We start from the raw sequence: 144,179 nt of genomic DNA on the forward strand, positions 1-144,179 counted from the left end.
AGTCGACTAAGAAGTCGGCCACCACGTGAGATTTGATGGCAGTGCGAGGCTCGTACCGAATATCATGGTTTGCCATGGCGATGGACCATTTGGCAATCCTGCCCGTGACGTCATGGTTGCCCATGATCTCTAAAAGTGGAGTAGTGCTCACCACTGTGATGGCCTGCTCTTGGAAGTATTGCTTCAACTTCTGTGCAGCAAGGTAAACACCATAACACATTTTTTGATAATGTGGATAGTTTTCCTTAGAGGCGGAGAAGACCTCGCTAAGGTAATAGACAGGGCGCTGCACTGGCACGACCTTGCCCTCCTCTTTATGCTGAACTACCAACACTACGCTAACCATGCGAGTGGTCACCGCAATGCATATGAGTATGGGTTCCCTTTCAGACGGCGCTGCCAAGATCGGCACGCTCGAGATTACCCGCTTGAGGTCGTGGAAGGCTTCGTCCGCCTGATCGTTCCACTCAAACTTCGTTGTCTTCTTCATGAGCTGGTAGAGTGGAAGGGCCTTCTCGCCAAGCCGGCTGGCGAACCGGCTAAGGGACGCCAAACAGCCGGCGAACTTCTGGACGTCGAGGATTCGAGCCGGCCGCACCATCCGCTCGATGGTGCCGATCTTCTCGGGGTTCGCCTCGATACCGTGGGCGGACACGAAGAACCCCAAGAGTTTGCCGCTTGGAACCCCGAAGACGCACTTCTCCGGGTTGAGCCGGATCCTGTACTCGCGCAGATTGGCGAACGTCTCCCACAAGTCGTCGAGGAGGCTGAAGTGCTACTTCGTCTTGACGACGATGTCATCCACATAGACGTGGATGTTTCTGCCAATCTGTGGCAGTAGGCACTGCTGCATGCAGCGTTGGAATGTCGCACCTGCGTTCTTCAGACCGAACGTCATGGTGGTGTAGCAGTAGGCCCCGAAGGGCGTGATGAAGGAGGTCTTCAGGCGATCAACTGATCCAGCTTGATTTGATGGTAGCCTGAATAAGCATCCAGAAACGACAGCAGTTCGCAGCCTGCAGTGGAGTCGATCACTTGATCTATCCTAGGCAACGCGAAAGGGTCTTTCGGACAGGCCTTATTCAGGCTAGTGTAGTCAATACACATTCGCCATGTGTTGTTCTTCTTCAGCACCAGGACTGGATTAGCCAGCCAGTCCGGGTGGAAAACCTCCATGATGAAGCCGGCTGCAATGAGCCGGGTGATTTCTTCTCCGATCGTGCACCGCTTCCCCTCAGCGAAGCGGCGCAAGGGTTGTTTCACCGGCTATGCATCCGGTCATACGTGAAGTTTGTGCTCGGCGTACTTCCTCGGAACACCCGGCATGTCCTTGGGGGACCATGCGAAGATGTCCCGATTCTCACAGAGGAAGTCGACGAGCTCGCCTTCCTATTTGGGGCTGATACCAGCCCCGATGGTGACGCACTGCTTTGGGTTGGCAGGGTCGAGTGGGACCTGCTTGGTCTCTTTAGCCGGCTTGAAAGAGCCCTCGCCGACTGATTGGGATGGAGGAGAAGGAATCGTCGGCTGGTCGGTAGCCTGGGCCATCAGCCGGTCAATCCGCACTTCTCCTCAGCGATCACCAAGGCGTCGGCGAGGCGACTGCTATCTTGGGCACACTCGAGCGACTTCTTGTAGTCGCCAACAACAGTGATGATGCCCTTGGGACCCGGCATCTTCTTCTTCAGATAGGCTTAATGCGGAATAGCCATAAACTTGGCCAGAGCCGGTCTTCCCAGCAGCGCGTGATACGGGCTACTGACATCCACTACCTCGAACCATATGGACTCTCAGTGGAAGTGGGCTTTGTCGCCGAAGAGGACGTCCAGCTGGATCTTGCCGATGGGCGAGCACGACTGTCCAGGCACGATGCCGTGGAAGACAGTACTGGTCGGTAGGACGTCCGTCTCCTTGAGTCCGAGCTTGAGGAGAGTGTCGAGGTAGAGGATGTTGATGCTGCTGCGTCGTCGACCAACACCCGGGAGAATCGGCAGGTGAGCCTCTTGGAGGCGAAGGTGGGGTCGAGGACGAGTGCGTATGATCCCGGGTTGGGCATCACCGCAGGATGGTCCACCCGGCTCCATGTGATTGGTTTGTCAGACCAATGCTTGTACTGGGGAACCGGGGGGACAGTGGTGTTTACCTCGCGCCGCCTCTCGCGCAGGCTATGCTTGTCGTCGCCTTCGGTGGTGAAGACGACGAATGCTCCGTCTTGATGAGGGTAGTCGTCTTGGTGATGGCCGTCATCGCGAGGTGGAGGCGGCGGAGCCGGAGCATGGTTGGGAGTCGGTGCACAAGGGGCCGCCTGCGCACCTGGAGGAGCCGGTAGGCCATCCCCTTGCGACAGCCGGCGCGCAAAGATGCACTGTCGAAGGTGTTGGAAATATGCCCTAGAGGCAATAATAAATTAGTTATTATTATATTTCTTAGTTCATGATAATCGTTTATTATCCATGCTATAATTGTATTGATTGGAAACACAATACTTGTGTGGATACATAGACAAAACACTCTCCCTAGTAAGCCTCTAGTTGACTAGCTCGTTGATCAAAGATGGTCAAGGTTTCCTGGCCATAGGCAAGTGTTGTCACTTGATAACGGGATCACATCATTAGGAGAATCATGTGATGGACTAGATCCAAACAAATAGACGTAGCATGTTGATCGTGTCATTTTGTTGCTACTGTTTTCTGCGTGTCAAGTATTTGTTCCTATGACCATGAGATCATATAACTCACGGACACCGGAGGAATGCTTTGTGTGTATCAAACGTCGCAACGTAACTGGGTGACTATAAAGATGCTCTACAGGTATCTCCGAAGGTGTTCGTTGAGTTAGTATAGATCGAGACTGGGATTTGTCACTCCATGTGACGGAGAGGTATCTCGGGGCCCACTCGGTAATACAACATCACACACAAGCCTTGCAAGCAATGTAACTTAATGTAAGTTGCGGGATCTTGTATTACGGAACGAGTAAAGAGACTTGCCGGTAAACGAGATTGAAATAGGTATGCGGATACTAACGATCGAATCTCGGGCAAGTAACATACCGAAGGACAAAGGGAATGACATACGGGATTATATGAATCCTTGGCACTGAGGTTCAAACGATAAGATCTTTGTAGAATATGTAGGATCCAATATGGGCATCTAGGTCCCGCTATTGGATATTGACCGAGGAGTCTCTCGGGTCATGTCTACATAGTTCTCGAACCCGCAGGGTCTGCACACTTAAGGTTCGGCGATGTTTTATGCATATTTGAGTTATATGGTTGGTTACCGAATGTTGTTCGGAGTCCCGGATGAGATCAGGACGTCACGAGGGTTTCCAGAATGGTCCGGAAACGAAGATTGATATATAGGATGACCTCATTTGGTTACCGGAAGGTTTTCGTGCATTACCGGAAAAGTTTCGGGCTCATCGGTAGTGTACCGGGAGTGCCGGGAGGGGTGCCGGGGACCATCGGGAGGGGTGTCACGCCCCAAGGGGTCTCATGGGCTATGGGAAGAGATAAACCAGCCCCTAGTGGGCTGGAATAAGTTCCCACTAAGGCCCATAAGGTTTGAGAAGGAAAAAACACAAGGTGGAAAGAGTTTCCAAGTGGGAAGGTGGAATCCTACTCCAAGTAGGATTGGAGTAGGACTCCTCCACCTCCAATTTCGGCCAAACCTTTAGGTTTTGAGGCTGCCTCCTCCCCTCCCTCCCACCTATATATACGGAGGTTTTAGGGCTGATTTGAGACGACTTTTCCACGGCAGCCCGACCACATACCTCCACGGTTTTTCCTCTAGATCGCGTTTCTGCAGAGCTCGGGCGGAGCCCTGCTGAGACAAGGTCATCACCAACCTCCGGAGCGCCGTCACGTTGCTGGTGAACTCTTCTACCTCTCCGTCTCTCTTGCTGGATCAAGAAGGCCGAGATCATCGTCGAGCTGTACGTGTGCTGAACGCGGAGGTGCCGTCCGTTCGGTACTAGATCGTGGGACTGATCGCGGGATTGTTCGCGGGGCGGATCGAGGGACGTGAGGACGTTCCACTACATCAACCGCGTTCACTAACGCTTCTGCTGTACGATCTACAAGGGTACGTAGATCACTCATCCCCTCTCGTAGATGGACATCACCATGATAGGTCTTCGTGCGCGTAGGAAATTTTTGTTTCCCATGCGACGTTCCCCCACAGTGGCATCATGAGCTAGGTTCATGCGTAGATGTCTTCTCGAGTAGAACATAAAAGTTTTTGTGGGCGGTGATGTGCGTTTTACTGCTCTCCTTAGTCTTTTCTTGATTCCGCGGTATTGTTGGATTGAAGCGGCTTGGACCTACATTACTCGTACGCTTACGAGAGACTGGTTTCATCGCTACGAGTAACCCCGTTGCTCAAAGATGACTGGCAAGTGTCAGTTTCTCCAACTTTAGTTGAATCGGATTTGACCGAGGAGGTCCTTGTATGAGGTCAAATAGCAACTCATATATCTCCGTTGTGGTGTTTGCGTAAGTAAGATGCGATCCTACTAGATACCCATGGTCACCACGTAAAACATGCAACAACAAAATTAGAGGACGTCTAACTTGTTTTTGCAGGGTATGCTTGTGATGTGATATGGCCAACGATGTGATGTGATATATTGGATGTATGAGATGATCATGTTGTAATAGATAATATCGACTTGCACGTCGATGGTACGGCAACCAGCAGGAGCCATAGGGTTGTCTTTATAACTAACGTTTGTGCTTGCAGATGCGTTTACTATTTTGCTAGGACGTAGCTTTAGTAGTAATAGCATGAGTAGCACGACAACCCCGATGGCGACACGATGATGGAGATCATGATGATGGAGATCATGGTGTGACGCCGGTGACAAGAAGATCGTGTTGGTGCTTTGGTGATGGAGATCAAGAAGCACGTGATGATGGCCATATCATGTCACTTATAAATTGCATGTGATGTTAATCCTTTTATGCACCTTATTTTGCTTAGAACGACGGTAGCATTATGAGGTGATCTCTCACTAAAATTTCAAGACGAAATTGTGTTCTCCCCGACTGTGCACCGTTGCTACAGTTCGTCGTTTCAAGACACCACGTGATGATCGGGTGTGATAGACTCAACGTTCACATACAACAGGTGCAAAACAGTTGCGCACGCGGAACACTCGGGTTAAGCTTGACGAGCCTAGCATGTGCAGACATGGCCTCGGAACACATGAGACCGAAAGGTCGAGCATGAATCGTATAGTTGATATGATTAGCATAGAGATGCTTACCACTGAAACTATTCTCGACTCACGTGATGATCGGACTTGAGATAGTGGATTTGGATCATGTACCACTCAAATGACTAGAGAGATGTACTTTTTGAGTGGGAGTTCTTAAGTAATATGATTAATTGAACTAATTTTCATGAACATAGTCTAATGGTCTTTGCGAAATACGATGTAGCTTGCGCTATAGCTCTACTATTTTATATGTTCCTAGAGAAAATTTAGTTGAAAGTTGATAGTAGCAAACTTTGCAGACTGAGTCTGTAAAACCGAGGATTGTCCTCGTTGCTGCACAGAAGGCTTATGTCCTTAATGCACCACTCGGTGTGCTGCACCTCGAGCGTCGTCTGTGGATGCTGTGAACATCCGACATACACGTTTTTGATGACTACACGATAGTTCAGTACAAAAATACTTAATGGCTTAGAAGCAAGGCGCCGAAAACGTTGTAAAACGTCACGGAACATAAGTGATGTTCTAAAGAGATGAAATTGTGATTTCATGCTTGTGCCCTTGTTAAGAGGTACGAAACCTCCGACAAGATTCTTTGTCCACAAAGCACAGGAGAAAAGGCTCAATCGTTGAGCATGTGCTCAGATTGTCTGAGTACGACAATCGCTTGAATCAAGTGGGAGTTAATCTTCCAGATGAGATAGTGATAGTTCTCCAAAGTCACTGCCACCAAGCTGTGAGAGCTTCGTGATGAAATATAACATATCAAGGATACATACAATGATCCTTGAGCGATTCGCGATGTTTGACACTGCGAAAGTAGAAATCAAGAAGGAACATCAATAGTTGATGGTTTGTAAAACCACTAAGTTTCAAGAAAGGCAAGGGCTAGAAGGGATACTTCGTGAAACGGCAAAACAGTTGCTGCACTAATGAAGAGACCCAAGATTAAACCCAAACCCGAGACTAAGTGCTTCTGTAATGAGGGGAACAATCACTGAGGCGGAGCAACTCAAGATACTTGGTAGATAAGAAGGCTGGCAAAAGTCGAAAGAAGTGTATTTGATATACATGATGTTGATGTGTACTTTACTAGTACTCCTAGTAGCACGAGGGTATTGGATACCGGTTCGGTTGCTAAGTGATTAGTGACGCGAAATGAAAGCTACGGCATAAACGGAGACTAGCTAAAGGCGAGGTGACGATACGTGTTGGAAGTGTTTCCAAGATTGATATGATCAAACGTCGCACGCTCCCTCTACCATCGGGATTGGTGTTAAACCTAAATAATTGTTATTTGGTGCTTGCGTTAAGCATGGACATGATTGGATCGTGTTTATTGCAATACGATTATTCATTTAAAGAGAATAATGGTTACTCTATTTTCTTGAATAATCACCTTCAATGGTTTATTGAATCTCGATCGTAGTGTTACACATGTTCATGATATTGGTGCCAAAAGATACGAGTTGATGATGATAGTACCACTTACTTGTGGCACTGCCGCTTGAGTCATGTTAGTATAAATTGCATGAAGAGGCTCCATGCTGATGGATCTTTGTACTCACCTGATTTCGAATCACTAGTGACATGCGAATCATACCACATGAGCAAGGCCTTGTTTTCATTGAGATGAAATAAGATAGTAACTTGTTGGAAGTGATACATTTTGATGTATGCAGTCCAATGGGTGCTGAGGCACGCAGTGGATATCATTATGTTCTTACTTCACTGACGATTTGAGTAGATACAGGAGTATTTACTTAATGGATCACAAGTCTAAAATGTTGAAAAGTTCAATTCCGTTTCAGAGTGAAGTTCGTCGTAACAAGAGGATAAACTGTCTACGATATGATCATGGAAATGAATATCTGAGTTACGAGTTTTGGTACACAATTAAGACAATGTGGAAATTGTTTCGCAGTTCATGCCACCTGGAACATCATAGTGTGATGATGTGTGTGAACGTCATAGCCACGCACTATTTGGTATGGTGCATACTATGATGTCTCTTATCGAATTACCATTATCGTTTATGGGTTATGCATTAGAGACAACCGCGCTCACTTTAAATAGGGCACCGCGTATTTCCGTTGAGATGACACAGTATAGACTGAGGTTTAGAGAAATCTAAACTGTCGTTTCTTGAAAGTTTGGGGTTTCGACACTTATGTGAAAAAGTTTCAGTCTGATAAGCTCGAACCCAAAGCGGATAAATGCATCTTCATAGGATATCCAAAACAGTTGGGTACATCTCCTATCTCAGATCCGAAAGCAAAGTGTTTGTTTCTAGAAACGGATCCTTTCTCGAGGAAAGGTTTCTCTCGAAAGAATTGAGTGGGAGGGTAGTAGAACTTGATGAGGTTATTGAACCATCACTTCAACCAGTGTGTAGCAGGGCGCAGGAAGTTGTTCATGTGGCGCCTACACCAATTGAAGTGGAAGCTGATGATGATGATCATTGAGCTTCGAATCAAGTTACTACAAACCTCGTAGGTCGACAAGGTCGCGTACTGCTGCAGAGTAGTACGGTAACCCTGTCTTGGAGGTCATGTTGTTGAGCAACAGTGAAACTACGAGTTATGGAGAAAGCGATGGTGGGCCCAGATTCCGACAAATGGCTGGAAGCCATGAAATCCGAGAGAGGATCCATGTGTGAAAACAAAGTGTAGACTTTGGTAGAACTACTTGATGGTCATAGGACTATTGAGTAAAAATGGATCTTTAAAAGAAGACAGACGATGATGGTGATAAGTCACTATTAAGAAAAGCTCGACTTGTCGCAAAGATGTTTTCGGTAAGATCAAACAGTTGACTATGATGAGACTTTCTCACTCGTAGCGATGCTAAAAGTCTGTTAGAATTATGTTAGTTGTTGATGCATTATTAATGAAATATTGCACGTAGGATGTCAAAACATTGTTTTCTCGACGGTTTCCTTGAGCAAACATTGTATGTGATACAACCAGAAGGTTTTGTCGATCCTAAAGATACTAGCAAGTATGCAAGCTCCAGTGATCCTTCAATGAACTGGTGCAAGCATCTCGGAGTTGGAATATACACTTTGATGAGATGATCAAAGATTTTGGGTTTGTACAAGGTTTATGAGAAACTTGTATTTCCAAAGAAGTGAGTGGGAGCACTATAGAATTTCTGATAGGTATATGTGGTTGACATATTGTGGATCAGAAGTAATGTAGAATTTCTGTAAAGCATACAAGGTTGTTTGAAAGAAGTTTTCAAAGGAGTACCTGGATTACGCTACTTGAGCGTTGAGCATCAAAGATCTATGGAGATAGATCGAAAGCGCTTAATAGAAGTTTCAACAAGATGCATGCCTTGACAAGTTTTTGAAAGAGTTCAAAATAGACCAGCAAAGAAGGAGTTCTTGGTTGCGTTGTGAGGTGTGAATTTGAGTAAGACTCAAAACCCGACCACGGCAGAATAAAGAGAATAGACGAAGGTCGTCTTCTATGCCTTAGCCGTAGAATCTAAAGTATGCCATGCTGTGTACCGCACCTGAAGTGTGCCTTGACTCAAAGTATGTTGAGAGGTACAGAGAGTGATCCATGATTGAATCACTAGCAGTGGTCGAAATTTATCCTTAGTAACTAATGGACTAAGGAATTTTTCTCGATTATGGAGGTGGTTAAAGAGTTTGTCGTAAAGGGTTACGTCAATGCAAGCTTTGACACTAATCCAGATAACTATGAGTAGTGAAACGGATTCGTATAGTAGAGTAGATATTTGGAGCATTTCCGAATAGCACGTAGTAGCAGCATCTATAAGATGACATAAAAACACACGAATCTGAAAGTTTCAGAACCGTTGACTAAAACCTCTCTCACGAGCAAGACGTGATCAGACCCCATAACTATATGGGTGTTGGATTCGTTGGAATCACATGGTGATGTGAACTAGATTATTGACTCTAGTGCAAGTGGGAGACTGTTGGAAATATGCCCTAGAGGCAATAATAAATTAGTTATTATTATATTTCTTAGTTCATGATAATCGTTTATTATCCATGCTATAATTGTATTGATTGGAAACACAATACTTGTGTGGATACATAGACAAAACACTCTCCCTAGTAAGCCTCTAGTTGACTAGCTCGTTGATCAAAGATGGTCAAGGTTTCCTGGCCATAGGCAAGTGTTGTCACTTGATAACGGGATCACATCATTAGGAGAATCATGTGATGGACTAGACCCAAACTAATAGACGTAGCATGTTGATCGTGTCATTTTGTTGCTACTGTTTTCTGCGTGTCAAGTATTTGTTCCTATGACCATGAGATCATATAACTCACGGACACCGGAGGAATGCTTTGTGTGTATCAAACGTCGCAACGTAACTGGGTGACTATAAAGATGCTCTACAGGTATCTCCGAAGGTGTTCGTTGAGTTAGTATAGATCGAGACTGGGATTTGTCACTCCATGTGACGGAGAGATATCTCGGGGCCCACTCGGTAATACAACATCACACACAAGCCTTGCAAGCAATGTAACTTAATGTAAGTTGCGGGATCTTGTATTACGGAACGAGTAAAGAGACTTGCCGGTAAACGAGATTGAAATAGGTATGCGGATACTAACGATCGAATCTCGGGCAAGTAACATACCGAAGGACAAAGGGAATGACATACGGGATTATATGAATCCTTGGCACTGAGGTTCAAACGATAAGATCTTTGTAGAATATGTAGGATCCAATATGGGCATCTAGGTCCCGCTATTGGATATTGACCGAGGAGTCTCTCGGGTCATGTCTACATAGTTCTCGAACCCGCAGGGTCTGCACACTTAAGGTTCGACGTTGTTTTATGCATATTTGAGTTATATGGTTGGTTACCGAATGTTGTTCGGAGTCCCGGATGAGATCACGGACGTCACGAGGGTTTCCGGAATGGTCCGGAAACGAAGATTGATATATAGGATGACCTCATTTGGTTACCGGAAGGTTTTCGTGCATTACCGGAAAAGTTTCGGGCTCATCGGTAGTGTACCGGGAGTGCCGGGAGGGGTGCCGGGGACCATCGGGAGGGGTGTCATGCCCCAAGGGGTCTCATGGGCTATGGGAAGAGATAAACCAGCCCCTAGTGGGCTGGAATAAGTTCCCACTAAGGCCCATAAGGTTTGAGAAGGAAAAAACACAAGGTGGAAAGAGTTTCCAAGTGGGAAGGTGGAATCCTACTCCAAGTAGGATTGGAGTAGGACTCCTCCACCTCCAATTTCGGCCAAACCTTTAGGTTTTGAGGCTGCCTCCTCCCCTCCCTCCCACCTATATATACGGAGGTTTTAGGGCTGATTTGAGACGACTTTTCCACGGCAGCCCGACCACATACCTCCACGGTTTTTCCTCTAGATCGCGTTTCTGCAGAGCTCGGGCGGAGCCCTGCTGAGACAAGGTCATCACCAACCTACGGAGCGCCGTCACGTTGCTGGTGAACTCTTCTACCTCTCCGTCTCTCTTGCTGGATCAAGAAGGCCGAGATCATCGTCGAGCTATACGTGTGCTGAACGCGGAGGTGCCGTCCGTTCGGTACTAGATCGTGGGACTGATCGCGGGATTGTTCGCGGGGCGGATCGAGGGACGTGAGGACGTTCCACTACATCAACCGCGTTCACTAACGCTTCTGCTGTACGATCTACAAGGGTACGTAGATCACTCATCCCCTCTCGTAGATGGACATCACCATGATAGGTCTTCGTGCGCGTAGGAAATTTTTGTTTCCCATGCGACGTTCCCCAACAGAAGGGTGTGGGAAGACGGCTGCGCCCCAGAATGTATCTTGAAGGGGGCGTCGAGCAGCTGCTTGAAGGACTGCTTGGGCAGCCAGTTGGTGTTGCTTCTGTTGGGACGCTTTCGTGGAGGGCCGGCTTGAGGAGCCGATGTTTCTCCCTCCATGCTGGCCACCAACTTGCTATTGGAGCGGGGATCCATCTGATCCACCTTGCGCTTGTAGTTGTTCTGGCCGCCTCGGTTGTCCCCATCCGGCTTGGGAGTAGCCAGCGTAGGCATAACCTTGTCCGAGGCGGTCACCTTGACGCGCATCGCTGAGTCGGCCGTCGCGTATTTGTCTGCCTTGGCCATGAGCACCGCTAGAGAGGTGGGCTCGGTGCACATGAGCTTGTGCTTGAGGAGGGTGCCATCCCGGCAACTGTCGATGAAGTACTGAATGGCTTGTACCTCATGCACCCCCTCGCAGGAATTATGGAGCTCAGTCCATCGGGTGAGGTAGTCGCGAAGGGGTTCGTCGGCCTTCTAGACGCACATGGCCAGCTCGCGGGGCCGGCCAGGGTGCTTGTAGGTGCGAGTGAAGTTGCGGACGAACACCTCCTCGAAGTCCACCCAGGAGTTGACACTGCCGGCCGGGAGGCTGTTAAGCCAAGTCCGAGCCGAGCTGGTCAACATGAGTGGTACGTAGCGGACTGCTACGCCTTTGTTGCCCCTGGCAATGCCGACGATCGTGGTGTAGTCAATCAGCCAGTCCTCTGGCTTGGCCGTGCCATTGTATTTTGGCGTGTCCCGAGGCAGGGTGAAACCTCGGGGGAACGGCTCCCCTCGGATCCGGGGGCCGAAGCAGGCCGGACCAACGGGGTCGTCTTCCTCTAGGAGGGCTGACTGGGCCAGGACGATGAGACGTCGGCGAGCGTCCCGATCATCCTAGGTGGCGTGAGCATCGGCCCTAGTGGCGAGAGGGGAGGCGCCTCGTGAACCGAAGACGTGAGTTCTTCGTGGGGGAAGAATCTCACACTCTGAATCGCCCTCGTCGCCTCTGCGACGCAAGCCCGAAGTGTGCTCGCTCTGGCATTGAGAGCACCGGTCTTGGCTTCCCTCGCCCCTCCGGCCGGAAGGGAGATGCGAGGAAGATCCTTCTGCATGATGATGACCGCTAGGGTTGCGGCGTCCCCCGGAGTTGGGTCCCGGGGACTCTGATTGAGCCTGACTCGGGTCAAGCCGAGCGTGTTGCTGGTTGGCGGTGTCAAGGAGGTCCTTGACCCGCTTCTCCTGGAAAGCGCGCTCCTCGCCTTCCAGGCTCGCCATCTCCTCCATGGCTGCCTGCGCCGCTTGCACGTTGGCCGCAGGAGTCTCGTAGGTGGGCAGATCGCCGCCTAGGACTTCGGCAATGAACCGGCCGCGGCTGCGGACCGATCCAAGCCGGCTAGGGGCCTCGGAAATCGGAGTAAGGCCGTACGTGGAGTTATACTCGCGCTGCGTAGCCTCCAACCGACGTTTCGCCGAAGCTACAACGATGCCCTCCTCCAGGATACGCTTGCGAGCCTCCTCCAGCGAGGCCCGAGCGTTAGCGGGGTTTGCGGAAGCGGTGATGGGTGCCTTTAGGCCGGCGATGGCGTCCCGAAGAGTATCGGCGGTGGCACCGGTGGGCTCGCCAGCGCCTGCTGAGGCCTTGTCGGGAGTTGTGCTGGCACCGGCGCCGATAACCATCACATCCACGGCGTTGGAGACGGCAACAACATGATATGGGGTGAAGAACCCCACCGACGGCGGTGGGCCGTCAAAGATGAGGACGTTGCTGGGATATATGTCGTGGACAGGCATCTTAGCGATAGAGAGCCTGCTGAAGCTGGCGCAGAGCGCCTCAACGTCGAAGTCCTCGCCGAAGTAGCGCGGACCGTCGTTGAGACGAAGGTCGCTGAAGAGAACGTTGAGGTTCTCCATAGCAGCGACGACGATGCTAGGGAGCACCTCGTCATCAGAATCTTCGTCCGAATCCGCATGGCGGACGGGGACGTCGATCATCATGGGTGTTGCCTCGTCGAAAGCGGGCTCCACGGGCATGCAAACTGATCCGAACGCGATGCATCCGGGGGTGTAGGTGCAGGGCCCCGCCCAGCGCGTAAAGCCAGCCGATGTCGCGACCGGCCCCACGGTGGGCGCCAAATGTCGGTGAATACTCACAACATATGCCATAGGTAGGCTAAAGTCGGTGAGAACCGAAGGGACAAAGGTGGACGCTGGGAACGACGTTGGTACACGCATGGGACGCACGATGTACCCAGGTTCACGACTCTCCGTAGAGATAACACCCCTAATCTTGTCGGAGTGTTTGATGTGTATGAATAGAGTACAATGTTGCTCTTGGAGCTGTGTTGGGAGGAGGAAGAGGGGAGCAGCCGGCTCGTCTCGGCCTCTCTCTCTGTGGTTGGTGAGCGTATAGTGTCGTGGGACTGTGAGATGATCGGACCCCCTGCATGGAGGGCGACCGGGGGGTTTTATAGACGAACCCGCCGGCCTACAATATGAATAAAGGGTACAAATGTGGGACCCGGCTGGCAGCCTCGCCGGCTGGCCAGGGGCCCACGAGAGTCTTGTCTTGTCACTCGAGGGGCCCGCCGGCTGCATGGTCTCGATTGGAAGTGGGACCCGCCGGCTGGCCAATGAAGCCCTCGCGTAAGGTTGACGCTGAGCATGCGTTGTACGTCAAGCGCACCCCGCGAGATTCGTCATGGGCAGGTAGTACGGCCGTCTCCACTGTTCCCCATGCCGAGTGCAGTAATGGAGTGGGAGTGTGACGGTCTGACACTATGCTAGGTGATGGATCAGAGCTCAGCCGCCGACGCTCGTACCTATCGGGCGCCCCGATCCAGTACATTTGCTGACGCATAGCTACCTTTAATCGTAAGGTCTTATCCTGACCTACGATCTGATGTGACTTGTGATCTTCGGCCGGCTAGCCTGCTTGGCTAGCCGGCTGGTGTGCGACCGCCTCATTCCTAGCCGGGCTGGCACGACGAGGCCGGCTCAGAAGAGGTAGCCGCTTCGACTCTAGCCGGCGGGGGTTGCCTGGCCGGCCAGAGGGATGGCCGCCTCGTCCTCTAGCCGGTAGGTGCTGCCTAGCCGGCCAGAAGACTTGGGCCTTGGGAATATGTATACATTCATGTCCTTTGGGCTGGAAATGAAGGAACAGGCTTGATGAGCCTACCCCGGGGTTATCCCCCCGACAAAGGCCTTGATAACCGCGCCTATTGTTCAACCACCTGATTGGAACTTGCCCTTTGAAATCATGTGCAATGCTAGTGATTATGCTATTGCTGCTGTTCTAGGACAAAGAGTTGACAAGAAGTTGAATGTCATTCACTACGCTAGTAAAACTCTAGACAGTGCCCAAAGAAACTATGCCACTACGGAGAAGGAGTTTTTAGCAGTTGTGTTTGAATGTGAAAAGTTCAGATCTTATATAGTTGACTCCAAAGTCACTATTCACTCTGATCATGCTGCTATTAAGTACCTTATGGAGAAGAAGAACGCTAGGCCTAGGCTAATCAGATGGGTTCTCCTGCTACAGGAATTTGATTTGCACGTTGTTGACCGAAAGGGTGCTGATAACCCTGTAGAAGATAACTTGTTTAGGCTAGAGAATGTCCTTGATGACCCACGACCTATTGATGACAGCTTTCTTGATGAGCAATTGAATGTCATCCGCACTTCACATAGTGCACCGTGGTATGCTGATTACGCAAACTATATCGTAGCCAAATACATACCACCCAGTTTCACCTACCAGCAAAAGAAGAAATTCTTCTTTGATTTGAGACACTACTTTTGGGATGACCCTCACCTTTATAAGGAAGGAGTAGATGGTGTTATTAGATGTTGTGTGCCTGAGCATGAACAGGGACAGATCCTGCAGAAGTGTCATTCCGAAGCCTACGGAGGACACCATGTTGGAGACAGAACTGCTCATAAGGTATTGCAATCAGGTTTCTATTGGCCCACTCTCTTCAAGGATGCCCGTAAATTTGTCTTGTCTTGTGACGAATGCCAAAGAATAGGGAATATCAGTAAGCGTCAGGAAATTCCTATGAACTATTCAGTTGTCATTGAACCATTTGATGTCTGGGGCTTTGATTATATGGGACCTTTCCCGAGTTCCAATGTGTATACTCACATATTAGTTGTTGTGGATTATGTTATTAAGTGGGTAGAAGCTATCCCCACTAGAAATGTTGATCACCACACCTCTATTAAGATGCTTAAAGAAGTCATTTTCCCATGATTTGGAGTCCCTAGATATGTGATGACTGATGGTGGTTCACACTTCATTCATGGTGTTTTCCGCAAGATGCTCGCTAAGTATGATGTCAACCATAGAGTTGCATCTCCTTATCATCCTCAGTCTAGTGGTCAAGTGGAGTTGAGTAATAGGGAGATCAAATTGATCTTACAAAAGACCGTCAATAGATCTCGAAAGAATTGGTCTAGCAAACTTGAGGATGCACTATGGGCTTATAGGACTGCTTACAAGAATCCCATGGGCATGTCACCGTATAAAATGGTTTACGGTAAAGCCTGTCATTTACCTCTTGAGCTGGAACACAAAGCTTATTGGGCAATCAAAGAGCTCAACTTCGATTTCAAACTTGCCAGTGAGAAGCGGTTGTTTGATATCAGCTCATTGGATGAATGGAGGGCCCATGCATATGAGAATGCCAAGTTGTTCAAGGAAAAGGTTAAGAGATGGCATGATAAAAGAATACAAAAACGAGAGTTCAATGTAGGTGATTATGTCCTGCTATACAATTCTCGTTTAAGATTCTTCGCAGGCAAGCTTCTCTCTAAATGGGAAGGTCCCTATGTTGTCGAGGAAGTGTATCGTTCCGGTGCCATCAAAATCCATAACACGGAAGGCAATTTTCCTAGAGTGGTAAATGGGCAAAGAATCAAGCATTACATCTCTGGTACTCCCATAAATGTTCAGACCAATATCATCAATATCATAACTCCACAGGAGTACATAAGGGATGTTTATCAACCTGTTTCAGACCCTGAAAACGAAGAGTATGTGTTTCGGTAAGTAATTGGACTCCGAAACTTTTCCAATAGGAAATTTTCTCCGTTTTGGAATTTATGGAAAATTAGAAAAATAAAAAGGAGTCCGGAGAGCGCACGAGGCGGCCACAAGCTTGGTTGTCGCGGCCTACCCCCCTAGCCGCGGCAACCGGGCTTGTGGGCACCTCGTGTGCCCCCTGGACTCCGTTTTCTTGCGGGGCACTCCTTCTGGTCCAGAAAAAATCATTATATATACGCCCGAGGGTTTTGATCTCCGTATCGCGCAGTTTTCCTGTGTTTTCGTTTCGAGCCTCTTGTCTTCCGCAGATTTAGAGCAAAGATGTCTTCTCAGGATTCAGAGGGGGAGAGCTATGTGGCTGATTACCTAGCTAACCCCAAGGTCTATGGGGACTTGGAACCATATGGTTGACCACTCACGAGGAAGAGGACTATGATCCCAAGGGGAAGGAACAAACAAGTTCCGATGAAGAGGAGGCTCCTCTACCTCAACCTGGATGCACTCATGTGGAGTTCAAGAAGTCAAGCCTCCCTGACCAAAGGAAGAAGCCTAAGACCTTGCTTATCCCTTCTCGTTTCTTGCAGGAGAGTAAGCAGGAACTTTGCCATAGAGTGTTGAAGCTTGAGGAGGAAAATGACGATCTGAGGGAGCAGAACTTTATGCTCAAGTGCAAATTAGACAAGCTCAAGACTGCTTCAACAACTCCACCACCATCACCACCAAAGGAAGGCAACTAAGCATTGGTATGGGCAACTCCCTTGGCTTTTGCAAAGCTTGGGGGAGTTTCCCTGGTATCATACCACCTTTATATCTTTTGCTTTTACCTTTGTTTTAGTTCTTTCCTTTTCAATTTTTATTTCTTTTCTTAGTGGAATAATTCTTTAGTGTTTTAGTTTGAGTCTTTTGCCTTGTGTCTCCCCCGATGTATTCGAGCTTGCGAGCTATATAATAAAGAGTATCTTAGTCAAGGGCTTTGCTTTGTGCCGTGATCAAAAGTATGAAAAGAACAATAGCATGAAAGATCATGAGATGATCTTATGGAAAGTGATAGCTTCGCATATAACAAGTATGATGATTGAAACTTGTTGAGAATAGACCAACATAGACCTCAGTCATTGTTGCAATTAACAATAAGTAATAAGGAAATAGAGGTTCACATATAAATATATAATCTTAGACACTTTCTACAATTGTGAGCACTCACCAAACTATTACATGCCTAGAAGTATATGTTGGACAAGGAAGACAACATAATGAATTGTGTTTGCTTGGTTCCAAACAATGTTATATGATTAGAGATCCCTTAGCATGTGACGATTGCTTCCACCTCATATTAGCCAAAACTCCCGCACCAAGTAGAGATACTACTTGTGCATCCATAAACCTTCAACCCAGTTTTGACATGAGTGTCCACCATACCTACCTATGGATTGAATAAGATCCCTCAAGTAAGTTGTTATCGGTGCAAGCAATAAAAATTTCTCTATAATATGTATGATCTATTAGTGTGTGGAAAATAAGCTTTGTACGAACCTGTGATGAGGAAGACATAAAAGCGACAGACTGCATAATAAAGTTCTTTATCACAGGAGGCGATATAAAGTGACGTTCCTCCGCACTAAGAGGACACGCATCCAAACCTCAAAAGCGCATGACAACCTCTGCTTCCCTCTGCGAAGGGCCTATCTTGTAACTTTACTTTTTGCCTTTGGATGAGTCATGGTGATCTTCACCAATTCCTTATTTAGCCTTTTTCTTGGTGAACGTCATATGCTTGGGATATCTATATTCATATATCAACTTGGAGCTGAGTACTTATGCTTTATTATTGCTGACTTTACCCTTGAGGTAAATGGTTGGGAGGCAAAATTATAAGCCCCTATCTTTCTCTGTGTCCAATTGAAAATTTAATATCATGAGTACCACGTGAGTTGTAACAATTGTGGAAAACAAAAGAGATGATTGAGTATGTGGATTTGCCTTACAAGCTCTTATTTGACTCTTTCTGATAATATGATAAATTGCAATTGCTTCAATGACTATGGATTGTTGTTGGCTACTTCTCGGTAAGGTTTTTGTTTCATACTTTGCTTTGTGAAGGAATTGCTACTTTCCCATAAGAATCTTTATGATCTATTGCTGTTCTATGTGTGATCTTGATGCCCTCATGTTCGTATTATGTTTTATCGACACCTTCATCCCTAAACATGTGGACATGTTTTGGGTCTTGGTTTTCGCTTGAGGACAAGCGAGGTCTAAGCTTGGGGGAGTTGATACGTCCATTTTGCATCATGCTTTCATGTTGATATTTATCGCTTTATGGACTGTTATTATACTTTGTGGAACCTTACTTATGCCTTTTCTCTCTTATTTTGCAAGGTTAATTTGAAGAGGGAGAATAGCGGCAGCTGGAATTCTGGACTGGAAAAGGAGCAAGTCTGAGTCCTCTATTCTGCGCAACTCCAAATGCCCTGAAAATCAACGTGGATTTTTTTGGGAATATATAAAAAATATTGCGCGAAAGAAGTGTCAGAGGGGAGCAGCCAAGGGCCCACAAGTCTGGTTGCCGCGGCCTACCCCCCTGGCCGCGGCAACAGGGCTTGTGGGCACCCTGGTGGCCCACTGGCCCCCTCTTTTGCTATATGAAGGGTTTCGTCCGAGAAAAAATCAGGGTGGAGCTTTTTCGTGGATTCGCCGCCGCCACGAGGCGGAACTTGAGCAAAACCAATCTAGAGCTCCGGCAGGACGATCCTGCCGGGGAAACTTCCCTCCCGGAGGGGGAAATCGTCGCCTTCGTAATCACCAACATTCCTCTCGTCGGAGGGGAGTCATCTCCATCAACATCTTCATCAGCACCATCTCTTCTCCGAACCCTAGTTCATCTCTTGTAACCAATCTCCGTCTCGCGACTCCGATTGGTACTTGTAAGGTTGCTAGTAGTGTTGATTACTCTTTGTAGTTGATGCTAGTTGGATTACTTGGTGGAAGAGTTTATGTTCAGATCCTTGATGCTACTCATTACACCTCTGATAATGATTATGATTATGCTTTGTGAGTAGTTACTTTTGTTACTGAGGACATGGGATAAGTCATGCTAATAATAGTCATGTGAATTTGGTATTCGTTCGGTATTTTGATATGATGTATGTTGTGTTTCCTCTAGTGGTGTTATGTGAACGTTGACTACATAACACTTCACCACATTTGGGCCTAGAGGAAGGCATTGGGGAGTAGTAAGTAGATGATGGGTTGCTAGAGTGACAGAATCTTAAACCCCAGTCTATGTGTTGCTTCGTAAGGGGCTGATTTGGATCCACTAGTTTAACGCTATGGTTAGACGTTGTCTTAATTCTTCTTTCGTAGTTGCGGATGCTTGCGAGAGGGGTTAATCATAAGTGGGATGCGTGTCCAAGTAAGGGCAGTACCCAAGCACCGGTCCACCCACATATCAAACTATCAAAGTAACGAAGGTGAATCATATGAACATGATGAAACTAGCATGACAGAAATTCCCGTGTGTCCTCGGGAGCGTTTTTCCTATTATAAGACTTTGCTCAGGCTTGTCCCTTGCTACAAAAGGGTTTGGGCCTCTTTGCTGAACCATTGCTACTACTTGTCACTTGTTACTGTTCGCTTGCTACGTTTCACCTTACGACACCATCACTTGTTACAGCTACTTTCAGTGCTTGCAGTTATTACCTTGCTAAAAACCGTTTATCAGAGCCTTCTTCTCCTCGTTGGGTTCGACACTCTTACTTATCGAAAGGACTACGATTGATACCCTATACTTGTGGGTCATCAATGTTACACATATTCATAGTATGAGTACCAAAAGATGTAAAGTTGACAATGATAGTCCCACATAGTTGTGGCACTGCCGCCTTGGTCATATAAGTGTCAAGCGCATGAAGAAACTCCATATAGATGGACTTTTGGGGTCTGTTGATTTTGAATCATTTGACACATGTGAACCATGCCTCATGGGAAAGATGACCAAGACTCCGTTCTCCGGAACAATGGAGCGAGCAACCAACTTATTGGAAATAACACATACCGATGTATGCGGTCCAATGAGCATTGAGGCTCGTGGTGGCTATCGTTATGTTCTCACCCTCACTGATGATTCAAGTAGATATGGGTAGGTTTACTTAATGAAGCACAAGTCTGAAACCTTTGAAAGGTTAAAGGAATTTCAGAGTGAGGTGGAGGATCAACATGACAAGAAAATAAAGTTTCTATGATCTGATCGTGGAGGAGAATATTTGAGTCACGAGTTTGGCACACACCTAAGGAAATGTGGAATTGTTTCACAACTCACGCCGCCTGGCACACCACAGCGTAACGGTGTGTCTGAACGTCGTAATCGCACTATATTGGATATGGTACGATCTATGATGTGATTTACTGATTTATCGGTATCATTTTGGGGATATGCATTGGAAACGGCTGCATTCACTTTAAATAGGGCACCGTCTAAATCCGTTGAGACGACAACGTATGAATTATGGCTTGGCAAGAAACCTAAGCTGTCGTTTCTGAAAGTTTGGGGCTGCGATGCTTATGTGAAGAAAATTCAACTAGAGAAGCTCAAACCCAAAGTGGAAAAATGTGTCTTCATAGGATGCCCTGAGGAAACTATTGGGTACACCTTCTATGTTAGATCCGAAGGCAAAATCTTTGTTGCCAAGAAAGGATCCTTTCTAGAAAAAGAGTTTATCTCAAAAGAAGTAAGTGGGAGGAAAGTAGAACTCGATGAGGTAATTGTACCTCCTCTCGAACCGGAGAGTAGCACTGCACAAGAAAATGTTTCTGAGGTGCCTGCATCAGCTAGAGAAGAAGTTAATGATGATGATCATGAAACTCCAGATCAAGTTGCTACTGGACCTCGAAGGTCCACAAGGACACATTCCACACCAGAGTGGCACAGCAACCCTGTCATGGAAATCATGTTGTTGGACAACAGTGAACCTTCAAACTATGAAGAAGCGATGGTGGGCCCGGATTCCAACAAATGGCTTGAGGCCATGAAATCCGAGATAGGATCCATGTACGAGAACAAACTATGGACTTTGGTGGACTTGCCCGATGATCGGCGATCCATAGAAAATAAATGGATCTTTAAGAAGAAGACTGACGTGGATGGTAATGTGACCATCTATAAGGCTCGACTTCTCGCTAAGGGTTATCGACAAGTTCAAGGGATTGACTACGATGAGACCTTCTCATCCGTAGCGATGCTGAAGTCAGTCTGAATCATGTTAGCAATTGCCGCATTTTATGATTATGAAATCTGGCAAATGGACATCAAAACGGCATTCCTGAACGGATTTTTAAGGAAAAAAATTATATGATACAGCCGGAAGGTTTTGTCGATCCTAGCAATGCTAACAAGGTATGCAAGCTCTAGCGCTCCATCTATGCGTTTTGCAAGCATTTTTGTCGATCCTAGCAATGCTGAAGTCTGTAGCATTTCTCATGTTATATGTGGATGACATATTGTTGATGGGAAATGATATAGATCTATTGGAAAGCATAAAGGCCTATTTGAATAAGAGTTTTAATGAAGGACCTTGGAGAAGCTGCTTACATATTAGGCATCAAGATCTATAGAGATAAATCGAGACGCCTCATAGGTCTTTCACAAAGCACATACCTTGACAAGATATTGAAGAAGTTCAATATGGATAAGGCCAAGAAAGGGTTTTGCCTGTATTACAAGGTGTCAGGTTGAGTACGACTCAACGCCCGACCATGGCAGAAGATAAAGAAAAGATGAGTACCGTCCCCTATGCTTCAGCCATAGGCTCTATTATGTATGCCATGTTGTGTACCAGAACTCATGTGAACCTTGCCATAAGTTTGGTAGGGAGGTACCAAAGTGATCCAGGAGTGGATCACTGGACAGCGGTCAAGAATATCCTAAAGTACCTCAAAAGGACTAAAGATATGTTTCTCGTTTATGGAGGTGATGAAGAACTCGTCGTAAAGGGTTACGTCGATGCTAGCTTCAACACAGATCTCGATGACTCTAAGTCACAAACCGGATATGTGTATATTTTGAATAATGGAGCAGTCAGCTGGTGCAGTTGCAAGCAAAGCGTCGTGGCGGCATCTACATGTGAAGATGAGTACATAGCTGATTCGGAAGCAGCGCGGGAAGGAGTCTGGATGAAGGAGTTCATCACCGACCTAAGAGTCATTCCCAGTGCGTCGGGCCCGATGACTCTGTTCTGTGACAACACTGGAGCTATTGCCATTGCAAAGTAGCCCAGGTTTCACAAGAAGACCAAACACATCAAGCATCGCTTCAATTTCATTTGTGGATACATCCACGATGGAGATATAGATATGTGTAAAGAACATACGGATCAGAATGTCGCAGATCCGTTGACTAAACCTCTTGCACGGGCAAAGAATGATCAGCACCGAAACTCTATGGGTGTTCGATTCATCACAATGTAACTAGATTATTGACTCTAGTTCAAGTGGGAGACTATTGGAAATATGCCCTAGAGGCAATAATAAAGTGGTTATTATTATATTTCCAGTTCATGATAATTGTCTATTATTCATGCTATAATTGTATTAACCGGAAACTGTAATACATGTGTGAATATATAAATCACAATGTGTCCCTAGTGAGCCTCTTGTTGGCTAGCTCGTTGATCAATAGATGATAATGGTTTCTTGATCATGGATATTGGATGTCATTGATAATGGGATCACATCATTGGGGAATGATGTGATGCACAAGACCCAATCCTAAGAATAGCACTAGATCGTATTGTTCGTCTGCTAAAGCTTTTCTAATGTCAAGTATCATTTCCTTAAACCATGAGATTGTGTAACTCCCGGATACTGTAGGAGTGCTTTGGGTGTATCAATCATCGCAACGTGACTGGGTGATTATAAAGGTGCACTATAGGTATCTCCGAAAGTGTCTGTTGGGTTGTACGAATCGAGACTGGGATTTGTCACTCCGTGTGACGGAGAGGTATCTTTGGGCCCACTCGGTAATCCATCATCATACTGAGCTCGATGTGACTAAGGAGTTAGCCACGGGATGATGTGTTATGGAATGAGTAAAGAGACTTACCGGTAACGAGATTGAACAAGGTATAGGGATACCGACGATCAAATCTCTGGCAAGTGTCATACCGGTAGACAAAGGGAATTGCATACGGGATTGATCGAGTCCCCGACATCGTTGTTCATCCGATGAGATCATCGTGGAACATGTGGGAACCAACATGGATATCCAGACCCCACTGTTGGTTATTGGCTGGAGAGGTGTCTTGGTCATGTCTGCATGGTTCCCGAACCCGTAGGTTCTACACACTTATGGTTCGATGACGCCAGGGTTATGTGGGAATAGTGTACGTGGTTACCGAAGGTTGTTCAGAGTCCCGGATGAGATCACAAACGTCATGAGGAGTTCCGGAATGGTCCATAGGTAAATATTCATATATAGGAAGTGAGTATTTGATCACCGGAAGTGTTTGGGGCGTCATCGGTAATGTACCGGGACCACCGAAAGGGTTCCGGGGGTCCACCGGGAAGGGCCACCAGCCCCAAACTGCTACATGGGCTAAACGTGGATGGGAACCAGCTCCTAGGTGGGCTGGTGCACCACCACTAAAGGCCCAAGGCGCAACAAGGGGTGGAAGGGGCAAACCCTAGGCGTGGAGGGGCTGCCTTGGGCCTCAAGGCTCACCCTAGGGCGCCTCCACCCTTGGCCGTCGCCCCTTGCCCAATCTAGAGCTGCCGCACCCCTTAGGATGGGAAACCGTAAGGGTGGCAACCCTCCTCCCTCTCCTCCTATATATAGTGGAGGGTTTGGGCATGTTTTGAGACACAATTGCCTCTCTCCACGACGCAACCCTACTCCTCGTACTCCTCGTCCTCCGCAGTGCTTGGCGAAGCCGTGTCGGAGTACCATGCAGCTCCACCGTCACCATGTCGTCGTGTTGCCGAAGGTCTCCCTCAACTTCTCCTCCCTCCTTGTTGGATCAAGGCATTGGAGACGTCACCGGGCTGCACGTGTGTTGAACGCGGAGGCACCCTTGTTCGGTGCATAGATCAAAATCCACCGCGATCTGAATCGCTGCGAGTACGACTCCATCAACCGTGTTCTAGCAACTGTTCTGCTTAGCGATATTCAAAGGTATGAAGATGCTCTATCCCTTTGCTCGTTGTTTGTTTCTCCATAGATAGATCCTTGTGTGACGTAGGAAAATTTTGAAACTAGTACGTTCCCCAAAAGAAATGTGGATCTGGATCTCATCTCTGTTTTCCCTCAAGAACTAGCAAGAATCATTGGAGGGACTGAGAGTTATCAAGCTCAAAGAAGGTCAACAATGGGGGGGATACGACCTCAATAGATAGAAAACCATTGGGGAAGAAGACCCCCTTTTATAGGCCTCCCCAAATCAAACTGTCATGTGCAAATATCGTGAACAAGCGGTACTACCGCTGGAGCGGCACTACCGCCCAACCTAAGCGGTACTTCCACTAAAAATGGGCAATGGCTCATTGGAATCCAGAGAGAAAAAACAAGCGGAAGTAGGGACGAAAGGGGAGGGCGACAGTACCGCTAGAGCGGTACTATCGCTCCCCCCAAGCGGTACTTCGGCTCAAAGCGAAAAAACGCACCGATGAAGCCAGAGAGAAATTATAGGCGGAAGAGAGGCCGGCACGGGAGGGCGGCAGTACCGCCAGAGCAGTACTACTGCTCAGCCCGAGCGGTACTTCTATTTGAGAGAGAAAACCTGCCCATAACTGCCATAACTTTCGCATACGAGCTCAAATTGAGCAAACTGAAGCTTGGTGGATAGCAAACTTAAGAACGTTCAGTTATGAAAATGCTAATGATATAGAGATGTGAAACCTCTATGAATGAAGAACCAATAAAAACTCTAGCATCGAAAACATCATAGAATATGCACATGAACTCCGTTTTCGATGAACTCAAGCTTGTCATAAAGATGACCATAAGCTCTAAAACTCACAAAGAGAAACACCAAACAAGACCAAAAAACATTATGCAAGGATGCAAATGTTTGGAACTCTCAACGAACAATACAATCAAGTTACTCACTTGAGAGCGCCCCTTGACAGTACGACAATTATCCTAAAATAGAAAAACCTATCAAGGGAAAACCTATACCATGCACATAGTCCACTTGAGCTAGATGATGATGATCTTGACTTGCTCAAGATGGACCACCTTTCTTGATTGTGTTGGCTTGATGAAGACTAGTTCATTGCTCCCCATACTCACTACGGGTGAGCCACTCTTCAGCACATATTCACAAGTCCATTTCCACCACAATGGAAGGCAAGCTTCAAGCATGATATCTTTGTGATGCTCCACTTGAACTTGCACACCGCAATCTTGATGACGATCACCATTTGATGTCATCCTTCATGGGATGAAAGAGATCTTCCTCTTGACGCAAGCCCATGGAAACACACCTAACCCCACATAGAACTCTCATTAAGAACATGGGTTAGTACACAAACGCATAATGCACAATGCTTACCATACCATGGGATCACTTGATCCCTCTCGGTACATCTTGTACACTTTGTATGTTGATCAACTTTATTTACTCTTTGTCTTAGTCTTGATCAACCTTGTGTCTTTATGACCTTCTTTGGATAATACCTTGAATACCACCTTGGTCATCATATAAACTCCTTGAAACCAACAAATGGACTTCAAGAAGTGCCTATGGACAAATCCTTCAAATATAACTTAAGACAACCATTAGTCCATAGGGATTGTCATCAATTACCAAAAAAACATATGGAGAAATATGCTCTAACATGTGAAACACAAATTAAACTTCACCTATGACCACCAAAACACTAACAATGTGTCAAACTTGCTAGCTTTGCTAGTTGTACAAGATATTAAAACGTAGTGTTACACGTAATATTAGTATTTTTGGAATAAATTATATCTGAAAATAGAAGTGTGAGTAAAATTTGTTTGAAGTGGTTTCTTATGCTAAAATCTGGCTCAGGTTCATATGTTCACCAAGTGTAACTCTCCAATAGATAAATATGTCTCAAGTAACATAGTCATGTGAAAGAGGCATATGAAATATCTCATGCTCATGCTAAATTGTGTGTGATGTATTGATGTTATATATGCAAGACATATGTAGTTCTATAGAATGATACCCTCCCAGCATTTATAGCTAATAGTTCCCTTCTCGATTGAGATATCCTTTGCACCATCCAAGTTTTAAGTACAACATATATAATTGCTTTAAGCAAGATGACATACTATTGTATTGCATGGTTTCATTAGAGGCCTCATACATACATTTATACTTGGTGGCAATAATACAATGCTAGCATTTTCCATTTACTATTATAGTATAGTTCACTTGTAAGATTAAACCCACTACTGATTACTCATCTAAACTGGCCAAGAGAAGATACATAATCGTAGAAACTTATGCATCTATGGATCAAACATAGGGCATCAACACAATCTTGACGCAAAGAAAAAATCATCACATGATCAATATTGTCACTAGGGTTTACAATAGGTTAACCACAATCATGTATGGCAGCTCATATGGCTACTGTATTGATGAACAAAAAGGAGAGATTACATCTTGGGTACTATCATGAACCCGTACTCTAGCGGATGGACTACTCACAATTCATGTTGGAGCATCAATGATCGGGGTTGATAAATACGACGATGAATTCTCCCTCCAATAGAGTACCATATTAGAGCTAAAAACAAAGATTGCCTCCAAACACGAACTGACAGGAGGAGAAAATGACCGATAAGTAGCCGAGTTTGAATCCAAGCTCGTTATGTTAAGAAGTCGAGCCGAGCTACTCATTATATTAACGAGCTCTAACGAGTCAAGCCGAACTGGCTCGACTCTACTTGAATTTCACCCCTAGGTTTGGTCAGCAAATTACAGTTACGTATCTATTGGATTGCACTATTTATGAGTAATCATACATGTCATCATTGCACATAGGCATTACACCTTTATGTCCATAGACCATTATCCAACTCCATATGGAGCTAATACTCCATTCCAAGACCATTATCCAGCATGCATCCTGAAGTATTAAGTAAAAAAACAAAGCATTCATTAAGTAGGATGCCATAATGTTGATACGGAATTCAAGGGGGTCATGCGACATGGTTGATGACTCTAACTTTTACGTATTTTTAGAGCTCATTTGTCGCATGTTCTCTTTATATACCAGCTTCCGTTGAACCAAATAGTTGTCCATTATGCATGTTTACTGGTATTTGCACTTATCATTATGAGCATTGTAAATTTAGTGTTTTATTACTTTTATTTATTTTCTTGTGGGTACAGGTGTTTTGGAGCAACCTAGGACCAAGAACGATGAAAGGACTAAGGATGGGATTGATAGAGAGGTGCTTAGGGGGCAGACTTAGCAATTTCAGAGGTCGGAAAAAGTATTTATTTTCTAAATTGATCCAAACTAAGATCCAAGACCAAGAATGGATCGGCGCCATTCATACAAATCCAACAACCCAAGAACATAAAATTCTGAGTTCGTAAGAAGATTTTCCCGTCGTTTTACCGGAGGAGGTCAGAACAAAAGACAGTGTTCCAAATGACCGCGAGCGATACTTTTGGCGGTTGTTTGACGTGTAAACAACTCTAAAAGTTGCCCTTATAGATGGTATTCTTCATCGATTTCTTCCCCGTTCGATCCCACAAGATCCTTGGCTCGTAAAGAAGAGATTGGGAGAGGATTTGGCTCATGGTGAGCCCTTGGATGACGCCCATCAAGAGAGGAGGCTAGGTAGGCTCTCTATACATGTCTCCCTCAACCCTAGCAGCCGCCATACATCATCATCCATCCTCATACACCAATAATACACACATTTCTATCTCCATTCATGCTTTGTCCACCACCACAGAAGAGGGACAAGATCAAGAGGAAGAAGAGGAGGCTCCACCACGTGAGCACCGATCTTTGGGATGGTGCCCTCTCCACCATGTCGGCGCCCTCATCACCACAATCTCCATCGCGTTGTCACCACCATCATCATAACCACCATGCCTCCCCCTTCACTGACTCTATGTCAGCTTGTAGCTTGACCCTCACCTCTATGTGTACCATTAACTTGTTTGAGTAGTTTACTAGTTCTTGAGGATATGGTTGAACCTCTTATGATAATTTTTGCGATCCAATATTACATGTTCATGATTCGAGATAGTAGCATTCACGAATGTTGAGGAGCGCTCACTCACATTTGTGTCTTGTGCCGTGAAGTATATTACTATCATTGTGAAGGGTTGGGGTGTCGTGGTAATTTAAGATGACAATAAAAGCCTTTGATACCTCTCCATCACAATTGATAGGGGAGATACGAAGAACCCTTAGAGAGATCGCTGATATGTCTCAAACGTATCTATAATGTTTGATTGATCCATGCTATTATATTATCATTCTAGGATACTTTTTAAGCATTTACTTGCTGTTCTATCTTATTTTTTAACACTAACGTATTAACCCAGTGTCAAGTGCCAGTTGTTGTTTTCTACATGTTTTTGGCTTTTCAGGAATACTGCACCAAAAGAAGTCCAAATACCCTGGAACTTTTGGTGATTTTTTCTGGACCAAATAAAGACATGGAAGCTTTGGAGGAAGACCGGAGGGCACACGGGGTGGCCCCAAGACAACAGGGCGCGCCCAGGGGGGTGGTCGCGCCCTCATGGCTTGGGGCCACCTCCCAGCTCTCGATCCCTTGTTCTCTATCCTATAAATTCATATATTCCAAAAAAACTAGAGATCATCCCAAAACACTTTTTCCACCACCGCAAGTCTCTATTCCATCGTGTGCCCATCTCGAGCCCTGTTACGATGTTGTGTTAGAGGAGGGATCGATCATGGAGGGCCTCTACATCAACCTTGCTGCTCCCATGTTGATGTGTGAGTAGTTCACCATAGACCTATGGGCCTGTAGTTAGTACCTATATGGTTGTCTCTCTATATATGTTCTTCGTTGCCATGATCACCGCAATTCTCGCGGTGATTTATTTATGTAATCACTCATCTGCGGCACGTTAGTTGGGATCCAATAAATTGTGGGTTTATGTTCAGATTATTCATGAATAATATTTGAGTCTTCTCTTAATTCTTATATACATGATTGTGATAGCTTTGTAATTCTCTTCGGTCTATTGATATGGTTTTGCCAACTAGATTGAGTTATCTTCACTCAGAGAGGTACATTGTAGTAGGCTCAATGTTGCGGTGCTCAATCCTAATGACAAAAAGGGGCATGAAACATATTGTATTACTTCCACTAAGGGTAAAACAATGGGGTTCATTCATACTTATTGGATTTACTCTGTCTACATCATGTCATTATCCTCCAAGCATTACTCTGTTATTACTTAATACTCTATATGCATGTTCGATAGCGGTCGATGGGTGGAGTAATAGTAGTAGATGCAGGCAGGAGCCAGTCTACTTGCTTACGGACGTGATGCCTATATGGGTGATCACCCATGAATAGATATTGCACAACTATGCACTTTTCTACCAATTTCCCAACATTAATTTGTTTACCCACCGTATGTTTTTTATGAGAGAGAAGCCTCTAGCAAAAACTGTGCCCCCCGGGACTATTCAACAAATATATTTACAAAAACTCCAAATACCTCACTTCCTTTTGTTATTTGTATTTAATTTTTATATTTAATATATTTAAATTATCTATCTATCACTACTTATCGCTTGCAATTAACAAGTTCAAGGGGTTTGACAACCCTCTTGCCCGTGTTGGGTGCAAGTGTTTGCTATTTTATATGTAGGAGGTGAAGAAAGGAAATTGTGTGGTTCTCCTATTGGTTCAATAACCTTGCTTCTCACCGAGGGAAGTACTTATCTCTACTGTGTTGCATCATCCCCTCCTCTTCGGGGGAAAATCCAACGCAGATCACAAGTATGAGAAAGGATTTCTGGCACTATTACCCGGGAGTATCACCAACTTCATATCAAGTAGCTACACACAAATTATCATTCACTCGTTCTACTCCCTACTTGCCTAGCAATGCTATCTCTATCTTTGTCAAACAAAAATAGAAAGTAAAATACACAGTTTAAGATAAATGGATCCAAATCCACTTGCTAATCTTTTCAAAAGACCCAATTACGTTGAACCAATTTCTATTGAGTTGAGTCCGCTAGTTTATCTTTATGAGGTTTTCCTTGAAAATCGTGAATCTAGAAATTGTAAGGAAGTGTTAAAAGAAATTTATAATGTGATTCATGATAGTTACTTGGATGAAAAGTATGATTGCAATGTTATTAGTATAACTCTGTGAATATCAATTGTGCTAATGATCATGATTTGTGTGATAATCATGATATTTCTTGTGATCTAGATAATTCTAACCTTCATGACAAATCTATTATTGATTATGATATTTGCAATACTACTAAAAGTGAGTTTGGAAGAGCGTCAACATTAGGTAATAATGATCCCACTATTTTGGAGAATGATCAATCCCACAAAATTATCGATAAATGTCGGTTTGGAGAGGTCATGACTTTAGTTGACGTTGATCCCACTACCTTGGAAGATTATAAGACTTCTATGCATATGGATCATAAAGAGAATGCTTTACGTGAAAGTTATATTGTTGAATTTGATTATGATCATGCATGTAATTATTATGAGAGAGAGGCAGATATGGTTATAGGAATTTGCATGTTACTCAATTACCTCTCTTTGTGTTGAAATTATTAATGCTTCACCCTTCCTATTTGCATATGTTAAATATTATTTGTCTTGATAATTTACTTACTAGAAAATGCCTATGCATAGGAAGTATGTCATACTTAGATGTGTTCTTCACATACTATATGATGCCCTCTTTGTGTTTCAATACTTGTCTTTTATGTGGGCATCATTATTATCCCACACCTGTCTTAATGGTTAGAAAGAAAGAGATTGTTGGGAGACAACCCAATACTTTATATTTTTGTGAGTTAACATGATTATTCCCATTGTAATGATGGAGTTTTTATGTTTTAATTAGTGTTTGTGCCACGTAAAACATTTGGATGATTTGGATGATAAGTAAAACTGATATGGCAAAAACCTAAACTTTTACGTCTAGTGTAGAATTTATTTGATTTTACTAGAACCTCGTTATGATCTGAAGTTTTTACAAAGTATTGGTATACAGATTCCTAACGGTTTACCTATTTTTTCAAAATTGTTGGAGTTACATAAGTATCGTGTTTTTGCTGATCACTATAGATTGTTCTGTTTTAAATAGATATTGTTTTTGCTTGCATAGTTTGCTTGCTTTGATGATGCTATGGATTATATCGGGGGGCATAAGTCATGGATAAGTTAGAATACAATACCTTATGCAATAATAAAATATGAATCAATTTATAACAGTACCTAAAGTTTATGGTTCTCATATCCTATTAACGGATCTCACTAGTTTTCTGTTGAGTTTTGTGTGATAAAGTTTTCAAGTATTGGGTCTTATCACGGTGGATGAAGGAATAAGGAGCAACAAATAGCCTAAGCTTGGGGATGCCTAAGGCACCCCAAGTCAAATTCTAGAAAGACTCAACGTCTAAGCTTGGGGATGTCCGAGAAGGCATCCCCTCTTTCGTCCCAATCCATGTATGTCACTTGGAGCTACATTTTTATTCATCACATAATATGAGTTTTGCTTCAAGCGTCTTGTGTTTTAGTTTGTTTTAATTTTAGTTTTACACAATCATGGCTTGCTGGACACACCTACTTGAGAGATACACATGTCCACCAGATTTGTTAGAATACTCTATGTGCTTCACTTATATGTTTTGAGCTAAGTAGTTGCTCTAGTTCTTCAATTATATCTTTTAGAGTATAGTGGCATATAGATTTTATAGAAATAATCGCACTCACATTGACCACTTAAATTTGTTTGAGAGTTCAATAAATAGTGATGGTAATTTGTATCGGTTATAAGACTAGTCCAAAAATAATAGGTATTCAAGGAGTGCATAATCAAAACCTTCATGTAGCACATAAAAGAGAAATTATGGGTTAATGATATTAATGTGATAATATGAAAGGGCATGAGGGCACAATTGTTATTTATTACAAATATCAATAGTTAAAGGGCGTTAATTTGTTTTTCATCTATATATTGGTTATGGTATGGTGATGATGTGTGAGCATTCTTATTCCTCGTTGAAATCCTAGTGTTGTTTAGGTCAGGGGCGCGCGATGGTTAACTCCTCCCAACCTCTTCCCTAGAGGCATGTGAGTAGTACTTTTCTTCGAGAGAGCTAATAAATCTTTGCTATAAGTATGTGAGTTCTTTATGACTAATGTGAATCCATGGATGTACGCACTCTCATCTCCACATATTTATTAGCCTCTCCCGTACCGTGCATTGGTCATTCTCACCTCGAGGATCGGTGCAAACTTCGCCGGTGCATCCAAGACTCCTTATATCTTCCTCAAAACAACCACCCTACCTACCTACCATGGCATTTCCATAGCCATTCTGAGATATATTGCCATGCACTTCCACTGTTACATCATATGACTAGTACACTCATTGTCATATTGATTTGCATGATCATGTAGCTGATATAGTATTTGTGGCAAAGCCATTGTTCATCATTGTTTACATGATATATCATCAGTGGAGGAGCCAGAAAATTAGGACAAGGGGGGCCAAGTATAGTTAACCCTTGTTAGGGAGGGCCAATCCATCAAAAAACACCACTTTAGCACACAAAAAATAACTATTATTATTCATTCTAGGCTTAAATCACTAATGTTAGGGGGGCCAGGGCCCTGGCTGGCACCCCCATCTTCGCCACTGTATGTCATTGCACATCCTGGTACATTGCAAGAGGCATTCTTATAGAGTCATATTGTTTAGTATTTTTCATATCAAGTTGTAAGTAAATAGAAGTGTGATGCTTTTTATTATTAGGGCACTGTTATCTCCCCACAAGTCGGGATGAGACTCCAGATGAAAAAAACAAAAAAAGAAAAAAAATAAAGGAAAAAAATCAAAAAAATCAAATGAGATAAAAGAGAGAAGAGATAGTGCTACTACCTCTTTTTCCACTCTTGTGCTTCAAAGTAGCACCATGTTTTTCATATAGAGAGTCTCATGTTTTGTCATTTTCATATGCTAGTGGAAAATTTTCATTATAGAACTTGTCTTGTATATTACGACGACAACCTTCCTCAAATGCCCAGGTCTTCATGAGCAAGCAAGTTGGATGCACACCCATTCAGCTTGAGTTAAGCGTTAATACACTTATAGCTCTAGTGCATCACTTGCATGGCAATCCCTAATCCTCGCATTGATATTGATTGATGGACATCTCCATAGCCCATTGATCCACCTAGTTGATGCGAGACTTTCTTCTCCACTTTTACCCCTTTGAAACCTACCACCATATTCTATTCCATCTATATGATATCTCTATGGATCACACTTATGTATTGAGTGAGGTATAAAAAGTTGAAGCACGTTAAAAAGTATGATCTAATTGTTTGGTTTAACACCGTGGTGCTTGTAATTTGTTTTTATATGGCGAAGACGGAGCCATGCCATGCTAATATGATAAAATGAATGGGGGGGTAAACATTCCTTAAGGATTGTATATTTTGAAAATTGATGATTGTGTTACTTATGTTTATGGATATTACTATGTTAATGTTTATTGATTCATAGTTTCTCAATGATCATACCAAAAAGAGGCAACATGTTGGGTAGCATGTCACATCAAAAATTCTGTTTTTTTATCATTTACCTACTTGAGGACGAGCATGAATTAAGCTTGGGGATGTTGATACATCTCCAACGTATCTATATTATTTTTATTGTTCCATGCTATTCTATTATCATTCTAGGATACTTTTTAAGCATTTACTTTCTATTTTATATTATTTTGAGCACTAACCTATTAACCCAGTGCCAAGTGCTAATTGTTGTTTTCTGCATTTTTTTGCTTTTCACGAATATTGCACCAAACGAAGTCCAAATACCCAAAACGTTTTCATGATTTTTTTATCGATCAAATAAAGACCTCGAAGCTTCGGAGGAAGAGTGAAGGACACACGGGGTGCCCCCAAGCCAACAGGGCACACCTAGGGGGTGGTCGTGCCCTGATGGCTTGGGGCCACCTCCCAACTCTCCAGGCCTCATTCTCTGGCCTATAAATTCACATATATTCCCAAAACCATAGAGAGCCTCCCAAAACACTTTTTTGCCACCACAAATCTCTGTTCAACCGTGTGCCCATGTTGTCCCTGTTTCGGTGCCCTGCCGGAGGGGGGGTCGATCACGAAGGGCCTCTACATCAATCTTGTTGCTCCCATGGTGATGTGTGAGTAGTTCACCATAGACCTACGGGTTTGTAGTTAGTACCTAGATGGCTATCTCTCTCTCTCGATGTTCTTCGCTACCATGATCACCGTGATTCCTGCGGTAATCTATCGTATGTAATCACTCTCGTGTGGTGCGTTTTTTGGGACCCAATGAATTGTGGGTTTATGTTCAGATTAATAATAAATAATATTTGAGTCTTCTCTGAATTCTTATATGCATGATTGTGATAGCTTCATAATTCTCTCTGATCTATCGATATGGTTTGGCCAATTAAATTGATTTATCCTTAGTGGGAGAGGTGTGTTGTAGTGGGTTCAATCTTTGCGGTGCTCAAACAGAGTGACAGAAAGTGACATGACATGTATTCTATTGCTGCCACTAAGGGTAAAACAATGTGGTTCATTCATATTAATTGGAGTTACTTTATCAACATCATGTCATTATCCTCCAAGTATTGTTCTTTTCTTACTTAATACTTTAGATGCATGCTTGATAGCGGTCGATGGGTGGAGTAATAGTAGTAGATGCACGCAGGAGTCGACCTACTTGCTTACGGACGTGATGCCTATATGTGTGATCATTGTCGTGAATAAATATTGCATAACTATGCACTTTTCTATCAATTGGCTAACAATAACTTGTTTACCCACTGTATGCTTTCTACGATAGAGAAGTCTCTAGCGAAAACTACGCCCCCGAGGTCTATTCACAAATATATTTAAAAAAACTCTGAATACCTCGCTGCATTTTATTATTTGTATTTTATTTTTATATTTAATATATTTAAATTATCTATCTATCACTACCTATCGCTTGCAAGTAACAAATTCAAGGGGATTGACAACCCTCTTGCCCGTGTTAGGTGCAAGTGTGTGCTCTTTTGTGTGTAGACACTGAAGACAGGAAATTCCGTGGTTCTCCTATTGGTTCGATAACCTTGGTTCTCACTGAGGGAAATACTTACCTCTACTATGTTGCATCATCCCCTCCTCTTTAGGGGGAAAACCCAACGCAAGTCACAAGTATGAGCCGCATCCACAGGGTAACCCGTAATCATCATGAGTTGTAATCCTACGGGGGGACTATGATGGTGGCGTGCATGGCACGAAGTCTACGTTAGAGTAGAACATGTAATCTATCTAAATCCATCCACTTATTCATTTGACGAGTGACTAGAGGATCCGATAATTCATATTAGTGGTAGTGATTCTGACACCCACGAGAATGCTTTATTACTCAAGCACCTTCATGTTGGAAATATGCCCTAGAGGCAAAGATAAATAGTTATTATTATATTTCCTGTTTAAAGATAATCGTTTATTATCCATGTTATAATTGTATTGAATGAAAACATAGATACATGTGTGGATACATAGACAAAACAATGTCCCTAGCAAGCCTCTAGTTGGCTAGCCAATTGTTCAATGATAGTCAAGGTTTTCTGACTATTTGTAAGTGTTGTCACTTGATAACTGGATCACATCATTAGGAGAATCATGTGATGGAATAGACCCAAACTATGAACGTAGCATATTGATCGTGTCGTTTTATTGCTATTGTTTTCTGTGTGTCAAGTATTTGTTCCTATGACCATGAGATCATATAACTCACTGGCACCGGAGGAATACCTTGTGTGTATCAAATGTCACAACATAATTGGGTGACTATAAAGGTGCTCTACAGGTATCTCCAAAGGTGTCTGTTGAGTTAGTATGGATCAAGACTGGGATTTGTCACTCCGTGTGACGGAGAGGTATCTTGGGGCCCACTCGATAATACAACATCACACACAAGCCTTGCAAGCAATGTGACTAAGTGTAAGTCACGAGATCTTGTATTACGGAACGAGTAAAGAGAGTTGTCGGTAACGAGATTGAAATAGGTATGCGGATACCGGCGATCGAATCTCGGGCAAGTAACATACCGAAGGACAAAGGAAATGACATACGGGATTATATGAATCCTTGACACTGAGGTTCAACCGATAAGATCTTCGGAGAATATGTAGGATCCAATATGGGCATCCAGGTCCCGCTATTGGATATTGACCGAGGAGTGCCTCGGGGCATGTCTACATAGTTCTCGAACCCGCACGGTCTGCACACTTAAGGTTCGATGATGTTTTAGTATAGTTGAGTTATATGTGTGGTTACCGAATGTTGTTCGGAGTCTCGGATGAGATCACGGACATCATGAGGGTTTCCGGAATGGTCCGGAAATGAAGATTGATTTATAGAGTGACGAATGGGTTCCGGAAGTTCACCGGGAGGGTGGCAACCCACCCGGGGGAAGCCCAATGGCCCTAGGGGTGGCGCACCAGCCCTTTGTGGGCTGGTGGGATAGCCCAAGAGGGCCTTGGCACCAAGGAAATAAAACCAAAGAAAAATAAAAAAAGAGGTGGGAAGGAAGAGAAGGACTCCACTTTCCAATCCTAATTGGAGTAGGATTGGAGTAGAACTCCTCCTCTCCCTTGGTCGGCGCACCCTTGAGGGCTTGGCCCTCAAGGCAAGCCTCCTCCCCCTCCCTCCTATATATAGTGGTGATTTAGGGCTGATTTGAGACAACTTTTGCCACGTGCAACTCAGATCTAGACACCATAGTTTTACCTCTAGATCGTATTTCTGCGGAGCTCGGGCGGAGCCCTGCAGGAGTAGATCCTCACCACCACCGGAGCGCTGTCACACTGCCGGAGAACTCATCTACTTCTCTGTCTTTCTTGCTGGATCAAGAAGGCCGAGATCATCGTCGAGTTGTACGTGTTCTGAACGCGGAGGTGTCGTCCGTTCGGCACTAGATCGGATCGGATCGCGGGACGGTTCGCGGGGCAGATCGAGGGACGTGAGGACGTTCCACTACATCAACTGCGTTTCTTAATGCTTCCTGCTCTGCGATCTACAAGGGTACGTAGATCCAAATCTCCTCTTGTAGATGGACATCACCATGATAGGTCTTCGTGTGCATAGGAAATTTTTTGTTTCCCATGCAACGTTCCCCAACAGTGGCATCATGAGCGAGGTTCATGCGTAGATGGTATCTCGAGTAGAACACAAAGGGTTTTGTGGACGGTGATGTTCTATTTGCTGCCCTCCTTAGTCTTTTCTCGATTCGGCGGTATTGTTGGATTGAAGCGGCCCGGACCGACATTATTTGTACGCTTACGAAAGACTGGTTTCATCGGTTGACATGCAACCTCGTTGCATAAAGATGACCGACGGGTGTCGGTTTCTCCAACTTTAGTTGAATTGGTTTTGACCGAGGCGGTCCTTGGAGAGGTTAAATAGAAATTTGCACATCTCCGTTGTGGTTTTTGCGTAAGTAAGATGCGATCATACGAGATACCCATAGCAGCCACGTAAAACATGCAACAACAAATTAGAGGACTTCTAACTTGTTTTTGCAGGGTATACTTGTGATATGATATGGCCAATGACGTGATGTGATATATTGGATGTATGAGATGATCATGTTGTAATAGTTAATATCGACTTGCACGTCAATGGTACGACAACCGACAGGAACCATAGGGTTGACTTTAAACTAACGTTTGTGTTTGCAGATGTGTTTACTATATTGCTAGGACGTAGCTTTAGTAGTAATAGCATAAGTAGCACGACAACCCCGATGGCGACACGTTGATGGAGATCATGATCATGGAGATCATGGTGTGGCGCCGGTGATAAGAAGATCGTGTCGGTGCTTTAGTGATGGAGATCAAGAAGCACAAGATGATGGCCATATCATGTCACTTATGAATTGCATGTGATGTTAATCCTTTTATGCACCTTATTTTGCTTAGAACGGCGGTAGCATTATAAGGTGATCTCTCACTAAAATTTCAAGACGAAATTGTGTTCTCCCCGACTGTGCACCGTTGCTACAGTTCGTCGTTTCGAGACACCACGTGATGATCGGGTGTGATAGACTCAACGTTCACATACAACGGGTGCAAAACAGTTGCACACGCGGAACACTCGGGTTAAGCTTGACAAGCCTAGCATGTGCAGACATGGCCTCGCAACACATGAGACCGAAAGGTCGAGCATGAATCATATAGTTGATATGATTAGTATAGAGATGCTTACCACTGAAACTATTCTCAACTCACGTGATGATCGGACTTGAGTTAGTGAATTTGGATAATGTACCACTCAAATGACTAGAGAGATGTACTTTTTGAGTGGGAGTTTAGCAAGTAATTTGATTAGTTAAACTCTAATTATCTTGAACATAGTCTAAGTCCACTTTGAAAATATTTGTGTTGTAGATCAATGGCTCACGCGATAGTCACTCTGAATTTTAATACGTTCCTAGAGAAATCTAAGTTGAAAGATGATGGAAGCAACTTTGTAGGCTGGGCTCGTAATCTTAAGTTGCTCCTGCACGCTGGGAAGAAGGATTATGTCCTTAATACTGCGCTAGGAGATGAACCACCCGCCATGGCTGACCAAGATGTTAAGAACGCTTGGTTAACACGTAAGGAGGACTACTCAGTAGTTCAATGTGCAGTCTTGTATGGCTTAGAGTTGGGACTTCAACGTCACTTCGAGCGTCATGGAGCATTTGAGATGTTCCAGGAGTTGAAGTTTATCTTTCAGAAGAACGCCCGGATCAAGAGCTATGAGACCTCCGATAAATTCTATGCTTGCAAGATGGAGGAGAATTCGTGTGTCAGTGAACATGTGCTCAAAATGTCTGGGTACTCAAACCGTCTAGCTGAGCTGGGGATTGAACTCCTGCAAGAGGCCATCACTGACAGAATTCTTCAATCATTGCCACCAAGCTACAAGAGCTTCGTGTTGAACTATAACATGCAAGGGATGAACAAGTCACCCGGCGAGTTATTTCAGATGTTGAAAGTCGCAGAGTCGGAACTCCGTAAAGAGCATCAACTGTTGATGGTGAATAATACCACTAGTTTCAAGAGAAACGACAAAGGAAAGAAGGGTAATTCCAAGAAGAGCGGCAAGCCTGTTGACAATCCGACGAAGAAACCCAAAGTTGGACTGAGCCTGAAACAGAGTGTTATTATTGCAAGGGTATGGGTCACGGGAAGTGCAACTGCCCCAAGTATTTGGCTGATAAGAAGGCGGCCAAGGAAAAATCAGGTATATTCGATATACATGTTATTGATGTGTACTTAACCAGCTCTCGTAGTAGTGCCTGGGTATTCGATACCGGTTCTGTTGCTCATATTTGCAACTCGAAATAGGAACTGCGGAATAAGCGAAGGCTGGCGAAAGATGAAGTGACGATGCGCGTGGGAAATGGTTCCAAGGTTGATGCAATCGCCGTCGGCACAGTTTCACTTCAGTTACCATCAGGATTAGTTATGAACTTAAATAATTGCTATTTAGTGCCCGCGTTAAGCATGAACATTATATCTGGATCTTGTTTATTGCGGGACGGTTACTCGTTTAAGTGAGAGAATAATGGTTGTTCTATTTCTATTAGTAATATCTTTTATGGTCATGCACCCAATGTGAGAGGATTGTTCATATTGAATCTTGATAGCGATGATACACATATACATAACATTGAGACCAAAAGAGTTAGAGTTAACAATGATAGCGCCATGTTTTTATGGCACTGCAGCTTAGGTCATATTGGTGTAAAGCGCATGAAGAAACTGCATACCTATGGACTTTTGGATTCACTTGACACATGCGAACCATGCATCATGGGCAAGATGACTAAGACTCCGTTCTCCGGAACAATGGAGCGTGCAAGTGACTTGTTGGAAATCATACATACCGATGTGTGCGGTCTGATGAGTGTGGAGGCGCGCGGCGGATATCGTTATTTTATCACCTTCAGTGACGATTTGGGTAGATATGGTTATGTCTACTTAATGATACACAAGTCTGAAACGTTTGAGAAGTTCAAGCAATTTCAGACTGAAGTTAAACATCATCGTAACAAGAAGATCAAGTTCCTACGGTCTGATCGTGGGGGTGAATATCTGAGTTACGAGTTTGGTGCTCACTTGAGACAATGTGGAATTGTTTCACAATTGACGCCGCCTGGAACACCACAGCGTAATGGTGTATCGGAACGTCGTAATCGTACTTTATTAGAGATGGTGCGATCTATGATGTCTCTTATCGATCTGTCGTTATCGTTTTGGGGTTATCTATTTATTAGAGTGACGAATGGGTTCCGGAAGTTCAACCGGGGGAGGAACCCACCCGGGGGAAGCACAATGGCCCTAGGGGTGGCACACCAGCACTTAGTGGGTTGGTGGGACAGCCCAAGAGGGCCTTGGCGCCAAGGAAGGAAAACCAAAGAAAAAGAAAAGAAAAAGAGAGGTGGGAAGGAAGAGAAGGACTCCACTTTCCAATCCTAATTGGAGTAGGATTGGAGTAGGACTCCTCCTCTCCCTTGGTCGGCGCACCCTTGAGGGCTTGGCCCTAAAGGCAAGCCTCCTCCCCTTCCCTCCTATATATAGTGGTAATTTAGGGATGATTTGAGACAACTTTTGCCACGTGCAACTCAGGTCTAGACATCATAGTTTTACCTCTAGATCGTATTTCTGCAAAGCTCGGGCGGAGCCCTGCAGGAGTAGATCATCACCACCACCGGAGCGCCGTCACGCTGCCGGAGAACTCATCTACTTATCCGTCTTGCTTGCTGGATCAAGAAGGCCGAGATCATCGTCGAGTTGTACGTGTGCTGAACGCGGAGGTGTCGTCCGTTCGGCACTAGATTGGATCGGATCGCGGGACGGTTCGCGGGGCGGATCGAGGGACGTGAGGACGTTCCACTACATCAACCGCGTTTCTTAACGCTTCCTGTTGTGCGATATACAAGGGTACGTAGATCCAAATCTCCTCTCGTAGATGGACATCACCATGATAGGTCTTCGTGTGCGTAGGAAATTTTTTGTTTCCCACGCAACGTTCCCCATCATTTCACCCGTAACGTAGTCTATATTTATTTAGTGGTTTTACTCTCTTGCTATTAGTTTAGTTAATTACCCATTTTATTCTAGTTTCCCTAGCCACTTATAGAATAAGCTATTTCCAAACTCCGGTTTGGGTGGGTACGTAGCTCGTTAAGTGACAATGTAGCTTCGGGGTTTGTGGTGCCTTACTATCAGCTCCCTGTGGGTTCGACACTTTACTTACCACGAAGGTTCTACAACGACCATATGCACTTGCAGGACATCAATGGACATGCCCCCTCCTGATATTGTGGGTCCCTGGGCATCCTCTCTGATAGGATTTTGGCCCTCTAGTGCCTCCTATAGATTCATCAATGACACATTTTTTTGTAATTACTTTGGTCCTTGGAAAATATTTTATCTATTACATAAAAATAATAAGAAAATATCAACTCACACTAGGGCACTAAATCAATATGTTGGTCTAATATAATAGTATAAAAAGGTGTCAAAACTATGTATAAATGATATAAAAGTATCAAGAACATGACAAAATTGTAGATACGTGAGAGATGTATCAATTTGCTAATGATGTTATAATTCACGTTTTTATAATTGACTAAACGATGAATCTAAAAAAGCTCTCGATGGTAGTGTAGCTGGAGTATTCATATCTTTGACGACAGAAGAATTTGAAAGTTCATGCAAACTATAGTAGCCACCGGAGAACACTGGTACATTTAAGAAGCTCATGAGTTCACACGAAGAAATGTTCAATATATGGAATACATGGAAGGCTTCAAAGAGGTAATGAATACAAAAGGTAACTCTTGTAGAAACTCTTAAAGGTAAGAGCATAGATCTCTCAAGTGTTCCATCGTCCCCCCGAGTGCTTGCTTCTACCAAGGATGCTACCATGGTAGAGGTGTCGCTGCAATGTGTCCTCGTGGAGTAGGCCGAGCTGCAAGAATGTTTGACGAGAGTTGAGAGGTTTTCGACGAGGGCCGAGGCGGTTCTATGCATATTCAGAATCATGCCAAATGTGCCTACGCCGGCCGAGCTCCAGGTTGATTCCGCATGCGAGGGTGAAGCAGACCCATATGGTTGTTTCTCTCCTCGTGGTAGGTATATCGCTGAGGTTGTCACTCTAGTTATGCATATTATGCCTGGGCTGCAAGAGCTATGTGAGGAACCATCTCCGCCTTTGTCGATGGAGCTACCAAAGGAGATGGGCTTGGTGATGCCCATGACACGTTACCATCGATGTTGACAGCAAGCCCACCATTCGTCGTTATGGACAATGAGGGACAAGATTCGCCTCTGTCATGTGAGCAAGTGGAGGCACATGAGTCCATCGTGTCAGTGGCACCTGTGGCTGATGATGTTGAGGCAGTCGGTATGCTGGCACCCGATCCTTTGGAGCCAAGCCAGCCACTTGCCTTTGTGAATCGTGGACTTTCAACCGTTTTGGTCACCCACTCGATTTGATCCTTGGTCAGGTTTGTGTGCGTGACAAGGTCAACGAGATTCTCTTCGAGATATTGATCCATAGCTTGCTTGCATGTTTGGAGAGGGCTAGTGATGGATCTCGCAAGACGACTGTGGAGGAGGCTCTCAGGAGCAAGAGCAAGAAGAGTAGCATCGCAAAAAGGAATCACCAGCTCCTTGATGGATAGTCATGAGTCTATTGGTTTTCCCTTATAGCTTGGCTTGTCTCAGTGGATTTGGAGATGCCTCTAGTCTTCAGCCGAGTTACCCTCGTTGGTTGAAGGTTTCTTTGCAATGTAGCAGCGTGAGGGTTAATGGTCGTTATGTATTGCATATGATTGTCAGCCTGATCATACGTTTATGAGGTTGCATACTCTATGAGTAGTCCACACGTGATTTGTTTGTATTACCTTTCTTTAAAAAAAATCCAAAATCTAGATTAGCTAGAAAATTCTATAGGCAAATCTTTTGCCTCTGTTTTAAAAAGAGAAAGAAAAAAGGCATATAAATGTGTATAGGTTTGACGGTTCCGCTGGCCTCACCATCCTCTAGAAGCTAGTTTATGGGTTTTTTAGGTTCTATAATCAAAAGTATAATATAAATATACTTCCTTTATCCCAAAATAAATATCGTTGATCTAGCATAAAATTTATACTAATTTAATACTAAATCTGTGAAACTTATTTTGAGACGGAGGAAGTACTCCATCCGTCCCAAAATAAATGACTCAAAAATGGCTCACTTCTTTCATACTAACATTAGTACAAAATAGACTCACTTTTAAGTCACTTATTTTGGGACGGAGGGAGTGGAACAAGTAGATGCTCCGATGCCCTCCACTATGTAGTCCAAATCGGTGCCCTACACTGGTGCCAAAAAATTTCATTTAGGCATCGGTGATGACATACCACCTTTTTGATCAATACTGGTGGTTGGGGCCCGCCAATGGCGGGCCTTCTGAATGCGTGCTTGTGACGCCCCTGTCTTGCTCAAGCGCCTTCCATGCAGATATTTTCACAGTTTACACACATTAGCTCTCCAGTGACAATGAACTAATGGTTGTAGGCCTCAAGTTTTCTTGACAAGTAGAAAAAACCACCATTAGTTGGACCAGCACCACATTGTTTCAGTTTAAGAGATCCATAGATGCAAAAGTAGAAGGCATACATGTGAAATGAGAGCTGATAATACATATCACACATAAATTCAGATCACACTGGTGTATTATGAGGCCACACCTTTTCGGCCCATGGTTCGCAATCTTGAACCCAACCCATTAAAGAAAAAATATAGAGAAGTTGAGTAGTTAAAACTCTAAATTTAGGGAAACTTCTGGTTGAGTTGGTGTAACCTGAAGCTGCAAACATAACCCCAATCTCCTATATAGAGCTTGAAAAAAAAGAGGATAGGTCCATGGACAAGGCCATGGCACATCTACTTCATATACTCGTAGTCAACTTGTTGTAACAACACGTACATGGTTTTGTGCTGCCACACAATACAATCTATGAATTATCTTTGTCACACAGTAAAATGCATTCATTCTGGTTCTAGCAAGTAGAACGAAACATGCATTGGATTTAAATTCTACCATAGGGAGTAGGGAGGAGATTATAGGGAAAAGAACTTGATGTTGATGAGCCTTCTGTGGGGGTGGAGCAGGGAACCTGCAACATCTTGGATCGAGTGGATCTCCCTCATGTTTCTCTGCATCCTTTCTTCCAGAAATTCATGTGTTTTACAATTCTCACGCCATCTACACAAAACCCAATATCAACTCAAATTTTAATCTGGAAAAAACACAACTAAACAATCTCCCATAAACATATTAGGATGTTTTTTTGGATGTGGGTACCCTCAACTGATCCATCCTGACCCTCAATCTAAATGCTCCCTTAGTTTCCTAGTGTAAACTTGGAACTCACACAAAGAAACAGAAATGCTGGGAAATAAAACGAAATTAATGGCATATTGAAAATAGCAAAAAAGGGGGGTGCACTTGGTAATCTATAAAAAAATTGGGAGCTCTGCAAGGCCTTACTTAACATATAGTTCCGGTACAAATGTGTGAACGCAACAACAACCAACATATGATTATCTGATGAAAATATAGAATGCACTCCGCTAGTGCAGAAACAAAAAAGGCTAGTTGCAAACATCAATACAAAACATATGCAAAGTATTTCTAGTTATTGTATTTTTGGCCTTCATAACAGGAAATAGGAGCAAAACCATAGGTGCGGTTATTAGCCATGCTTCATATGTTATAATGAATGATTTTTTTGGTACCGAACCACTTGATTGCTTAAATTTTTTTGGCGTTCATGTGGTTCAGACACATCTCTCTGTAGGCCATCCAATCATCATCACGAGACTGATAAAGGAGATGTAAATTTAACATATCATGGTAAGAAGCATATATTTCTTACCAATTCGCTAGGAAAACATTAAAAGTCTAGAACTGAAGGGTAGAAGCTAGACAAAAAACAAAAACCTAACACAAAAAATACAGGTGTTACGTGCAACTTTAATCCTAACCTCCTAGACAATTTTCAATTACACTACTCCCTCTGTTCCATATTTCTTTTCCCTCATACGGATGTATCTAGCATTAAAATACATCTAGATACGTCCGTTTGAGCGGCAAGTAATATGGATTGGAGGGAGTACTAAGTTTATGATGAAAATATTGACCAAATAAAATAGGCAAATGGAACTTGGTAGCTGCTAATCGTCATAATGCAACCCAATAGCAAGGCCATCAATAGACAACTTCTCTGAAATCGCATAAAGCATCGGTATGTTATGACTAACGCTATAAATTTGTGCCATCACACTAATTATATCATAGGATGATAGGAAACAATGTCTTCCCATGGTTATGCAAAATACAACAGCCTAATCATGTTTTGACCTAAAATCAGTAAAGTCACAACTAATACATAGCAAAATCACAAATGATAATTATATTCCAGGAATTTCAAATAAGTTGTGTTCTCTAGTGAACTGAAGCCACTCAAGCCATAAGTAACACCAGTCCCAATTGCAGAAGCACCAAAAGAGGCGGTCGATTTTACTCACCTTGATTGGGACGATGAACCCTTCTCGGCATCAGTGATCATGATATATCCAATCCTGCACAGCCACGGAAAAAACATCACAAATAATAAATCCTCAGATGAAATCTAAAAGCGTGAATATTTTTGTTTCACATGTTGCTTTCAATAAATATTGCTCAGGTGCCGTCTTCTTGATGCATATACACTGCATGACCGGAACAACACCATCAAACAAATTCCATCAGAACAGAGTATAGTTTGCACATATTAAATTGGATTACTGGACGAAAGTAAATTGAAAAAATAGATCGAAGTAAAAAAATACATATTTTATGTTTGTACGAAACAGAGAGAAGTAGACTGAATAAATCTTGTGTTGCCCTAAAACGACTAATCCACTTTCCTAAAAAAAAAGAGGTTCTTGAATTCCCTGTGTAGACATTTGGTGAATTGAATCCCTAATTAGATTGTATAGAACCTAGAAATCCTACCCATCAAGTAATACGTAGGTCCGAAACTAAAGAAAGCACATCATCAAAGTCCCCAGAAACTCTAGGGTGTACTTTCTCATTAGGTCTCAAACAGTAATAACACAATATACAAATCCGCCATGCTGAATCATGTGTAGAGAATTATCTGCCATGCTGAAGAACTGCCTTGGTTCCTCAACGAATGCTGCAAGATATAGAGTAGAGAGTGAGTACAATACGTGTAAGATAGTGACCAGCTATAAATTTGCTTAGTGACAGAAAAACAGAGAAGCATTCTACCTGAATGTGATCAAGAGCAGAATGAAAAAGAAATAAAAAAACAAGAATCACATACTAGGAAACTAAAACGTGTGTGTGGGTGTGTGTGTGTGAGAGAGAGAGGAGCACCACCTAACTTGACCTTCTTGTTGCTGCTGGTTTTAGCATCGGGGTGAGGGGATGAAGAATGGGACGCCTCGATGGGATACTAGTTCTAGGTGGGGAGGCGAGCAAAGGAGGTGCGGCCCATCGCAGGAGATGGATCTGGTCTACACCAGTAACAGAAATTAACTTTGTTGCTTTGTCCAAAGGTGAAGAATACGGATGGAGGTGGGGGAGTGAATCTGAACATACCGATACACATAAGTCTGAATCTAATCGTATGCAAAGGCAGGGAAGGAGAGAAGGATGAGAGAGAGCTCACCTGTGTTGGTTGTATTCGAGGCCGAAGCACACCATCACCGCTACATGCGAGGGAAGACCACCAATCAAGGAGGCTCTCTTCCCGGCGCGCGGCTGTGGGGAAGGAGCAAACCTCAAGCGCCTCCACCGCCACCCTCTGCCTCACCTCCGTGCACGAGGTCAATGACGCCCAACCACCACGTGATTTCTCCATCCATGCGCGTCCTCGAACCCACCACAGATCGACGAGATAGAAAGGAGAGAAGGATCTAGGATGGAAGAGGCGGCGACGGCGGCCTGGACGGCTTGCGTGTACAAGGAGAAAAGGGAGCGACAGGGGCGATGTATCTGGGAAAAGCAAGTTGGACCAACGAGGCAAAAATATTTCAACGTTGAAACAGTAGCTCATGCTGACGTGGACAGTGCGAGAAGCAACCCCTTCCTTGTAGGTTAATGGGTTTGATGGCACCGGCAACATAGTGAAGGCCTAATACTACTATGCCGTTTGGGGGCTACCGCTGGAGATGCCAGTTCCATAGAGATTAATCACGAGGTTTTGTACTAAGAAGATTATATGCTAATCAGTGAATCACGCAATGCTTAAACGAACAAAGCTGAGCAATCCAAACCACGCACATTCAGTATAAGTATAATGGAAACAACGATATCATGGAAACAAAACCACATGAATGTCCAGCAGAACAACCATATGAAGGATTATCTGTATGACAGCACCAACTCAGCGTCGCAAAAGAGTACATAAACCAAAGATAACAATGGTGGTTTCAAGAGCACAACTGGAACCTACAACTCGACTAAATAAAATAGGTAGAGAGCTCTCTTCTCTTCACTGGGTGGTGGTGGTGGTGTTGATGATGTCCGAGTCACCTGAAGGATTTAAGTAGTGTGTCAGCAGACGTTACAGAGAGCAAGTGGATACAAATGCAAGTGATCTGAATGGCAACGAACCAGGGTCAAGGATGCTGAGGCAGCACACCCGGTAGTACTTGCCGCAGGCAGTTCCAAGATCAACATTGTCTGAAACACGTAATGCAAATTATTAGCAAAGTTAAAAAGACAGACAACAATTTATCCATAAGGTGCTAGAAGCAATGCGACAAATAAGGAACTCAAAGGATAAATTTATCGTACTTCCGTGGAAATGGTGCACGCTAATTTTCGCCAACATAGCGTAGTACTCAATCTCTGACTTCCTAAGGGGAGGGCAGTTGTTCGCGAGGATGATCAGCTTCCCTGAACAGTGAAACAAATTGCCTGGTTAGTACTCAGAATAACATGTAAACAGGTGACCAATAGATCAAACATCCAGAAATATTATGTACGCAACAAATATAGCAATGCCATGACAGGGCAGAGCCCCAGAGTGATTCCATGTAACTACTTCAATCAAACAATAGAGAACTTCTGCAGCAAATAACAAAAAATATTGCATCCTCCCATTGTACCCCAGATAAGGAGATCTTGGATAAGTTTTAAAAGAGAGGCTGACATGATTCTAGGGCACTGCATTCATCTCCATGGCGGCAAAAGATGCCAAGGAGCCAAATTTCAGTCCCGTTCTACAATCCAATATTCTAACATAACAAATTACAGTAAAAATCATTAGGAAAGCACGAACCACTGGAATAGAATTATAGAAATACCTATGAATTACCTAAATGGCAAGCAATTCCATCTTGCTGCATCAATTTAACAATTCAAAACACCTAACAAGGATGTAATTGCTGTCGTACAATGCATTTACCTCTTAGGCACACAGAAGTGAAGCCAACAAGACAAACTGCAGTAAAACTGCTATCAACAAACATAAATATTTCATCCTCCCACTATCCACTAGACATTAAAGAGGTCGTGTAGAATCTAAATTAGGAGCTGGCTTGTTCTAGGGCCCTGTATTCATCTCTAAGGCACAGCCAAAGCAAGCCAACGAGGTAAACTTCAGTCCCATCCTACAAACTAAATTGATCAGAATGAGGTAAACTTCAGTCCCATCCTACAAACTAAAAACTACGGCATCTATCAACAAAAGGCTCAAGGTATAAACTGGTACCAGCAAACCAAAATATTTCAACATTCCATGGTCCACTAGACATTAAAGAGGTCTCATAGAAGTCCAAATTAGGAGGTGACTTGTTCTAGGGCGCTGTATTCATCTCCGAGGCACAGCAAAAGCAAGCCAATGAGGTAAACTTCAGTCCCGAATATCTAGTATAGGAACTAATAGTCTCAACACTTCACCGAGTACATCAAGTAATTGATAGACACAAAACATAAATTAACTACCACTTCGTTCTACACAAGGTAATCACGCATCTCGGAATTAACACAGACCGTAACCCAAATTATTCTAGACAATCAGATACATAGAAGTAACGAACCAGCAGATCAGCCACAGCGAAGCATCATTCAACAGTGACAAAAAAAAGCCGTTAAAAGAGAAGAGCCGATCTGTCTATACCCTTGGAGCTGCGGAGCGTCTTGAGGACGGTCTTGTAGCCGAGCGTGTACTTGCCGCTCTTCATCACCAGCTGCAGCTTGTTGTTGATGTTCTCCCCGCTCTTCTTCTGCAGAGCGCGCCCAATGGATTGAAAAGCAAATCAGTGAGAAGATCTCCCGGAAGGAGAGGAACAAATCGAGCCGAAATGGGAGGAGTGGCGGCGGACGGGGATCGATTAGGGTTCGTACCGCCTTCTTGGTGGGAGCCATCGCGTCGGGCGGCCGCGGCGAGCGAGCGTGGGGATGCGGATGGCTTCGGGGGAGGCGGCGGCGCAGACGCAAATGGAGGGCTCGCTAGGGTTTAGAGACAGGGGCTATATAGGTGCGGCTGCGGCCTGCGGGGTTGAAACTGCCGGGACGGAGCTGGGCTGGACTGGGCCTGCATGGGCCGGATATGAACCCAATGGGCCGTTGCGTAGAGCTGACGAGGTGGGCCTGTCCTGCCAGTCTGCTACGATCGTAAAAATGGCGCTGGCTGATCCGTAGCCCGTACGTGGTGTGTCTCCAACTCTCCAGTCGCAAAAACCCTAGCACGAGCAGCGCCGCCGCCGCCACACGCCGCAGCAGCAGTCAAGCCGTCGCCGGAGGAGATGAGGGGGAAGGGGAAGGCGCTGGACATCCTCGCGGGCTCCGACGACGACTCGGATGTCCCCGCCGAGGACAACTCGAAGATCCAGATCAACGAGGAGTACGCGCGCAAATACGAGCACAACAAGCGGCGCGAGGCGCTGCATCGCCTCGAGGAGCAGAAGAAGAAGGGCCTCGTCGCCGACCCCGACGACGACGACGACGACGAGTCGGATGAGGACGAGGCCGTCGCCGCAGCCTCCCGCCGCGTCGACCGCCGCGTGCTCCAGGTCATCCGCCGCATCCGCACCGGCGACAGCGCCATCTTCGACAAGGACGCCAAGGTGTACTCGTCCTCGTCGGAGGACGAGGACGACGACGCCGAGGGGGAGCCCAAGGAGGGGAAGAAGGCCAAGAAGGAGCGCCCACTGTACCTCAAGGACGTCAACGCCCAGCACCTGCTCGAGGAGGGCCCCGAGTTCGCCGCGCAGACTGGCCGCGGCAGCAAGTATGACAGGATTGCGTACGACGAGCGCCAGAGGGAGGGGCTCAAGGAGTTCCTTGAGGCGGAGAAGAAGGCATTGGGCGATGGTGATGGCGAGGAGGACGACGATCTGTTCATGGCCAAGCAGGCCGACGGAGATGGTGACGACAGCCAAGAGGATGAAGATGAGAAGCAAACTGAAGAGCTGTTGGGTGAGGTTTTTGGGGATGATGAGAAGCTGGATGACAATGAGAAGTTTTTGAAGAATTACATCCTCAATAGGCCCTACCTTGAACCAGTGCCCGACAAGTTCTCGCTGGATGATATCCAGGAGGTATCAGAGGAAGAGGTTGAGATCGAAAGGCAGGAGGACTATGAGGAGACATATAATAAGGTGGGAAAATATAATTTCCGGCATGAGGAGGTGGAAGCTTCAGAGGGAGTGGTGACTGATCGGGTAATGGGACATCCCCGGGTTGTTGAGGGATCGGTGAGGAAGAAGGAGAGCAGCAGAAAGAAGCAGCGCAAGAGCAAGGAGGAACGGCTTGCACGAGCCAAGCAGGAGCAGGCTGAGGAGCTGAAGCATCTCAAGAATTTGAAGAAGAAAGAGATTGCTGAGAAGCTTGAGAAAATCCGGATGATTGCTGGAATTGAAGGGGAAGCTGCTTGTAAGCTTGGTGCAGATGACTTGGAGGAAGATTTTGATCCAGAGGATTATGACAGGAAAATGCAGGAGATGTTTGATGAAAACTACTATGGTGCTGATGAGGTTGATCCTGAGTTTGGAAGTGGAGATGATTTGGATTTGGTTAAACCTGATTTTGACAAGGAAGATGAATTGCTTGGGCTACCTAAAGATTGGTCTCTTGATGGTAAAGAAGGGTCTACTTCCACTGGTGAGAAGAAGAAGAAGAAAAAGGAGAAGAAAAATAAGGAGCTTGCAAATGGTGAGGAGGAAGGCGAGAAAAGGAAGGGGAAGATCTCTCTCAAGGACAAGGTGGAGCTTGAGAAGGAGCTTGACGAGTATTATAAGCTCGACTATGAGGACACCATTGGAGATCTGAAGACACGGTTCAAGTACAGGCAAGTTCAGCCAAACAGTTTTGGCCTGGAGACGTACGAGATATTGCAATCAGATGACAGGGATCTGAACCAATATGTATCCATGAAGAAGCTAGCGCCATATAGGGAGGACGAATGGCGCGTGACTCATCATAAGAAGCTGAGCAAAGATTTGATCCTTGGAGGACAGAAGATAGAAGGCAAGAAGGTCAAAGCTCACAAGAAATCTAAGTCTGGAGAAGGCCCTAGTTCTGAGAGGCCACAGAAAGATAAGCCAACAAGTGAACAAGAAGAAACAGATGGTGACATGAAGTTGAAACGCAAGAAGCTCAAGACCGGCAAGAGATCCAGGTCTGAGGATGGCCCTGGTTCTGAAAAGCCAGAGGAAGACAAGTTGACAGATGAAGAAGAAGATGTTGATGCCAAGACAAAGTCGAAGAGCAAGAAGATCAAGACTGGCAAGGAATCCAGGTCCGAGGAGCACCCTAGTTCTGGAAAGCCAGAGAAGGGCAAGTTAACAAGTGAAGAAGAAGAAACAGGTGCCAAGAAAAAATCAACTAGAAGTGAGCGAAGGAACCGTCGGAGGAAGGAGTTGAAAATATCCAGGGACAGACAAGGGGCATATGGGTTGATAGATCTGAAGAGTCAGAAGAGCAGTTGATTTTGGGGATTCAGCATAGTTCATCTGAAAACTTAAGTTTTTCAATGCACCTCTGTGTGGGTGTTGCAGTAGTGGAAACGCCTGTTTGAGCAATCAGTATACTATCTATGTAGGATATTATTATCGTCTAATCTCTGAAGCTATGAACCCACTGTTATCCTAGTAGCAACCTCTTTGTCTCTGAAAGTTTTGAAGGCTGTCCATTCGTGAAAGATACGATTTGTTTGTTTTGCTGTTACAGTTTATTTTGCTTGTGATTTCTTGAGGAGTGGTTTAAAGGAATGGTTATCTTCCTAAATTATCATGGATCTCTATGATTTGACAGATGAAATCACATACGCCCTAGTAGTAGAAAGTAGCTGTTCATCATGATATCTGGTAGTACTCCCTCTGTACCTAAATAATTGTAGTTGGGGATACGCCCTAGTAGTAGAAAGTAGCTGTTCCTCATGATATCTGGTAGTACTAACTGGTAATAATACATTCTTTGTTTCGTTGAGCAATCTTGGTTAGTTTCATGCATAAACAAACACCCCACTGTTATCTCCATTTGTTTAGTATAGTATTGCCAGTAGTTGTAAAATGTAATTAAGTTACTGTACTACTAAGTCAGATAGATCAACTGCAAAGTGGACACAGTTGCTCTACTGGACCTCTTCTCTGCAATTAAAAAAAAAAGGTTATGTTGAGGCACAATATATATATGCTCCAGTGTTCACCAGCTGAAGAAGAAAGCTCCATGAATAATAACGCAAGACAATGCACGCAGGTGTAGAACCAAGTCTGGCCTCACCGACGCCGAGTGAAGGCCAAGTCAAAGTAGCAGCCCCGGACCAGAGCAGTGGCAACCAGGTCAACACAATTAGCATCTTATCAACTGTTATCTGCTCTGCTCTTGTCATCTTGCCCTCTGCACAAAAAGGAAGTGCCTGGTGAGTTTATTCCCTTTTGCTGGTTGTTGGCGCACGTCCCTCTCTTCTGCCGTCACAATCTCCAAACCCCCTCCGTTATGCTCTCTCTCTCTCTGTATAATTGTCACAGGGCAGATGTTAATATACAGGTCCCTATCAGCTCCACAACTGCTGTTTCCACTCCTGCTCTGCTGTTCCCCAATCTCTCCCTCTCTCTCTCTCCCCCCAGAGACCTATGATCAGTTTCTTCTTCCTGCAGCAGTGCTTACCGTTTTCGTTTCTCGTGTGAAGCAGATCGATTCGTGCCGGTTCACCGCCAGCTTCAGTTGCTCCTGCCCTCTAAGGCTCTAGGGGCGGCCTTACTGGTGTTTGCTTCCTCAAGTTTGAGTTTCTTTGGTCAAATAGCCAGCTGAAGGTTGCTCTTTGGTGCTGCACAATGTCAACAACTGAAAGCAGAAGGCTGTCCGACGACTATGAAGTCACAGATGTCCTCGGCCGAGGCGGTTTCTCCATAGTGAGAAGAGGTGTGAGCAAGTCTGATGAAGGAAAGACCCAGGTCGCGATAAAGACTCTCCGAAGGCTTGGCCCTGCGATGATGGGGATGCAGCAGGGGTCAAAGGCCGCCCCGAGCTCGGGAGGTCTCCCGCTGTGGAAACAGGTATCCATCTCCGATGCGCTGCTCACTAACGAGATTCTTGTCATGAGGAGGATAGTGGAGAACGTCGCGCCGCATCCGAACGTCATCTGCCTGCACGACGTGTATGAGGATGCGCATGGTGTGCACCTCATCCTCGAGCTGTGCTCGGGTGGTGAGCTGTTCGACAGGATCATAGGGCGTGAGCGGTACTCGGAGTTCGATGCTGCTGCTGTTGTCAGGCAGATTGCTAGTGGGTTGAAGGCTCTTCACAAGGCGAACATCATACACAGAGACCTGAAGCCAGAGAACTGCCTCTTCTCGGACAGAAAAGAAGATTCCACGCTGAAGATCATGGATTTTGGCTTGAGTTCTGTAGAAGACTTCAGTGACCCGGTTGTGGCGCTGTTTGGGTCGGTAGATTATGTTTCGCCAGAAGCACTCTCGCGGCAAGAGGTTTCGACTGCTAGCGATATGTGGTCTGTTGGGGTGATTCTGTATATTCTTTTATCCGGGTATGTTGCTCATCCTGTCTTCTAATAATTCCCTTGGCTTGATTTTATCATTGCACTTTGCAGACTTTGATCTGTATATTTCAGATGCCCACCATTTCATGCTGCGACTAATCAAGAAAAGCAGCAAAGGATACTGCAAGTAAGTACTCCTCTCAACTAACAACTGAGGAAAACGTCTCTTTTTGTGGAAATGGAAAATGTACTTCAGTAGTAATTAAACTGGTTTGGAATTTTATTGTGATTCATATGGGCAAAATGTTCTGCAGTGGTGATCAAATTGGTTTGGAATTTTCTTGTGATTCATATATCCTTGTTTCCACCTTGTTAGTTTTGTAAAACCAGCTATGTAAATAACGATTGATCACGTTGACACACTTGTACTCCCTCCGTTTCTAAATATAAGCCTTTTTAGCGATTTCAATACGGACTACATACGGATGTATATAGACGTATTTTAGAGTGTGGATTCACTCATTTTGATCTGTATGTAGTCCGTATTTAAAATCTCTAAAAAGGCTTATATTTAAGAACGGAGGGAGTTGTTGAAAGGGCGTTCAATCAGTTTCTCCGGCAGTATCTTTGCATTTACTTAATAAACAGAATCACCATTCCCATGAATGTAATTTGAGGTTTAAGTTCTGCACACGCTCTTACAGTATAAATTATGGGTGAGGCATTTTGATTCACTCTGCAAAATTAGCATGAGTGTCCACCTTCTATCAGCTGGCATGGAGCATTGACCTTGAATAGTACAGAGACATGACTGTCAATCATTGCTGGATTTTATTCTTCTTTTATTTGTTGGCCCTTGAATTTCGATTTGTCTTATCTGATGTCCAGTTCCAAACTTCCAATGGGCCAAGTTTCTTTGAGATGTGTTAAGTCAGTAGCTGACTGGAGATTCCTTCGAGCGTACAAACAAAATATTTTCTTACATGAGTGTTTTTTTTTGGTGGGTATTATGAATGTGGGGTTAACTGGAGATTGTGTCATAAGCCACTAAAAAGGGAATTGGCAGCTTTGTCTTTGAAGAATTAAGTCCCTAAAACTAATAGGATATTGTGTCTGAACAACTTGAGCACTTGAGTATCTATACTAATACTCCTGATTGCTTACTTGCTTCAACAAATAAACCACCAATCTTGCACTACTAGTCAGGGTCTAATCTAATGTCATTTGTTTGCTGTGCTTCATTCAGGGTGAATTTAGTTTTCAGGAACATACATGGAAAACAATAACTTCATCAGCCAAAGATCTGATTTCCAGTCTTCTTTCCGTCGAACCTTACAAAAGGCCCACCGCAAGTGATGTCCGTCTCACACTCCCTTTTTCTGCTTCTTCTTACTTTACTTGACATTAGCTGACCGTGGGCCCGTTTATGATGAAAAAACAGCTCTTGATGCATCCTTGGGTGATAGGAGACTGCGCCAAGCAAGATCGCATTGATGCAGAGGTCGTCTCGAAACTGCAAAGGTTCAATGCTAGAAGGAAATTACGGGCGGCAGCAATAGCCAGCGTCCTGAGCAGCAAAGTGGCATTGAGGACAAAAAGGCTGAGGAGTCTTTTGGGAACCCATGACCTTAGCTCGGAAGAGCTAGATAACTTGCGGCAACATTTTGCAAGGATGTGAGTTGCCTGATATATGGACTTGTCCAATTCAAAACATTGTTTATTACTTTAAAATATTGCTTATCGTTGCTTCAAAATATTATTTCTTACTTGAACATCTCAGTTAGTGACAAGATATTCTATCAAAATAGCTATTTTAAACATCAACAAACTCTCGATTTTGCTACACAAATGCATGCAAGTTGTTGCATAGTATTCAATGAGATAATGATCAGTTATTCTGATGCTTTTTTTAATATCAAGCCATGCTAATGTTTATTGAGTCTGTACATTCATGCCTGCATAATGTTGTTTCAATACTTGAATTTATTATTTACAAATTGATGCTGGTGCAGATGTGCAGACGGAGAGAACGCCACGCTAGCAGAATTCGAGCAGGTGCTGAAAGCAATGAAGATGGACTCACTAATCCCTCTAGCTCCCCGTGTGTTTGATCTGTTTGACAACAACCGGGATGGAACAGTGGACATGAGGGAGATCCTCTGCGGGCTCTCGAGCCTGAGGAACTCGCGGGGCGACGATGCGCTGCGACTCTGCTTCCAGGTATACCCAGAAACACCGCAATTCTGCTGGAGATGGTTCTTTTAACGAATGATCTTACAGATTGCAGTATCAACGCATATGGATGTTTAGCTTTGACACATTTCTAAATTCCGACAAGATGCACAACATTTAATTGAAAACACAATATAAACAGCTAAATGCTACTGTTTCAGATGTACGACGCGGACCGGTCGGGTTGCATCAGCAAGGAGGAGCTGACGTCGATGCTCCGGGTAAGCAGGCCGGACACCAGATCATCGAACAAACTTTCATGAGTGGGGTTTGGTTGACAAAGCTGTTGTTGTGGTTGGCAGGCGCTGCCTGAGGAGTGCCTCCCGGGGGACATCGCGGAGCCGGGGAAGTTGGACGAGATGTTCGACACGATGGACGCCAACGGGGACGGCGAGGTGACCTTCGACGAGTTCAAGGCGGCGATGCAGAAGGACAGCGCCCTCCAAGACGTCGTCCTCTCCTCCCTGCGACCCGGACAGCAGTAGCTCCGTTCAGTTGGAATTTGTTGCACCAGTTGAACTTCTTATCTGAACTTCAGTCTCCTCCACCGGCCGCTGTAGAGGGGAAAAGGTTGTGCCACGTGCGGTTATTGGTTAAACTCATCGTGGATATTATTTCTATGTGGATCACACGTTGTGGGGTCGTCGTGGTGTTCTGTGGCACGGAGCTTGGATCCGAGTTTTTTTTGTTTTTTTTGCTACGAAGCTTGGATCCGAGTTAACGTTGTGTAACAAGTAGGAGTAGCTGCAAGCTCTGGCATTGGGTAGTACCAGCGTGACCGTCAGATCTGCGAGGGGATAGTTAGATCTATTCATGGAACATTTTTTTCTCGATAAAGAAATTTCAACGTGATGTAGCAATTTTCGTCAACGGTTGCAACAAAAAAATAATTGTAGCAAAATAAATATCTACGTGATCGTAACAAAAAAAAACTGATGATGCGTGGTAGCAAAAGTCAAACGCCGGTTATAGGAAATATCTACGTGAACGTGTATGTAACTTTTTTAGTGAACAGTTGCAGCAAAAAATGATGTCGGTTGTAGCAAAAATTAACACGGTTGTAACAAAAGTTAAACACCGGTTGTAGCAAAAATTCAACGAAACCGAGTTGCAACCAACCATGAATGCAACTTTTTAAATGGACAAAATGTAGCAAAAATGACAAACGTTTGAAGCTAAATTAAACATGGTTGCAGTAAATCGGATATAAAAAATGTTGCATGGCTGCCAACGAGGGGCGCAACCCGACCGGCCGAACGATTCGGCCGGCGCGCCGCGTGGAAGCATTTACCTTTGGCATTCCCACGGGCTTCAATTCTTTTGACAGATGCTCGGGCTTCAATTCTTTTGGCAGATGCTCTGTCAGCTGCACAGTCCTAGCAGCAGCAATTGAGCCAGTCCCTTTTGTCTCTAGTTCAGCAAAGTATTAGGGCATGTATAATGAACGCAATAGTAAGGTGATGCCCGTAACATATACTTCCTTTGTAAACTAATATGAGAGTGTTTAAATAACTAATATAGTGATCTAAACGTTTTTATATTAGTTTATGAAGGGATCCGCAAAAAAAAAAAGTTTATGAAGGGAGTATAATGCAAAGGGGTTAAAGGAAATGAAAATCACATTGCCTTACCACCGCCAGCGCCGATGGTGCACTAGTCAACTACGTAACCTACAATGCAACGGTAGAGCTTCTCGAGATGCTCAAATTGAACTAAGATGTGGCACTAAGGATGATTTCACATGCAACAGTCATACTGTAACAGCCCGGGACCGATGTTTCAGAAGATTCCCTCTTTATTCTGTTTTCGTCGTGTGTTTATTTTATCTGTGGCATCATCATCGCATCATGCGCATCATCTGCATTGCATCGGTATCCCGTTGCCGTCAGTTTTCAAAACTTGCATCCGTTATTAGTTGCCGGTTCTCGTCGTTACCCGTTCTCGGCCCGAACGCACTCGCACGCGCCCGCGGCATCGTCAAAGCATGTTTTAAAAGTGTGTATAAAATATTCTCTGATTGAGTTGAAACTTGGCGTGCGATCTTAATATATTATAGGTAGACCACCTGCCAAATTTCGTCGCAATCGGAGTCCGTCTGGTACCCGAACGGTCGACCGTAGCGGCATCATCTCCGGTCTATCGTCGGACGTTTGTCGGTGTTTTAAAAATACGTTGTCGGGTGCCCGTTCTCCCTCTCATCTCCGGCTACCCTACTCTACACGGCCACTTACCTGTCCCCGCGTGCGAAACCGTCTGATTCCGTTTGCGCGGTTGAAACCGGGGTGAAAAACTGCTAAACCTAGCCCCCCATTGTTATAAATAGGACCTCATGCCATTTTTTTAGCAGCCCATCTCTTCCCTCCTCGATTTCCGTGCAAACCCTAGTCTCCCACAGCCACCTCCCTCCTCTCTCCTTAGTCCAGCCGCCGCGGGCCCCGCGAGCGCAGATCCGACCCGCCGGGCCCGGATCACCCGAGCCGTCGCCGGCTCCCCGCAGAGCTCCTGCAGCCTCCAAGCCGCAGCCCCATGGCGCCCGATCCCGTCGCCTCCTCGTGCCGCCCTGCCCGCCGCCTCCAGCCAGCCTGTCGGCGACCGTCGGAGCATCCTCTGCTCGCAGCCGCCGCGTCGGCCGCAGCCCCGCCAGCGCACCGTCGCTTGCCCGGTTCCCCGCCTCCTGCAAGCTCGCGCCGCCCTTGCTGCCTCGCCCCGCCGACGGCCGGATCCGGCTGGATCCCGCCAGATCAGGAGGGTCCCAGCCGCCGCCCGCAGGTTTCCTCGCCCCGCCTCGTCTGCGTGGCGCAGCTAGTCGCCGCCATGGCTGCCCTCGTGCTCGTGCGGGAGAGCCAGGGAGCTGCCCGACCCCCGCTCTTGGGCCTCGCCAGCCGAGCCGGCCCAGCTATGCCCGACTGGCCCAGCCGATCGGCCTCCTACCTCGGCCCACCTCGAGCCGGGCCAAGGCCCGAAGGTGAGATTCCCCTGGCCCCCCTATGTTGTGTCCCGAGCATGATTTAACTATCCTGCGCCCATGTACTGTAGGCCCATCTGTTGTAGAATTCGGCCCGATAGTTTTTTTTAGATTTTTTGAATTAGTTAATTTCAGGAATATTTTAGATATTTCAAACGCGTGTAACTTTTTAACCGTGACTCGGATCGCAGCGAATTATATATGTACCTCATGTAGAATTTCGCGTAAATTATGAATTTGCAACTTGCATGCATGTTTGAAGTGATTTGACCCGCCAAATGCCTATATTTGCGTGCTGTCCCAATAGGGAATTATCCCGTATTTATTTTTCGTGCGTGTCCGAATTGCTCAAATCTCGTAGATAAAATGCTCATGTTTTTAGGAACCTCTTGCCATGTATTTTAGAGTGGTTGTTTGTATTTTTGCATGTAGGATTCCGTAGCTAGTTTATTTTATCGCGTTTAGGACATAATCTCGCATATACGTGTGGTGATATTATTGTTGTGTAACCCCACATGTTATATATGTTTTCAGGGTAGAAAAATCCATAGAATTTAACTGTGCATTTAGTTTTAGCTTTAGAGCAAGTTAGTTTGCGTGATATTTTGCCATGTTGCCCTTTTGTTTATTTTTGTGAGATTTAATCCGAGTGTGATATGAAGGAGTTGTCAACTAGAGAGTTGCTCTTGGATGTTTAGTCTAGCCCCTGGTAATTTTGGTTGCAATAGAAATCCATGTTTAGATGTGGTTTCCTTGTTCTCTACTTGCTAGAAAATAGTGTTGTTTTAGAGATGCTGAAATATTTCTAAGTCTGAAATCTGTTATATTTTGTTGCTGTCTTTGCATGAGTTTATCTGGTGATCTGTAGCTCTTTTGAGGTTGGTGCAATGGAGTTAGTTGTAGACTTTAGGATTCTCTAGCATGTTGTCAATTTTCATACCATTTGGAATCTTGTAGCTTATGGTTTTGCTACTGTCAATATGCCTTCAGATCGGAAACTGCACTTTCATAAACTGTGGTTTTCACTAAGTCTGAAACCGTGTGTGAGAAGCCATTTTGTAACTTCTTTTCCTAGTGATCCATGCTTCCATGCTAGATGTTATTAGTTGTATGTGGTAGTGCATCTTGCCCTCTATTGCCTCATGCCTTGGTTGAGTATTTTGGTTTTGTGTAGCTCGTAGTTGTGGGGTGTAGAAAATGTTATGTGGCTGATTTTGACAGATTTTAGTGATTTCTTGTTTACCTCGTAGTTGTTGAACCGTTGCTTTGTTTTGGTCGTGTCCTATGAAACTTGCTTAGAATCTCGTTTAGTTTCATATTATCTTGCTGGTTGTGTGTTTTCAAATGCTTGTGACTGTCGTTGCACACATTTTGCATTCATGTCATCATATCTTGCGATGCTTGTATCTTTTGATCCGTAGCTCCGTTGGAGATGTTCTCTATGTGTAAATTGCTTGTAACATCACGTGAACCTATTTATTTTACGGTTTAACAAATATTTAAAAGTGTTAGTCCAGATCTGGACAGAATTATAAATTAACATATGAGGTCATCTCAGAGATGCTATATGTCATTTCCGTCCTCATTTAAAATGCCTAGATAGGTAATTTAATTGTGCTTCACCTTTTTGCCATGTTTAACAACATTTAATATTGTCGCGTACCTAATCAAGATAGAACTAAATAATTCGTATGTGGAGTTTCGTCAATATGCAACTTGTTGCATATTGAACTTCCCTTAATGTGTAGTGTTTGATTGTTGTGATTTGCCATGCCATGTCTTGCATATATTCTCTGATCATGCATCATACCTGGATTGCATCTTGTCGTGCATATGCCATGGTGAATATCTGTGTTGATGTTTGTTTCCGGTTTCCTCCGTTTCGATAGAGTTCCGCAAGCGTGTCGGAATATGAGGACCCGTTCGACTACGTCGGTTTGTCTGCTTCACGGAGTCGTTCTTCTTCCAAGCAGGATCTCAGTCAATATGACAATTTCTCTAGATACCATTAATATTATTGTCATGCTAGTTTTACCGTTTCTATCGTTATGTCTCGTTGCCTACCACCTGTTAAATATCAACCTCCCAACATTTCCATGAAAACCTTCAACCTGTTCACAACCTAGCAAACCACTGATTGGCTATGTTACCGCTTGTTTAACCATGTGTTGTTGGAATTATGCCCTAGAGGCAATAATAAATATAGTTATTATTATAATTCCTGTATCAAGGTAATCGTTTATTATCCATGCTATAATTGTATTGAATGAAGACTCATCTACATGTGTGGATGCATAGACAAAACACTGTCCCTAGCAAGCCTCTAGTTGGCTAGCCAGTTGATCAAAGATAGTCAGTGTCTTCTGATTATGAACAAGGTGTTGTTGCTTGATAACTGGATCACGTCATTAGGAGAATCACGTGATGGACTAGACCCAAACTAATAGACGTAGCATGTTGATCGTATCATTTTGTTGCTACTGTTTTCTGCGTGTCAAGTATTTGTTCCTATGACCATGAGATCATATAACTCACTAACACTGGAGAAATACTTTGTGTGTATCAAACGTCGCAACGTAACTGGGTGACTATAAATATGCTCTACACGTATCTCCGAAGGTGTTCGTTGAGTTAGTATGGATCAAGACTGGGATTTGTCACTCCGTGTGACGGAGAGGTATCTCGGGGCCCACTCGGTAATACAACAACACACACAAGCCTTGCAAGCAATGTAACTTAGTGTAAGTTGCGGGATCTTGTATTACGGAACGAGTAAAGAGACTTGCCGGTAAACGAGATTGAAATAGGTATGCGGATACTGACGATCGAATCTCGGGCAAGTAACATACCGAAGGACAAAGGGAATGACATACGGGATTATATGAATCCTTGGCACTGAGGTTCAAACGATAAGATCTTCGTAGAATATGTAGGATCCAATACGGGCATCCAGGTCCCGCTATTGGATATTGACCGAGGAGTCTCTCGGGTCATGTCTACATAGTTCTCGAACCCGCAGGGTCTGCACACTTAAGGTTCGATGTTGTTTTATGCGTATTTGAGTTATATGGTTGGTTACCGAATGTTGTTCGGAGTCCCGGATGAGATCACGGACGTCACGAGGGTTTCCGGAATGGTCCGGAAACGAAGATTGATATATAGGATGACCTCATTTGATTACCGGAAGGTTTTCGGAGTTACCGGGAATGTACCGGGAATGACGAATGGGTTCCGGGAGTTCACCGGGGGGCAACCCACCCCGGGAAAGCCCATAGGCCTTGAGGGTGGCGCAGCAGCCCTTAGTGGGCTGGTGGGACAGCCCAAAAGGGCCCTATGCGCATTGGAAGAAAAATCAAAGAGAAAAGGAAAAAAAAGGAGGAGGTGGGAAAGGAAAGAAGGACTCCACCCACCAAACCAAGTAGGACTCGGTTTGGGGGGGAGTCCTTCCCCCCTTTAGCTCGACCGACCCTCCCCAAGGCAAGGTCCCCCCCTCTCCCACCTATATATACGGAGGTTTTAGGGCTGATTTGAGACGACTTTTCCACGGCAGCCCGACCACATACCTCCACGGTTTTTCCACTAGATCGCGTTTCTGCAGAGCTCGGACGGAGCCCTGCTGAGACGAGATCATCACCAACCTCCGGAGCGCCGTCACGCTGCCGGAGAACTATTCTACCTCTCCGTCTCTCTTGCTGGATCAAGAAGCCGAGATCATCGTCGAGCTGTACGTGTGCTGAACGCGGAGGTGCCGTCCGTTCGGCACTAGATCGCGGGACTGATCGCGGGATAGTTCGCGGGACGGATCGAGGGACGTGAGGACGTTCCCCTACATCAACCGCGTTCACTAACGCTTCTGCTGTACGGTCTACAAGGGTACGTCGATCACTCATCCCCTCTTGTAGATGGACATCACCATGATAGGTCTTCGTGCGCGTAGGAAAATTTTTGTTTCCCATGCGACGTTCCTCAACTGTGGCATCATGAGCTAGGTTCATGCGTAGATGTCTTCTCGAGTAGAACACAAAAGTTTTTGTGGGCGGTGATGTGCGTTTTGCTGCCCTCCTTAGTCTTTTCTTGATTCCACGGTATTGTTGGATTGAAGCGGCTTGGACCGACATTACTCGTACGCTTACGAGAGACTGGTTTCATCGCTCGAGTAACCCCGTTGCTCAAAGATGATTGACAAGTGTCGGTTTCTCCAACTTTAGTTGAATCGGATTTGACTGAGGAGGTCCTTGGATGAGGTTAAATAGCAACTCATATATCTCCGTTGTGGTGTTTGCGTAAGTAAGATGCGATCCTACTAGATACCCATGGTCACCGCGTAAAACATGCAACAACAAAATTAGAGGACGTCTAACTTGTTTTTGCAGGGTATGCTTGTGATGTGATATGACCAACGATGTGATGTGATATATTGGATGTATGAGATGATCATGTTGTAATAGAAAATATCGACTTGCACGTCGATGGTACGACAACCGGTAGGAGCCATAGGGTTGTCTTTATACTAATGTTTGTGCTTGCAGATGCGTTAACTATTTTGCTAGGATGTAGCTTTAGTAGTAATAGCATGAGTAGCATGACAACCCCGATGGCGACACGTTGATGGAGATCATGGTGTGACGCCGGTGACAAGAACATCATGCCGGTGCTTTGGTGATGGAGATCAAGAAGCACGTGATGATGGCCATATCATGTCACTTATGAATTGCATGTGATGTTAATCCTTTTATGCACCTTATTTTCCTTAGAACGACGGTAGCATTATGAGGTGATCTCTCACTAAAATTTCAAGACGAAATTGTGTTCTCCCCGACTATGCACCGTTGCTACAGTTCGTCGTTTCGAGACACCACGTGATGATCGGGTGTGATAGACTCAACTTCACATACAACGGATGCAAAACAGTTGCGCACACGAAACACTCGGGTTAAGCTTGACGAGCCTAGCATGTGCAGACATGGCCTCGGAACACATGAGACCGAAAGGTCGATCATGAATCATATAGATGATATGATTAGCATAGGGATGCTTACCACTGAAACTATACTCAACTCACGTGATGATCGGACTTGAGCTAGTGTAAGTGGATCATGAACCACTCAAATGACTAGAGAGATGTACTTTTTAAGTGGTAGTTTAGCGAATAATTTGATTAAGTTAAACTCTAATTATCTTGAACATAGTCTAAGTCCACTTTGAATATATTTGTGTTGTAGATCATGGCTCACGCGACAGTCACCCTGAATTTTAATACGTTCCTAGAGAAAGCTAAGTTGAAAGATGATGGAAGCAACTTTGTAGACTGGGCTCGTAATCTTAAGCTAATCTTACAAGCTGGGAAGAAGGATTATGTCCTTAATGCTGCGCTAGGAGATGAACCACCCGCTACGGCTGATCAGGATGTTAAGAACGCTTGGTTAGCACGTAAGGAGGACTACTCAGTAGTTCAATGTGCAGTCTTGTATGGTTTAGAACCGGGACTTCAACGTCGCTTTGAGCGTCATGGAGCATTTGAGATGTTCCAGGAGTTGAAGTTTATCTTTCAGAAGAACGCCCGGATCGAGAGGTATGAGACCTCCGATAAATTCTATGCTTGCAAGATGGAGGAGAACTCGTGTGTCAGTGAACATGTGCTCAAAATGTCTGGGTACTCAAACCGTCTAGCTGAGCTGGGAATTGAACTCCCGCAAGAGGCTATCACTGACAGAATCCTTCAATCACTGCCACCAAGCTATAAAGGCTTTGTGTTGAACTACAACATGCAAGGGATGAAGAAGTCTCCCGGCGAGTTGTTTGCGATGCTGAAAGTCGCAGAGTCTGAACTCCGTAAAGAGCATCAAGTGTTGATGGTGAATAAGACCACTAGTTTCAAGAGAAACGACAAAGGCAAGAAGGGTAATTCAAAGAAGAGCGGCAAGCCTGTTGCCAATCCGACGAAGAAACCCAAAGCTGGACCTAAGCCTGAAACAGAGTGTTACTATTGCAAGGGTATGGGTCACTGGAAGCGCAATTGCCCCAAGTATCTGGCAGATAAGAAGGCGGCCAAAGAAAAATCAGGTATATTTGATATAAATGTTATTGATGTGTACTTAACCGGCTCTCGTAGTAGTGCCTGTGTATTCGATACCGGTTCTGTTGCTTATATTTGCAACTCGAAACAGGAACTGCGGAATAGACGAAGACTGGCGAAAGATGAAGTGACGATGCGCGTAGGAAATGGTTCCAAGGTTGATGCAATCGCCGTCGGCACAGTTTCACTTCAGTTACCATCAGGATTAGTTATGAACTTGAATCATTGTTATTTAGTGCCTGCGTTGAGCATGAACATTATATCTGGATCTTGTTTATTGTGAGACGGTTACTCTTTGAAGTCAGAGAATAATGGTTGTTCTATTTCTATGAGTAACATCTTTTATGGTCATGCACCCAATGTGAGAGGATTGTTCATATTGAATCTTGATAGCGATACACACATACATAACATTGAGACCAAAAGAGTTAGAGTTAACAATGATAGCGCCATATTTTTGTGGCACTGCCGCTTAGGTCATATTGGTGTAAAGCGCATGAAGAAACTCCATGCCGATGGACTTTTGGAGTCACTTGACTTTGATTCACTTGACACGTGCGAACCATGCCTCATGGGCAAGATGACTAAAACTCCGTTCTCCGGAACAATGGAGTGTGCAAGTGACTTGTTGGAAATCATACATACCGATGTGTGTGGTCCGATGAGCATAGAGGCACGCGGTGGATATCGTTATTTTCTCACCTTCACTGACGATTTGAGTAGATATGGTTATGTCTACTTCATGAAGCACAAGTCTGAAACATTTGAAAAGTTCAAGCAATTTCAGAGTGAAGTTGAAAATCATCGTAACAAGAAGATCAAGTTCCTACGGTCTGATCGTGGGGGTGAATATCTGAGTTTCGAGTTTGGTGCTCACTTAAGACAATGTGGAATTGTTTCACAGTTGACACCGCCTGAAACACCACAGCGTAATGGTGTGTCCGAACGTCGTAATCGTACTTTATTAGAGATGGTGCGATCTATGATGTCTCTTACCGATTTGCCGTTATCGTTTTGGAGTTATGCATTAGAAACAGCTGCATTCACTTTCAATAGGGCACCATCAAAATCCGTTGAGACGACACCATACGAAATGTGGTATGGCAAAAGGCCAAAGTTGTTGTTTCTTAAAGTTTGGGGATGTGATGCTTATGTCAAAAAGCTTCAGCCTGAAAAGCTGGAACCCAAAGCGGAAAAGTGCATCTTCATAGGTTACCCAAAAGAGACAGTTGGGTACACCTTCTATCTCAAATCCGAGGGCAAAGTGTTTGTTGCTAAAAACGAAGCTTTTCTCGAGAAGGAGTTTCTCTCAAGAGAATTGAGTGGGAGTAAGATAGAACTTGACGAGGTTGTCGAACCTCTCATCCCTCTGGATGGTGGCGCAGGGCAAGGGGAAACCTCTGTCGTTGCGACGCCGGTTGAGGAGGAAGTTAATGATGATGATCATGAAACTCCGGTTCAAGTTTCTGTCGAACCACGCAGGTCGACGAGACCACGTGCTGCTCCAGAGTGGTACGGTAATCCCGTCTTATCAATCATGTTGTTGGACAACAATGAACCTGCTAATTATGAAGAAGCAATGGTGGGCCCAGATTCCAACAAATGGCTAGAAGCCATGAAGTCCGAGATAGGATCCATGTATGAGAACAAAGTGTGGGCTTTGGAGGTACTGCCTGAGGGCCGCAAGGCTATTCAGAACAAATAAATCTTTAAGAGGAAGACGGACGCTGACGGCAATGTGACCGTTATAAAGCTCGACTTGTGGCAAAGGGTTTTTCACAAGTTCAAGGAGTTGACTACGATGAGACATTCTCACCCGTAGCGATGCTTAAGTCCGTCAGAATTATGTTAGCAATAGCTGCATTTTTCGATTATGAAATCTGGCAGATGGATGTCAAAACGGCGTTCCTTAACGGTTTCCTTAAGAAAGAATTGTATATGATGCAACCCGAAGGTTTTGTCGATCCTAAGAATGCTAACAAGGTGTGCAAGCTCCAGCGATCCATTTATGGACTGGTGCAAGCATCTCGGAGTTGGAACAAACGCTTTGATGAGGTGATCAAAGCATTTGGGTTTATACAAGTGGTTGGAGAATCTTGTATTTACAAGAAAGTGAGTGGGAGCTCTGTGGCGTTTCTAATATTATATGTGGATGACATATTGCTGATTGGAAACAACGTAGAGTTTTTGGAGAGCATAAAGGATTACTTGAATAAGAGTTTCTCTATGAAGGACCTAGGAGAAGCTGCTTACATTCTAGGCATTAAGATCTATAGGGATAGATCAAAACGCCTGATAGGACTTTCACAAAGCACATACCTTGATAAAGTTTTGAAGAGGTTCAAAATGGAACAGTCCAAGAAAGGGTTCTTGCCGGTTTTACAAGGTACGAGATTGAGTAAGACTCAGTACCCAGCAACTGATGAAGATAGAGAGCATATGCGCTCCATCCCCTATGCTTCAGGCATAGGTTCTATCATGTATGCAATGTTGTGCACTAGACCGGACGTTAGCCTGGCCATAAGTATGGCAAGTAGGTTCCAGAGTAATCCAGGAGTGGATCACTGGACAACGGTCAAGAATATCCTGAGGTACCTGAAAAGGACTAAGGAGATGTTTCTCGCGTATGGAGGTGACGAAGAGCTCGTCGTAAAAGGTTACGTCGATGCAAGCTTTGACACAGATCCGAACGACTCTAAGTCGCAAACCGGATACGTATTTATTCTTAATGGGGTACGGTAAGCTGGTGCAGTTCCAAGCAAAGCGTCGTAGCAGATTCTACATGTGAAGCGGAGTACATGGCTGCCTCGGAGGCGGCTAAGGAGGGTGTCTGGATGAAGCAGTTCATGATGGATCTTGGAGTGGTGCCAAGCGCACTGAATCCAATAACCTTGTTATGTGACAACACGGGTGCCATTGCCTTAGCAAAGGAACCACGGTTTCACAAGAAGTCCAGACACATCAAACGACGCTTCAACCTCATCTGCGACTACGTCGAAGGAGAGGACGTAAATATATGCAAAGTGCACACGGATCTGAATGTAGCAGACCCGCTGACTAAACCTCTTCCACGGCCAAAGCATGATCAACACCAGAACTGTATGGTTGTTAGATTTATTACAATGTAATTCGCATGATGATGTGAGGGCTAAATTATTGACTCTAGTGCAAGTGGGAGACTGTTGGAATTCTGCCCTAGAGGCAATAATAAATATATTTACTATTATAATTCCTGTATCAAGATAATCGTTTATTATCCATGCTATAATTGTATTGAATGAAGACTCATTTACATGTGTGGATGCATAGACAAAACACTGTCCCTAGCAAGCCTCTAGTTGGCTAGCCAGTTGATCAAAGATAGTCAGTGTCTTCTGATTATGAACAAGGTGTTGTTGCTTGATAACTGGATCACGTCATTAGGAGAATCACATGATGGACTAGACCCAAACTAATAGACGTAACATGTTGATCGTGTCATTTTGTTGCTACTGTTTTCTGCGTGTCAAGTATTTGTTCCTATGACCATGAGATCATATAACTCACTAACACCGGAGGAATACTTTGTGTGTATCAAACGTCGCAACGTAACTGGATGACTATAAAGATGCTCTACAGGTATCTCCGAAGGTGTTCGTTGATTTAGTATGGATCAAGACTGCGATTTGTCACTCCGTGTGACGGAGAGGTATCTCGGGGCCCACTCGGTAATACAACATCACACACAAGCCTTACAACCAATGTAACTTAGTGTAAGTTGCGGGATCTTGTATTACGGAACGAGTAAAGAGACTTGCCGGTAAACGAGATTGAAATAGGTATGCGGATACTGACGATCGAATCTCGGACAAGTAATATACCGAAGGACAAAGGGAATGACATACGGGATTATATGAATCCTTGGCACTGAGGTTCAAACGATAAGATCTTCGTAGAATATGTAGGATCCAATATGGGCATCCAGGTCCCGCTATTGGATATTGACCGAGGAGTCTCTCGGGTCATGTCTACATAGTTCTCGAACCCGCAGGGTCTGCACACTTAAGGTTCGATGTTGTTTTATGCGTATTTGAGTTATATGGTTGGTTACCGAATGTTGTTCGGAGTCCCGGATGAGATCACGGACGTCACGAGGGTTTCCGGAATGGTCCGGAAACAAAGATTGACATATGGGATGACCTCATTTGATTACCGGAAGGTTTTCGGAGTTACCGGGAATGTACCAGGAATGACGAATGGGTTACGGGAGTTCACCGGGGGGGCAACCCACCCCGGGGAAGCCCATAGGCCTTGAGGGTGGCGCACCAGCCCTTAGTGGGCTGGTGGGACAGCCCAAAAGGGCCCTATGCGCATTGGAAGAAAAATCAAAGAGAAAAGGGAAAAAAAAGGAGGAGGTGAGAAAGGAAAGAAGGACTCCACCCACCAAACCAAGTAGGACTCGATTTGGGGGGAGTCCTTCCCCCTTTGGCTCGGCCGACCCCCTTGGGGCTCCTTGAGCCCCAAGGCAAGGTCCCCCCTCTCCCACCTATATATACGGAGGTTTTAGGGCTGATTTGAGACGACTTTTCCACGGCAGCCCGACCACATACCTCCACGGTTTTTCCTCTAGATCGCGTTTCTGCGGAGCTCGGGCGGAGCCCTGCTGAGACGAGATCATCACCAACCTCCGGAGCGCCGTCACGCTGCCGGAGAACTCTTCTACCTCTCCGTGTCTTTTGCTGGATCAAGAAGGCCGAGATCATCGCCGAGCTGTACGTGTGCTGAACGCAGAGGTGCCGTCCGTTCGGCACTAGATCGTGGGACTGATCGCGGGATAGTTCGCGGGGCGGATCGAGGGACGTGAGGACGTTCCACTACGTCAACCGCGTTCACTAACGCTTCTGCTGTACGGTCTACAAGGGTACGTAGATCACTCATCCCCTCTTGTATATGGACACCACCATGATAGGTCTTCGTGCGCGTAGGAAAATTTTTGTTTCCCATGCGACGTTCCCCAACATGTGTTAGCGTTGCTAGATGCAGATGCAGTTGCTTCCATGTGATAACATGGGTTCCTTGTTATATCATCCTATAATTGCTATTAATTTAATGCACCTATATACTTGGTAAAAGGTGGAAGCCTCGGCCTTTCTAGCCTGGTGTTTTGTTCCACCTTTGCCCCCTTAGTTTCGGCTACCAATGTTATCTTCCATAATTGAGCGCTCCTAACACGATCGGGGTTGTTATGGGGACCCGCTTGATAATTCGTTTTAAATTAAAGCTGGTCTGGCAAGGCCCAACATTGGTTTTACATTTGGCTAATAACCTAATAAAATTGCATAGGGACTTTCCGGACCCCGAGGATAACTAATCAACCCCCGGGCCAGTGCTCCGCATGAGTGTTGGTCCACCCACCTAGCAGTCGGTGGTGCCACCTCGGGGCAACTCGAGCGTTTGGCTAGCGTCCACTATGCATAGACGGTGTGTCCTGAGAACGAGATACGCGGCTCCTATCGGGTTCGTCGACACACCGGGTGGTCTTGCTGGATTAGTTTTACCTTTTATGAGATATATTATGCATCGGGATTCCGGTGATGCTTTGGGTAATCTCAGAGTTGAGGTTTTCCACTAAGAAGTCTGACGAGATCGCGAGCTTCGTGATCGAGGATTTCTATGCGGCTTGTGGTAATTTGTGATTGACTAGTTGGAGCACACCTGCAAGGTTAAATCTTTTCAAAAAGTCGTGCCCGCGGTTATGTGGCAACGTGGAAACTTTGTTTAACACTGGTTCTAGATAATTGAAGTTAACTTAATTAAAACTTGCCAACTGAGTGCGTAACCGTGACTGTCTCTTTCGCGAGTTCCTTCTCCGATCGAGGACACGGTGGGGTTATGTTTGACGTAGGTAGGTGTTCAGGATCATTCATTTGATCATCAGTAGTTCCGTCCATTTTGCGTAGATCATTCCTCTCTTATTCTTGTACTCGTAAGTTAGCCACCTCATATATGCTTAGTCGCTTGCTGCAGCTTCACCACTTAACCATACCTAACCTAATAAGCTTTGCTAGTCTTGATACCTTTGGAAATGAGATTGCTGAGTCCCGTGTGGCTCACAGATTACTACAACACCAGTTGTAGGTACAGGTAAAGATTACTTGACGCGAGCGCGTTGATTGTCCATTTGGAGTTGCTTCTTCTTCTTCATCTTCATCGATCTAGGTTGGGTTCCAGGCCGGCAGCCTGGGATAGCAAGGATCGACGTCGTTTTCTTTTCTCGTTTGTTTTCGTCCGTAGTCCCTGCTCTTTTTCGTGTTATTTATGTATTGTACTGATGTGACTCTGATGTAGCTTGTGGCGAGTGTAAGCCAATTCTATATATCTCATCTTTTCAGTACACGTACTTGTAACGATATCCATTCTTGCGAAACGACGAGATGCGCTTCTATCCCTGACGAGGCCCTCGTGACAAATTGAGGATAGGATCGCATCTTGGGCGTGACACATACCCATGATTTGTCAATGGATGACCCCTTTGACTTGACCCCTTCGACGTGAGGATTGGCTGCCTCGGCAGATCAAGCCATCTTACCTAGGCCTTGTGTCCCTCGAGCGCACCATCACCCGACAACGCGCCTGCCTTGCAAACCTCAAGGACGGTGACGCCAACACGTCGTTCTTCCATCGACAGTGCACTTACCGGCATAAAAAAAATAGGATTCATAGCCTCCGACTCGACGAGGTTGTGATCACCGAGCACCAGACATGGTAGTCGGGGCCTACGCGCACTTCGACACGCTCGGCTCCGACGCACCCCGTGATTGCGCCCTCGACCTCAACGAGCTCCTTTCTCCTTCCTGCCTAAAGGACCTGGATGCTCCCTTCAACGCCAAGGAAATTTGGCAGGCGATCAAAAGACTCCCCGCACGCAAGGCCCCTGGCCTCGATGGCTTCACCGTCGAGTTCCTACACGTGTGTTGGCCCATCCCCGGCAGGATTTCGTCGTCGTCTTCCGCCAGTTATACGAGCTGCGAGGGCATGGATTTGGCTGCCTTAACCATGCGCTACTCACCCTACTCCCCAAGCGCACGGACGCCCACGCCCTTGGCGACTTCAGGCCCATAAGCCTCATACACTTGGTGGCCAAGATACTCGCCAAGATCTTGTCGCTTCGTCTCGCCCCCAAGCTTAATCCCCTCGTCAGTGCGAGTCAAAATGCATTCATCCTAGGGCGAAGCCTCCACGACAACTCCATCCTCATGCGCCAGTTTGCTCGCCTTTTGCATCAGCTCGCCCGCACGTACTACTGAAGCTAGACCTAGCCCGCGCCTTTGACTCCATCAGGTGGCCTTTCCTGTTTGCTGCCCTCCGCCAATGCGGCTTTGGCACCAGGTTCCTTGATTGGTTGGCCATCCTATTCTCCTCCACTAGCACCAGGGTGCTCGTCAACGGAGAGCCAGGCCCAACGGTGTGGCACATGTGTGGGTTCCGCCAAGGTGACCCGCTGTCACCCCAGCTCTTCGTGCTCGCGGTCGACACGCTTGGCTGTCTGCTCCACCGCACCACTGAGATGGGCTTCCTGCAACAGCTTCACCCGCAACGCCAGATGTCATCGGTTTCCCTCGACGCGGACAACATGATCACCTTATGTCACCTCACTTTGAGTGACATCACTGCCGTCAACAGGATCTTGCGGCTGTTTGGGCGCGCCTCCGGCCTTCAAGTCAACTTCACAAAGAGCACGGCCACCCTGATCCGCAACGAGGAAGATACGGTCGCGCACGTTGTGGGGCTACTAGGTTGCCCCATCGTTGAGCTGCCCATTACTTACTTGGGTATTCCACTTACGCTACGACGGTCGTCTGCTGCCCAGCTGCAGCCCATGGTTGACAAGACCGTCAACATGCTCCCCTGCTGGAAAGCGCATCTCATGAACAGGGTCGGATGCCTCGCGTATGTGAAGCCCATCCTCAGCGCAATTTCGATTCACCAGCTTCTTGCACTCCCCCCCCCCCCCCCGAAGACCCTCAAGGCACTCGAGAAGATCCAACGCGGCTTCCTCTAGGCCGGGCGTGCGGAGACAAATAACAGGCACTGCCACGTCAACCGGCAACGAGTGGCCCATCCGATCTCTCTTGGCGATCTTGGCGTCCATGACCTTGCACGCTCCAGCCTCGCATTGCGCACTTGATGACTCTGGTTCAGCCGCACGGATACCACTAGAGCATGGGCAGGCCTAGACCTGTAATTCTCTGCCGAGGAGCACGCACTCTTCTCCGCCTCCATCACTATGCAGTTGGGCAACAGTAGGGATGCCCTTTTCTGAGAGGATCGATGGATTAGCGGACGCTCTATCCGTGAGATAGCCCCGCTCCTATACGCGTGCATCCCAAAGTGTCGGCGCAAGATCAGGATGGTCACAAAGAGGCTACATGCTAACCGTTGGGCGCATGACATCCAACGCACGGTAGGCCTCCACGAGACCGGGCAATATCTCCAGCTTTAGCACACGACCGACGGCACAACCCTCTCTCCGGAGCCGGATCGCCTCATTTGGAGATGGAGCGCTAATGGCGCCTACTCCACCAAATCTGCTTACAATGCCACCTTCGCCGGCTCCACTAATTGCCTCACTTGGAAGCTCACATGGAAGAACTGGGCACCTTCGTATGTCCGCTTCTTCCACTGGCTTGCCCACCACGATCGATGTTGGACCACAGACCGGCTTGCCCATCGAGGGCTGCAACACCCCGCGTGATGCCCCCTCTACGACCAAACCATGCACCTAAAACCATGCACCACCTCATCCTCGCCTGCCCGTTCGCCAGACAGATACGACATGTAGCGTTGCACTGGCTACGGATCCCTTGTGTTCCACTGGACAGCAAGCCCTCACTATTCGACTAGTGGCAATCTGCAAGGCAATCTGTCCCATTGCCCATCCACAAAGGCCTGGGCACCATGACCCTCCTCGTACCATGGATGTTGTGGAAACAGCGCAACGACTGCGTTTTCAATGCAGAACAACCATTGGTGGACACAATGCTCACGAAGATTAAAGACGAGGCCGCTCTTTGGGCAAGCGTCGGTGCTCTAGGGCTTAGAGCCATCATCCCCCAAACATGGGGTGTTCACTGAGTTTTCTGTTTTGGAACCTGTAATGGCTTCCTAGGAGGATTGTCACAACTCTTTCTCTCTTTTCAATGCAATGAAACGCAATACCTCTTGCATTTTCTCGAAAAGAAGTTCTGATTTGATACCATATTTATATCCTCAAGGTAAGTACTCCCTCTGTATCAAAATATAAGACTATGACAGTATCAAAGTATGTCTTACATTTTGATATGGAGGGAGTAGTAATCAGGGTAATCAACCCTGAATTTCCTGCTACACAGTAACCAGATTTTATATCTAAAATGCATCATTAGGAAACTCTGGCCCATTCACAAGCCATTAGCATATCTGCTGTTTGTTTGTGACATGTTCACTAAGAACAAAATTTAGAAGAAGCTGCTGAGATCGGATAACTGTGGATCTTCTGATCATAAATAATCACTGAATTCTTGCAGCTTGAAACAAAATCAAAACTAGATATCACATCAAATAAAAGCAGAGATGACCCTGAAATTGAAATGCTTTTATAACTACCATATTTCCTTTTGCATAATAATGTAAAAGAAAGGAAGTGTTCATTCAGTGATAACTTACGGATGGTAACACGCTACGCATAAATGAGACACAGAATTGCCTTTTCAAATACATCAACCATGTCATACTTTGCAGCCTGCAGAGGGAAAGGAAAAGAAAATCATGTGTCAATTCAAAGCAAATATACAGGACAGTGACTGAAAGTACAGTTAGGAGTTAGGACATTCAACTTATTTCACGGGCAACATATGGAATATAGTCAACTCTATGTTAATTTTGCTGCTTCTGCAGAAGAATGCATTTCTGGCAAGAGGCGACTGAAGTAAGTCTATCGTGCAAATAACAATCTTGTATAAATGCACAATAAACTTGAGTGGTTCTAAAGTACTTCTGCAGTACTGGATAGTGGATAAAGATTAATCCTTGGGCGTTCAGACTCATAACCATCACATGATAAAATTCAATTTTTTTTGGATCGTGCGACCTTATTCCTGTATCAAAATTGAAGGTCGCGCTGGTCAGTGGTCACTACCTGTTCCAAGCAAAATGCAATCTGAACAATAATTCAGTTTTGCGTATGTGTCATGATTATGTTGCAAGACACACTGCAAAACTTAGACCAAACAACAAGGAACTACTTCCTTCCGTTCCTAAATATAAGTCCATATTTCACTACGGACTACATACAGTGCAAAATAAATGAATCTACAATCTAAAGTATGTCTATATACATCCGTGTGTAGTCTTTAGTTGAATATCTAAAAATACTTATATTTAGGAACGGAGGGAGTATGAATTATGACACAAAGACAGTTGATTTCGGTTTTGATTTACGAGCCACCACTCACCAAAAAAGAAACCATACTGTTAAACAATCAACTGCATTACTACCGGAGCATTCAGGTTCAGAAACTATGAATTATGGTGATAAATTTATCCGTGCCACAATTCTCAGAACTAGTATATTGCAGTTGCTGGTTTCTTTAGGGCTTGTTTGGTTAATCCCTTCCACAAGGAGATTGGAGTGGATTAAGGTGAATTTTGACTTGTAGGGGATTTAATCCCTTTCAATCCCCTCCAAACCCCTTTAAATTTCGAGAAACCAAACAAGGCCTTAATGGGAAACATCAGGTCTAATAGTACACTGCAGGTTCCAGCACTGGCCATTGACCGACCTCTTGCAACGCGAGGAGCGCGTGAGGAGTCCATGGCATCGGCTTCCCGTCCTTCGCGTAGTTGGTGGCGATGTCCCTAACCTGCAAATTTACCATCAGCACAAGACGAGCAAGCTTCCATCACACACAGTCTCCGATTCCAACCCGCACTCACCAGGCGGACGAAGGGCGCAAAGGGGATGAGCAGATCGGTGGACTTCCGGCACTTCCTGATCTCCCGCAGCGCCACCGTACCCGGCCGGAACCGGTACGCCCGCTTCTTCTTTTTCTCCGGCTGCGACTGCGGCTCCGGCGTTATCTCCTGCAGCGGCGGCGGCGACCTTGGGGGAGGGGAGCGCTCGAAGATGAGCCGCCTCTTCGTCGCCCCCACCGTGTGCTTCGTGCGATCCATAGCCGGTGGGGAAAGCAGGCAGAGCGAGTATGAGTACTTCTATACTACCAGGAAAATTGCCCGTGCAACGCACACCTAAAATGTTGATCAAATGATACTACATCAATATAGAAAAATGATCCCAGGTATATATGGATTAAATAGATACACAATATTTATGATGTTGCTCAAGTTATATTTTCAAAAGTGAGATGTCATTGTAGGCATGCTGTTGAATTCTGCTCGGTTGCTTTTCTTGGTGTATTCTCCTTAGCTAGAACAACCATCTTCTTGATGCAGAGTGACCCTACATTGGTGGTTTACATAAAAATTGGATGGAAGGCTAGAAGAATTCAAACCAACGGGTTGACAAGAATAAACTTCTGAATATAAAACAGTGATCCAGGACATATTCTTGGGTCATATAAATTTGGAGAGTACGGGAACAAATTTTGAAGCAGTACATCATCATTGATAAAACACCATGAACAAAATCAAGATGATACGGAAAACCTCCTGACCGTGCGAACTGGGGCATCGGGCCAAGGCTAAAGGTGTTGGGAGCGGCGTCCCTAAGCACCAACAATCCCTTCCTTGTCCTGTGACAGTGCACAAAATAGCGATTTAGTTAAATTTCACTACTTGAGGTAGTCTAGCCTGCCAACTTAACCAATGCAGTAGTTGTCTTTACAATGCCAAGTGAAGAAAAGGAAGTTTGCAATACAGGATTATTTTCTCGATTCCGGTCACAACAATAATAGACATGACAAGAATATATTCACTACAAAAGAATTATATTCTGGTCATAAGAATTATTTTATGGATGTGTGATTTGAAACAGAAGATAGGTACCTTCACTACAACAACTACAACAGTGAAAAGCATAATGGACGGATGTGTGATTTGAAACAGATCATAGGAACCTTCACTACAAGAATGAAATGCATAAAGGGCGTGAACTCATCATTTTATTGGGGAACAAAATAGGCATTCTTGCATATATTCGACTCTATCACAGGGAACCTTCACTACAAGAATGAAATGCATAAAGGGTGTAAACTCATCATTTTATTGGGGAACAAAATAAAGGCATTCTTGCATATATTCGACTCTATCACAGGGAGTAGCACACGCACAAGATATCAAGTGAGATATCCATGTGTCACAATAAAGCATGGACTATATTCCTTTTTGTAATTTGTTACTGAATCAGATACCCACTATACAACACAATGATAGAATTTGTATACAACTCATCTACTACATGAGTCTTCTGAAGTTCAAAAGGAGGAACTACGTTAATTGTTCTAATTTTGCTGACCAAAAGGGATTTGTTTAATTTTATTTGACACAGAAGAAAGGGGTGAACCCTTGGATACAACTTTAGGGGCATCCCCACAAAACAAAACCTACAGAGATTGATAAAACGTCCCAGCATGCTCGTCATAATCTGAAGAAATATATAAAGACTTGTTTTATCTAATTCAATCATAAAAAACACATAGGTTCAGGAATAGGCACTTGTATGGAGCTCCATAAGTGACAAAGGCGATGTCGGCTACAGTTTTTCTTACGGCATGTGCATCCCAACAGAGAAACTTCAGGAACTAATTATCTCACTCCTTGTTCAGGATATGTAATGAACATATTATTATACAAATGAATTGCCAACATAGTCAACAAAACAGACAATCAAATTGTAAATGTCGTCTCACATGCTAATAATTCTACACACATGGAAAAGATATCATAACCTTATTAAGTGATCCTAATTCTAAGCGGAGTTGCCTAGAAAAAATAGCAGTGCATGATCAAGGTGGACAACAAATAACAGTAATATAATACTCCTTCAAGGTACATAAAAAAACAAATCCTAGTGGGTACAAGTATTTTGAATAATGAAAAAAATAAGATCTAACCATTTACGTACAATGCACGTTTCTAAAACTCAAAGTATATATGAATATATCTAAATAAAAGTTTGGGTAAGGTCATAATTTTCCATACTTCACAAACATTTCATCATGTAAATCATTGGTGACCGTCCCCTTTGTGCCGCAATTTTTAATTTTTTGGGACCTTCCTATCTCCACTTACATCATCGACAACATACAGTAAAATTTAATCGAAATTCAATAGGCTTCTATCAGATGACATGAGTGAAGATCAATGCAGGTTTATGGCATTGAGCATCATCTACTAACCCTTCGAAATGGTGGTTATTCATTTGGACCAATTACATCTCAAGCTGCAAGGGAAACAATATCTCCATGGCCTTGGAGCCCACCATCTCGCCATGTTCCTGCATATGAAGTATTAACATGTAATGGCTGAAACTTTACTTTAAAATGCAATGCTCAAATGTAACAAGAACTCATTTCCTTCTTTTCAAAGAACATGCACGAGAATTGCGTGTATAAATATATTAAGAAGGGAATAGTACATCCCCCTAATGAAGGCCAACAAGAGCAACGACGCCACAAAACAACGGTGAAATGAAGGAAGACATGGCCTGAAAATAAACATTGTTGTCTCTTCAGGAATGGTGCACAGAAATTGCTGGGTATCCTGATTGCCATTGGGGAAGCTGTGGCATATGTTGTGTCTGGAATGTATGGCAGTGCGAGTCAACTTGGAACTGGAAATGCTATTCTCATTATACTTCAGCTTTTCTTTGGTGGCATCATTGTCATCTGTCTAGATGAACTTCTCCAGGAAGGATATGGTTTGGGTTCTGGCATTTCTCTCTTCATTGCTACCAATATCTGGTAAGCATATTGTGCTTAGTTTTTGTTGCTTGTTGATGTGCTGCTACTCTGTTGCTAGTTGGCTTATGGTAAATTTGATCTTATGTAGTGAGAACATCATCTGGAAGGCATTTAGCCCCACCACCATCAACAGTGGACACGGTGCTGAGTTTGAAGGGGCTATCATTGCATTGTTCCATCTGTTGATTACTCGATCATACAAAATCCATGCCCTACGAGAGGCTTTATACCGTCAGAATCTGCCAAATGTGACCAATTTACTTGCTACTGTGTTGGTCTTTCTGATAGTTATCTATTTCTCGGTATATGGAAAGAATCTGAATATTCTGGCCATTCTATCCCTATTGGTGGTCTTGCTTATTATGTAACTGCTGATGTTTCTTTGCTGAATCCTATCCTGGTTCAGTGCAAGACCTCAGGCAAGCCTTTCTATGCCATTGTTCATCGAGGAACCGATTGTTTGGTGGTAGACATTGAGCCTGTATACCCCCACAGAATTTCCTGCCACTGCTGTTGGGGCCTTGCAGTCCTACAAGCTTGTTGCCAAGGCAATCTCCAAGATCCAGGCACTGCCAGGTGGAAGCATGGAGCTGCTATGCAACACTGTGGTCAAGGAAGTCTTTGAACTTACAGGGTATGATAGGGTTATGGCTTATAAGTTCCATGAAGATAACCATGGCGAGGTCTTTGCCGAGATCACAAAGCCTAGCCTTGAGCCTTATCTCGGCATGCACTATCCAGCCACTGATATACCTCAAGCAGCTAGGTTTCTGTTCATGAAGAACAAAGTGCGGATGATTTGCGATGTCCGCGCAAGAACCCTAAAGGTCATCGAAGATGAGGCACTCCCCTTTGATATTAGCTTGTGTGGTTCATCACTCAGGGCAGCACACAGCTATCACCTTCAGTATATGGAGAACATGAACTCGATTGCATCCCTTGTCATGGCTGTTGTGGTTAATGAGAGTGAAGAGGATGACGAGACCGAGTCCGAACAACCAGCACAGCAGCAGAAGAAGAAGATACTATGGGGCCTTGTTGTTTTCCACTCAGCCTGGATGTACCGAACGGGCTTTCTGGCCCGCTCGTGGCCCGCTCGGTCCAGGCCCGATAGCAAAACAGGCCGGCCCTGGCCCAGTAATCCAGACCGAAAAAAGTTCGGTCCGGTCCAGTCTTTAACCGGGCCAAACGAGCGGACCGAGTCCAACAAGAGCAGTTTTCCTTTTATTCAGATGCATTCCACCTCCACACGATCCTATTGATTTGAAAGGTAACCTCTAAACCGTCGTTGTTTCATCTTCCCGTAGTAGAGTACCTCCTCCTTGTCTGGTTGTCGTTGACCATGTCAGTTTACAGCTGCTGTCGAAGTTTCAAAAAATACAGTTTCGTCGGTCCTAGCAGGAAACTGTTAGAATTCAGTTTCGTCAAACAATACATCTTTCTTCCGTTTCTCGCCGAGCACCTGCTGCACCTGCACGCCGGGGTCGCAGCAAGGCCAGCACACCGTTAATCACGCCTTCCCTGGTTCCTCTCCGAGCTCCACGACCACGAGGAGGAAGAGGTAACCTCGCGGGCTCGCCGCCTTCCCTCCCTCCCTGGTTGACTGGTTCAGACTTCGGAGTAGGTGTTGTATTTTCTTTCAGTCTAGTCTCTAGTGTCACTGCTACTGGTGGCTGGTGGTGGTGGATCCGTGATTCCGTGGTGCTCCCGATCCGTGGTGGGCTGGTGCGAGCAAGCTCCTGGAGATTGTGCTTCTGTTTCTGGGTTAACAAGTCTTGGTGCCTTAGTGGGAGTTGTGGGTGTCTTTGTTTCTACAGTACTGTTATGCAGTGTTACCAGCTTGTTCTGAAACTTATGTTGTTGTGCAGAATGTTTGGTGAACTATGAATAAGTGAACCCTGAATTCCGTCTATAGTTCTTGCTGCTGTAATTCTGCTGCTGTTGCTACTGAAATTCTGCTGCTGCTACTATAATATATGCCGACGAGGATCAGGACATCTGGACATGCATCAAGTTTTTTTTTGCTGCTGTAATTCTATTGTTGTTGGTACTGAAAGTCTGCTGCTGTTGCTGTAATAGGAGTAAACGGCATCTGGACCTTGTTCTGGAATCGGTCCAGTCGGTCCAGAAAAGCTTGACCGAGCCACCTCTAAAACGGTCCGGTCCTTGGAAAGCAGCCCGCTGGAGAGCTCAGTCCGGTCCGGACCGCCGGCGGCCGGTCCAAACGCCGGACCGGACCGGGACGGACCGTGTCCAGGCTGATTTGCCACCATGAGAGCCCCAAATATGTCCCTTTTCCGTTGCGGTATGCTTGTGAATTGTTAGCACAGGTGTTTGTTGTCCATGTGAACAAGGAGTTTGAAGTACAGAAACAATTACGTGAAAAAAGCATATTGAGGATGCAAACAATTTTCTGTGACATGTTGTTCAAGGAAGCCTCCCCCCTGACTATTGTATTAGGGACACCTAATATCATGGACCTAATCAAATGTGATGGTGCTGCTCTTTTGTATGGGGACAAAGTATGGCGTCTGGGTAATGCTCCAACCGAGTCTCAGATATGTCATATTGCCTTGTGCCTGTCAGAAGTTCACATGGACTCCACTGGCCTGAGTACTGAGAGCCTCCATGATGCTGGCTACCCAGGAGCCTCTGCTCTTGGTGATATGGTTTGTGGAATAGCAGTGGCTAAGATCAATTCCAATGATATTCTTTTTTGGTTCAGGTCACAAACAGCTGAAGAAATCAGATGGGGAGGTGCAAAGAATGATCCATCGGACCAGGATGACAACAGAAGGATGCACCCTAGGTTGTCTTTCAAGGCATTCCTGATGAATTTCAGTAAACGCGCAAAGGACTCGTGATGGCTTATATGCTGATTGGAGTTTATTTGCTAGGGTAAAAGATGAATATTCCGTGGGTGCATTTCATGTACAATTTTATAATGCAAGTAGTTTGAAAGTTCCATCATATTCTAAACATAGATAAATGATAGGTGTTACCTTTGTGATGGCCATGATGCACTTCACTTCTTCCTTCACCTCTTCTGTACAACTATATGCACCTTGGACATTCTGCTGCTCAACATACCAAATGATTAGATCCCCTTGCTTCATGCCAGCCAGGCTATCTCCTGCTTCACCAGAGTGAAGTAACATAAAAAAATGTCAGTTTCAATTCCTGGGCTAGCTGGGAGTGTGAAAGGTTGTTGTTGTTAAAAATGTCTTAAACATAACAAGATAAATTGGAAGTGGGAGGCAAGTGCAAAAAATCAAAGCACATAACTGAACTTTTTTGCAGGGAAATTCAAAAAATGATTGTATTTCCAAATTTTGTATCGTAATTTCGATAAATGAATCTGTTTTCGATAAATAATTGTACCCAGCATTGAGGTTGGAAAGCACCCCAACACCATCATTGAATAATCCCCAAGCCATGGCCATAATAGAGGACTGTTGAAATCATATAAAGGAATTAAGCTTAGTTCAAAGAGTACGGTATTGAAAACAGGTAATCATCTAGAATGGGGAGAGACGTGGCCTGAAGATGTAGTTACCTTGTTTATTGGCTGATTTGATGCCATGTTGGTGTAGAGATGCTTCTTGTTCAAAGTGTTTGGTCAGTAAGTGACCAGATACCTGGGCGCTCCACTCCTGTGGGCAAACAAAGGCAATGATGATCTACGCGTTGTTAATCTCACATGCCTTCTGCTGTACTTCTGCAATTATGTTGTTATGAAGGCCTATTCCTTCCTTTAAGGTTAGAATCTAGGAGTGGGTTGAAGCCATCCAGGTCATAGCTATCCAAACTCCAAAGTGAGACCAGAGGGATGCCCATGCCACACTACAATAACCAACTAACTACAATTGTTGGTAGAAACAGGCAGATCTAGCAGCAGCAGCAGCAGAAGAAGAAGAAGAAGAAGAAGAAGAAGAAGAAGAAGAGAAGAAGACATACCTCACTCCAGTCTCCTCGGCGCTGGCAACGAGACAACCTCGGCTTCTCCTCTGAGCGGCTGCGCCACGTTTGGTGGCCCAAAGGAGCGCCGCCAGCAGGGTCAAGCTCTAGCCAACAACTGGATGACGATGTGAAAGGTATTGTACTAAGGGGGGAGGGGGGCCGCGGCGAGCGGGGGAGGAGGAGGCGCGGCGAGCGGCGGGAGGAGGCGCGTCGAGCCTGGGAAGGAAGAGCCGCGGCGAGACAGGGGCAGCGCGCAGAGCGAGGGCAAAACTGTCGTGCATGCGGGCGGGCAGTTGGCGAGGTGGACGGGGGATTAGTGCTAACGAAGCTTCACTTTTCGTTAACGACGATTTTAAACCATTGATGATGCAATTAAACGGCTGAGATTGTGAGTTGGATCTGCCCTCTCGTGCTTTTTTAGTGCTAGTAGATACTACTCCCTCTCTGTACCACGAGAGGAAAAGCGCAGTGCTCAGCGCACACGTGCCTCAAAACTTTCGGCCAGCCACGCGCAGGCTCCATCTTAGATCTTCGGGCAGCAAAAAAATTCGATTCAAAAAATTTCATCCACAATGTAGTAATTTTTGTTCACGATTGCAATAAAATATAGTTATATCAAAACAAAATATTGATATGGTAAAAAAACGAAACTGATGATGTGTGGAAGCAAAACAAAATAAGGGTTGTAGCAAAACAATCCGGTAAACTCGGATTGCAACTCTGACGAATGTGTATGTAACTTTTTTAACGCACGGTTGCAGGAAAAAATGATACCGGTTGTAGCAAAAAAACGGTTGTAGCAAAAAATCCGACGAACTGAGGTTGCAACCAGACGTATATGCAGCTTTTTTAGTAGATAAATGTAGCAAATTTGAACACCGAATCTAGCAAATTTAAACGATTACTACAGAAAAAAATGTTGCATGGCCATGCACATGAACAGCGAGCGACCGATGACGCGTTGCTTCCGCCGGCGCGCCGTAGGTAAATGTCTTCCATAAAAAAAGAGGAGTATTAAACAAACCAACATTTTCATTCCTAAAACCACCCCACAAACGTACACAGGAAGATTGACATCATCAGATTAGCCCACCTGATTAAATCCAACCGCTAAGATAATTTTAGTCCCACAATAAGTGTGCGCTTAGCAATTTCATTGAACGGACGATAGCCTGCAAGCAGAGGAAAATATGACCCTCCACATTCGTAACTCCGCCCAAATCTTTTATCACCTCTCCCCCAAAAAAACTTTTATCAGCTCACGTAAATTCCGTACGACCCGACCAACATATTCCCGTAATCTCGTACCATCCGCACTATCCTTGTTTTTTTAGGGGCGCGCTATCCGCGTTTAAGAGCAAGTACAATAAGGTACAGTTAGCAGGCTGTAAGGATTAAAATACTTTATTTTTGTTGAGTTGGATGAGAGAGAAGGGAAGCGGGCTCTTCATGAAGAGCTAGCTCTAGCACGTGCTCCTGGGTGCTTTGTGAGAATGAAAGGTGGTTCATATATGATAAAATTAGTACTCTTTTATAGCTAACTATAGTACAAGCTAGCTATAAGATGGCTTATTGATTTTTTTTTCAAAACTAATACGAAATTTGTAATAAATTCCAAAATCATGTATGCGTTTTTAAAAATACCGAAAGTAGCACCCCGTCGCCCTGTGGGTGGCCGATGGGGGACCTGTCGGCCTCTGGGTGGCCGATGGGGGCCTGTCGGCCTGCAGGTGGCCGAAGTGCCACCTGTCGGCCTCGGGGTGGCCGAAGTGGGGTCGTCGGCCTCCAGGGGGCCAAAGAGCCCCTGGATAGCCCCTGCTGACCCCTTCTTCCTCCTCCTTCCTCCTCGTTTCCTGGGTTCTCTTCTCTCTCTCTCGTTTTCCCCCATTTTGGCCCCCCTCCGATCTCCTCCATCCTCCGTCCATTTTCCTATTCAATTCGCAGAATCAACACATCCTACCCATCTCCACTGGACTACGGTCTCATTTTCGAGGTTGAGGTGTGGGTAAACGTGGTGGTGGTCGTTCGATGTTCGTCGTTTCTTCGCACGCTTCAAGGGTAAATTCAACAATCGTTTCCGTGTGCTCCGGTAGATTTGGATATATTTAGGTGACTCAGTTAAGTAGTTTAAATAATTTTAGGTTGTCCAGTAGATTTGGATATATTTTAGGTCTGTCAGTTAATTAGTTTAAATATATTTTAGGTTCTCCGGTAGATATATTTAAGTCTGTCAGGTAGATATATTTTAGGTTCTCCGGTAGATATATTTAAGTCTGTCACGTAGATATATTTTAGGTTATCCGGTAGATATAGTTAAGTTGTTTAAATATTTTTAGGTTCTCAATGTAGATATGTTTAAGTCAACTAGTTAATTTGTTTAAATATATTTAGGTTCTCCGGTAGATTTAGTTCTGCCAATTAATCTGCCATGGTTTCTTGGAGCGGGGGATCAAGCTCTTCTTGGGATGACGATAGCGTGACTAGCCAGGTGCGTTAATTTCGGGTTTCCAGCATTTACAGGTAGGTTTACCGTTCTTCATTTCGGGATTTCATAACAGTTTGGTGTCTTTTGTTTTCAGCTTTCTAGGACTATCCCATGCTATGAATGGAGTAGCATTGCTCATGAACTATCTTCTCGATGTATGCATCTAGAGCCTTGCCTTGGGCAAGTTGCATTTCAATCTACTGACAGTGGACGTCGTTTGTTTGCTTGTGCAAAGGAGAATGTATGTTGCAATGTAATTAGTTAATCTTAGTTAGTTTTCTGCTCCACTCAATTTCATGTATGTTAATCAGTGAAATTGTTTTGAATTTTAGGCAGAAGAAAAGTGTTGCTATCTGGAGTGGATAAACCCTGAGTGGTTAGTTGCTATGCAATTTTTTATAGGTCAATTGTGGAGCATGCATGACAAAGAAAACGAGGACAGAATCAGAGATAATCTGAAGTTGGGTGAAGAAAAATTCAAAATAGTTGGAAAAAAGAGGAGGATGGAGGAAGAGCTTCCATTTTTTTAACTTGATTTTACAAAAATGATGGCTGACAAGGAGGAGGCTATTAGTTAGCTTGGCAGTGCTAGGTTGGCTATCAGTGATATGAAAAAGGAGCTTGAGAAGAAGAAGTTGGCAGACCATTCTTACACCAATCTACATCAGGTACTCAGGGCGAAGGCAGAGAAGGAGAGGGACCAACTTGTGCTAGAGAGAGACCAAATGAAGGAAGAGAAGAAGAAGCTGGAGCACATCATTTCTGATATGATGAAACAGAGCCATGGCTATAAGGACAAGGTGAAGAAGTTGAAGGAGATCTGTGATGAATTTTAAGTACGTAACGGTTGAATTTGTATGGAATTATCGAGTAGTAGAACTATCCAGTACTAGAATTTGTATATTGAATTATCCAGCAGAACTATTCAGTAGTTGAACTATCCAGTACTAGAATTTGTATTAAATTATGCAGTAGAGTTATTCAGTAGTATCTGTAATTATCTAGCAGAATTATCCAGTAGTATCAGTAATTATGTTTTTTAACTAAGCTCATGCAGACATAGTGCAAACATATTATAAATTTAAACATAGTGCAGACATATTACAAATTAAAACATAGTGCAAACATGGTGCGACATAGTACACATTAAAACATAGTGCAGAAATATTACAAATTAAACCGTAGGCCGACACATTATGTAGCTTCTGAGTTATTTATTCCTCGTCCACCCCTTCGGCCTCGACTGCCACGTCCACCACGACTGCCACGACCACCTCTTGCTATTATCGTCGCAGCCGTCGATGTGGAAACACTGTCTTTGTTCAGGTCGGGGCAATATTTCATCCTATGTCCATAAGCCGCGCAGAGCAAACATTGTCTGGTTGCTCCACCAGCTTCAGATTGATCCATATCGTTTCAGATCCGCTTTACCTTATCTCTGCCCCTGCTAGTTCGTCGAAGTCCAGGATCCGGGATGTATACTCTCTCACCATCAATAACCTTGTTGAAATTGCCGACGACTCTAAACCCTGTCATCTCACTTGTCCAGACATTGAGTACTACCTCTTTTGAATAGTACGGAGACACGAAGGAGATATTGTCTAACTCAATCTGGCCACAGGCTGCCAACACATGTGAGCAAGGCATGTGCAACAACTTCGGTTTGTTGCATGTACACTCGCAAGTTGGATAAAATTTCGTTCCAATTTTAACTTCATGCGTCTTCACTTCATTTGCAGAACCAAAACCATCAGTAGGAGGCTGAACCTCATACCTCCTTTCCTGATTACCTATGAGCGTGACAGTGTGCTTTTTTCCTTTCTTTATCTTCTGATCCATGTACTCCATGACACGGCTACAATAAGGTGTGTTCTGATTAACTGCAATATGATTCTTTGCTAACTCGTGCCTTTCTATGAAATATCTCAAAGTCCCCTGGAATACACCCTCCACAATAGGTGTCAGTGGAAATGCTCTATTCCATGTGAGTACAAAGTCATACACCTCTACAAGATTGGTTGTCATGTGGCCATACCTGGCTCCATGGGTGTCATGCAGCAAAGACCAGTTCACTAGAGGCTCTTTCTCTATCCACTCAGAAAAATTCTTTATTGCCCTGCCCTTCTTTCTCTTCGTATTGGGAGGGTCAATTCCTGGCAAGTCACAAAGACCTACTGGCTCCTCTAGCTCCGCGATGAGTGCTGTTAATTTAACCTGGTCTTTTTTCCATTTTCTTCCTAGCAAGGACCCTTTTTTTCCATTTTCTTCCTAGCAAGGACCTGCTTCTTAGTAAACCCATCTAGTTTTGACCAAATAAATTCATATTTGCACTGCTGGTTCTGCTTGCATAACTTTTTGAACAAGTTCATCAACCGTATGTTCTTGAACTGTGAGAATTTTTTTGCACCCAGATGGCGCATGCACCACCGGCTTTGCAAGTCCTTCCAAGGTGTTGGCTCGTCGGCTGTTGGATTACTTAGTGCCTTCACGACCTTTAATATACCAGGATGTCTATCATGAATAACACACACGTTTGGTCGGTCCTTCACGATAGCAATTTTAACTTGCCAGAAGAACCATACCCAACTCTGAAAATTCTCGCCCTCCACAAATGCCATGGCTAGTGGGATGATTTGGTTGTTCCCGTCCACACCAATAGCAGTAAGGATTTGCCCTTTGTACTGACCAGTCAGGAATGTACCATCCACAAACATCACAGTAGGACAATGTCGGAAAGCTTCAACGCACAAACCGAAAGAGAAGAATACTCGTTTCAACACCTTGTAATCTGGTATAATATCCAACCTCGTGTGTTGTATGTTAACATAAATGTCGGGATGCCTATCCTTCAGTATGTCAAGGAGACGGACAACATTATCATCTGAGTCGAAGAACGTCCCAAACCTTTCCTCCATAGCCTTCTGCTTAGCCCTCCATGCCTTCCCATATGGAATGTCATAATTCCATCTAACCTTCACTGCTTTCTGGATATGTTTTTCTTCCATATCTTTCTTCTCAACTATCTCAGTATACATGAGTTGCGCTATGAGAGTTGAACTCGGGTTTGGATGACGAACCAACAGATTTTTCCTCACACAATTATGTGGGACCACATTGGTGACAACCCAGTGGATGTTATACTTCGGCATGTGCCCGTGCACCTTCGGAGGACAACCTGTTTCAACACAATTCACGGTATATTTTGTTGGAGTCGATATGTGTGTCCGGAAAACCCTCCACATAGACATAGCCCACCTTATCACCGCATACTTCATTTTTTTGTGTCAAACATAGCCCCGATCTGGACTTGGTTCAGATTATATTGCGATGGAGTCTCATGGCCATCGTTGACAGTAATGCCATCGGGCATGTCCTTATCACATCCGGAAGGATCGGTACATCCACTTCATCCTCAGAATTTTCAAAATCCAGATCCTCTGCAAACTCATCCTTGTTCTCTTCCTCCATCACCCTCTGCATTTCATCGCCTTCCTCATCCCCATCAGCAACAGCAGAGCCAGCTAATAGTATCGACTGAATACTCTGCCCAGTCTCATTGTGTGGCACATAATTTGACTCTTTCTCGGCTTGGCTAGCATCCACATCCGGTGGCTGTGACTCGGATACATGACTACCATGTCCTGGTTCACACCCCACGTTGACTTGTACGAAATTCTCCTCCTTCGCCACTGGTTGCACTAGGACATATGGGTGGATTCTTCGGTCTCTGGAACGATTTAACAGGGACAGCCAATGTTGGCTCCTATCTATCGGCATCAACTCCCACTTGACATTTTTACAGGATTTAGTCCACAATGCATGAATACTGACGGAATAGACTTCAGGATCCAGCCCAAAACTAGTAGTCAACCAGTGCTTCAACTGCCTAATGTACAGTCTGTCCGGGTCTGAAAGTGTCAGTGTGCCTTTCTTAAACTCGCTAAGATCAACCTCCAACTCATTATACAGAACATTACCAGGGCCGTTGTTAGGGCATATTTATCCCTAAGTGATTTTGGTGATTGATGACAGTACCTCAACGGACTAATCGTGTGCATTGAGCATTTCAGATAATACATGACAAAGGCACAAGACGTTTCGGCTCCCCTCCGTGGATTAGAAGCACGGTGGCTCCTACGGTTCTCGTTGGTGGTTTTGAGTCGTAGGAACGTTGTACTATTAAGAGGGGATCCATGTCGGAAAGGTTGGGTGGAATCAAACTCTCACTCACACATTTTATCTCCATCACTTTTCCCTTGCTGCTATGGAGCTTCCCCCTTGTTCTTTCTCTCTCTCTTGGCAAAAAGTCTCTAGCGGTAGTACCGCTAGAGGTGAGGTGTAGTACCGCTAGCATAGCGGTAGTATCGCTAGTAAGCGGTAGTACCGCCCCCGGGCTAGCGGTAGTACCGCTCCAAGACTGTAGTACCTCTCTCGTAGCGGTTGTGCTACGTCGGAATTTAACTTTCTCAGCGGTGGTAGGCCCGGTAGTAGCTCTCGCACTACCTTGTGTAAAGCGGTAGTACCGCTCTAGTCCTATCGGTAGTACTGCTAGGGCATGCGGTAGTACCGCTGGGGTCAGCGGTAGTACCGCTGGAGGCAGCGGTAGTACCACTACCCCTGAGCGGTAGTACCGCTCTGCTCGTGCAGTAAGTGGGGGTAACGGTTGGTTTTGTTCCCCCACTATATAAAGGGTTCTTCCACTCCGTGAACCCTACCTTTGACCCTCCAAGACTCCATTGTTGCTCCCTAAGCTCATATGTGCCCGATATCTCTCCTTAGCCAATCAAACTTGTTGATTTCCTAGGGATTGGTTGAGAAGGCCAAGATCTACACTTCCACCAAGAGAAAATTGATTCCCCCCACTAATCCCTTGCGGATCTTGTTACTCTTGGGTGTCTGAGCACCCTAAACGGTTGAGGTCGCCTCGGAGCCACATTCCATTGTGGTGAAGCTCCGTGGTCTTGTTGGGAGCCTCCAAGCTTTGTGTGGAGATAGCCCCAACCTTGTTTGTAAAGGTTCGGTCGCCGTCTTCAAGGGCACCTATAGTGGAATCACGACACCTTGCATTGTGTGAGGGCGTGAGGAGAATACAGTGGACCTAGTGGCTTATTGGGGAGCATTGTGCCTCCACAACGCTCCAACGGAGACGTACTTCCTATCAAAGGGAAGGAACTTCGGTAACACATCCTCGTCTTCATCGGTTCCACTTGTGGTTATCTCTAACCTTTACATTGTGTATGTTATTGTTGTAGAGTATTTCTTACTTGCTTTAGCAGTTATAGTTGGTAGCATCATATAGGTTGCTCACCTAGTTATCATTTTAGAGAACTTTTATGTTGCTAACCCTAACTTGTTAAGAATAGCTAAAAATTGGTAGTTGCCTATTCAAACCCCCCCTCTAGTCAACCATATCGATCCTTTCAATTGGTATCAGAGCCACATCTCTTTATTAAGGGTTTCACCACCTGAAGAGTATGGATGATGATGAGGGGGGAGTCCATGGACTACCCGAGACCGTTGTCTTGACTTCGGTCACAAGGGATGACTTGAATGCGGCTATGGCCAACCTCAGGACGTCATTGACGAACGAAGTCAAGACCATGCTTAAAGAGTTAATTGAGGGGATTAAAAGTTCTCCCGAACCGGCGTTGGTGGCTAAACCCGCCAACACGGATTCGGAGGCCAATTCCTCCAAGGAAGCGGCTAAAGGTATGCAACCTTCTTCCCCTCTCGACAATAATGGGACTGGAACCTATACCTCAGTTCCACCTCCCATGGTCTATGGAGGACCGGTTCCTACACCGCGTATTAATCCTGTTGGTCCTCCTCCTAAGCTTGTTAAGGGTGATTTTGCTAAGTGGGTGTTTTCCATTAAGTCTCATTTGAATCATAGCTCAACAAATTTATGGAGAGTCATTGAGCAAGGCTACTATCCGCATGACCCAAGCAACCTCGCTCCAAGAGAAGAAGCGGACAATCAATATAATCACTCCGCATTATTCATTATCCAGTCCGCAGTGCCTCCCGAAGATCTTCCTCACTTGCGCCCCTTCACTCTGGCTAAGGACTGTTGGGAGCACATTATGGTGTTGTACAAGGGAAGCTCAAACATTCAACGGTCCAACTATGAAGTGGTTCTTGATGAGGTCGATGAGTTTGTGATGAAGGAAGATGAGGACCCTCGAGATCTCTATCGAAGGGTGACTGCTATTGTTGTTTCCCTCAAGGATCATGGAAGCAAGGATGTGGATGACACATGGATCAAGCGCAAGTTTCTCAAGGCCATCATGCCATTCAACAAAGCCATGTCATCCTTCATTCACCAACGGCCAGATTTCCACTCCTTGTCCTCCAGTGAGGTGTTGGATGAATTCATTGCAATGTCAATCATGAACAAGACCACTGATAATGCTCTTGCTCGCGCTCGGTCAAAGACAGCTTCACCCAACCTTGCCTTAAAAGCAAAGGCTGCTTCTGAAGAAGAAGAGGAGGAGGAGGAAGAGGAAGGCTGCCCTGAAGACACTAAGTATGCTTATCACGAGCACATGGCTCTTGCGTCAAGGAAATTCTGGGGCAAAAAGAGAAACTCAAGGCCCAATTCCTCCAACAATAACTCAAGTGGGTTCAATACCAAGCAACGTGTGAGGACATGTTATAACTGTGGCAATGTGAGTCACTTCGTGGCAGAGTGTCCCTATGAGAAGAGGGAAGACAACAGGGGCAAGCTCATTCGCAAAGACAAAGCCAAGTCTTTCCTAACCAAGAACTACTTTGTCCAGAAACCCCATCCAAAGGGTATGGTGGCACTTGAAGAGTACCCCTCCGATGATGATGACGATGATGATATGGTGGCAACGGCTACTGTAGCCATTGCCACCCCCTCTCCCAAGGTGTCTCTCTTCGGTGCTCCCAACGATAACCGCATCGCCAAGTGCCTTATGGCCAAAGGTATCAATCAGGTAAAACCCAACATTAAGACCACCATCACTACTGCTCCTTCATTGTTAAATTGTGTTGATGATAGTGATGTTGTGGAACTTAATGAGCATGATTTTGACAAATTTCTGTGTAAAATCAAATAAGAATCCAAGAAGCACTTTGTTGCTCTTTTGGAACAACTGGGTGAGGCTAATGACCTCATCGAATCTCATGAGGAGACTATCTCCGAGGTGCAAGGACATAGTCGTGACTATGCCGATGAGATTACTGAATTATCTATTGCTCTAGAAAAAGAGCGCAGTCTTCGTTTGGCTCTTAAGGAGTCACATAATGATGATTGTGCGAAATTACAAGAGGAGCTAGATCACGCTATTGTCCTTACATGTGTGCTTAAGTCTGAAAAGGCTGCACTTGGGGTTGGCCATGACAGACTCAATGAGGAGTTTGGTACACTTGACAAGGCTCACAAGGTCTTGAAAGGTGCTCATTTCTCCCTAAAAGAGTCACATGATCAACTCCAAGCAAAGCTTACCAAGGAGATCTCTACCTGTCCTCCTTTTGTTATAATTGATAATGCTTGTACAACTAACCCTTGTTGTGAGCATGTACATCTTGTGGAGGAAAATGCTAAGTTGAAGGATCAACTTGAGAAGGGCCTTGTGTCATGCATGCAAGGCGAGAAGAACCTAAACGATCTTTTGAGTAATAAAAAGGGAGTTGTAGGAAAGGAGGGACTTGGACTTACATCCAAGTCGAAAAGGAAAAGGAAGAACAGGAATAAGCGATCTCCTACCCTCATGGACATCTTTGTCAAAGAGGGCGAAGGGACTCAGAAGGAGAACATGAACAAGGTGGAGGATGGTAGCGTCAAGAAGGGCAAAACCATTCCTACCAACACAGCTGGCAAACTTAATCCATCTTATGTTTTATGTCGTGCTGGTGATGGGCATGTTTATGCCAGATTTGTTGGTTCTTACTATGAGTCCGTTGAATGGGATATTTGGGATCCTAAGACCCTTGTTTCTAACATTCAAGGACCCATTCAAAAATGGGTACCTAAAACCAAGCCTTGATCTATTGCATGAGTTTGCTTCCGGTGGGGTGTCATGGTTGCTCGATAGTGGAGCAACAAATCATATGACTGGAAGCAAGGACTTAGTGGTGGATGTGCATCCTTCCCCATCTATGTCCACCCATTTCCAATTTGTTGATGCTTCAACGTTCAAGGTATTGGGATTTGGTAAGGTGGTCATCTCTCAAGAGTTATCTATTGAGAAGGTCATGCTTGTTGAGTCCCTTGCTTACAATTTACTTTCCGTTTGACAACTTGCAATTATGGGCTTTGCCACATTCTTTAATCTTGATACCGTGGTCCTTTTGTGGAGCAAGACTCTTAAAGTAGCCTATGTTGGATATGTCGAAAATGGTCTCTATGTGGTGAACTTTTCACAGCGACCCACTAAGAACGCGACTTGTCTAATGGCTAAAGTTGATGTGGGTTGGCTTTGGCATCGCCGACTAGCTCATGTCAATATGAGATCTTTGCAAAGTATCCTCAAAGGGGACCATGTCCGTGGACTAACGAATGTGAGTTTTGCCAGAGATCGTGCTTGCAGTGCCTGTATTGAAGGGAAGATTCACGAAACTGCTCATCGCGTGGCAAGAACAATGATGGTGGAATTCAAATCTCCGTATAACTTTTGGGCCGAAGCCATCAACACAGCATGTCATGCATCCAATCGGCTCTATATCCACAAAGTCTTGAACAAGAACCCATATGATATTCTTACCGGAAACGAACCCAATCTCAAGTACTTCCGGGTATTCGGGTGTAAGTGTTTCATTCTCAAGAAAGGTGCACGTTTAGCTAAATTTGATTCTAGAGCTCAAGGGGGCATTTTTGTTGGTTATGCCACAAACTCTCATGCTTACGGTGTCCTCAACAAGTCCACCGGGATCATTAAGGAAACGTGTAACGTGGAGTTTGATGAAAATAATGACTCCTAAGTGGAGCAAAGTGGTCCTTGTGATGTAGGTGATGAAATTCCTCCCCAAGCCATAAGAAGAATGGGGATTGGTCAAATACTCCCCATTGAGGAACCCCTTGTGGCCGAAGTAGAAGAATAATGCTCTACTCAAGTGGAGCCATCACCCTCGCAAGCCCCACACGCTTCCGATGAACAAAGAGAAAACCCTCAACCAGCTGAACAGGATCAAGGGCAAGATCAACCACTCGAAGATGGTGATGCACCGCATGACGTCCAAGTGCTTACACAAGGTTCCGAATCTGCTCAATATCAAGATCAAGTGCAGCTACAAGATCAAGATCAAGTGCAGCCACAAGATCAAGATCAAGAGCAGCCACAAGATCAAGAACAAACCAGTGAGCCTGCTCAATATGAAAATCAAGTTGATCAGGATGCTGCTTCTCAATTTCCTTCTGCAGCACCTAAGAGGGGTCGCTGTGGCAAGGAAGGATCAAAACTCAAGGCCAAGCAACGTGATCAAGTTGATGCTCCCCAGTTGAAAGTGCGTTATATCGACTAGAGGGGGGTGAATAGGATATTTCTAGAATTTCATCACTGAGGAAATTCCTTTTGAGGAAATTCCTCACTGATGACTAACTTACAGCGGAAACAGTTAAGGATCAGTTGTGCAATTGTTCAAAACAGCAGTATTACAGAGTGAAGATTATGAAAACAAATTGCACAACAAGCAGGCACGCAGAATACAGATGATGATTTACTCAAGTGAAGAATTTGGGGTTGAGGAAATTCAGAGAGAGTCTTCAGCAAATTCTTCAAACAGTCACAGTGGAAGTCATCAACACATAATACAGAGAATGTAAAGAGTTGAGGAATTAGAACCCGATTCTTGGTGAAGACTGTTGTTGATAACCCAGTTCCAACTGTTGTGACAGTTGTACATCTAGTTTGGAGCGGCTTGGTATTTAAACCAAAGGACACCCAGTCCCGGGACACACAGTCCCTACCGTATTCTCCTTGAGCTAAGGACACACAGTCCGCGCCCAACACTCGTGGTAAGTCTTCAGGGCAGACTTCCAAACCCTCACAAACTCGGTCACCTGGCGATCCACAATTGACTGCTGGATTGCGCTAGACCATGACGCCTAACCGTCTGGAGGATGCACAGTCCTCAAAGGTAAAAGGCTTCAGTCCCACACAGGAACAACTTCTTCAGTGATGCTCAATCACTAGATTTGGTTTGTGGTTTCGGTGGGTGGTGTATTTCCTCACTGATGATTTTCTCTCGAAGGCTCTGAGGAATTGGGTTGCTCTTATGACAAGTGTCAGTTTCTAACGGAGCAGCCAACCAGCTAGTGGTTGTGGGGGGCGGCTATTTATAGCCTGGGAGCATCCCGACATGATTTGACATTAATGCCCTTAAATAATATGACCGTTGGAGTGGATAAGATCAGTGACTTGGCGCGGCTTATCGAAACGGTCGGGACCCTCAACTGTGAGAGTCCTCATGTCACTCATATTCCTCACTTGAGGCTTTTGGTAGGATTTGGTTTGGGTTGAGCATCATGAGGAAATCCATTCCATAGTGTTACTTTGACCCCCTTTAACAGTACGGTGTTCCTATTCATCAAATGCGAAGAAAGTAAAACAGAAAACGAAAATCTTCACGCTTCAATTTCTTCAGAACGATTTTCTTCAGGAACCACCGATCTTCTCAATATCAATATCTTCATGAGGAATATCCATTTCATCGCAAATTCTTTGCGATTCATTTCTTCAGCTTCAGACCAATTTCTTCAACTGAAGACATATATTTTTAGGGGTCGATATTCTTCAAATATCTCAAACTTCTCAATGACTTATAGATCCTGTGTACACTTAAAAACACATTAGATACTTAACCTATAAGTCTTCAAACCACCAAAATCACTAAGGGGCACTAGATGCACTTACAATCTCCCCCTTTTTGGTGGTTGATGACAATTAGGTTAAGTCTTCAACAGGGATCAAAAATATGAAGTGTAAATGCTCATTTGAGGAATTTGAAAACAAGATTCACAAAGACTCCCCCTGAAGATGTGCATACCTTGAGGATTTTGCTTTTATAGCATATGCACATTGATGATTTCTATCATGGAGATCTCCCCCTGAATCTTGTAAATCATGCATACATATAACATATCATATGAAGAGAATGAGGGTGCATGATGGCAAATGGTATCTGACGAATTTCAGCATGCGTGCATTAAAACTTGAGGAATAAGCATGCGAAGAAAAACGTTCAAAAGCGTCAGAGTACCATCGGGCTTAAGTTACAACTCATTACATAAAAACTTCAGAAGAGCCAAGAGTTTGTAACTTAAATATAGTTCATAAGCCCCAAAAATAAATCCCGTTTGAAGACTAACTCTCAAGTTTCTCCCCCTTTGTCATCAAGGGACAAAAAGGGACAAACTGAGGACTAACGCCCGTGAAGACTTCATTGCTTGGCAGTTGATGAAGATCCTTGGCGCTTCTTGGGTGTAGTCTTCTTCCTTGGGCCTGTCGCGGTGTCAAGTTGTTCCTCATCAGATTCGGCGGTGCGGAAGGACGAGAAGGAGCTGTCTTCAAGATCTGGCACTGGAATGGGCCTGAACTTCTTCTTGGGAGGCCACGACCAGTCAAAGTCCTGCTCAAAGTTCAATTCTTCAAGCTCAGTCTGGGTCTTCAGATGTGCAAGGGTAGACCAGGTGCGATCAAAAACCTCATGCAGATAGTGATGATTAAGCTTCACACTGTTCTGTGTCTCAGTGAGGGTTTTCACAATGGCACCAAACTGGCGTTTGACCCATTTGTGGTTGTGATCCACCTGCTGATGAAGACTGAGAAGAAGTTCTCTGGTGGTTAGCACGCGAGGAGGAATTGGGCTTGGCGGACGAGTCTCAGTGTCGTCCCATGAGGAATATGCATCTGGTTCTTTGAACTGGCCATCAAGGGGCCTGTTTCCTTCATCAATCACAGACTTTCCTTTTCCCTCAATGGGCTCGAAAGTCTTCTTGTTGACCCGGATAGGAGGCATATAACCAACATGGTTCTGGAAATTTGCGTGAAAGTTGATGCCTGTCCTTGTCCTGAGGAATCTCATGATCCATGGTGAATAGATTTTGTGATCATAGGGGCACATTGCATTGTCAGCCAAAGTCCTCAAGAAGAAATCATGGATATTCATGGGGATACCGTGAATGATGTTGAAGAGGATGTTCTTCATGAGGCCGACGACATCTTCGTCATCATCATGGCCTTTGATTGGCGCTAGCACACTGCAGAGAATGCGGTAGACATACCGTGGTGTGTACTTTAGCTCATGGACGAGGAATGTGGTTCTTGAGGGTTTTCCTGCAGCCAAAGGCTTCATGAGGACTTCCATCATTCCATTTGGCAGCTCACGCTCACCATAAAGCTTCACTGCCCCTTCTGAAGGAATTGGTACGGGCAGTTCTCTGAGGAGTTCAGACGCTGGAGCCTTGTAGTGAGTATTTTGGGTCATCCAGTCGAACACCCAAGTGTTGATGTCATCAGCATTGCCTGAGATGTGCAGAGTTGAATAGAACTGAAGAATTAGCTCACTATTCCAATCTGATATGTCGGAGCACATAGGGAGCAAACCTGCATCATGTAGTACACTGAGGACTGGTTCCATGCAGGGAATTTCTTCAAGGTCAGCATGAGGAATGTGCCTGTGCTGGAATATCTTGTTGCGGCCACAGAGCACAGAAGCATAGTAGTTCATCTGCGTTCTTGTCCAAAACTTCAGATGCCGCATTTGAGGCTTGTCATAAGGATTCTCTCCGATGAAATACATGCGTTCCTCAAAGAAATTTTCTTTCTGGAACTTTGGCCTTTTCGAGAATGGCAGGCGCTGAACTGGATTGAGATTGTGCTGAGGAATGGGAGGGGAAACAACCATGGCAGATTCTGGGTTGAGGACAATGAACTCATTGTCAGGGGCGGGAACATTTTCTTCAGCAGTTTCCTCAGGATGAGGAATTTCTTGTTCTAGCTGAGCATCAGGCTGAGGAATTTCTTCATCCTTCTCAGCTGGAGGAGTTTGATCAGCTTGTTCAGTGGGAGGAGCCTGCTCAGACTGGACATTTTCTTCAGCATGATTTTCATCAGCTGACTTTGTGGCAGAAGCAGATTCATCAGCTGCTGCAGCTGAGGCTTCAGTAGTCTCTTTCTGAGGAATATGAGGTTGAGGACTGTCATCAATTTGTATTTCCTCATCAGTATGCTCCTCAGAGGCAGCATCCTTCATTTCCTCATCTGCCCTCGTAGTGTGGTCACCAACGACGACCATTTCAAATGAGGGTGCAACATTAAGAGGCACCGGGTCCAGTGGGGCAGATTCTTCAATTTCCTTGAGGCGTTTTGCCTCAATATTTTCTTCTGCTGAGGAAGCTTTTCTCTTCTTCGCTTCCTTCTCAGCAGCCCTTGTCTTTTTCGCGTCTGATGCAGACGGAATTAACTTCTTCACCATTGAAGTTTTTGGGGAAGGTGTATTCTTAACAGATTCTTCAGCTGGCAGTGAGGAACCAGCTGGAACATAGTCATCAGCCTGCTTTGGTGAAGCAGCTGGATCGGTAGGGTTTGCAGTTTCATCAGGAGCGGTCTCAGTGATGATTTCTTCAATGGCCGGCTCATCAGCACGACGCTCTTGGTATGGTTCCTCAGCTTGAGGAATTTCCTCCTCAACAGGAGATGCATCTTTTGGCTGTTCAACCAGGGGCTGAGGAGTTGGTGCTGGTGGGGGGTGACGTCTGTTGTAGTCATCAACAGCACTAGTGGCTAGCTTGATGAAATTGCTTTTGATGCTTGTTCGATCTGACAGTTTCTCACACTTGTCAGTCAAGACTTGCAGTTCTGCCTGGGTGGACACCAATGCTTCAGGCGTCAGTTTGAGAACATTCTGCCTGAGGAATTTCTCCTTTCTGGCCTTTGCAATCTTTGCCTGCTTGGCCTTCTGTTCCTTCCACTTAGCTTCGTTTATGAAAGTAGCCACCATGTGGCTAACACCAGGAGGAAGTTTCAAATCATCAATGGGTGTGTTTGGATCTTCATACCACACATTGATGAAATCGAGGAGGACCTTGGGGTCCATCGCCAGAGGAATAGCACTGCCTGATGCTTGTGCTACCCTTTCTTGTTTGTTCCTGATGATGGCTTCCAGAGTTTCATCATCATATTCTTCACTTCCCTCTGATGCAGACGGGACTGTGATGATTTTGCTTGGGCTGGGCGGAGGTGCAGGTTCAGTAGTTGCCAAAGTCTTCACATGGGGTGTTGAAGACTTTGTCTCCGAGCTAGTTGCAGCTGGGAGTGAGGAGCTGGAGCTGGCAGTCGTAGTCTTCACGACTTTCTTCTGTACTGGCTTTGGAGGTGGAGCTGAGGACTTTGGTGTAGATGCGATTGGTGCTGAGGGTTTTGGCGCTGATGGTTTTGGTGTGGACGGTTTTGGAACCGATGGTTTTGGAGCTGAGGGTTTGGTGACAGAGGCCTGTGCAAACTTTTCTTGGGGTTTTGAAGCTTTTGCCTTTGCTGGCACAGACTTTGGTTGAGGAATCTCGGAGCCTGAGGTTTCTGCTGCTGAGGAATGAGCAGCACCAGAGGCAGCAGCTGAAGATTCATGAAATTTCTTCACTGTTGTTTCTGCTTGCTTCTTGAGCTTGGCCAGATGTCTTTCTTTTTCCTCTGGGTAGTCATCAAGTGTCATGAGACTTGAGGGATGAGCAACTTGATGATCCTCAAGTGGGGCCCTTCTGCCAGGAGGCTTCAAAGCGAATTTCTTCGCATATTTTGGAGTCACAAACCTGTACTCCTTCCACTCCTTTGCCCATCTGCGTTCAATTTTCTGCAGCCTAATCTTTCTTTTAGGCATAGTCTCAGGTTCATCATCAGGCGTGCAGTAGTCCAGGTATATGTCATCAGGAATGTCCACAGCTGTGTTCTGCTCCAGTTTCTTTCCTCCCCTCTGTTTCCTTTCTTCCTCCATTTTCTTCAGACGAGGAATTATCTGAGGATTTTGAACTCTTGAGGATTCTGATGAGCCTTGAAGAGTTTCTTCCAGAAACGCTGCAAATGAGTTAATGTGATGAGAACCGAGAGATTCATCAGCTGACATGTGCGTACCTGTGAACATAGTATAGTTGCGAGGAATTTGGAGAGGTCATATGCGTTCTCAGATTTGAAGAAAATGAAAAGTTTGACAGTTTGAGGAATATAACCAGTGGTTGAGGAATTTGCTTAAGCATTCTATTCTTGGGTTCCAGAGTTGTACAGATCCGAAAATTCGCATAATTGAGGAATCTCGTGAAAATCTTAGATGCTTAGCTAGTTCATCAATGATTGTGGTGATGGATAGTGTTTGAGGAATCATGTGCGCATCGTATCTTGAAGAAAAACAGATTTCACAGGGGAGAGGTAAAATTTTAGATCTAATCTGTTGTAAAAGTGGGATATAATTACCCTGGAAGGTGCGAGCGAAGAACACAAAAAAGGTGGTGTTGGAGAGGTTCTTCGGTCAAGTGTCCAATGCACCCTAACTTGGCAGCAGAGGACGTCTACGGCGGCGGCGGACGTAGATGTTCCGTCTCCGGCGTGATCCTGGCGGCGAGAAGGTTGAGGCAGTGAAGCTCTTCCTTGCCGGCGACAAGACTACCAGCGGTGGCGCTAGGGTTCGGTGTGCTGTGGCAGGAGAGCGATGAGGCGAAGAAGATGATACCGAGGGGGTTAAGGACATATTTATAGCCCGAAAGTTACTGTTTGGCGCGAAAGTTTCGGACCGAATAGCCCTTGCCTCTACGTCTCCGCAGGACACGTGTAGCTCCCGTACGATGCGGTGGAGATAGTGGAGATCGTGGCTATCCAATCGTGGGAAGTGGGGTTTCCGTTACTGTTCCTTTGAAGAAAACAATTTTTCGAAGATTTGAGGATTTTCGTTACAAAATCATCAGCTGACAAGGATGCAGTGAGGATTTTGAACAAAGTTTCAAGTAGAACGCATATGAAGAATTGAATAGACTGGATAAGTATAGCATAGAGGGAAAAAGGGTCCGATCACATTCACTTAGCAGAAACATCAACTTGAAGAAATAGCAATAAGTGAATGTTGTTGAGGACTAGAAATCACAGTCTACCTAGACAAATGAAAGTCATCAAGTGTTTTTGAATATTTTGCAATAGATCATCACAATTAAGAACAGCTGTTTTGATGAAAAATGCATTGTGAGGAATTTGATCATTTGAAGAAAATCAACTTGAGGAATTTCACATTGGGCGGTGGCGTTGCCCACCATATAAGAATGTTGATTACAGACGTCGCGTACAATTGTCGTAGGGCCCTGAGAATCAATTTCTTCGTTAATTTTTTCACATTTAGAGTGATTTTCTTCATTTGTTGAAGAAAATCGTTTCATCATGTGTTGCACATCTGAGTCATCAACTTTGCATAAGTGTTAGGATGTGTGCATGCTTTTACAAAACATTTGAAGACTCTAAGATATTTAGCTCACACCGCAACTTGCAAAACCTTTTCTCATCCAAGGGCTTAGTGAAGATATCAGCCAGTTGATCATCAGTCTTCACATGGTCGATGAGGATATTGCCCTTGAGAACATGGTCCCGAAGAAAATGATGACGAATATGGATGTGCTTGGTCTTCGAGTGCTGTACTGGGTTGTAGGCAATCTTGATAGCACTCTCATTGTCACAGTAGAGAGGCACATTCTTCATGTTGATGCCGTAGTCCTTGAGGGTTTGCTTCATCCATAGTAATTGAGCACAGCAAGAACCAGCAGCAATGTACTCAGCTTCGGCAGTGGAGAGTGAGACGCAGTTCTGCTTCTTTGAGGACCAGCAAACCAGTGATCTTCCGAGGAAATGGCATGTGCCAGATGTTGACTTGCGATCCACACGGTCACCAGCATAGTCTGAATCAGAATACCCTACCAGATGTAGATTGGAGCCCTTGGGATACCATAATCCTAGTGTTGGTGTGTGAGCTAAGTATCGAAGAATATGTTTCACAGCCTTATGGTGTGATTCCTTTGGTTTTGCTTGAAACCGTGCACACATGCAAACACTAAGCATTATGACTGGCCTAGATGCACATAGATACAATAAAGAGCCAATCATGGAACGGTATACCTGCTGATCGAAATCTTTACCATTTTCATCAGTGCCGAGGTGACCGTTGGTAGGCATTGGAGTCTTGGCACCTTTGCATTCATGCATGTCGAATTTCCTCAGAACATCCTTGAGGTATTTCTCCTATGATATGAAGATTCCATTGTTTTGTTGACGAATTTGAAGACCTAAGAAGAATTTCAGCTCCCCCATCATAGACATCTGATATTCTTCACTCATCATATAGGCAAATTCATCACTGTATCTTTTGTCAGTACAGCCAAATATGATATCATCAACATAAATTTGACATACAAACAGTTCATTATCATAAGATTTTGTGAAAAGAGTTGGATCGAGTGAACCAGGTTTGAAGCCTTTCTTGATGAGGAATTCCTTCAATTTATCATACCATGCCCGAGGGGCTTGCTTGAGGCCATACAGAGCCTTTTTGAGTCTGAAGACTTTGTCTGGATTCTTTGGATCCTCAAAACCTGGGGGCTGAGCAACATATACTTCTTCCTCAAGCTTACCATTGAGGAATGCACTTTTCACATCCATTTGATATAAGATGATGTTATGATGATTAGCATAAGCAAGTAGAATTCGAATAGCTTCAAGTCTAGCAACAGGTGCAAAAGTTTCATCAAAATCTATTCCTTCAACCTGGGTGTAGCCTTGGGCTACAAGTCGTGCCTTGTTCCTCACCACTTGACCGTCCTCATCTTGCTTGTTTCGGAAAATCCACTTGGTGCCGATGATGTTATGCTTGCGAGGATCGGGTCGTTTGACGAGCTCCCATACGTCATTCAGCTTGAATTGAAGAAGTTCGTCTTGCATAGCTTGGATCCACTCCGGTTCCAGAAAAGCCTCAGCTACTTTTGAGGGTTCTGTGATAGATACAAAAGAGAAATGCCCACAAAAGTTAACTAAGTGTGAAGCTTTTGAGCGAGTGAGAGGACATGGCGCGTTGATGTCGTTGAGGATTTTGTCAAGTTCTACTTCATTTGCAATCCTCGGATGAGCTGGTTGAGGATTTTGTCTGGGCTGAGGAAGTGGTGTAGTTGCAATTTCCTCAGGAGCATCTTCTTGGTTTCTGTCAGCGATAGGGATTATTTCTTCTTCAATTTCCTCAGTGGGAACTATGTCTTCAGTAGGCTTATGCTTTATCGCTTCCTCAGGGGACAGTTTATCTGGATCAGAAGGCAAGTGCTCTCTTTGCGAGCCATTAGTTTCATCGAACCGCACATCTACAGTCTCAACAACTTTGTTGTGATAGTTGTTGAAGACTTTGTAGGTGTGCGAGTCCTTTCCATAACCAAGCATAAAACCTTCATGTGCCTTAGGTGCAAATTTTGAGCTATGGTGAGGATCTCTAATCCAGCATTTTGCACCGAAGACTTTGAAATAACTTACATTGGGTTTCTTCTCAGTGAGGAGTTCATATGAGGTTTTCTTGAGGAATTTGTGAAGATATACTCTGTTGATGATATGGCATGCAGTGTTGATTGCTTCAGGCCAGAAGCGACGAGGAGTCTGATATTCTTCAAGCATAGTTCTTGCCATTTCAACCAGAGTCCTGTTCTTTCTTTCGAGAACACCATTCTGCTGAGGAGTATAAGGAGCAGACAATTCGTGAGTAATACCAAGTTCATCAAGATAATCATCAAGACCAGTGTTTTTGAACTCGGTTCCATTATCACTCCTAATATGTTTGATCTTGATGCTGAAGTTCGTCGAGGCCCTTGAAGAGAATTGTTTGAAGATTTCCTGCACTTCAGTTTTATACACTATGATATGCACCCAAGTGTATCTGGAATAATCATCAACTATGACAAAGCCATATAGAGATGCTGCATTGGTTAGTGTTGTATAGTGTGTAGGTCCAAATAAATCCATATGAAGCAATTCAAATGGACGTGTAGTGGTCATGATGGTTTTGGAGGGATGCTTGGATCTGGTCATTTTCCCAGATTCACAAGCACCGCAGAGATGATCCTTGAGGAATTTGACTGATTCGATGCCAATGACATACTTCTTCTTTGCAAGTGTGTGCAAATTCCTCATGCCTGCATGACCTAGTCTTTTGTGCCACAACCATCCTTCCGAGGTTTTTGCTAGTAAGCAAGTGGCTGGTTGAGGACCTGTAGATAAGTCAACAATGTACAAATCCCCTCTTCTTACACCTTCGAAGACTTTGGATCTATCAGATTCCATGATGACTACACATCTATATCTACCAAAGATAACAATCATATCAAGATCACAAAGCATCGAGACTGACATGAGGTTAAAACCAAGGGATTCAACAAGCATCACTTTGTCCATATGCCTATCCTTGGAAATAGCTACTTTGCCAAGTCCCAATACCTTGCTTTTACCTTTATCAGCATATGTGATTTGCCTCAGAGGTGAAGGAGTTAGTGGCATATTCATCAGTAGGCTTTTATCACCAGTCATGTGATGTGTGCAGCCACTATCGAGAACCCACTCAGTATTTTTGGGTTTGTCATCCTGCAGATGAATTAGTACAGCTTACCATCTCATATGCTTCAAGTTTGAAGAATATGATACTAATTTCATCAGTATAGTAATTTCATCATAACAGAAATGTAAGGACGTGTGAAATATTTCTATTTCATCAATCATTAGCTTGCGTCCTATCAAGCATTTCCTCAGGTCTACAGCAAATTCTTCAGATGATGATTTTCATCTGGAGACCTGGCCTGTAGAAGTGATTAGTTTGATTTCTTCACCACCCACATCTGAAGGGGTGGCAAAGCGTTCAACATCCTGCGAGCACCATGTGAGAAAGGTTGCATTGAAGCTGAAGCACTTCTCTTAACAGTAGGGGGGTTAAAGTACTCATATGAGTATGCAGAGAATTGGTTTGAGAATTTATGGACATAATGATTTGAGGAGTAGCGCTCATAATCATATTCCTTGTAGTTTCCCTGCATGTTAGACGTAGAAGCATGGGTACGAGCATAGTTTTGACCAGTTGAGGATTTTGATCCTCTTGAAGACTTTGGTCCTCCTGAGGATTTTGATCTGGGGTTCAGATTCTTCAGAGGTGATGTCATGAGGACATTCACTTGAAGATTTTCAAGACAGCTTTTGGGAACCCAGATTTTCCTCAGAGGAGGGCCATTCCTGCAGTTAGTTCCAACATATCGAGCAAATACTTCACCAGATTGATCTTTGAACAGTTTATAGTTGGAATCAAATGACTCATCCGAGGAATAGGATAATTCACATGAGAAGCCAGTTAGATTAGATGGATCAAAAGGAGGCCCAATAGCAGCAACCCATGAGGTTTTGGGATACTGCTCAGGTTTCCAATAAGATCCATCAGCATTCAATTTCCTCTCAAAGGCAATTCCTTCTTTCCTCGGGTTCCTGTTCAAGATCTGCTTTTTGAGCACATCACAAAGGATTTTGATGTCCTTTGAGGCTTTTGTACATGCCTGTCACGTACAATTCCTTCAATCCTGCATTTTCATCAGTGACATTTGTGTTTTCCTCAAGTGAGGAAATTGACACAACAGGTGCAGTTGAAGAATCTGTAGCAGTGGTAGCATTTGAAGATTCTGGTGAAGAATTAGCAGTTTCACGATCAATGCATTTAAGACATGGAGGAATAAATTCAACTTGACTAGCGCTCATCTGTTGAGCTAGTAATGAATCATTTTCCATACGAAGATCATCATAAGACATCCTCAGCTTCTCAAGATCAAGCTTCCTTTGAAGAAATTCGTAGGAAAGCTTCTCATGATCAGTGAGGAGTGTATCATAACGATCCTGAAGAATATCAAATCTAGACTGAAGATTTTTCATGTCATCAGCGAGGATTTGATTAAGATTCATTTCTTCATTCAACAGATCATCACTTTTGTCTAGCAGTTTTTGAAGCTTTTCCAGAGTAGTTTGTTGTTTAGTGGCAATGATGGCAAGTTTACTGTAACTGGGTTTTTTGTAATCATCATGTTCACAGTCACTTGAATCAGAGGAGGAGGCATTATGTGATACCTTTGAGCCTTTTGCCATGAAGCAATAGGTTGGAGCGAAGTCATCAGCATAGTCATCAGTATGGATGGTGCACTCATTTTCTTCAAGATTGAAGATTGACTTGCTGACGAAATTGGTTGCTAGTGCAAGACTAGCCTGTCCGGATTCTGAATCTTCTCCAGAGCCTTCTTCATCATCACATTCTTCTGATTCTGCCTCGGAATCCATTTCCTTGCCAATAAGTGCCCGAGCCTTTCTGAAGCTAGTCTTCTTGTGTGAAGAGGACTTTGATGATGAGGATTTTGAAGATTTCTTCTTTTTCTTTGAGTCATCAGAACTGTCATCCTTGTATTTCTTTTTCTTTGATTCCTTTCCCCAGCGAGGACAATCAGCAATGTAATGGCCTGATTTCTTGCACTTGTGACAGGTCCGTTTCTTGTAGTCCTCAGATGCAGATTCTAATTTCCTCATGTCTCTTCTTGATGATTTACCAAACTGTCCTCGTCGTGTAAATCTCTGGAATTTCCTCACAAGCATTGCAAGCTCCTGTCCAAATTCTTCACGGTCACAACTGCTGTCATCCGTTTCTTCTTCAGATGAGGAAATTGCTCTAGCCTTCAGTGCAAAAGGTCTGAAATAGCTTGGTCCATATAGATCTCTCTTTTCTTCCTGCTGGAATTCATGAGTATTTAGCCTTTCAAGAATATCAGCCGGATCTAGCATCTTGTAGTCTGGTCTTTCTTGAATCATCAGAACTAGAGTGTCAAATGAGGAATCCAAGGATCTCAGCAGTTTCTTCACAACTTCGTGATCAGTGATGTCTCGAGCTCCCAGTGCTTACAGTTCATTGGATATATCAGTGAGGCGATCAAAGGTGTCTTGGCAGCATTCATTGTCATGTCTCTTGAAGCAATTGAAGAGATTGCGAAGAATATCAACACGAGAGTCACGCTGGGTTGATACTCCTTCATTTACCTTGCACAATCTCTCCCAGATCAGTGTTGCAGATCCCAAAGCACTTACTCTTCCAAACTGACCTGGGCTCAAATAGCCACAGATTATGTTCTTCTCTTGAGAATCGAGTTGCTTAAATCTCTTCACATCAGCTGCAGTGACACTAGCAGAAACGAGGGGAACGCCATTTTCCACAATATACCAGAGATCATTGTCAATTGCTTGCAGATGCAGTTGCATTTTGTTCTTCCAGAAAGGAAAGTTCTTCCCTTCGTAGGTGGGACATGGTGCAGTCACCTTGAACATGCCTGTAGTCGACATAACTAAAACTCCAGGTGGTTAAACCAAAATCACACAGAACAAGGGAGTACCTCGCTCTGATACCAATTGAAAGTGCGTTATATCGACTAGAGGGGGGGTGAATAGGAGATTTTTAGAATTTCATCACTGAGGAAATTCCTTTTGAGGAAATTCCTCACTGATGACTAACTTACAGCGGAAACAGTTAAGGATCAGTTGTGCAATTGTTCAAAACAGCAGTATTACAGAGTGAAGATTATGAAAACAAATTGCACAACAAGCAGGCACGCAGAATACAGATGATGATTTACTCAAGTGAAGAATTTGGGGTTGAGGAAATTCAGAGAGAGTCTTCAGCAAATTCTTCAAACAGTCACAGTGGAAGTCATCAACACATAATACAGAGAATGTAAAGAGATGAGGAATTAGAACCCGATTCTTGGTGAAGACTGTTGTTGATAACCCAGTTCCAACTGTTGTGACAGTTGTACATCTAGTTTGGAGCGGCTTGGTATTTAAACCAAAGGACACCCAGTCCCGGGACACACAGTCCCTACCGTATTCTCCTTGAGCTAAGGACACACAGTCCGCGCCCAACACTCGTGGTAAGTCTTCAGGGCAGACTTCCAAACCCTCACAAACTCGGTCACCTGGCGATCCACAATTGACTGCTGGATTGCGCTAGACCATGACGCCTAACCGTCTGGAGGATGCACAGTCCTCAAAGGTAAAAGGCTTCAGTCCCACACAGGAACAACTTCTTCAGTGATGCTCAATCACTAGATTTGGTTTGTGGTTTCGGTGGGTGGTGTATTTCCTCACTGATGATTTTCTCTCGAAGGCTCTAAGGAATTGGGTTGCTCTTATGACAAGTGTCAGTTTCTAACGGAGCAGCCAACCAGCTAGTGGTTGTGGGGGGCGGCTATTTATAGCCTGGGAGCATCCCGACATGATTTTACATTAATGCCCTTAAATAATATGACCGTTGGAGTGGATAAGATCAGTGACTTGGCGCGGCTTATCGAAACGGTCGGGACCCTCAACTGTGAGAGTCCTCATGTCACTCATATTCCTCACTTGAGGCTTTTGGTAGGATTTGGTTTGGGTTGAGCATCATGAGGAAATCCATTCCATAGTGTTACTTTGACCCCCTTTAACAGTACGGTGTTCCTATTCATCAAATGCGAAGAAAGTAAAACAGAAAACGAAAATCTTCACGCTTCAATTTCTTCAGAACGATTTTCTTCAGGAACCACCGATCTTCTCAATATCAATATCTTCATGAGGAATATCCATTTCATCGCAAATTCTTCGCGATTCATTTCTTCAGCTTCAGACCAATTTCTTCAACTGAAGACATATATTTTTAGGGGTCGATATTCTTCAAATATCTCAAACTTCTCAATGACTTATAGATCTTGTGTACACTTAAAAACACATTAGATACTTAACCTATAAGTCTTCAAACCACCAAAATCACTAAGGGGCACTAGATGCACTTACACCAGTTATCAAGCGCAGAACTCTTGCAGCGTCGCGCCGCCAAGATTGCATCCAAGCTGAGAGTCAAATCACATCTTATGAAGAACGTGCTTGGAAGTTTAAAAAGGGGAGTATCCACTCGTCAACAAATTTCAAATTATTGTGAGCATCACACGTTTGTTTCGTATTGTGAACCTCAACAGGTACAGGAAGCGCTCGATGATGAGGATTGGCTTATGTCCATGCATGAAGAACTCAACAGCTTCGAGCGTAATCAAGTCCGGAAATTAGTGCCAAGACTAGAGGAGAAACATAATGTCATCGGGACCAAATGGATCTTCAAAAACAACCAAGAAGCCAATGGGATCGTGGTTTGAAACAAGGCAAGATTGGTGGCTCAAGGCTACTCCCAAGTCGAGGGTATCGACTACGGTGAAACCTTTGCCCCTGTTGCTCGTCTAGAATCTATTCGCATGCTGCTTGCATTTGCATCTCATCATGATTTCAAATTATAACAAATGGATGTGAAAAGTGCTTTTCTTAATGGTACTTTAAATGAGTTGGTGTATGTCAAACAACCCCCGGGATTCGAACATCCCAAGCTCCCCAATCATGTATACAAACTTAATAAGGCACTCTATGGCCTTAAACAAGCCCCACGTGCGTGGTATGAGTACCTTACCGAGTTGTTACAAGATCGTGGGTTTGAAATTGGGAAGATTTATCCCACTCTTTTTACTAAGAAGGTCAATGGGGATTTGTTCATATGCCAACTATATGTTGATGATATCATTTTTGGTTCCCCTAACGAATCTTTCAATGAAGAATTTGCTGCACTAATGACCGAGAAATTTGAGATGTCAATGATGGGTGAGTTGAAGTTCTTCCTCGAGTTTTAGATTAAACAAGGTTTAGAAGGGACCTTCATCAAACAAGCCACGTACACCCAAGACATGCTCAAGAGGTTCGAGCTAGAGGACGTCAAGCCGGTCAAGTTTCCCATGCCAACCGGATGCAAGCTTGACATTGATCCCAATGGTAAAACAGTGGATCAAAAGGTATATCGCTCCATGATTGGATCCCTTCTTTACCTTTGTGCATCTAGACCGGATATCATGTTGAGTGTAGGGATTTGTGCACGGTTTCAATCTGCACCAAAGGAAAGCCATTTTATGGTTGTCAAACGAATCTTTTGATATTTGGCTCATACCCCAAACTTTGGCCTATGGTATCCCAAAGGAGCAAACTTCAACCTAGTGGGCTATTCTGACTCAAATTGGGCGGGAGACTGTGTGGAGAAGAAGTCAACTTCTGGAGGATGTCAATTTCTTGGTCGTTCACTGGTAAGTTGGTCTTCAAAGAAGCAGAACTGTGTCTCATTGTCTTCCGCCGAAGTTGAGTATGTTACAGCTGCGAGTTGTTCTGCACAGTTGCTATGGATGAGGCAAACTTTAAAGGATTACGGTGTCACTTGTCACAAAGTGCCTCTTCTATGTGACAATCAAAGTGCTATCCAGATTTCCCTCAATCCAGTGCAACATAGCAAGGCCAAGCACATTGATATTCGTCATCACTTAATTCGTGAGCATATCAAGCATGGTGATATTGAGGTTCACTTAATCAACACTGAAGAGCAACTTGCAGATATTTTCACTATGTCCCTAGATGAAGCAAGGTTCTCGGAGTTAAGCCATGAGCTAAATATCATTGATTCAAGTAATGTGGATTGCAAATAGGCACTCTGCACCTCATTCCGCATTATATCTAGTTCTAGGTGTAGGCATGGACACAGGGGGAGTGTTGTTCTCTCAATGAACTTTCCCTCCCCCCATTATGCATAAAGCAATCAAGTCTTTCACATAGGCCATTATTGATGGCACTTGTGCTTCAAAGATGAGCATTGGTTATGAACCCAAGGATAATTCTTCGCCCTGTCATACCTTTTGTCTCAAACATAGGTGACTCCAGCCATCGCGCCCCCTTTTCTCTCCAGATAAAGGAAGGTTATAATATGGCTAGTCAGTATATCTTGCTTGTGATTTTATTTCTTCCATACTTACTAGTCGGTGCCCACGATGATTTCGCGCTGTTCTGGCAAGTTCTGAAGCTCTCTGTGTTTTCTGGAGCGGTACTACCGTTCAGAGGAAGCGGTACTACCACCAGGGGGAGCGGTACTACCGCCCGGGTAGTGGTACTACCGCTATGACCCGAGCGGTACTACCGCGATGACCAACACGGTACTATCGCTGGCTAGGGCTAGGTCGGCTTGATTCTGCATTTTTGTCAGGGAGAGCGGTACTACCGCTCATGACGCGAGCGGTACTACCGCCAGCCCAGTGATACTACCGCTCTGGCCCGAGCGGTACTACTTCCCTGCCCGTGACCTTGGGGGTATATAAAGGGAGGGGGTTGCTACTGCAACAAAAGACCATCCAACGGAGCCAGAAATAGGAGTGTTGCTTGATACTCCTCAGCAACGGCACCATGACTCCTTCAGCTGCGGCTACGCCTTAAGGGACTTCCTAGGAAAGTACGCAAAGGATTTCCCCCGTGGCCTTGGAGCCTTGCGTTGGTGTTCCCTCGAAGCGGAAAGGGTGATGTAGCGTAGCGGTGGTAAGTATTTCCCTCAGTTTGAGAACCAAGGTATCAATCCAGTGGAGGAGTATCTCAAGATCCTGCACAAACACAAAAGCTTGCTCCCAACGCTATGAAGGGGTTGTCAATCCCTTATAGATTGTTTGCCAAGTGAGAACTGAAAGCAACAAAGTAACAAGGCAAAGTAAAATCGGAGATGTAAACGATGGATGTGAATAGACCCGGGGCCGTAGTGTTTACTAGTGGCTTCTCTCATGAAGCAAGTAGACGGTGGGTGAACAAATTACTGTCGAGCAATTGATAGAACCGCGCAAAGTCGTGACGATATCGATGCAATGCTTATATCTATAGGCATCACGTCCAAAACAAGTAGACCGATACTTTCTGCATCTACTACTATTACTCCACACGTCGACCGCTATCCAGCATTCATCTAGTGTATTAAGTCCATAAGAACAGAGTAACGCCTTAAGCAAGATGACATGATGTAGAGGGATAATCTCAAACCAATGATAAAAACCCCATCTTTTTACCCTTGATGGCAACTACTTGATGTGTGCCTTGCTGCCCCTACTGTCACTAGGAAAGGTCACCACATGGTAGAACCCAAAACCAAGCGCTTCTCCCATTGCAAGAATCATAGATCTAGTTGGCCAAACAAAACCAAAGACTCGGAGAGACTTACAAGGATATCAAATCATGCATATAAGAAATCAGCAAAGACTCAAATATATATCATAGATAATCTGATCACAAATCCACAATTCATCGGATCTCGACAAACACACCGCCAAAGAAGATTACATCGGATAGATCTCCATGAAGATCATGGAGAACTTTGTATTGAAGATCCAAGAGAGAGAAGAAGCCATCTAGCTACTAACTACGGACCCGTAGGTCTGAAGTGAACTACTCACGAGTCATTGGAGGGCCGATGATGATGATGAAGAAGCCCTCCAACTCCAAAGTCCCCTCCGGCAAGGTGCCGGGAAGGGTCTCCAGATGAGATCTCGCGGAAACGGAAGCTTGCGGCGGTAGAAAGTATTTTCGAGGCTCCCCTGATTTTTTGCTGAATATTTGGGAATATATAGGCCAAGGATCTAGGTCAGGGGGCGGCCAGGGAGGCCACAAGCCCTCACACCGCCGCCTCCCCCTGGTGGCGGAGTGGGAGCTTGTGGGCTCCCTGGAGCCCACCTGGCTTGGCCGAGAGGCCCCCTGATCTTCTTCCGTTCGGGAAAAAATCATTTCGGGGTTTTTATTCCGTTTGGACTCCGTTCCAAAATCAGATCTGAAAAGAGTCAAAAAACACAGAAAAACAGGAACTGGCACTTGGCACTGAATTAATAAGTTAGACCCAAAAAAGATATAAAAAGGTACATAAAACATCCAAAGAAGACAAGATAACAACGTGAAACCATCAAAAATTATAGATACGTTTGAGACGTATCAAGCATCCCCAAGCTTAACTCATGCTCGTCCTCGGGTAGGGAAGTGATAAAGAATGAATTTTTGATGCTTTCATGCTACCTAGCATAGATGTCCTTTGTAATTCCTCTTATGTGACGTGAATGTTCAGATCCATTGGATTCAAAACAACAGTTTGTTATTGACGTGGAAATAATAATAATTCAAGCAAACTAGCAAGGTAATCATGAACTTTCAAAATAACAAGGCCAAAAGAAAGTTATCCCTACAAAAGCATATAGTCTGGCTATGCTCTATCATCATTGCACAACGAATTTAAATCATGCACAACCCCGGTATTGGCCAAGTAATTGTTTCACACCTTTACTTTCTCAAACCTTTTCAACTCTCATGCAATACATGAGCGTGAGCCATGGTTATAGCACTATAGATGGTGTGGAATGTGGTGAAGGTGCAAGACAAAAAGGAGAAGATAGTCACATTAACTTGGCACATCAATCAGCTGTGGAGATGCTCATCAATAGATATCAATGTGAATGAGTAGGGATTGTCATACAAATGATGCACTAGAGCTACGAGTATGTGAAAGCTCTTAAAGAAAACTAGTGGGTGTGCATCCAACTTGCTTGCTCACGAAGACCTAAGGCAATTTTGAGGAAGCCTATCATTGGAATATACAAGCCAAGTTATATAATGAAAATTTCCCACTAGCTATATGGTGGTGACAAAACGAGAGACTCTCAATCATGAAGATCATGGTGCTTAATATGCACAAGTGTGGAAAAAGTGGTAGCATTGTACCTTCTCTCTTTTTCTCTCATTTTTTTTATTTGGTGGGCTCTTTGGCCTTTTTTTGTGGGCTTCTTTGGCCTCTTTTATTTACTCACATGGGACAATGCTCCATTAATGATGATCATCACACTTTCAACTCAAAACTTAGAGTAACGATGACTCTATATGGAATGCCTTCGGTAGTGTACCGTGGCAATGATCTAGCATGGCATAGACATCAATGGAAACATCATGCTAGATATTTTACGATCATGCAATGGAAATGTAGACGTGGTGGCACATGTCATGGTGGTAGTTGCATGGCAATATATCTCGGAATGACTTTGAAAAAGCCATAGTAGGTAGGTATGGTGGCTGTTTTGAGGGAGGCTAATGGTGGGTTTTGTGCACCGGCGAAAGTTGCACGACACTAAGAAGATAGTGATGATGGAAGGTGAAAGTGCATCTAAACCATGGACTCAACATTAGTCATGAAGAACTCATATACTTGTTGCAAAAGTTTTATTAGTAATCGAAACAAAGCATTCAACGCATACTCCTAGGGGAAGGGTTGGTAGGTATAAACCATCACGCGATCCCGACCGCCACGCAAAGGATGACAATCAATATACTAATCATGCTCAGATTTCATCACATAGCGGTTCACCATACGTGCATGCTACGGGAATCACTAACTTCAACACAAGTATTTCTAGATCCACAACACCTTACTAGCATGACTTCAATATTACCATAACCACAACTCAAAACTAATTGAGATGAATCAAACTTCTCTAACTATTCAATGCACATGAAGGTGGAAGTTTTCGTATCCCTTTGGATAACTACCCCTTTTGAGACTACTTTCAAAACATAGATCAACTACCAAGCCACGCACCGCTGTGCTCTAAAAGATATAAGTGAAGCACATAGAGCAAAAGTATCTAGCTCAAAAGATATAAGTGAAGCACATGTGAGCTGAATTGTCTACCAAAAGATATAAGTGAAGCTCGACAAAATCATGGTGTGTGCATGTATCTCTCTCTAGGTGTGCATCAAAGATGATTGTAACACAACAAAAATAAAAGAATCCTACGATACAAGACGCTCCAAGCAAAAACACATAACATGTGGTGAATAAAAATATAGCCCCAAGTAACGTTACCGATGGATTAAAGACGAAAGAGGGGATGCCTTCCCGGGGCATCCCCAAGCTTAGGATTTTACGGCATCCTTGAATCCCTTGGGGTGCCTTGGGCGTCCCCAAGCTTGAGCTCTTGCCACTCTTTATCTCTTTGTCCATAAGAACTTCACCCAAAACTTGAAAACTTCACAACACGAAACTTAAACAGAAACTCGTGATAACATTAGTATGAGAAAGCAAACCACCAATTCCTTAGGTACTGTAGCAAACTTAAATTATACTTATGCTGATGTTGGGTTACTGTATTTTCAATCTTCCATGGCTAATACCCCCCGATACTATCCATAGTTTCATCAAAATAAGCAACCAACACAACAAAAACAGAATATGTTAACAGCAGACCAGTCTGTAGCAATCTGTATATTTCGTATACTTCTGGTACTTTAAACATTCTGAAAAATTACGACAGTCTGAAAAAGTTGCGTAGAAATCAGCAGCAAAAAGAATAAACTCAAAATCTCTTATAGAAAAAAAATAAAATTCTTTTCGTGAGCAGAAAGTTTCTGTCTTTTCCAGCATGACCAAACGATCATCCCCAAGACTAATCATAACGGTTTTGCTTGACACAAACGCAAAAAGAAACTCAAAAGCACAATCATAACAAAATTATGAAAGTGTGGAAAACAAAAAACAGAAAGAAAAAGGATAGATTCGTTGGGTTGCCTCCCAACAAGCGCTTTTGTTTAACGCCCTTAGCTAGGCATTCAGTGATGCTCTCACAAAAGACAAGAATTGAAGCATAACGAGAGCATCCTAAAGCATGTGAAAACCACATCTAAGTCTAACATACTTCCTATGCATAGGCATTTTATAGGAAAATAGATTGTCAAGACAACCAATAGTTGCCATATGCAAGGAAGAAGAAAGAGACAAGAGCAATCTCAACATCACGAGAGGTGATTTGGTAACATGAAAGTTTCTACCAAAATATTTTCCTCTCTCATAGCAATTACATGTGGGATCATATTCAAATTCAACAATATAGCTATCCCATAGGATATTCTTTTCATGACCCACGTGCATGCAAAGCTGACGCTCTTCAAAAATAGTGGGATTATCATCAAATAAAGTAATGACTTCTCCAATCCCACTTTCAGTATTGTTGCAAATATCATATTCATCATGAGGTTTGAACAAATTCTCAAGATCATAAGAAAGATCATCACCCCAATCATGATTATTGCAAAAACTAGGGGACATAGCAAAACTAGCATCCCCAAGCTTAGGGTTTTGCATAATTTTAGCATGATTGTCACTAATAGAATTTATAGTGAAACCATTGCAATCATGCTTTTGATCCAAGGAGACCTCGTGAATCACTTCATAAATTTCTTCCTCACAATTTTCAGATTCACGCATCTCACGCAAAACTCCATAAAGATAGTCAAGTGCCCTCTACTCACTAGCAATTCGTTCCACATAAGTGGGTCTCTTAAAGAGATTAACAAACAAAGATGCAAGAATATTGAAGGCACATGGCACACAAGCGAACAGAAAGCAAGCGAGAGAAAAAGGGCGAACGAAAAAGGCAAAAGGCAAAAGAAAACGGCAAAGCAGAAAGGCAAATGAAAACAACAAATGTGAAGTGGGGGAGAGGAAAACGAAAGGCAACTGGCAACAAAAGTAAATGCAGGAGATGAGTTTGTGAGACCTACTTGGATAGATCTTGATCTCTCCTCCCCGGCAACGGCGCCAGAAATACTTCTGCTACTGCAACAAAAGACCTTCCAACGGCGCCAGAAATAGGAGTGTTGCTTGATACTCCTCAGCAACGGCACCAGGAATCCTTCAGCTGCGGCTACGCCTTAAGGGACTTCCTAGGCAAGTATGCAAAGGATTTCCCCCGTGACCTTGGAGCCTTGCGTTGGTGTTCCCTCGAAGCGGAAAGGGTGATGTAGCATAGCGGTGGTAAGTATTTCCCTCAGTTTGAGAACCAAGGTATCAATCCAGTGGAGGAGTATCTCAAGATCCTACACAAACACAAAAGCTTGCTCCCAATGCTATGAAGGGGTTGTCAATCCCTTATAGATTGTTTGCCAAGTGAGAACTGAAAGCAACAAAGTAACAAAGCAAAGTAAAAGCGGAGGTGTGAACGATGGATGTGAATAGACCCGGGGGCCATAGTGTTTACTAGTGGCTTCTCTCATGAAAGCAAGTAGACGGTGGGTGAACAAATTATTGTCGAGCAATTGATAGAACTGCGCAAAGTCGTGACAATATCTATGCAATGATTATATCTATAGGCATCACGTCCAAAACAAGTAGACCGATACTTTCTGCATCTACTACTATTACTCCACACGTCGGCCGCTATCCAGCATGCATCTAGTGTATTAAGTCCATAAGAACAGAGTAACGCCTTAAGCAAGATGACATGATGTAGAGGGTTAATCTCAAACCAATGATAAAAACCCCATCTTTTTACCCTTGATGGCAACTACTTGATGTGTGCCTTGCTGCCCCTACTGTCACTGGGAAAGGTCACCACATGGTAGAACCCAAAACCAAGCGCTTCTCCCATTGCAAGAATCATAGATCTAGTTGGCCAAACAAAACCCAAGACTCGGAGAGACTTACAAGGATATCAAATCATGCATATAAGAAATCAGCAAAGACTCAAATATATATCATATATAATCTGATCACAAATACATAATTCATCGGATCTCGACAAACACACCGCCAAAGAAGATTACATCGGATAGATCTCCATGAAGATCATGGAGAACTTTGTATTGAAGATCCAAGAGAGAGAAGAAGCCATCTAGCTACTAACTACGGACACGTAGGTCTGAAGTGAACTACTCACGAGTCATTGGAGGGGCGATGTTGATGATGAAGAAGCCCTCCAACTCCAAAGTCCCCTCCGGCAGGGTGCCGGTAAGGGTCTCCAGATGAGATCTCGTGGAAACGGAAGCTTGCGGCGGCGGAAAAGTATTTTCGAGGCTCCCCTAATTTTTTGCTGAATATTTGGGAATATATAGGCCAAGGATCTAGGTCAGGGGGCGGCCAGGTAGGCCACAAGCCCTCACACCGCCGCCTCCCCTGGTGGCGGAGTGGGAGCTTGTGGGCTCCCTGGAGCCCACCTGGCTTGGCCGAGAGGCCCCCTGATCTTCTTCCGTTCGGGAAAAAATCATTTCGGGGTTTTTATTCCGTTTGGACTCCGTTCCAAAATCAGATCTGAAAAGAGTCAAAAAACACAGAAAAAATAGGAACTGGCACTTGGCACTGAATTAATAAGTTAGACCCAAAAAAGATATAAAAAGGTACATGAAACATCCAAAGAAGACAAGATAACAACGTGAAACCATCAAAAATTATAGATACGTTTGAGACGTATCAGGGGTCATTTTCTCTGCCCCATTTTGCTTCTTCTTCATGGAGCTCTCTCTCTATTCTGAAATCCCCAGATCTAGCCCTCCTCCGTGGAGCTTCTCCTCCCTTTCAAGTTGGAGGGATTGCTCCCCCTCCTCCTTCCTCCTTCGGGTCTTATGGATTCCGGTACAACTCCTCTCCTTCCTCTCTTGGTTGGTGTTCTTGCTTCTAGGGTTAGGAGCTTGATGTACTAGATTCATTGTTTTGATGTATGCTTAGTCTTTGGTTGGAATGGAGGAGAAATCTTAGGGGATTTTAGGTCCAATGTTCTCTGTTGAATCAATCCGACATGCCCTAGAGTTCTACATGTTTTAAAAATCTGCTGGTTCTTGTCAAGATTATTATGGATGTGGTTTAGATGTGGATCCTATCTAAAAATCCAGCCCCACGCGGTACTACCGCTCGCTAGCGGTACTACTGCTGGGGGCTAGCGGTACTACCACTGTGCCATCTATGGTTGTTTCTCTTTGATGTCTTGTGCTTCTTCTTATGTGTTCTGGACCTTGCCATGACCCTTTTTGCCGCATTTTCTGCGTGTTTGTGTTGTGTGTCACATGTGGTGGTTCCCATCATTCTAATCCGGTCCGTGACACCCAATCGAAGAGGTTCCGCAATCCTCACATCCCAGAAGGTTCATAAAGTTCCAATCTCAATCCTCCAAAGCGCCATTTCAAGAAGACTGCTTTGAAGGAAAAGGAGGCCAACATTGACTACATCACTATGCCTCCTAAAGAGTTTATGCGGCACCGTGGGAGCAATCCGTATGTCAATAAAAGAGCTCTGCTCAGAGGCTGTGAGTTGTTATGGACAAAGCAGCAAGCCCTGATATATCAAGATGTGATCCTATCATTCAAGAAGACCTATGTCCCTATGCAGTGGATTGATCTCCATCATCTCCAGAGGTATCCTGATTATTTTGGAGAGGCCCTCTCTTTGATTGAGCAACTTGGTATTGAGAACGTCATCACCTTCCATCACGACTTCGATCCGGAGATTGTGGCTCAATTCTATGTCACTGTCCACTTTCATAGTGATGAGGATCGTACTTTCACTTGGATGACGAATGGCGGGAGAATGTCTGGAACTTGGGTAGAGTTCATGAAGCTTCTGAATGCGCCTGACGAGGGGCCGTGGACTGTTGTTGGCTTGCATCCTCATGCCCAACCTGGGGCCACCCCCAAGAACAAGCTGCAACATCTCCATGTGAGGAAGAATGTGCTTCCCCCGCTCTTGGATATCATGCATCGGATCTTCTGCAACACGTTGTTTCCTCGTGTTGGCAACAAAGTCGAGGTTCATTCCTATTTGGTGGACATGCTTCTGATGTGAGGAGGGAAGGACAAAGAACACCGGGACACTCGACGTATCTGATGTGATGTTCAATGAGCTTAAGAGTTCGATCTCTCACCGTAAGGTCCCCATCTATGGGCCTTACTTGTTCTTTTTCAACAAGAAAAAGTGGGCATAGTCCTTTCCGCAAGTGCCCTTTCTGTTGGCTCTGGGTGTGTTAGCCATGCCCCTATCAAGCTGCGCCATAAGGAGAAGTGGACCAGCACCTCAACTTCAAGTTCTGCTCAACATGACAGGGAGACTGCTGCTGCTGAGGGAGGCCCTGCCTCGCATACCCGCTCCTATGTTGTGCCATCTTGGGCCGTGAAGCTGAAGGACCAGATGAAGACCCTCTTCTGCATGCAGGACAAGGGACAGTATCAGACTCATGTGGCCCAAAAGGAGAACCGTCAGAGGCACAAGCGTGTCTTGAGGACGCTTGATGTGCATATTTCGAGCGGCTCTGAGGACATCATCACTCCAGAGGCTGATTGGATGCAGGCACGAGACTACCAGTGGGCTGAGTCCGACGCTAAGGAGGAGGCATATGACGAGGACGCTGAGGAGGAGGAGGATGCGGATGCTACGGAAGAGTCTCATGCGGATGCCTGGGCTACCACCTGTGTCCTAGGTGTCCTCTCTGCCCTTTTTGGTGTCTTGATGCCAAAGAGGGAGAGAGTGTAGGGATTTGGATTTGCTTTGCTTTGATTATTTTCTGAGTCTTTCTGTGTTGAACTTGGCTGGTCTTATCGTGTTCGATTACCTTTCATCGTTGTGAGACATTGTTTTAGTCATATGACATCCATATATTACCTTTACTAATTATCTTCATGCTCACATGCTTTACCTTGCTTACTCACTTAATATTATATCAGGTCATTGCAAGAAGTATTAGCATATGATTTCTAGAAGGAGCCTTCTCCTTGGACTGAGTGCACTGCTGTTCATAGCACTAACCTAAATCATGCACTCATCCAGGGGGAGCCAGTCCCTAGACCATAGACTCTGGGTTTGCAGTTGTATCCAGTATACTTTCCTTTTGTGCAAATCCGGTATTGTCATCAATTCACCAAAAAGGGCTAGATTGTTAGGACATATTTATCCCTAAGTGATTTTGGTGATTGATGATAGTACCTCAACGGACTAATCGTGTGCATTGAGAATTTCAAATAATACATGACAAAGGCACAAGACGTTTCGGCTCCCCTCCGTGGATTAGAAGCACAGTGGCTTCTACGATTCTCTTTGGTGGTTTTGAGTCATAGGAACGCCGTCCTATTAAGAGGGGATCCGTATCGGAAAGGTTGGGTGGAATCAAACTCTCACGCGCACATTTTATCTCCATCGCTTTTCCCTTGCTGCTATGGAGCTTCCCCCCTTGTTCTTTCTCTCTCTTGGCAAAAAGTCTATAGCGGTAGTACCGCTAGAGGTGAGCGGTAGTACTGCTAGCATAGCGGTAGTACCGCTAGTAAGCAGTAGTACCGCCCCCGGGCTAGCGGTAGTACCGCTCCAAGACTGTAGTACCGCTCTCGTAGCGGTTGTGCTACATCGGACTTTTTGCGAAGACTTTCTCAGCGGTGGTAGGCCCGGTAGTAGCTCTCGCACTACCTTGGGTAAAGCGGTAGTACCGCTCTAGTCCTAGCGGTAGTACTGCTGGGGCTTGTGGTAGTACCGCTGGGGTCAGCGGTAGTACCGCTGGAGGCAGCGGTAGTACCGCTACCCCTGAGTGGTAGTACCGCTCTGCTCGTGCAGTAAGTGGGGTAACGGTTGGTTTTGTTCCCCCACTATATAAAGGGTTCTTCCACTCCGTGAACCCTACCTTTGAACCTCCAAGACTCCATTGTTGCTCCCTAAGCTCATATGTGCCCGATCTCTCTCCCTAGCCAATCAAACTTGTTGATTTCCTAGGGATTGGTTGAGAAGGCCAAGATCTACACTTCCACCAAGAGAAAATTGATTCCCCCCACTAATCCCTTGCGGATCTTGTTACTCATGGGTGTTTGAGCACCCCAGACGGTTGAGGTCACCTCGAAGCCACATTCCATTGTGGTGAACCTTCGTGGTCTTGTTGGGAGCCTCCAAGCTTTGTGTGGAGATAGCCCCAACCTTGTTTGTAAAGGTTCGATTGCCACCTTGAAGGGCACCTATAGTGGAATCACGGCACCTTGCATTGCGTGAGGGCGTGAGGAGAATACGGTGGCCCTAGTGGCTTATTGGGGAGCATTGTGCCTCCACACCGCTCCAAAGGAGACGTACTTCCTGTCAAAGGGAAGGAACTTCGGTAACACATCCTCGTCTTCATCGATTCCACTTGTGGTTATCTCTAACCTTTACATTGTGTATGTTATTGTTGTAGAGTATTTCTTACTTGCTTTAGCGGTTATAGTTGGTAGCATCATATAGGTTGCTCACCTAGTTTTCATTTTAGAGAACCTTTATGTTGCTAACCCTAACTTGTTAAGAATAGCTAAAAATTGGTCATTGCCTATTCACCCCCCTCTAGTCAACCATATCGATCCTTTCAGCCATAATATACAGTCAAATTTACAAATTCAAACATTTTCACCTGTCAGGCATTGCGAGCTTGTCATTATTCGCAACGAACAAATTTATACAAAAATAAACCTACACAGACTAAATAAACCAACACTAAAAAGAACGTATAGTAAAAAATCGGCATACCTTCCACGCGTGTGTCCCCTTCTTCTTCCTATCCACCTTCTTCTTCCTTTGCACCACACCACCTCCTCACCTCACCATCCACAACTCCACCATCCAAAACTACCGCATCGCACAAAATGAGACCGTAGGCCGGTGAAGATGGGTAGGATCTATTGATTCCGTGGATTGAATAGGAAAATGGGCGGAGGATGGAGGAGATCGGAGGGGGGGAAATGTTGGGGAACGTCGCATGGGAAACAAAAAAATTCCTACGCGCACGAAGACCTATCATGGTGATGTCCATCTACGAGAGGGGATGAGTGATCTATGTACCCTTGTAGACCGTACAGCAGAAGCGTTAGTGAACGCGGTTGATGTAGTGGAACGTCCTCACGTCCCTCGATCCGCCCCGCGAACAATCCCGCGATCAGTCCCACGATCTAGTACCGAACGGACGGCACCTCCGCGTTCAGCACACGTACAGCTCGACGATGATCTCGGCCTTCTTGATCCAGCAAGAGAGACGGAGAGGTAGAAGAGTTCTCCGGCAGCGTGACGGCGCTCCGGAGGTTGGTGATGACCTTGTCTCAGCAGGGCTTCGCCCGAGCTCCGCAGAAACGCGATCTAGAGGAAAAACCGTCGAGGTATGTGGTCGGGCTGCCGTGGAAAAGTCGTCTCAAATCAGCCCTAAAACCTCCGTATATATAGGTGGGAGGGAGGGGACCTTGCCTTGGGGCTCAAGGAGCCCTAAGGGGGTCGGCCGAGCCAAGGGGGGAAGGCTCCCCCCCCCCAAACCGAGTTGGACTTGGTTTGGTGGGTGGGAGTCCTTCCTTCCCTTCCCACCTCCTCTTTTTTTTCTCTTTGATTTTCTTTCCTAGGCGCATAGGGCCCCTTTGGGCTGTCCCACCAGCCCACTAAGGGCTGGTGCGCCACCCTCAAGGCCTATGGGCTTCCCCGGGGTGGGTTGCCCCCCCGGTGAACTCCCGGAACCCATTCGTCATTCCCGGTACATTCCCGGTAACTCCGAAAACCTTCCGGTAATCAAATGAGGTCATCCTATATATCAATCTTCGTTTCCGGACCATTCCGGAAACCCTCGTGACGTCTGTGATCTCATCCGGGACTCCTAACAACATTCGGTAACCAACCATATAGCTCAAATACGCATAAAACAACGTCGAACCTTAAGTGTGCAGACCCTGCGGGTTCGAGAACTATGTAGACATGACCCGAGAGACTCCTCGGTCAATATCCAATAGCGGGACCTGGATGCCCATATTGGATCCTACATATTCTACGAAGATCTTATCGTTTGAACCTCGGTGCCAAGGATTCATATAATCCCGTATATCATTCCCTTTGTCCTTCGGTATGTTACTTGCCCGAGATTCGATCGTCAGTATCCGTATACCTATTTCAATCTCGTTTATCGGCAAGTCTCTTTACTCGTTCCGTAATACAAGATCCCGCAACTTAGACTAAGTCACATTGCTTGCAAGGCTTGTGTGTGATGTTGTATTACCGAGTGGGCCCCGAGATACCTCTGCGTCACACGGAGTGACGAATCCCAGTCTTGATCCATACTAACTCAACTAACACCTTCGGAGATACCTGTAGAGCATCTTTATAGTCACCCAGTTACGTTGCGACGTTTGATACACACCAAGCATTCCTCCGGTGTCAGTGAGTTATATGATCTCATGGTCATAGGAATAAATACTTGACACGCAGAAAACAGTAGCAACAAAATGACACGATCAACATGCTACGTCTATTAGTTTGGGTCTAGTCCATCACGTGATTCTCCTAATGACGTGATCCAGTTATCAAGCAACAACACCTTGTTCATAATCAGAAGACACTGACTATCTTTGATCTCATGGTCATAGGAATAAATACTTGACACGCAGAAAACAGTAGCAACAAAATGACACGATCAACATGCTACGTCTATTAGTTTGGGTCTAGTCCATCACGTGATTCTCCTAATGACGTGATCCAGTTATCAAGCAACAACACCTTGTTCATAATCAGAAGACACTGACTATCTTTGATCAACTGGCTAGCCAACTAGAGGCTTGCTAGGGACGGTGTTTTGTCTATGTATCCACACATGTAAATGAGTCTTCATTCAATACAATTATAGCATGGATAATAAACGATTATCTTGATACAGGAATTATAATAATAACTATATTTATTATTGCCTCTAGGGCATAATTCCAACAGTCTCCCACTTGCACTAGAGTCAATAATCTAGCCCTCACATCATCATGCGAATTACATTGTAATAAATCTAACACCCATACAGTTCTGGTGTTGATCATGCTTTGGCCGTGGAAGAGGTTTAGTCAGCGGGTCTGCTACATTCAGATCCGTGTGCACTTTGCATATATTTACGTCCTCTTCCTCGACGTAGTCGCGGATGAGGTTGAAGCGTCGTTTGATGTGTCTGGTCTTCTTGTGAAACCGTGGTTCCTTTGCTAAGGCAATGACACCCGTGTTGTCACAGAACAAGGTTATTGGATTCAGTGCGCTTGGCACCACTCCAAGATCCGTCATGAACTGCTTCATCCAGACACCCTCCTTAGCCGCCTCCGAGGCAGCCATGTACTCCGCTTCACATGTAGAATCTGCTACGACGCTTTGCTTGGAACTGCACCAGCTTACCGCACCCCCATTAAGAATAAATACGTATCCGGTTTGCGACTTAGAGTCGTCCGGATCTGTGTCAAAGCTTGCATCGACGTAACCTTTTACGGCGAGCTCTTCGTCACCTCCATACACGAGAAACATCTCCTTAGTCCTTTTCAGGTACTTCAGGATATTCTTGACCGCTGTCCAGTGATCCACTCCTGGATTACTCTGGAACCTACCTGCCATATATATGGCCAGGCTAACATCCGGTCTAGTGCACAACATTGCATACATGATAGAACCTATGGCTGAAGCATAGGGGACGAAGCGCATATGCTCTCTATCTTCATCAGTTGCTGGGCACTGAATCTTACTCAATCTCGTACCTTGTAAAACCGGCAAGAACCCTTTCTTGGACTGTTCCATTTTGAACCTCTTCAAAACTTTATCAAGGTATGTGCTTTGTGAAAGTCCTATCAGGCGTTTTGATCTATCCCTATAGATCTTAATGCCTAGAATGTAAGCAGCTTCTCCTAGGTCCTTCATAGAGAAACTTTTATTCAAGTAATCCTTTATGCTCTCCAAAAACTCTACGTTGTTTCCAATCAGCAATATGTCATCCACATATAATATTAGAAACGCCACAGAGCTCCCACTCACTTTCTTGTAAATACAAGATTCTCCAACCACTTGTATAAACCCAAATGCTTTGATCACCTCATCAAAGCGTTTGTTCCAACTCCGAGATGCTTGCACCAGTCCATAAATGGATCGCTGGAGCTTGCACACCTTGTTAGCATTCTTAGGATTGACAAAACCTTCGGGTTGCATCATATACAATTCTTCCTTAAGGAAACCGTTAAGGAATGCCGTTTTGACATCCATCTGCCAGATTTCATAATCGAAAAATGCAGCTATTGCTAACATGATTCTGACGGACTTAAGCATCGCTACGGGTGACAATGTCTCATCATAGTCAACTCCTTGAACTTGTGAAAAACCCTTTGCCACAAGTCGAGCTTTATAAACGGTCACATTGCCGTCAGCGTCCGTCTTCCTCGTAAAGATCCATTTGTTCTGAATAGCCTTGCGGCCTTCAGGCAGTACCTCCAAAGTCCACACTTTGTTCTCATACATGGATCCTATCTCGGACTTCATGGCTTCTAGCCATTTGTTGGAATCCGGGCCCACCATTGCTTCTTCATAATTTGCAGGTTCATTGTTGTCCAACAACATGATTGACAAGACGAGATTACCATACCACTCTGGAGCAGCACGTGGTCTCGTCGACCTGCGTGGTTCGACAGAAACTTGAACCGGAGTTTCATGATTATCATCATTAACTTCCTCCTCAACCGGCGTCGCAACGACACAGGTTTCCCCTTGCCCTGCGCCACCATCCAGAGGGATGAGAGGTTCGACAACCTCGTCAAGTTCTATCTTCCTCCCACTCAATTCTCTCGAGAGAAACTCCTTCTCGAGAAAAGCTCCGTTTTTAGCAACAAACACTTTGCCCTCGGATTTGAGATAGAAGGTGTACCCAACTGTCTCTTTTGGGTAACCTATGAAGACGCACCTTTCCGCTTTGGGTTACAGCTTTTCAGGCTGAAGCTTTTTGACATAAGCATCACATCCCCAAACTTTAAGAAACGACAACTTTGGCCTTTTGCCATACCACAGTTCGTATGGTGTCGTCTCAACGGATTTTGATGGTGCCCTATTTAAAGTGAATGAAGTTGTTTCTAATGCATAACCCCAAAACGATAACGGCAAATCGGTAAGAGACATCATAGATCGCACCATCTCTAATAAAGTACGATTACGACGTTCGGACACACCATTACGCTGTGGTGTTCCAGGCGGTGTTAACTGTGAAACAATTCCACATTGTCTTAAGTGAGTACCAAACTCGAAACTCACATATTCACCCCCACGATCAGACCGTAGGAACTTGATCTTCTTGTTACGATGATTTTCCACTTCACTCTGAAATTGCTTGAACTTTTCAAATGTTTCAGACTTGTGTTTCATCAAGTAGACATAACCATATCTACTCAAATCATCAGTGAAGGTGAGAAAATAACGATATCCGCCGCGTGCCTCCACGCTCATCGGACCACACACATCGGTATGTATGATTTCCAACAAGTCACTTGCGCGCTCCATTGTTCCGGAGAACGGAGTCTTAGTCATCTTGCCCATGAGGCATGGTTCGCACGTGTCAAGTGAATCAAAGTCAAGTGACTCCAAAAGTCCATCAGCATGGAGTTTCTTCATGCGCTTTACACCAATATGACCTAAGCGGCAATGCCACCAAAATATGGCGCTATCATTGTTAACTCTAACTCTTTTGGTCTCAATGTTATGTATATGCATATCGCTATCAAGATTCAATATGAACAATCCGCTCACATTAAGTGCATGACCATAAAAGATGTTACTCATAGAAATAGAACAACCATTATTCTCTGACTTAAAAGAGTAACCGTCTCGCAATAAACAAGATCCAGATATAATGTTCATGCTCAACGCAGGCACTAAATAACAATGATTTAAGTTCATCACTAATCCTGATGGTAACTGAAGTGAAACTGTGCCGACGGTGATTGCATCAACCTTGGAACCATTTCCTACGCGCATCGTCACTTCATCTTTCGCCAGCCTTCGTCTATTCCGCAGTTCCTGTTTCGAGTTGCAAATATGAGCAACAGAACCGGTATCGAATACACAGGCACTACTACGAGAGCCGGTTAAGTACACATCAATAACATGTATATCAAATATACCTGATTTTTCTTTGGCCGCCTTCTTATCTGCCAGATACTTGGGGCAATTGCGCTTCCAGTGACCCATACCCTTGCAATAGTAACACTCTGTTTCAGGCTTAGGTCCAGCTTTGGGTTTCTTCGTCGGATTGGCAACATGCTTGCCGCTCTTCTTTGAATTACCCTTCTTGCCTTTGTCGTTTCTCTTGAAACTAGTGGTCTTATTCACCATCAACACTTGATGCTCTTTACGGAGTTCAGACTCTGCGACTTTCAGCATCGCAAACAACTCGCCGGGAGACTTCTTCATCCCTTGCATGTTGTAGTTCAACACAAAGCCTTTATAGCTTGGTGGCAGTGATTGAAGGATTCTGTCAGTGATAGCCTCTTGCGGGAGTTCAATCCCCAGCTCAGCTAGACGGTTTGAGTACCCAGACATTTTGAGCACATGTTCACTGACACACGAGTTCTCCTCCATCTTGCAAGCATAGAATTTATCGGAGGTCTCATACCTCTCGATCCGGGCGTTCTTCTGAAAGATAAACTTCAACTCCTGGAACATCTCAAATGCTCCATGACGCTCAAAGCGACGTTGAAGTCCCGGTTCTAAGCCATACAAGACTGCACATTGAACTACTGAGTAGTCCTCCTTACGTGCTAACCAAGCATTCTTAACATCCTGATCAGCCGTAGCGGGTGGTTCATCTCCTAGCGCAGCATTAAGGACATAATCCTTCTTCCCAGCTTGTAAGATTAGCTTAAGATTACGAGCCCAGTCTACAAAGTTGCTTCCATCATCTTTCAACTTAGCTTTCTCTAGGAACGTATTAAAATTCAGGGTGACTGTCGCGTGAGCCATGATCTACAACACAAATATATTCAAAGTGGACTTAGACTATGTTCAAGATAATTAGAGTTTAACTTTAATCAAAATTATACGCTAAACTCCCACTCAAAAAGTACATCTCTCTTAGTCATTTGAGTGGTTCATGATCCACTTACACTAGCTCAAGTCCGATCATCACGTGAGTTGAGTATAGTTTCAGTGGTAAGCATCCCTATGCTAATCATATCATCTATATGATTCATGATCGACCTTTCGGTCTCATGTGTTCCGAGGCCATGTCTGCACATGCTAGGCTCGTCAAGCTTAACCCGAGTGTTCCGCGTGCGCAACTGTTTTGCACCCGTTGTATGTGAACGTTGAGTCTATCACACCCGATCATCACGTGGTGTCTCGAAACGACGAACTGTAGCAACGGTGCACAGTCGGGGAGAACACAATTTCGTCTTGAAATTTTAGTGAGAGATCACCTCATAATGCTACCGTCGTTCTAAGCAAAATAAGGTGCATAAAAGGATTAACATCACATGCAATTCATAAGTGACATGATATGGCCATCATCACGTGCTTCTTAATCTCCATCACCAAAGCACCGGCACGATCTTCTTGTCACCGGCGCCACACCATGATCTCCATCAACGTGTTGCCATCGGGGTTGTCGTGCTACTCATGCTATTACTACTAAAGCTACATCCTAGCAAAATAGTAAACGCATCTGCAAGCACAAACGTTAGTATAAAGACAACCCTATGGCTCCTGCCGGTTGCCGTACCATCGACGTGCAAGTCGATATTTTCTATTACAACATGATCATCTCATACATCCAATATATCACATCACATCGTTGGCCATATCACATCACAAGCATACCCTGCGAAAACAAGTTAGACGTCCTCTAATTTTGTTGTTGCTTGTTTTACGTGGTGACCATGGGTATCTAGTAGGATCGCATCTTACTTACGCAAACACCACAACGGAGATATATGAGTTGCTATTTAACCTCATCCAAGGACCTCCTCGGTCAAATCCGATTCAACTAAAGTTAGAGAAACCGACACTTGCCAGTCATCTTTGAGCAACGGGGTTACTCGTAGCGATGAAACCAGTCTCTCGTAAGCGTACGAGTAATGTCGGTCCAAGCCGCTTCAATCCAACAATACCGCGGAATCAAGAAAAGACTAAGGAGGGCAGCAAAATGCACATCACCGCCCACAAAAACTTTTGTGTTCTACTCGAGAAGACATCTACGCATGAACCTAGCTCATGATGCCACTGTTGGGGAACGTCGCATGGGAAACAAAAATTTTCCTACGCGCACGAAGACCTATCATGGTGATGTCCATCTACGAGAGGGGATGAGTGATCTACGTACCCTTGTAGACCGTACAGCAGAAGCGTTAGTGAACGCGGTTGATGTAGTGGAACGTCCTCACGTCCCTCGATCCGCCCCGCGAACAATCCCGCGGTCAGTCCCCCGATCTAGTACCGAACGGACGGCACCTCCGCGTTCAGCACACGTACAGCTCGACGATGATCTCGGCCTTCTTGATCCAGCAAGAGAGACGGAGAGGTAGAAGAGTTCTCCGGCAGCGTGACGGCGCTCCGGAGGTTGGTGATGACCTTGTCTCAGCAGGGCTCCGCCCGAGCTCCGCAGAAACGCGATCTAGAGGAAAAACCGTGGAGGTATGTGGTCGGGCTGCCGTGGAAAAGTCGTCTCAAATAAGCCCTAAAACCTCCGTATATATAGGTGGGAGGGAGGGGACCTTGCCTTGGGGCTCAAGGATCCCTAAGGGGGTCGGCCGAGCCAAGGGGGGAAGGCTCCCCCCCTCCCAAACCGAGTTGGACTTGGTTTGGTGGGTGGGAGTCCTTCCTTCCCTTCCCACCTCCTCTTTTTTTTTCTTTGATTTTCTTTCCTAGGCGCATAGGGCCCCTTTGGGCTGTCCCACCAGCCCACTAAGGGCTGGTGCGCCACCCTCAAGGCCTATGGGCTTCCCCGGGGTGGGTTGCCCCCCCGGTGAACTCCCGGAACCCATTCGTCATTCCCGGTACATTCCCGGTAACTCCGAAAACCTTCCGGTAATCAAATGAGGTCATCCTATATATCAATCTTCGTTTCCGGACCATTCCGGAAACCCTCGTGACGTCCGTGATCTCATCCGGGACTCCGAACAACATTCGGTAACCAACCATATAACTGAAATACGCATAAAACAACGTCGAACCTTAAGTGTGCAGACCCTGCGGGTTCGAGAACTATGTAGACATGACCCGAGAGACTCCTCGGTCAATATCCAATAGCGGGACCTGGATGCCCCTATTGGATCCTACATATTCTACGAAGATCTTATCGTTTGAACCTCAGTGCCAAGGATTCATATAATCCCGTATGTCATTCCCTTTGTCCTTCGGTATGTTACTTGCCCGAGATTCGATCGTCAGTATCCGCATACCTATCTCAATCTCGTTTACCGGCAAGTCTCTTTACTCGTTCCGTAATACAAGATCCCGCAACTTACACTAAGTCACATTGCTTGCAAGGCTTGTGTGTGATGTTGTATTACCGAGTGGGCCCCGAGATACCTCTCCGTCACACGGAGTGACAAATCCCAGTCTTGATCCATACTAACTCAACTAACACCTTCGGAGATACCTGTAGAGCATCTTTATAGTCACCCAGTTACGTTGCGACGTTTGATACACAAAAGCATTCCTTCGGTGTCAGTGAGTTATATGATCTCATGGTCATAGGAATAAATACTTGACACGCAGAAAACAGTAGCAACAAAATGACACGATCAACATGCTACGTCTATTAGTTTGGGTCTAGTCCATCACATGATTCTCCTAATGACGTGATCCAGTTATCAAGCAACAACACCTTGTTCATAATCAGAAGACACTGACTATCTTTGATCAACTGGCTAGCCAACTAGAGGCTTGCTAGGGACGGTGTTTTGTCTATGTATCCACACATGTAAATGAGTCTTCATTCAATACAATTATAGCATGGATAATAAACGATTATCTTGATACAAGAATTATAATAATAATTATATTTATTATTGCCTCTAGGGTATAATTCTAACAGAAAATGGGGGGAAACGAGAGAGAAAAGAGAAACCAAGAAATGGGGAGGAAGGAGGAGGAAGAAGGGGTCGGCAGGGGCTATCTAGGGGCTCTTCGGCCTCGTGGAGGCCGACGACCCCACTTCGGCCACCCCGAGGCCGACAGGTGGCACTTCGTCCACCTGCAGGCCGACAGGTCCCCCATCGGCAACCCACGGGCCGACGGAGTGCTACTTTTGGCATTTTTAAAAACGCATACATGCTTTTAGAATTTATTACAAATTTTCTATTAGTTTTGAAAAAAAATCTAGCTTATAGCTAGCAGTTGGCTATACTATTAACCATGCTCTAACAAGACAGAAATCTGCATTCCTCCCGGCCATCGCGCGGACTCAGCCACTCCTCACGGCCCGGACAATCGCCATACGCGACCACGCGAGCTCCTCCTTTCCTCTATGGTATAGCCCGCCATCCTCCACCCACTAACCGAGGAAGCGCATGCCACGGTGTGTTGCCGCCATTGTCCTCACGCTAGCACCATGCTAAACAACCCAACCTTGATGCTCCTTATCTAGCCGACGCCGCCTCGCCATGGCCTCATCTCCACAAAGCGTGTAGGTACGTCGCAGAGCCTATCCAGGATATGCTCCATTGTGCCTGTCGACTTCTCATCTGCCACCGCCAACAACCATGGGCGCCTCCCTCTGCGCCGAGTTTGGCCGCCGCCCTTGGTTGAAGCTCCGCCGCTAACTTAGGCACTCGGCTCGCATGGCTCAAGGGGGCATCTTTTCCGATTCAGGTGTAGGAACCTGGAGAGATGTTAGATGCAACATAATTATGTCCATAAATTTGTGTAGCAGCCATACAAAACCTACTAACTAAAGTTGATTTCTATGATTTCAGTTCTCTGGTGGTAATGGCTTGCATAACGTTTATGTTACATGTTTCTCCAGAATGATTCCTCACAATAGATATCCCCAACACGGGAGAGAACAAGGTTGACCAGTCGCCCCGCTCGATCTGTCTGGCACGCTGGCGAGATGGGGATGGCGCCTCGAGCAGAGAGGTAGAGGCGGGCCCCATGGACATGATTCCCTACCAACAGCAGGAGGAGGGGGCCGCGACGAGGATCCCGATTGGCTCTTTTCAGATCCTACTATATGCCATGCTCGCTGCACCACACGAGGACCCGATGTCGCCTGACATGAATCTTTTGACGGAGGCCGATCCAAAGACAGTTGCATCTTCGGTCGTGGGAAGGCGAATCCTTCTGAGTGAATGAGGAGTGAATATCCCTCTCTCCTTGACGTACACCCGCGCGAGCATCTTGGGAGACTTTCCAGGTCAGCCTATCCGCTTCCGCGGAAGACGATGACGTGCGAGCTGGTGGGGATGGGACGTGCCCATGCACTCCATGCTCTACATGCACGCCTCACGCCCACCCCTCACCCCGAGCGATGTACTTTCCGTCCCTTATGTACATGAGGATGGGGCTGGGACCCCACGGAGGAGAGGCGGTGCTGCTGTGATAAGGACAAGCCTCGCACCGCTGCTCCTACAGCTCCCCAGTGCCAAGACGAAACGTACAATGCCACCCTCGAGAAGATTAACCATGTTTTTGCGACTATCTCTTGGGTGGAAAGCTACCCTTCTAGTTTCCTCTCGGCTTTGGGCACGGCGGTGTCGCCACTGCCCCCTTCTTCTTGATCTCAATGGGGAGTTCCAGACAGGGAAAATATTAAGTTTGAGGCTTCCTGGACAAATAAAGAGGACTTCAAAGATGTGGTCGCGGCAGCGTGGGCCCCCGTTCTGGCGGTTGGTAACCCGTATCCAGTCCTGGACGCAAAATTACGTGCAATTGCCAAGAAACTACGATATTGGAGTGACAAGTGGATTGGGAAGATCAAGCTACAGATTAGTCTCGCCCTAGAACTGATCCAACGCCTCGATGTAGCGGCGGAATCTTGAAACCTCTCCCCAGCCGAGGTGACACTACGTCGGCTACTCAAGAAGAAGCCGTTGGCTCTCTCAACACTTGAGTGATCAATCGCTTGACAACGTTCAAGGATGGTATGGTTAAGAGATGGGATGCTAACACACAATTTTTTCACCTGCATGCCTCCCATCGGGGGAGGAGGAATATGATCACTACCATGTGTGATTTTTTTTGAAACTCATGGTCGTTTTCATTGTTGTTAACTTTTTTTAAAAAATAGCGCACTTTTTTCCCATTGCATGAACTTTTGGTTTCGAATTCTTGAACTTGTTTGAACACATGAACCTTTTTTACATTGATCAACTTTTTTATACATGTTTGTCAACTTTTCAAATTCGTTCACATTTTCCCATGGGGACTGCTACGCATCTACCGGTGGATATTTATTAAATATCCACCACCTGGACAGCCGTTCGATCTCGCGCGTGTAGCCATCCGATCCGCTGCGCCTGATCCGCTCTGAACGCAATTCCTGAAACGATGCTCGAGTTGCAGAAACTTTCGCTTTGTTGCAAAAAATAAACTTTGGATCCGTTAATTCCTGAAACAACGGCCGAGTTTCAGAAACAATTTGCTTGTTGCAGATTTTTTTTCCTTCGTCTTTCTGTAACATAGATATTCTTACGGAAGAATTTTTTACAACAAATGTCGTGTTGCAGGAAACTTTTTGCAACAAAGGTCGAGTTGCAAAACGCGGCGGCGGGGGCAGGTCGAACTCCCCACCGGCGAGCGCGGCGGCGACGAGCTCCTTGATCTGGGCGAGCGCCTTCTGCTCGGGGTCGGCGAGGTCGGCGACAAGGTTGCTCTCCTCCTTGAAGGACGCGGTGGTGCCCTCGATGACCGCCCCGGCCTCCGCCTCCGCCTTCTCCATCTTCTTCTCCTCCTCGTCCTCCGCTGCCGCCTCGTCAGCCTTCCCGTCCACCACCTCCACGGCCTTCTCCTCCACCACCACCTTGCTCCAAGGCCGAGGGATCCGGGGCTGGCCATGGTTGTTGCGACGGGAGCTCGCCGGCGTCCGCGCCCCACACCTCCTCGTTCGCCGCGCGAGGTGGGGATCCGGCGATCCGGCGAGGTGGTGATCTGGTGAGGGGTGGGCCGGTGGTGGAGGGCGGCGGGGCAGCGCACAGGCCGACGGTGGAGGGCGGCGGAGCATGGGCGGCGGTAGGCCGGTGACGGCGTGCGTGCGGAGCCGCGGTAGGCTGACAACGGAATGGGCAGTTTCTGAAAGAACTGTCCAATTTCAGGAAAACGTTGGGCGCGGGATGGGAAAAAATCAACGGATGAGGAGGCGGCGGATGGATCGCACAAATCCACCGATGAAAGGTAAGACTTTCCCCAAAACAAATGTATTGTTGCGTGCAAAAGTTGCTTTCTGTGAATCAAACTCACGACCACACACTTTTGTATTCGAGGTTGGTCAACGGGTACACCTACTGGGTGCCGGGGATTCACTTGAGCGCGAACTGATATAGGAACCACGGTAGGAGCGCTACAAGTACAGTCCCTCACTTAGATTTTTAAATTATTTTATTTTAATATATTAATGAAAAACGTGATCGTATGGAAAAAGGGAAAGTCTTACCTTCCACCGGTGGATCTGTGCGATCCATCCGCCGCCAGGCTCTCTATTGCAGGCGCCAGCTGCCTTCGTCGGCGCTCCCCTAAATCAAAACCTCGCGTTGTCTAATGACCATTTTTTCATTAAAAAGTAATTCTGAAGGACGCACATCCTACTCCTTATTGGACTGGCCTGCTTACTTTTTTTCAAATGCCCGCATTTTGCACAGACGCGGGTAACGATCGTGAGATTAAAAAAGCAAAAAAAAACGATGACACCACTCTGACTCAAACCTGCGACTTCGTAGAGGAAAACGCGTTACAAAAGCCGCTATCACCGACAAGTTCTTGTGTTAGAATTGCAGTGCCATCCTAGAAGTAATACACGGTAGTGGCAAAACTTAAACAATAGTTAAAAAAAATCAATTTTAGGAGTCAAACCGAGGCCCTCCTGCAAGTGAGCATCGGAATTCCTGGGATTTCCTGAATTACATAGCAAAAAAACTAAAATTCGAATTTTTGGTAATAGCAAACATTTTATAAAGGAACAAAATGAAAACAAGAACATTTTTCAAAAATACAAAGAATTTCTTGAATATACAGAATATTTTAAAATAGTTTTGAATTACAAGAACATGAATATTTTTTGAAACATGAACATTTTTTGTACATAGTGAAAAAATTAAAAGCGAGAACATTTTCTGAAATTTTTGGACACTCTTTGAAATACAAACATTTTTATGAAATCCGGGAACATTTTTAGAGACATGGACAGTTTTTAAAAATCCAGAACAAATTTTGAAACGTGATCATTCTTTGGGAATATGAACATATTTTGAACGCAAGAACATTTTCGACAATTTCTGTTTTTTTTTTAAATCCGGACATTTTTGAAATAGAAAAATATCAAAGATTTGGACTCGCATCTGCGCACCCGCCTCAGGCCTTCCGCCTCAGGCCCACGCGCCCAACGCTCGACTCGCATCTGCGCACCCGTTCCACAAATTTGAACTCCGGCCCAGTTCTTTACAACCCCCGCGAACGGGCCCGGCCCTAGGGGAGGGGAGTAGTAGTAGTAACCGCTCCTCCCGCACCCCCCACCACCACCACGCGCCGCAGTAAAGCATCGCAATCGGCAGGCAGGGTCTCAATTCCTTCCTCTCGAAAAAAAGGAAATTCCTCCCGCCCTCCCTCCCTCCCTCCCTCCCTCCTTCCTCCTAACCGACCCGCCGCCGTCGACAGCGATGGCCCGCACCAAGCACCCCGCCGTGAGGAAGTCCAAGGCGCCGCCCAAGAAGAAGATCGGGTCCGCTAGCTCCCCGAGCGCGGCGCAGCGCCGGCAGGAGACAGGTCAGCCCGTCCGTCCGTCGGCCCTTCCTTGTTTGTTGCGGGCGTCATGCTAATGGCTTCTTCCTCTCCTTTGCAGATGGCGCCGGCACGTCCGAGACTCCGGTGCGCGAGTCTTCCTTTTTTTTTTTGAGGGGATGCGAGTCTTCCTTCGTTTCGTCTCGTCTCGTTTGGTGTTTTTTTCTTTTTGGGATCTGACTTGCTCCTCACCTGTTCGACGGAATGCAGAGGCGGGCCGGGCAGGGGCCGGCCCCAGCGGCGGCTGAAGGTGCGACCTTCTTTTCGGTTTTACGGCGCGTGTTTAGTGCTAGTATTTAGATCTTGTTTGACAACTTGTAATTTCTCCCCACTTCCTTGTTGTGGACATTTCTTGAGAATGCTACCAGGAACAGTTTTCATGCTTTTCCTCCTGCTGTCCTTTGCCCTTAGGGATGGGTGGATCTGCAGTTCTCTTCTCTTTCTTTGTCCACATCTTAGTTTGTCCAAACCAAGGCAAAGGACTTTGGTTTATCTTTTAGCAAGACGATGGATGATGGGACACGAAGTTCTCAGTTTTGGGATTGCCTTCTTCCTATCACTTGTTATTTTCGTTTTCTGACTGACTCCAGTATCTATCTTTTCTTGGGGAAGCAGGGGCACCTGGGGAACCGACGAAGAGGAAGCCACACCGGTTCAGGCCAGGCACGGTGGCACTGCGGGAGATAAGGAAGTACCAGAAGTCGGTCAATTTTCTCATCCCGTTTGCACCGTTTGTTCGTCTGGTGGGTATCCTCTCTGCACTTTCTATCAACCATCTCGAGTGCACACTGTAAACTGGAATCTTTTGTTGCTAAAAAATTTGCAGGTCAGGGAGATCACCGAATACTACTGCCCTCGAGTCAAACGCTGGACTCCCCAGGCGCTCCTCGCAGTTCAAGAGGTCAATGCTCAGACCTGCCATGTACTATTAGATCTGATGGTTTGATTAGAGTACTATAATGCACATGAATGCAAGATACATTTATCGCCTTAATTCATACAGTAGTTTCTGAATGCTCTCGTATTAATTCAGTTTGATATGATATACTATTTATTTAGCAGCATGGTATTATTTTGCTGGCTGGTAACTCAAAACTGAAATGGGATTACGAGCAAAACGGTATCAATTGTCTTATTCTGTGTGTTGTGCACATCTGGTTGTTTCTTTACGATATACAAGTCTTGCAACATGATCCTGCCCGCACACTCAAAACTCAACTATTGGTTAGATTCCATTTTGCTTATGGAATTTAGGATGTGTAACTGAGAGGAGAGCAAGTGGTAGCAACCAGAGCTACGTTCAATTTTGATTCAGGAAGAGGATCGTGCGATCCAGAAAATTGCATGTTATGGTGATCGCCAAATCATTATCTCTATATCCAGTACATGCTTATCTGTCCGAACCCCAAATGATTATCTCTATATCCAGTACAACAACATAAATACTTTAGAACCATTCAAGTTTATTGTGCATTTATACAAGATTGTTATTTGCACAATAGACTTACTTTAGTCGCCTCTTGCCAGAATTGCCTTCTGTACAACGAGCAAAATAACATAAAGTTGACTAAGCCTCTTGCCAGAATTGCCTTCTTCTGCACAACGAGCAAATACTCCCTCTGTACCATAACATAAAGTTGACTATACTAGTTGAATGTCCGAATTTTTCAGTCACTGGCCTGTGTATTTGCTTTGAATTGACACATAATTCCCTTTTCCTTTCCCTCTGCAGGCTACAGAGTATCACCTCGTCGACATATTTGAAAGGGCACATCTCTGTGCCATCCATGCAAAGCGTGTTACCGTCAGTAAGTTGTCACTGAATGAAAACTTCCTTTCTTTTACAATATTATGCAGAAGGAAACATGCCAGTTATGTAAGAGTTTCAATTACAGGATCGCCTTTGCTTTCATTTGAGGTGATATCTAGTTTCGATGTTGTTTCAAGTTGCAAGAATTCTAACGATTAATGATAGGATCCACAATTGTTATATCTCCGCAGCTCCTCGTATCTGTTGTCAATGAACATACATGTCAAACAAACAGTATATACACTGCATATTAGATATCAAACCTGGCTACTATAACAGGAAATTCAGGGTTGATTACCTTTTTACTCCCTCCATCCGGAATTACTTGTCACGCAAATGAATAAAAATGGATGTATCTAAAACTAAAATACATCTAGATGCATCCATTCCTATGACAAGTATTTCCGGACGGAGGGAGTATTTCTTATCTGAAGGATAAACATTGTAGCACATTAGAATTTTATTTGTAAGTTACATTTTTTGTTTCCTTATAAAACTGAGACACTCTTTTACTGTGACAAATACATGCCCCACTAGAATCATCATCATCATGGTTGTTGCTTCTATTCTAATAAATAAAAAGGATGCTCCTGAACAAATGGAACTATATATGAAGATGTATAGACTAGCATGTTCATGTTAACCTGACTTTTTGTGTGCTGCTACAGTGCAAAAGGACATACAGCTCGCAAGGCGTATCGGCGGGTCGAAGCTTTGGTGATACTAATGGAAGACGTGTTCTGCATCGTAGGGGGGCAAAGACTCTGGTGATACTAATGGGAGATGTTTCATGTGTGGGTGGGTGTGGGGGGAGGTGTTTCATGTGTGGGTGGGTGTGGGGTGGGTGGGTGTTTCATGTGTGGGTGGGTGTGGGGGGAGATGTTTCATGTGTGGGTGGGTGTGGGGGGAGAGGTTTCATGTGTGGGTGGGTGGGTGTGGGGTGATAGTGGTCCGATATGTTTGACTGCGTCGTTAGAAAGTATTGTAGGTGTATCTTCATTTAGTTAGCTCTGTCTTCAAAGTTGATGTGATTCGTTACATTGTTGGTATCATTCGACTCTTTCATTCAGCAGTTGTTCCTGTTGAATTGATTGTGCACAAGTGTGGAACTATTTGCTCACAACTTCCAAAGGTGCGACAATGATGATTACAAATTGATGCGCCAATACAATCGCTACTCGTATAGGAAGGAATTGGATGCCAATTTTTCACTGAGATATCTTTGCTAAAACAGAGGTGTTTTGTCAGGTCACACACACGAAATGCTACTGTCCGGCAGAAACAGCAACGAAAAACACTTTCTTTGGGCATGTCCACATACCATATGACGAGGTAGAGACAGTAATAACTTATCATGTGCTCCCTCCATACCAAAATTCTTATACTCCCTCTTTTCTTAAACAAGAATTTTGGGATGGAGGTAGTATTAGATTTGTGTAGATACTGATGTATCTAGTCATGTTTAGTGTTAGATACATTCATATATGTCTATATACTTGTACTGTTAAACAAGCAAATTGTTTCTTTCTTAAAGCCACCCAGCAAATGTATCAAGCCTGATTAGCATCGCTAGATTAACCTCACTAATTAAGAGCATGTATAATGGTGCTATCTTAAGTGTCACATAGAATAAATAATGAGGTAGAGGAGAAATAACTCATAAAAATAGGGTTGTCTTTTTTTTATTTAAGAGAAGACAAGAGGAAGTGTGTTATCGACTAAAGGGAGGGTGAATAGGCGATTTTTATAATTTCATCACTGAGAAAATTCCAAGTGAGAAAAGTCCTCAGTCATGAACTAAGTGCAGCGGAAGTAGAACCAAATTAGGGGCGCAAAAACGACTACAACAAAGTACCGAGCGAGATTTCAGAGATTCGTTTCGCACATGTCACAAGTACAGAATAAGCAGGTGAAAGTTAACTCAGGTGAAGTTGTGTTGTTAGGCCACTGGTTATAAGTGACATTGTAAATTATTCATTAATTAATTGTTGTTTCTCCTAGAAGAAAAATATATGACATGAATGGTCTGTCGTAATATTTGGAGAGCAACTTATATTATTATGGTGCGACGTCACCCTCACTACGGTAGAATCGAAGCGTCACCCTCCCGTTTGGAGCAATGAAATATGGATACAGGGAGCCACTATCTCGACAACAATGGGAGGGGCAAACTGTCGGCTCCATTTTCCCGTTACTGGGAGAGTTAGGAGAGAGAATGAATCATGACTCTTTTGATGATACGTGCGCTCACCCTCCGGTTTTAATTATAAGTTTTTTTTTAAATTTTTTAGTAAAAGACTACATTCGGATATATATAAACATATTTTAAAGTATAGATTCACTTATTTTGCTTCATATGTAGTCTTTTAATAAAATCTTTAAAAAGACTTATATTTTTTTTTAAGATTTATATTTAGAAACGGAGGGAGCAAAACAGAGGTGTTCGCCAGGTCACACCCAACGCTACTGTCTGACAGAAACAGCAATGAAAAGACACTTTCTCTGGGCATGGCCACATAATGACCATATGATGAGATAAAGACAGTCATAACTTATCATATACAAAGAAGGAGCTCTGATAAAATTAAAACATGTACCTAGCAGATTTACACACACTGACAAAGCCTCGGAACAGACAGATCATCTGGGACATGCTAGGGGTCGCCTAGGGCTGCTACTCATCTACAAACTCTGAACCACCGGGCTGGGATAAGCTACAACACCTCAGGCTACCAACTGTTTCTATCATAACCACGGAAAACATACGAGCAGTGTAATCTACAAAATTTACTATCGACCTCAAACGGGTGCAGAACTTGTTCTCCGGAGTTGATACTTGGGTTCTGGGGGAGGCGCAGAGGTTATCATCATCTCCAACTCCTGAAATTATCATGAAACGGAAGGCATCAGACATGACATGAACATAACATAATATAAGCTACTCCCTCCGATCTTAGCATCCAAAAGAAGTGTTGCTGAATTGAAACAAGAGTCAATTACATCATGCTGACCTAAAACTATTCATAGCCACAAAGTAATGACTACTGTAATCTCGGTAGCATTGTGTTAAGCTAAAAAAAGAATATGATTACAACCTCTGTTTTTGAGACGCCCGACTAGTCGATGAGTCACACTTCCAGGGTCGACTCAACCTCTCGACTCGACTCTTGGGATGAGTCGAGCGACTCGAGCGACTCGAGCGACTAGTCACGACTAGTCGTGGTTTCTGGGTCGAACAACTTATTTACAACTATTTGATAGATATGATTTATAGCACCAGCATCATATCTAGGTGATGTGGTGTTAAACTGATAAATGGCAGGCGCCCATTGCAAGGCTCAAATGGAATTGCACTCAAAATACAGAAAACACAAGCATATGTGCTCTCTGTGGTTTTCTTATACCCGGTCCTTTGTTGCTTCGCATGTGATTATGATTTAGTGAGTACAAACTCTAATGTATTCATTTCTAATGGTGATCTGTTTGTTAAGTGTGGTTCCTGTCAATGTTCATGGCATGTGTTTATGTTACTTTCATGAAGGACTGCAATCTGTATTGATGGATAACTCCAGGATTGTCAATTGTATGAAGAACTGGGGCTTTCATTTTTTAAACTGTGTAATTGCAACCGGGGAAGCAATTCTATAACAACGGTAACTTGCCAAGTATAGGGGCATGATTCAAACAAATGTTCATCAAGATAACCCATGTATGTATTAAATTCTCAGCGTCAACTCAGCTCTTGGCCAAGCAAAGCAAATAAAATCAGGGCGCAAGGCATCTTAATGAATAGCTACGCTACAGAGAAGGCCAATAAAGTTCTATGAATCAACGGTGCAGTTCTAACCGCCTGTTAGAAATAATATGCACAGCTGAAATCACTCACATGGTTAACAAATACTCCCTCCGTTCTTAAATATAAGTCCTTTTAGAGATTTTAATATGGACTACATACGGAGCAAAATGGATGAATCTACACTCTAAAATATGTCTATATACATCCGTATGTAGTCCGTACTGAAACCTCTAAAAAGACTTATATTTAGGAACGGAGGGAGTAAGAAGCAACCGAAACAATTGAGTATAACATATCTGCTTTCAAAAATAAATAGGAGTATATGCACATATCAAGTCCACCATGCAAAACATTGACATGCTTAGCCTAAGTAAACTGGTCAATTTAATGCAGTGGGATATATTCAATTGAATAGCATGCTCAATAACTTCATAAGAGTTTCCTCTAAATTTGAATAAGCAGCGGTTCACTACAATGAATAGTGGAATGCTGTAGTTAGATATCCTCCACCAAAAAGAAGGGGAGAAATGTAGCAGTGTTACAGGAACAGGAGACAAATTACCTTCTGCTTCTTCAACCTCTCGTTCTCCTCTTCTAGACGAGACACCTTGTTTTCGAGCTCATTAGTGTAAGCCTGCCAAGCAGAATACAGTAGCTTATAGTTTTTTATAGAGTAAAATAGTACCTAACGATATGCCTGCAATTTTAGACTAAAAATGTGACAGAAACATGGTTAAAAAAGGCCACATTTTTGCCTAGGCCATAGCAAAGTGCCTAGCGCTTAATCTGCACATAATTGCACATACTTGTGCATGAGCGTGCGCTTTGGTCAGCAAAGAGCAAGGCGGTGGCAATACACACAATTAACGCCTAGCACTTTTTTTTAACTATGAGCAGAAATACATAAATCGACACACTCAACAATAACTTTGCATTAAGGTTGATACTGCAATCAGAATATTATAACAGGACCAGCAGCGGAGATTGCTGCAGGGACCATGGCCCCCCAGCCTAGATTAAATACTTGAAGAAACTTTTAGAGGGAGGTCAGATTAGGAAAAGCATATGCTTTTGGCCCCCCAAACATCCCTATTCTAGGTTTAGCCCCCCCAAGACTTCTTGCCTAGCTCCGTCAGTGAAGAGGACCTAACTCGATACATAGGAAAACAGAAGTAGACAGGAAAATA

The 144,179-nt window shown here is 44.8% G+C and overlaps 5 protein-coding genes, 1 long non-coding RNA gene and 1 pseudogene across 9 annotated transcripts in view; 3 read left to right on the forward strand and 4 right to left on the reverse strand.

Moving 5' to 3' along the window:
* Positions 1 to 44,204: 44,204 nt before the first annotated feature.
* Positions 44,205 to 46,293, reverse strand: LOC123444232. The gene is made up of 2 exons (XR_006630970.1): positions 45,883 to 46,293; positions 44,205 to 44,557 (listed from the first exon to the last, which is right to left on the reverse strand). It is a non-coding gene; the product is annotated as an uncharacterized LOC123444232 (long non-coding RNA).
* A 1,385-nt stretch (positions 46,294 to 47,678) lies between these two features.
* On the reverse strand, positions 47,679 to 49,828 carry LOC123444263 (60S ribosomal protein L30). The gene is made up of 5 exons (XM_045120940.1): positions 49,718 to 49,828; positions 49,491 to 49,596; positions 48,164 to 48,265; positions 47,981 to 48,049; positions 47,679 to 47,899 (listed from the first exon to the last, which is right to left on the reverse strand). Exons 1-5 carry the CDS (start codon positions 49,736 to 49,738, stop codon positions 47,859 to 47,861), a joined length of 339 nt encoding a protein of 112 aa, XP_044976875.1. The 5' UTR covers positions 49,739 to 49,828; the 3' UTR covers positions 47,679 to 47,858.
* Positions 49,829 to 50,001: 173 nt separating this feature from the next.
* On the forward strand, positions 50,002 to 57,416 carry LOC123444270 (calcium-dependent protein kinase 2). Its single transcript, XM_045120951.1, has 8 exons — positions 50,002 to 51,783; positions 53,824 to 54,362; positions 54,447 to 54,501; positions 55,561 to 55,671; positions 55,756 to 55,988; positions 56,327 to 56,534; positions 56,708 to 56,767; positions 56,849 to 57,416. Exons 1-8 carry the CDS (start codon positions 50,119 to 50,121, stop codon positions 57,029 to 57,031), a joined length of 3,054 nt encoding a protein of 1,017 aa, XP_044976886.1. The 5' UTR covers positions 50,002 to 50,118; the 3' UTR covers positions 57,032 to 57,416.
* A 179-nt stretch (positions 57,417 to 57,595) lies between these two features.
* On the reverse strand, positions 57,596 to 76,844 carry LOC123444237 (histone H3-1-like). 4 transcript variants are annotated; one of them, XM_045120925.1, is made up of 4 exons: positions 76,541 to 76,844; positions 76,387 to 76,467; positions 75,272 to 75,347; positions 57,596 to 57,947 (listed from the first exon to the last, which is right to left on the reverse strand). In XM_045120925.1, exons 1-3 carry the CDS (start codon positions 76,775 to 76,777, stop codon positions 75,285 to 75,287), a joined length of 381 nt encoding a protein of 126 aa, XP_044976860.1. In that variant the 5' UTR covers positions 76,778 to 76,844; the 3' UTR covers positions 57,596 to 57,947; positions 75,272 to 75,284. The 4 variants fall into 4 exon arrangements, with proteins under 4 accessions (XP_044976860.1, XP_044976853.1, XP_044976846.1 ...); XM_045120918.1 differs by having other exon boundaries at positions 57,596 to 57,956; XM_045120911.1 differs by lacking the exon at positions 57,596 to 57,947 and adding an exon at positions 75,083 to 75,184 and having other exon boundaries at positions 76,541 to 76,843.
* A 2,887-nt stretch (positions 76,845 to 79,731) lies between these two features.
* On the forward strand, positions 79,732 to 82,388 carry LOC123400369 (annotated as a pseudogene).
* Positions 82,389 to 137,186: 54,798 nt separating this feature from the next.
* LOC123444282 (histone H3-like) lies at positions 137,187 to 140,046 on the forward strand. Its single transcript, XM_045120962.1, has 7 exons — positions 137,187 to 137,371; positions 137,448 to 137,473; positions 137,597 to 137,636; positions 138,002 to 138,129; positions 138,213 to 138,287; positions 139,119 to 139,194; positions 139,865 to 140,046. The coding sequence occupies exons 1-7, from the start codon at positions 137,266 to 137,268 to the stop codon at positions 139,915 to 139,917; spliced, it is 504 nt and encodes a 167-aa protein (XP_044976897.1). The 5' UTR covers positions 137,187 to 137,265; the 3' UTR covers positions 139,918 to 140,046.
* Positions 140,047 to 141,699: 1,653 nt separating this feature from the next.
* The window catches only part of LOC123444292 (ABSCISIC ACID-INSENSITIVE 5-like protein 2), a 3,929-nt gene continuing 1,449 nt past the window's right edge, over positions 141,700 to 144,179 (reverse strand). Inside the window, exons 3-4 of the mRNA XM_045120973.1 lie at positions 143,555 to 143,626; positions 141,700 to 142,076 (exon numbers count right to left, since the gene is read on the reverse strand). Of these exons, the coding sequence (XP_044976908.1) occupies positions 141,996 to 142,076; positions 143,555 to 143,626 (153 nt within the window). The 3' untranslated portion in view covers positions 141,700 to 141,995. The remainder of the gene's footprint in view (positions 142,077 to 143,554; positions 143,627 to 144,179) is intronic.

The sequence above is a fragment of the Hordeum vulgare genome, chromosome 1H (assembly GCF_904849725.1).
Source record: "Hordeum vulgare subsp. vulgare chromosome 1H, MorexV3_pseudomolecules_assembly, whole genome shotgun sequence".
NCBI classification, from domain to species: domain Eukaryota; kingdom Viridiplantae; phylum Streptophyta; class Magnoliopsida; order Poales; family Poaceae; genus Hordeum; species Hordeum vulgare.

Coding starts and splice junctions, on each gene's coding strand:
- LOC123444263 (XM_045120940.1), bottom strand. CDS start 49,738: ATGGCTCCCACCAAGAAGGCG. Junction 48,266..49,490: donor GACGCTCCGCAGCTCCAAGG/GTATAGACAGAT, acceptor TTCACTGTTCAG/GGAAGCTGATCATCCTCGCG. Junction 48,050..48,163: donor CGTGCACCATTTCCACGGAA/GTACGATAAATT, acceptor TACGTGTTTCAG/ACAATGTTGATCTTGGAACT.
- LOC123444270 (XM_045120951.1), top strand. CDS start 50,119: ATGAGGGGGAAGGGGAAGGCGCTGGACATCCTCGCGGGCTCCGACGAC. Junction 51,784..53,823: donor ATAGGGAGGACGAATGGCGC/GTGACTCATCAT, acceptor GGGATGCAGCAG/GGGTCAAAGGCCGCCCCGAG. Junction 56,768..56,848: donor AGCTGACGTCGATGCTCCGG/GTAAGCAGGCCG, acceptor TGTGGTTGGCAG/GCGCTGCCTGAGGAGTGCCT.
- LOC123444237 (XM_045120925.1), bottom strand. CDS start 76,777: ATGGATCGCACGAAGCACACGGTGGGGGCGACGAAGAGGCGGCTCATC. Junction 76,468..76,540: donor TTGCGCCCTTCGTCCGCCTG/GTGAGTGCGGGT, acceptor GTAAATTTGCAG/GTTAGGGACATCGCCACCAA. Junction 75,348..76,386: donor CGCTCCTCGCGTTGCAAGAG/GTCGGTCAATGG, acceptor TTCCCTCTGCAG/GCTGCAAAGTATGACATGGT.
- LOC123444282 (XM_045120962.1), top strand. CDS start 137,266: ATGGCCCGCACCAAGCACCCCGCCGTGAGGAAGTCCAAGGCGCCGCCC. Junction 137,372..137,447: donor GCAGCGCCGGCAGGAGACAG/GTCAGCCCGTCC, acceptor TCTCCTTTGCAG/ATGGCGCCGGCACGTCCGAG. Junction 138,288..139,118: donor CGCTCCTCGCAGTTCAAGAG/GTCAATGCTCAG, acceptor TTCCCTCTGCAG/GCTACAGAGTATCACCTCGT.